The sequence below is a fragment of the Mobula hypostoma genome, chromosome 28 (genome assembly GCF_963921235.1).
Source record: "Mobula hypostoma chromosome 28, sMobHyp1.1, whole genome shotgun sequence".
Classification (NCBI taxonomy): domain Eukaryota; kingdom Metazoa; phylum Chordata; class Chondrichthyes; order Myliobatiformes; family Myliobatidae; genus Mobula; species Mobula hypostoma.
Genome location: NC_086124.1, coordinates 224,934 through 369,112, shown reverse-complemented (window position 1 = coordinate 369,112; position 144,179 = coordinate 224,934). Strand labels below are relative to the sequence as shown.

General features: G+C 42.7%; 2 protein-coding genes across 3 annotated transcripts in view; both read right to left on the bottom strand.

Annotated features, from left to right (window-relative positions):
* The window catches only part of LOC134338906 (alpha-taxilin-like), a 48,890-nt gene extending 5,414 nt beyond the window's left edge, over window positions 1-43,476 (bottom strand). Inside the window, exons 1-9 of one of the 2 annotated variants that reach the window (XM_063035087.1) lie at window positions 43,398-43,459; window positions 38,636-38,708; window positions 34,186-34,822; window positions 27,187-27,278; window positions 22,673-22,843; window positions 16,842-17,036; window positions 15,988-16,107; window positions 6,876-6,950; window positions 4,109-4,201 (exon numbers count right to left, since the gene is read on the bottom strand). In XM_063035087.1, coding sequence (XP_062891157.1) covers window positions 4,109-4,201; window positions 6,876-6,950; window positions 15,988-16,107; window positions 16,842-17,036; window positions 22,673-22,843; window positions 27,187-27,278; window positions 34,186-34,798 — 1,359 coding nt within the window. In that variant the 5' untranslated portion in view covers window positions 34,799-34,822; window positions 38,636-38,708; window positions 43,398-43,459. Of the gene's footprint in view, window positions 1-4,108; window positions 4,202-6,875; window positions 6,951-15,987; window positions 16,108-16,841; window positions 17,037-22,672; window positions 22,844-27,186; window positions 27,279-34,185; window positions 34,823-38,635; window positions 38,709-43,397 lie in introns of both variants that reach the window. The other variant, XM_063035086.1, reaches the window with a different exon arrangement.
* Window positions 43,477-55,511: 12,035 nt separating this feature from the next.
* On the bottom strand, window positions 55,512-140,556 carry LOC134338907 (importin subunit alpha-7). The gene is made up of 14 exons (XM_063035088.1): window positions 140,524-140,556; window positions 127,862-127,995; window positions 121,694-121,789; window positions 106,201-106,300; window positions 98,131-98,225; window positions 96,725-96,856; window positions 95,066-95,154; window positions 94,550-94,649; window positions 83,869-84,032; window positions 83,072-83,150; window positions 81,528-81,653; window positions 75,183-75,310; window positions 60,742-60,920; window positions 55,512-60,648 (listed from the first exon to the last, which is right to left on the bottom strand). The coding sequence occupies exons 1-14, from the start codon at window positions 140,525-140,527 to the stop codon at window positions 60,461-60,463; spliced, it is 1,614 nt and encodes a 537-aa protein (XP_062891158.1). The 5' UTR covers window positions 140,528-140,556; the 3' UTR covers window positions 55,512-60,460.
* Window positions 140,557-144,179: the final 3,623 nt, after the last annotated feature.

Genomic DNA, 144,179 nt, shown 5'->3' with positions numbered 1-144,179 from the left:
CATCAATTATCAAGCAAGATCGAATATAATGATTTAGATCAATAGTTTAGATAATGGAATTGATGGCTTTGTGGCAAAGCTAACGGATGATACAAAGATAGCTGGAAGTGTGAGCGGTGCTGAGGAAGCAATGAAATTGCAGCAGGACTTAGACAAATTGGAGGAATGGGCAAAAAAAGTGGCATTGGAATACAGTGCTGGGAAATGTATGATAATGCATTTTGGTAAAAGGAACAATAGTGCAGACTATTATCCAAATGGAGAAAAAATTCAAACAACAGAGGTGCAGAGGTACTAAGGAGTCCTCGTGCAAGATTTCACAAGGTTAATTTACAGGTTGAGTCTATGGTAAAGGCAGCAAATGCAATGTTGGCATTGATTTCAAGGGGAATAATTACGCCTTTATAAGGTCACGCTTAGAGTATTGTTAACAGTTTTGGGCCTCTTATCTCAGAAAGGATGTGTTGTCATTTGAGAGAGTCCAGAAGAGCATCACGAGGATGATTCACAGGAATGAAGGGGTTAACATTTTTGAGAAGGTGTTTAAATAATCAATAAGCTAAAGAACCTGGGCCTCTGCTTCCCAACCAGAAGACCACAATCTGTGCAGATTGGTGATAATATCTCCTCCTCGCTGACAATCAACACGGGCGCACCTCAGGGGTGTGTGCTTAGCCCACTGCTCTACTCTCTCTATGTCTATGACCGTGTGGCTAGGCATAGCTCAAATACCACCCATAACATTTGCTGATGATGCAGCCACTGTTGGTAGAATCTCAGATGGAGATGAGGGTGTACAGGAGCCAGATATACCAGCTAATTGAGTGGTGTTGCAGCAACAACCTGGGACTCAACGTCAGTGAGATAAAAGAGTTGATTGTGGACTTCAGAGAGGGTAAGACAAGGAAACACGAGCCAATCCTCGTGGAGGGATCAGAAGTGGAGAGTGAACAATTTCAAGTTCCTGGGTGTCAAGATCTCTGAGGATCTAACCTGGTAACAACATACTGATGCAGCTATAAAGAAGGCAAGACTATAATACAGCTATATTTCAATAGGAGTTTGAAGAGATTTAGTTTGTCACCTAAAACACTCGAAAACTTCTATAGATGTACCATGGAGACCATTCTTACAGGCTGTATCACTGCCTGGTATGGGGGCAGGGGCTACTGCACAGGATCAAAAGAAGCTACAGGAAGTTGTAAAATTAGTCAGCTCTATCTTGGGTACTAGCCTCTGTAGTATCCAAGACATCCCCAAGGAGAAGTTCTTCAGAAAGGCAACATCCATTATTAAGAACTTCCAGCACCCAGGGCATGCCCTTTTTTCACTGTTACCATCAGGCAGGAGGTACCGAAGCCTGAAGGCACACACTCAGTGATTCAGGAACAGCTTCTTCCCCTCTGCCATCCGATTCCTGAATGGTCATTGAACGCAAACACTACCTCACTTTTTCGTTTTAAATATATATTGTTTTTGATATATCATATTTACACACACACACACAGAGTAATCAGTTTAATTATTTTCTTTCTATATGATCATGTATTGCATTGTACTGCTGCTAAGTTAACAGATTTCGTGACACATGCCAGTGAAAATAAACCGGATTCTGATCTCCCTGGTTAACTTTGTACAACACAGTATGAAGGCAGTAGAAGTAGTACAGAAAAAGAGGGGAAAAAAAGACAGTGTTCATGAGTTCATTGCCCATTCAGAGATCTGATGGCAGAAGGGAAGAAACTATACCTGAAATGTTGAGTGAATTGGTGGTAGTAATGAGAAGAGGACACGCCCTGGGTGAGGGGGGTCCTTAATGATGAATCACTGCAATTCATGGCGTTAGGTTTTGCCGTGTAGGAAAGTAATGGCTCCAAGCTGTGCCAGACCCTATGTGCATCCAATTACATCTCTATCCTCAACAGGAACTGTTTTCTTCCTTCACACTTAAGATAGCTTTCCAAAGGTTGTGCATGTTCTGGATCACCACTCTTGAATCTCACAGACCTAGCCCTGAGCAGACTACATATCTCCTGGTTCAGCCACAGCTTTTAGTTTGGGCATGTCCAATACACACTCATCAACATAAATCTTGATGAAGTCAGTGCCAACTGTGGCACATCATTCAGACTCAGAGATGAATCCCCCAATATCGTCCAGTCCACCGACTTAAAGCAGTTCCGTAAGCACTGCTCCACTTCGCTTGACCATGCCTTCTTGGTCCTCACTGGTGCTGTGATCTTTAGTCTCTGCCGATACACTAGGAGAAGAAGTACAGCCAGGTGATCAGACTTTCCAAAGCGTAGGCGCGGGTTGGCAAGGCCAGTGTTCTTGATGGTGGTCAGATGTGTTGACTCCTCTGGTTTCACAAATGATATGTTGGTGATAGCTGTTCAAAGACTTCAAGATGGCCTAGTTGAAATCCCCCACAATGATAGGGAAGACACCAGTGTCCCCGTAGAACACTAGTCACATAGACTTCTATCCAGAATAAGACCCAGCCACAACTACACTTGTCTTATTTTTTAATCTAGATTTATTTTCAGATACAACATTGTAATAGGCCCTTTTGGTACAATGAGCCCACACTACCCAATTACACCCATGTGACCATCACTAACCCTTACCTTCTTTCGTATGTGGGAGGACACTGCAGCACCAGAAATTAACTCATACAGTCACAAAGAGAACGTACAAACTCCTCACAGACAGTTTCAGAAACTGAACCCGAGTTCCTGGTGCGGTAATAATGTTATACTAACTGCTATGATACTATGTCCCCACTTCGATGGGAAGCCTTTTGGATCCAATCAGTCAAGTCACCGTGGCTTCTGGATGAACCCACCACACGAAACCTTGGTGAATTCCTCACTAAATCCACGGCTGTACCTTCACCACAGAGATGAGAGACTGTGTAGATGCCGGAAATCTTAAGCACACACTCAAAATGCAGGAGGAACTCAACAGGTCAGGCAGTATTAGATTATGAAGACACGCAGTCCTCTTTTATTGTCATTTAGTAATGCATGCATTAAGAAATGATACAATTAATGGAAGGAAATGGCTTCTGCCCTCTTCGCTTCCAGTCCTGATGAAGGGTCTCAGCCTGAAACAATAATTGCTCATTTCCCCCCACAGATGCTGCAGAGTTCCTCCAGCATTCTGTGCGCTCTGGCATATTCAATCACCATCATCCCCCTTTTAAAAACCTCGATCCAGTTGGTCTGAAATGACCTGCCCCAACACAAAGCCGTGATGACTGTCCCTAATTAGACTATGCTTTTTGAATGATCATAAATTCTACCCATAAGAATCCTGTCCATTCCTTTCCTTACCACTGATGTGAGACTCACTGGTCTATAATTTAAGGACTTGCCTATTTCCTTTCTTGAACAAAGGCCCTGCCAGTGCATCACCAGACCTTGATCAAAGCCCCAGAAACCTTAGCTCTCAGCTCTCACCTCTCTCAATAACCTGGGCATATTTCATCAGAATGGTGAGACAGGCTACTGTTTCTAAGTTAAACGTTTCTTTCTAGGGCTTGGTACTAATAGGGATAAATTGGCAATTACACCTATTCTACATAATGGCAATTTTGTTCCTTTCTATATTTAGCTTTTTATTATCAGGCATAAGGATTTATCCCACTTATAATCTTGAGTGGATAATAATGTCCCGATGAAGAGTGTCTTCAAGATCATTTCTGTAATCCAAAGGATAATAATTTAGTGCCAACACAGAGTAACAGAGTAAATGCGATCAGTGGTATAGTGTAACACAGATTTTCTGCTTCAAACTCGTGCCTGAAGCAAAATAGAGAATCGCAAGTTACTCAAGGAGAATGCACCACTAAAATTTGGGTCACAAGATTTATAAAACAGAACCTCAAAATTTCCACTCAGAAAATTAAGGAGGTTTAGTACAGAGGGTTTTGATAAAGTTTATTATAAAGTTGCTAACTCTTGCAATTACCAATACTTAAAACATCTGAGTTGCTTTATTGGAAAAACATTACAGCTAAATTTGCATGCTATGATAAGCCAAACAGCTTGTTAAGTTACAAACCATCAGCCTGTATATGGCACATCTTCAAAGTGCTAAACTTTACCTTTTCCATCTCTTGTCTGAAGGTTGTAAAAACTTCGTTGCTTTTCGACAGAGTAGTCTGGAATTCTTCAAACTTTCCAGTGTAGAGTGCCAGCTAATAAAATATAAAGTAAACAAGCATTAACAGTAGAATTGAGAGAGACTGCAGATGCTGGAAATCTGCAGTAACTTGGATTCTGAAGTTTTATCATTTTTCAGTACTTCAAGAATGTGAAATATACCTTCCTTGATCAATAAACTGGGGGACCTACTAGAGGGTAAACACTGGATCGCTACCTGGGGAATACGGTACAGCAATGCAGAAGTATCTGTCAACAAGCACTTTGGTCCAGTGACCATAACTGTATTATTTTTTAAATAATTATGGAGAAAGATAAGACAGATTCACAGGTTCTGAATTGGGGCAGAACAAACTCTTAACCACTGAGCAGGAACTTGCGGTGGCTGATAGAGCAAGATTGTTCATAGGGAAAGGAATGTCTGCCTTTAAACGTGTGGTGTCAGGAGCTCAGGGCCTGCCTGTTCCTGTTAAGACTAAAGGGCAAGGCTTGCCGGTTTAGGGAATCCTGGCTGATGAGAAATAGTGAGGCTCAGGTTAAGTAAAGCAAGGAAGCATTTGTTGTGCATAGGGAATTGGGAGCCTGTGAATCTCTTGATGATTTCAAGTAGCAAGTAATGGATACAGTTCAGACCATCATGCATAAAGCCCATCCCACCACTGAACACATTTACAAGGACAACTGTCACAGGAAAGCAGCATCCGCCACCAGAGACAACCCCCCCCCCCCCCCCATCCAGGCCATGCTCTCTTCTTGCTGCTGCCATCTGGAAGAAGGTACAGGAGCCTCAGAACCCAGACCACAGGGTTCAGAAACAGTTATTGTCCCTCAGCCATCAGGCTTTTGAACCAGAGGGAATAACTTCACTCACCCCAACACTGAACTGTTTCCATAACCCATGGACCCACTCTCAAGGATTCTCAATATTTACTGCTCATTTATGATGATGATGCTTGCTTTTTGTTGTTTCTTTGTATTTACCATAAATACCCACAAGAAAATGAATCTCATGGTGTATACAATGACATACTTGCACTTAGATAATACTTCTACTTTGAACTTTAGAAGTGTAGGAGTTCACATCAGACAGAAGTTGGGAGGGGGAAAGAGGCTATGAGTAGGACCTAGCAGGCAGAGGAAGTTAAATCAACAGATTCTATAGACAGACTAAAACAGTGGATAGGGAGAAAATAGTCATGTGTGTGTGGAACAAAAGGAAATAGGAGTGAATTTTAATGAATACTACTCTTCAGGTTTTACTGTGCAGAAAATGAAGGAAGCTAGGGAATGGTTGGTAAATGAGTGGTGATCTTTTGGACCACATTAAAACACTGGGGGAACTCGAGCAGGTCAGGCAGCATCTACAGAAAGGACTAAACAGTCGACATTTCAGGCTGAGACCCTTCCTTCAGGACTGGAAAGGACAGGGCAAGAAGCCAGAATAAGAGTGTGGAAGGAAGGAAGGAATATAAGCTACCAGGTGATAGGTGAGACCAGATGAGGGGCAAGGTGGCTGAGTTGGGGGGGGGGTGATTGGTGAAAAATATAAAGGGCTGAAGGAGAAGTAATCTGTTATGAAAGGATAGTGGCCTATGGAAGAAAGGGAAGTGGAGGGGCAGAAGAGGGAAGTGACGGGGAGGAGAGGAGAACAGAAAGGGTGAGAGGGAAGACAGAATGGCGAATGGATAAAGAGAGAAATAGGAGGGGAAAGAAATTACCAGAATTTAGGAAAAACGATGTTCATTCAGTCAGGTTGGAGTTTACCCAGACGGAATGAGGTGTTGCTCCACCAACCCAAGAGTGACCTCATCGTGGCAGTACAGGCAGCCACGGACTGACATGTTGCAATGGAAATGGGGAGTGGAATTGAAAGGGCTGGCTGCTTCTACGTCAGGTCTCACGAATGTAGAGGAGGCTGCACTGGGAGCACCAGACACAATAGACGACTCCAACAGATTCGCGGGTGAAGTGTTGCCTCACCTGGAAAAACTGTTCAGGGCCCTGAATGGAGGCGAGGGAGGAAGCAAATGGGTAGGTGGAGCACTTCATTCACTTGCAGGGATAAGTGCCAAGTGGAAGATTGGCGGAGAGGGATGAACGGACAAGAGACTCACATAGAGCATGATCCCTGCAGAAAGCGGAGAGTGGGTGGGAAGTAAAGATGTGTTTAGCGACAGGATCTTATTTGAAGATGGCAGAAGTTGTGGAGAATAATGTGGGGTCTCGTTGGTAGCAGGTGAGGACAAAGGGAACTTTCCCTGTTAAGGTGGCAGAAAGATGGGCAAAGACAGATGTCCGGGAAATGAGGAAATCAGGTCGAAGGCAGCATCAGTTGTAGAAGGCAAGGAGGAGGACATCAGATGTTCTGGAATAGAAAGCCTTATCCTGAGAACATCTGATTTTTTTTTTAAACAAGCGCCAGGGCGAGAAGAGGTATATTTAAGATAGTTATAAGAGTCAGTACATTTATAAAATATATCAGTAGACAGCCTGGCTCCAGAGATGGAGACAGAGAGATTTCGGGAAAAGGACCCCTGTTTATATTCACCTCACCAAGATCACTCCAATTACATATACAGCTTCACGTACAGGACCAGGAAACAAATCAATTCTATGAATGCAATGGATCATTTTCATATCATCAGCAAATAAATACTTTGCTTTAGCATATCTGATCACAAGAATGTGAAAAGGTCGTCTTCAACAGACCTGCTGTTTCAGGTGAACTTCTTGTTGCTTCATAAGTTCACACATTCGCTGGCTTTCCACAGTCTCCTTTAAAAGCTGAAGCCCAGGCAAAAGACAAAATGGTTAGAAATCATTTAGCAATATTTTAAATGTGTTCATCACAAGTCTAAATATAGCCCATTATAGAGAGGAAGCGTTATTCTTCAAGGCCAAAAAAGATAAAGTTCACACAAAAGTCGTCAATCTCAAAGCAAGCTGCTGATAATTCCAGTGTTTTGCATGTATTGGCAGATATTGAAAAGACATGTTTACACTAGATAAATTTAGAATTATATATAGCTGTATTCCAATGCTGGATATTAGGGAGTTAAAATGGAATAATTAACCTTTGTTGTATTATGAAACATAAGCATCAAGAGGAAGCATGTCCACACTGAAGAATTGTTTGTGTCATCTCTGCTATTGAGCACCTATCGATACTAATTCCATTAACAGCATTTGGCCCTTATCCATTATCAGTCAAGTACATTATGAGAGGACCGACCTCCTCCACCTTCTCAGGCAGCATGTTTCAGAATGCAATCACTCTCTAGGTGAAAAGCTCTTCCTTAAATTGCCCTAAACCACATATTCCTCATCTTAAACATCTGCCCTTTGGTCACAGAGGTGACTGCTATGTAGAAAGGTTTCCTTCCATCCATGCCCCTCAATTTTGTACAAGTCAGGTCCCTCCTCAGCTCCAGAGAAAATGTAATCCAACCTATCTAGTTTCTCCTCAGCTGAAACATTCCACCTCAGGCAACATCCTGGGTAGTATCTTCTGTACCTCTCCATATTTTTCCTTTAACATGGCAACCAGAATGGTACACAATGTTGCAGCTGTGGCCTAAACAATGTTTTATAAAGTTTTATCTTCCAGCCAAAGAAGGCAAGTGCCCCAAATGGCATCTTAGTGCAGAGGGACTGTCCTTTCTGCCCAACTTGTCGATGCTACTTTCTACTCTTATTCAGCCACTCTACGCCTCGTAGCCCTCTACTCCCTTCCTACACAAGATGCTGTAATTGCATCTGCCTCGACCAGTTCCTCTGTCAGCTCCTTTCATATAACTACAGTCCCTTGTGTCAAAAACTTGACCCTCAGATCTCCATTTCTCCTCTAGTTTTAGACTCCCTCACTATGAGCAATGTCTATCAATCCAGTCCAAAACTTATACAACCTGAACCCCTGATTTTTGGGGAGAATAAGCCCTGTATATCTCTCCCAAGACTATTTGACCACAAGTTATAGGAACAGAATTTGGCCACTTGGTCCATCGAGTCTGCTCTGCCATCTCATCATGGCTGATCCATTGCCCTCTCAGCCTCAATCTCCTGCCTCTATCTCTTCATGCCCTGATTAATCAAGAAATCTATCAACCTTTGCCTTAAATATACATAAAGACAGCCTCCACAGCCGCCTGTGGCAAAGAATTCCACAGATTCACCACTTCCTGGCTAAAGAAATTCCAATTCATCTCCATTCTAAAAGGACATCCATCTATTCTGAGGCTATGTCCTCTGGTTTAAGACTCTCCCGCCATAGGAAACATCCTCTCCACATCCACTCTATCGAGGTCTTTCAACAATCAATAGGTTTCACTAAGGTCATCCTCATTCTTCTGAATTCTAGTGAATACAGGCCCAGAGCCAAACACTCCTCATATGACAAGCTTTTCAATCCTAGAATCATTTTCGTAAACCTTTTGAATCCTCTCCAATGTCAGCACATCATTTCTTAGAAAAGGGGGCCAAAACTGCTCACAATACTCCAAATGAGGCCTCACCAGTGTTTTATAAAGCCTCAGCATTACATCCTTGCTTTATATTCTAGTCCTCTCCAAACAAATGCCGCCATCAGATTTGCCTTCCTCACTCAACGTGCAAATTAATCTTCAGGGAATCCTGCAAGAGGACTCCTAATTCTCTCTGCACCTCATATTTTTGAATTTTCCCTCCATTTAGAAAACAGCCTACACTTTTATTTCTTCTAGCAAGGAAATGTTCCAGTGAACTCTAATGCCACATCCTTCCTGCAGCGAGAAGACCAGAATGGTTGACAATGCTCCGTGCATCCTGACCAAAGTTTTGTACAGTTGCAACATGATATCCCAACTCTTATTCTCAATGCCTTTGCCTAGGGGAGTGTGCCAAATACCTCCTTACTTCCATAATCATCTGTGTCACCATTTCCAGGGTGAAATGTGAAGCATTGGAAAGGGTACAGAGGAGATTTACCAGGATGCTGCATGGTTTAGAGAGTATGCATTATGATCAGAGATTAAGGGAGCTAGGGCTTTACTCTTTGGAGAGAAGGAGGATGAGAGGAGACATGATAGAGGTGTACAAGATAATAAGAGGAATAGATAGAGTGGATAGCCAGCACCTCTTCCCCAGGGCACCACTGCTCAATACAAGAGGACATGGCTTTAAGGTAAGGGGTGGGAAGTTCAAGGGGGATATTAGAGGAAGGTTTTTTACTCAGAGAGTGGTTGGTGTATGGAATGCACTGCCTGAGTCAGTGGTGGAGGCAGATACACTAGTGAAGTTTAAGAGACTACTAGACAGGTATATGGAGGAATTTAATGTGGGGGGTTATATGGGAGGCAGGGTTTGAGGGTCGGCACAACATTGTGGGCCAAAGGGCCTGTTATGTGCTGTACTGTTCTATTCTATGTTCTATGTTCTGAATGAATGTTGGAAACAGCCATCAGTTCAGGAATCTGTGGAAAGAGAAACTGGGGAAACGTGACAAGCCCCGAATCTGTCCAAGATTTTGTTGTCTCCAGTCTCTTCTGGTTGGAGTTCTGCAGCCAGAACTCTTTGTTGTGTAGAGAAATTTACGTTTTTCAGGACATAAATCATCCCACACCTCTATCTTCCCACTCAATCACAAATGAAAATAAATCTGGAAATCAAGTTAAAATTGCATACAGCTCAGTAGTAGCATCATATTGGAAAGAAAAGTAGTTTCGTGATCAGTCAGCAGGACATCACCACAGGCCACGCTGTTCAATGGTGTCATCTTGAAGGTGGTACATAAAGTGGGGCAGTGATATCTCTGTTAGGCTGTGAGCTAGAGAAACGTGGTCAAGACCATTCAAGAGTGCAGATTCTGAACTCTACCCCATTGAACACCATATCCTAATTCACAGAAACTGCATCACTGCATGATTAGAGTATGGAATCATACCAGGTAACACTGTACTGCCGTAGCAAACAGCAATAATGTGTGGGCTGGGCCCAGAAATAGCACGATTTCTGCAGCCATGATATGCTAAATGCACAAGTGTCACATTGCTTTTCAACAACTATAACGTGCTTCAAGCAAAGTCTAAGAGAACAGTGGGTTTGCAAGAGATGAGGTAATTATGTGATTATTGCTATCAGCTCTGAGGCACTGAAGATCAAATGGTTATAGTAAGCAATTCATTCCTTAAATTAAGCCTGTAAGCCCTCAGCTGCCCCCCCACCTTGCTACAGAGCTACACCCCCTTTAGTGTTTCAGGTAATTTTCAGGTTGTGTAAAGTTTTTCTACTCGGAGCTATGGCTGGTCTGTGCAGCCGTTTTTAAAAAATTAGAGGGAATGTTGCTGACGAGGACCTCAGCCACTTCCTCCGGCTGCACACATCTTTGACGAGTGGACCTATCCCCTTTTCAGCTACGCTAGATGTACAAACTGCCTTTATGTTCTTGGCAAGTAGGACCAAGAATTTCATAACCCTTTTTAGCCCTCCTAACTGCTGACTCTGGTACCCTGCACTGTCTGTCTGTGACTTTTGTTTCTCCTGGCACTCACCTACACATCTGCCACCTGTACCTCAGGAGTGACCACTTCACTGAAACTCTCATCTTCAAAATGCTCACCATCCCGTATGGTTCCTTAATGAAGACAGCGAGGAGCTGGAGCTCGTCACACTGCACAGGCCTAGTTCTCAGGGACACAGGAGTCTCCCTGATCTCCCACATCCTACAAGAGAAGTACACTACTGGCCTACATGCACAAAAAGTGCTGGTGAACGCAGCAGACCAGGCAGCATCTATAGGAAGAGGAACAGTCGATGTTTTGGGCCGGAACGTCAACTGTACCTCTTCCTACAGATGCTGCCTGGCCTGCTGCGTTCACCAGCATTTATTGTGTGTGTTGCTTGAATTTCCAGCATCTGCAGAATTTCCTCGTGTCTGCGTTTTTAAGTTCACTACTGCGAAGCCTCTTCCAGTGATGCCTACACTGAAGTTTAGATCTTCTCTTCGACGGGAGTTTAGTGAAACCCTCTCTCACTGCTCCCCATCTATAATTTCTTCAACCCTTCAACTTTTTGACCACATTTTGACTCAGACTCACTATTACAGCCATATATCCTTCCTTGGAATGTGTCTCTGCCACCAACTTACTCCAGTTGGCTTCAGGATTAGTTTTTGTGTCCTGATGAAGGGTCTTGGCCCAAGTCATTGACTGTAACTCTTCCTATAGTTGCTGCCTGGCCTGCTGCGTTCACCAACATTTTTTGTGTGTGTTGCTTGAATTTCCAGCATCTGCAGATTTCCTCGACACTACTGGCCTAACTGACTTCCTCACTGCACTCATTCTAAGGGTAAAGTGAAAAGTAAAACTTATCGGTCTTTCTTCTTAGCCTCTCACCAAAGCCTCTCGTCAACGTGGTGCAAATTTAAAGTTGATCACTTCTGCCTGTACGGGATCCAGATCCCTCCATATTCCTGCGCCTATCTAAAAACTTCTTAAACACCATGATCGTACACATTTCCATCACTATGCCTGGCAGCTTGTTCCAAACACCCACCACCCTGTAAAGAAACAAACGCCCCCACATCTAATCTCATCATAAATGTATTTGACATTCCCACTCTGAAAAAGTCTGTCTGTCTACCCCATCCCTTCTTTGTCCCTCTGAAGAGCGAAGTTGCCCCACCAGCTTTGCTGGGCCTTCCTGTTCTATATTGCACAACTAACATTCTTTCTTCATGTTCTCACTCTAAAACTGCCCCCATTCACTCACTAACCTGATAATCTTGTTTACAGTTCATCTATGGTTACTCTGTTTAACCCTGAGAGACAACCCCATCATGTAGTCTCTGCAGCTGAACTAGTTCATTGTCTCCATTCCAATTATGAGGAAACATCAGCTCTGTTTCTCTTCTCACAGATGCACCACGACCAGCTGAGTAGTCCCCACATTTTCTGTTTGATGTAAACTTCCTAATTTTCTGGCATTCACTATTTGTAAATTCAAACCATTCTTCAATCTGTTTTAGCTGGAGCCAAGAAATTACTAATGGCACAAAACTGTGAGTAATTTATAGGATCCCTAATCAATATTTGACTGAGCAAAAGCAACAGAGGCTCCCAAAAAGAGTGAAAGGTGAAATGCTTAAGGGAAACTTTTTCACTCAAGAGTCATGAGAGTGTGGGACGAGCTGCCAGCACGAGTGCAAGCATGCAAGCTTGATTTAAGAAGTTTGGATGGGAGGGTTATGGAGGGCTATGGTCTGGGTGCAGGTCAATGGGAGTAGGCACTTTAAATGGTTTGGTATGGACTAGATGTGTCTGTTTCTATGCCACACTTTTCCATGACCATCAACTTTCAATATTTCACTTCTGAATGCCTCCAACTTGCCCAGCATCCCTTTGCCAGAAAACAACCTATCCAAACCAACACTTGCCAGATCATTTCTGATGCCATCAAAATTGGCCTTTCTCCAATTAAGAATCTCTACCCAAGGACCAGACTCATCCTTCTCCATAATTAACTTGAAACTAATGGAATTGCAATCACTAGATCCAAAGTACTCCCTTGCACACACTTCTGTCACTTGCCCTGTTTTGTTCACTAACAGAAGATCCAATAATCCATTCACACTAGTTGAGACCTCTACATATCAAAGAAACTTTTCTTAACATTTGACAAACTATCCCTTTTCACAGTATGGGAGTCCTAGTCAATATGCAAAAGTTAAAATCATCTATCACAGCCATATTTTACTTGCAACTGTCTGCCATCTCTCTCCAGAATTGCTCCTCTAAATCCAGTCTATTAATGTGATCTTGCCTGTTTTATTCCTCAATTCCATCCATGTAACCTCAGTAGAAGAGCCATCCAGTATGTTCTGTGCGGGCACTGCTGGGACCTTTTTCCTGAAGATTAAAACTTTCATTTTATTTTGATACAGGATGGTAACAGTTGGCCCAATTACACCCATGTGACCAACCTACTAGCATGCGCAATTTTTGCCATAGGCAGCTGTGGAGACCTAGTCTTTATGTATACTTATGGCAGAGGCTGACAGATTCTTGATTGGTCAGGGCATGAAGGGATACGGAGAGAAGGCAGGAGTTGGGGCTTAGAGGAAAATTGGATCAGCCAAGATGAAATGGCAGAGCAGACTTGATGGGCCAAGTGCCCTAATTCTGCTCCTATATCTTATGGTCTTGTGTCTGTGGCATGTGGATGGAAGCTGGAGCGTCTGGAGGAAACCCACATGGCCACAGGGAGCACATACAGACACCTTACATACAGTGGTGGGAATTGAACCAAGGCCTTTGTTGCTGTAATAATGTTACCCTTAGTGTCACCCTTAATGCCACCATGCTGTCTTATAGTTTCTCTCACTGTTGAAGGTAAAACATTGAAGAGAAAAAAAAAGAGGTTTCTATGGAAGGACAAGGACATTTGATTGTTTCAGGAAAAATGGAATCAACAACAAATCAGGTTGAAATTTTTCTGTCCACAGAGACTGCACAACTCGCTGGATGTTTCCAGCTACTACGGTCTTTCTGATTACATTCAATTAATTATTTAAAACATTATGACCCCTCCAATCTGTCCAACAATCTCTTTGACCCCCTCCCCACCCCATCATCAGGCAGCAGGTACCATAGCATTAAGACAAGAATTGTTAGAATGGTAAACAGCTTCTTCCCTCAGGCAGCTGAACTCCTGCCATCACCCAGGTCTCACCACATACGAGGCACCAGTAGTGTTATACTGTTTACTTTTTAAACTCGTGTTGTAAAGGCACCCTATTATATGTTAATTTGTTTGTGGTAATATTACCTGATGTGTGTGAGATACACATACTGTGCTGTGTACCTTGGTCTGGAGGAGTGTTGCTTTGTTTGGCGGTATAGAGTTGAATGACAATGATCAGAATTTGAACTTGATTATGCCAAATGTCATACCCAGCACGATAAAAGGTTTATTTTAACTGTTCAATTAAAAATTAGAAATTTATATCAGGAAAGGTTCTAGCATAAATCAGTTCCAAAAACATCACGAGAAGTTTTGTGTAACATTTTCCCTTGCCATTTGAAAGGCATTGATTGACCCACACCGGAAACTGGTTTGGGTTACTGTTGGTGGAGGTGGTGTATGTTAGGACTAGACCCTTGTTGGGAACTGGTTTGGGTTATTGTTGGTGGAGGTGATGTATGTTAGGACTAGATCCTTGTTGGGAACTGGTTTGGGTTATTGTTGGTGGAGGTGGTGTATGTTAGGACTAGACCCTTGTTGAGAACTGGTTTGGGTTATTGTTGGTGGAGGTGGTGTATGTTAGGACTAGACCCTTGTTGAGAACTGGTTTGGGTTATTGTTGGTGGAGGTGATGTATGTTAGGACCAGACCCTTGTTGAGAACTGGTTTGGGTTATTGTTGGTGGAGGTGGTGTATGTTAGGACTAGACCCTTGTTGAGAACTGGTTTGGGTTATTGTTGGTGGAGGTGATGTATGTTAGGACTAGACCCTTGTTGGGAACTGGTTTGGGTTTTTGTTGGTGGAGGTGGTGTATGTTAGGACTAGACTCTTCCAATCCAGTGTAGTACAAGAAACAACTAGGAAAGCTTACAGGTGTTAGCACGTTGCTCGGGGAATCAAGCACAATATAAAAAGATTATTGACACACAAGGGAACACAGATGCTGGAATCCCGAGCAAAAAAAACTTCAGGAACTCAGTGGAAGGACCATAGAGAACTGGATGGTCAACGTTTTGAGTGAGATCCTTCATCTGGTTATGAGGCCTCTGGTGAGCCCGGACCTGGAATATATAGAACAGCGTAAGGTCTCCCAACGTAAGGATGTCAGTACATTGGAAACAGTTCAGGGAAGGTTGCTGGGTTATCTATGGGGACAGGTTAGACAGATGAGGCTTGCATTTTCTCAAGATTACAAGAGGGAGGTAGCTTAATTATGACATGTTCAATCCTGAGTGGTGTTGCACAGTTATAGAGAAATTGTTTCCTGTTGTGGGAATCTGGAACTGGCTCATTGTTCAAACATAAGGGGTCACCCACATAATCACATTAAAGGGATCATCCCTTGCTTATTCTCAAAGAATCTAATCTTTGGAACTTCCTTCCCCATGAGGCAGTGGAAGGAGAGCCCAAATAGGCAGAGGGAGATGGATTCTTGAGAAAGGAGGATATTGCAAGGACATGATTTGGACCGGAGAGAGTGGAGAGAAAAAACACCAGGATGTTATCTTGGATGGAACATTTCAGTTCAGAGGAATGACAAGGTAATCTGGTTTTGCTTTCTGGACTAGAGGAATGGGGGTGGGGGAAGGGTGTGGGGATCTGATGGAAGGGTACAAAATTTTGAGCACAGACAGGATAGTGAGAAGCTTTTCCCCATAACAGGCATGTAAAACCAGAGAACTCAGGTTTAAGGTGAAAGTGAAGAGCACTGGAGGGAAGTTGAGGGCAAGATTTTCATCCAGAGTTATTAGTTATTTGTAAATCAATGCCTGAGGTGGTCAGGTCAGTATTCCCTTAAAGCCCTTGAATTGACAAGGTACAGAAGACTAATGGGCCTGGTGCTGGAATAGGAGACTAAATAATGATTAGCAAGGATATGAATAGACTGCTTCTTTGACTAACTTTTGGCCAAACCTCCAAATCATTTATTTTCCAGCATTGTGAATATTTTTGTCCGTTTATACCGCATAAATTGCCTTGAAATATTTAATCTCCTTTTAAGGCATTGTAAAATGTATATGGTTATCAAATCAGCACATTCAGTAACACTGGTGCCTTTATGTGCATAATAATTGAGAGAGAAAGTTCAAAGGGTTTGACAACTCACGTAATCTTTCTCCTTCTGATGCCTTTCCTCCGCTTCCTTCAGCAGCTCCTGCGCTTGCTGGAGCTTGGCATCAATGAGTTGCTGTTGTAGATCTTTGTGCTTGAACACCTTGTCAATGTGCTGTGAACAAGTTTTCATGATTAAAAACTGATACCATCTCAACACAAAAATCAGTTAATTGATTCCTGCATGTAGCATTTTGCTGATGCACTGCCTCCTGCTTTGCTTTCACCAAATGAACTTGCCAAAAGGATGCTTACTTCACTGAGACAAACTATACTTTCAATATAAAGCATTGCACCAAACCTCACCCCTGTCAATCCAAGCCTTGGGTTTATTTGAAGCAGAATATACTGTGTCTTCACATATACTGGGTCTTTACATATATAATGCCTGAACATACTTTGATACAAGGGTTAATATTTGAAATCAAACATTTTCTAGTAAAGACATCTCTACCCTACTTGCCACCTGGAAGGAGCATGAATGCAGTTGGCATTTTGTTTTACGTAATAGAAAGAAGTTTGGCCAAATATTTGCTGATAGCTTCAGAACATTTGATTGGAAATAAGACAAAAAACACTTCTCAAAAAACTTCAGTTTGTCAAATGTGTTCAGTAAAGTTTCCTTAATCAGTACATAGAAGTCCCAATAAGAGTGCGTGCGATACTTGAAATTAGTGAAAGATCCTGAAGCGTGGACCCAGGGTCCCATTCCTCAACCTTGCACTGTGTCATCCTTGACAAAACCTGTTCATCTCTAGCAATCCACAGTACCACATCCAATTCAATTAACCAGACGTAGAACAAGACAATAAACTCCATTTCGAACAGACACTCTCTGGCAAACGTTACCTCCTCTCGCAGCTCATATTGCTCGATCAGTTTCTTCAGTTTCTCAGCTAACTCCATGTTTTCCTGGCGCAGTTTGGAATTCCGTTCATTGTGTTGTTCCATCTGTGCCTGGATATCATTTAGAGTTACTTGGAAGTGAGAAGTGATCTCTTTACGCTTTTCTTCCTCATCTCTTCCACGTTGAACACCTTCTTCCTTTGGGAATATTTTATAAACAGATAAAATTATAATACTGACAAACACAAGAAAGGCAACAATTTTATTTGTTACGTCTCTCACATTTTATGGCACGTAATAAAGCTGAAATTGACCCACTGGCTAACAAAACTTTCTGACAAAGGAATAAATCTCAACTGGGCTGTCAAATAAACTCCCCAAGACAAGGCATCCAAGGTAAAAGACCAATCTGCAAATCATCGATCTACATAGAGAGAGGATGTTTAACAAGCAGATTAAGATAGTACTGGTAAAGCACAACAATGGCTTGCTGGCAGCAAGAACAACTAACTACTTATTTATCACACACTTTTCTGGTAAACGATCACTGCAATCAGTAGTCTGCAACTTCCCTGTCGGAGTTGAGCTTTGAACCGCCCGCACGACCTGGCAGTTTTGCGGTGTGAACTGAAATCGCGAAGGTGCAGGACTGTTGCAGTGTGGAGGAGACATGACAAATCGAGGTGGGCTCAGGCCCAAGAGCAGGCAAGAAGCCAATGTTTGGCTGCGATTGGAGACTATTCAAAGCAGCCAAACTGAGCCGAGGCAGTCGGGCTCAGGCCCGAGAACAAGGAACAAACGGAGGTTTGACCAATTTAAGCGCTGGGCTGAATTGGAAAGATTCAGTTCGGGCTGAATCAAGGCAGCAGATCCCCGGCCAGAGAGCATATCGAAGCCACACAACCCAGGTCAGAGAGCAAGCACTGACTTGCTATTTGGCCAGTTTAAGCACTGGGCTAGATTGAAAAGGTCAGGGTGTTAGGGTCAGAAGAGCAGGACGGGCCAGTGTTCAGCATCGCTGCCCCGCGAGGTTTACTCACCTACGTGCTGAACTGACGCTGGCTGTTGCCTGCAACATCAGCCTCTTGGATTGGCTGCAGTGTCATGACTTTGGACTCACTTTCATGAATTTCAGTTCTAAATGTTGTTTGCTTACTTTTAATGCTTGCACAATTTGTTTTTTCTTCTGCACACTGGGTGTCTGTCGGTCTTTTTTTTTTAAAATGGGTTCTACTGGGTTTCTTCGTTTTGTGGATGCTTGTAAGGAGACAAATCAAGGTTGCATATAGCAGCACACACAAAAAATGCTGGTGAACGCAGCAGGCCAGGCAGCATCCCTAGGAAGAGGTACAGACGACGTTTCGGACTGAGACCCTTCGTCAGGACTAACTGAAGGAAGAGCTAGTAAGAGATTTGAAAGTGGGAGGGGGAGAGGGAGATCTGAAATGATAGGAGAAGACAGGAGGGGGAGGGATGGAGCCAAGAGCTGGACAGGTGATTGGCAAAGGGGGAGGGGGTGAAAAACCCAGAGGATGGGCAAGGGGTATAGTGAGAGGGACAGAGGGAGAAAAAGGAGAGAGAGAAAAAGCATGTGTGTATATAAATAAATAACAGATGGGGTACGAGGGGGAGGTGGGGCATTAGCGGAAGTTTGAGAAGTCAGTGTTCATGCCATCAGGTTGGAGTCTACCCAGACGGAATATAAGGTGTTGTTCTTCCAACCTGAGTGTGGCTTCGCTGAACACCTACGCTCTGTCCATCAGGGAAAGCAGGATCTCCGAGTGGCCACACATTTTAATTCCACGTCCCATTCCCATTCTGACATGTCTATCCATGGCCTCCTCTACTGTAAAGATGAAGCCACACTCAGGTTGGAAGAACAACACCTTATATTCCGTCTGGGTAGCCTCCAACCTGATGGCACAAACATTGACTTCTATAACTTCCGTTAATGCCCCACCTCCTCCTCATACCCCATCCGTTATTTATTTATATACACACATTCTTTTCCTCTCTCCTTTTTCTCCCTCTGTCCCTCTCACTATACCCCTTGCCCATCCTCTGGGTTTTCCCCCCCTCCCCCTTTTCTTTCTCCCTGGGCCTCCTGTCCCATGATCTTCTCATATCCCTTTTGCCAATCACCTGTCCAGCTCTTGGCTCCATCCCTCCCCTCCTCCTGTCTTCTCCTATCATTTCAGATCTCCCTCTCCCCCTCCCACTTTCAAATCTCTTACTAGCTCTTCCTTCAGTTAGTCCTGACAAAGGGACTCGGCCTGAATCAGCGACTGTACCTCTTCCTAGAGATGCTGCCTGGCCTGCTGCGTTCACCAGCAACTTTGATGTGTGTTTCTTGAATTTCCAGCATCTGCAGAATTCCTTGTGTTTGCGTTTTTAAATACCCTATTAAATATTCTTTCTGTGGACTGCGATCACTGCGATTTTCAGCTAGTAATTTCCCTTTGGGAGCTGAGTCTTTGGACAGTATGTATGAGCTGGGTCTTTGGATAGTCTGTACGAGCTGGGTCTTTGGACAGTCTGTACGATGTTCATGCCATCAGGTTGGAGGCTAACCAGATGGAATATAAGGTGTTGTTCCTCCAACCTGAGTGTGGCTTCATCTTTACAGTAGAGGAGGCCATGGATAGACATGTCAGAATGGGAATGGGACGTGGAATTAAAATGTGTGGCCACTGGGAGATCCTGCTTTCCCTGATGGACAGAGCGTAGGTGTTCAGCGAAGCCACACTCAGGTTGGAGGAAGAACACCTTATATTTCGTCTGGGTAGCCTCCAACCTGATGGCATGAACACTGACTTCTCAAACTTCTGCTAATGCCCCACCTCCCCCTCGTACCCCATCCGTTATTTATTTATATACACACACATTCTTTCTCTCTCTCTCTCTCTCTCTGTCTCTCCTTTTTCTCCCTCTGTCCCTCTGACTATACCCCTTGCCCATCCTCTGGGTTTTTCCCCCCTCCCCCTTTTCCTTCTCCCTGGGCCTCCTGTCCCATGATCCTCTCATATCCCTTTTGCCAATCACCTGTCCAGCTCTTGGCTCCATCCCTCTCCCTCCTGTCTTCTCCTATCATTTCGGATCTCCCCCTCCCCCTCCAACTTTCAAATCTCTTACTAGCTCTTCCTTCAGTTAGTCCTGACGAAGGGTCTCGGCCTGAAACGTCGACTGTACCTCTTCCTAGAGATGCTGCCTGGCCTGCTGCGCTCACCAGCAACTTTGATGTGTGTTGATTTAATAGTAGTTTGCTGCCGCGAAATGTCGCTATGTCTTGCTAGTGCCAATTTGTAAGTTCCAAGGGATAAATGGCCTATTTTAAAGTTGCCAAGCTGTAACTAGTGAGGCCTTGATTATTTACATACTTTTCAACTTGGATAAGGGTCCAAATGTAACCTATCCAAAAGCAATTTACTACAAGTGCTGGAAAACAGAAAAACAGAAAACGGTGGAAGTACCCGACAATGTGTGTAGAAAGAAATAGAGTGAACATTCCAGGTTAATGAACTTTCATCAGAACTGGGGAAGAATAAACTCATACAGCACAGAAACAGGCTCTTTGGCCCAGCTCAGTCACATCAACTCTGATGCTTTATTACACTAATCTGATTTCCCTCGATATTCAATCCAAGTACCTGCCCAAAAGCCTTTTAAATACTATAATTGTGCCTTCACCACTTCCTCTGGCACCTTGTTCTATTTAACCCTCTGCATGAAAACCCAACCTTTCAGATCTCTTTCAGGCAAAAAGATTTCAGAGAAATCAGGTCCTTTCTATAGCGTCTGTGACCTAACCAATGAAGTGTCTGCTCATGTTCTCTATGCGCCAGCTAATGAAGGCAAGTATCCTGTACTTGGACCTGAACATAGCATCCCAATTACTGTATTCACTGCCCTGACTCAATGCCAATGAGCGAAACACCTTCTCCCCCCACCCCATCTACTCATAATGCTGCTTTCAACAACTATACACTTGTACTCCAGGACCCCTCTGTTCCATTACACTCCATTGCACCCTACTTCTCACTGTACAAATCCTACACAGGTTTGACTTCCCAAACTGCATCCTCTATCAAAATCCATCCCACTTCCCTATCTGATCAAGACCTGCTTGTACTCCGTGATAAATTATTCAACATCAGCCACTTTCAATTTTGTGTCATCCACAAGTGTACTGATCAAGCCTAGTGCATTCCGATTATTTAGTTATAACAATGACCCCAACACCAATCCCTGCAGTACAGCAGCTGCCATTTCAAGAGACAATCTTCACCCACCACCACCTGTTTCTTGCCACTAAGCCAATTTTGAATCCACCTAAACTATCTCTTCCTGGAGTCCATGGGATGACCCTTTCAGATTTTGCTACTAGCACACGAAGGGTTGTCACCCTCTACCTCGCTGGCATGTTAAGTACATTTCATGATCGTACACCATCACATTTCCTTTTCCAGTTTCTGATATGCAGACAGTGTTGACAATGTGGAGTTTATGATGATTTGTCTACAGATGTCAGAACTGGCATACTTTTACTGTTTTTATTGAACAAATTATTCAGTGTGTACATGTTGTCGTCACCATACAAAAAACTGCACAGCACAAGATTCTTGCGGACAATGGTCGTTACAGATTAGAGGGAACATTGGTCGGGGCCTCCAAATAATGACTCTGGAAACTTTCCTGCACATTTCACAAATTCCATCCCATCCAGGCCCTTAACACTTTGGGTGGCCCAGCCAATACCAGGGAAATTAACATCTCCCACTAATACAACTCTATTATTCTTACAACAATGAGCAATTTCTCCACACATCAGCTCGAGTTCCTACTGATGATTGGATGGGAGGGGGTCAATAATACAGCCCCATTAGAGTGACACTGGACTTCTTGTTTCCAACTTCTAACCATTTGGCCATACAGAACAATCTACCAAGAACGTTAATCCAGTACAGCTGTTACGTCCTCTCCAGGCGACACACCTCTCCAGGCTCACCTGCACTTGTGTCACACCTGTACATCTGTATCCAGGAGTAGCCAGTTGCCAGGCCTTCCCTTCTTTCAGCCATGTTTCTGTTATGGTTGTGATATGCTAGTCCCAGAACCAATCCACATTGCGAGTTTGTCTGCCTTGTTAAACCTCAGGTATTGAAATCAATTAACTATTTCCTTTCCTGCCTTTACTGTGTCCCTGGCTATCTAGATGAACTCTCACTGATCCTGGCCACATCCCTGTCTTCTACCATGTGGCCAGTTGCTAACCATCCCAAAAGACAAGCAAATTTACCACCAGAAATCAAATAATTTAACTGCAGTAACCTATCAGGATCCAAAGTTACAGAAGTTGTAAAATTAGTCAGCTCCATCATGGGTTCTAGCTTCTGTAGTATCCAAGACATCTCCACATGTGTGCCTCAAAAAGGGAACACCCATTATTAAGGACCACTATTACCCAGGGCATGTCCTCTTCTCATTGCTACCCATCAAGGAGGTACAGAAACCTGAAGACAAACACTCAGTGATTCAGGAACAGCTTCTTCCTCTCTGCCATCTGATTTCTGAATGGGCATTGAGCCCATGAACACTACCTCATTTTACATTTCCTATTTTTTGCACTACACATTTAATTCAACTATATTAGGGTTAGGGTTAGGACATACACACACACACTTGCTATTCAGAGTTTCCTTTTTCTTTCTATTATCATGAATTGCATTGTACTTCTGCTGCTAAGTTCACAAATTTCACGACATATGCCGGTGATATTGAACCCAATTCTGATTGATATGGTCTGCCCACCCGTTTAGAATGAGCAACCAGCTTACCTTGAGTGTTCGATTGTGACGCTGTAGCTCACGACACAAGCTCTCTAGCTTGCTACGTGCGAGAATGGCTTTGCTATGCTCATTCCGCAAGTGATCCTTCTCTTGGATAATCTGGGTTTGTTTCTTTTGTAGCAGCCTCATTTGCTTTTGTGTATTTCTGTGCTCTTCAAGCTGTAGGAAGATCAAGTATTGCTATTTACGCTTGGCATCAAACTTACTTAATAACAACCTAAAATCAAAACGTTTTCTGGAAAAGTATCTAGCTGTGCCAGGCCGAGTCCAGGTACTGATGTGTCACTTCATTGTGGAGTTACAGGAGGGGTTGCTGTGTTCAGGACATGCACACCTGCAAGTAGTCGAATGTTAGTGCTATGCACTCCAGCCTTGCTGACCACTAGGTGCTGTGGGTTTGCAGCATGTTGCACTCAGGATAAGGATTTCACAATGAGAGAAGCCTCTGACTGTGGCTCCAAGTTCAGCACAAACAGCAATTGCAACATTTCAAGCTCCATGACTTCCTGATGAGCAGGAGGCTGAACCAATTAATACTAGATCTATTCCCTAATGCAGACAGTTAATGGCTGAAGATTCTGCCTGCTCTACCCCGCCTGAGCTAAACGGATTCGAACATAGAATCAGTAGATCACAGGACTCAATTTTTTTTTTTACAGTCATTTTTTCAATGGAAACAGCATTTAATTATCCATTGCCAATTACTACTGAGGAGGTGGTGGGAAACTGTCTCTGTATTGCTGCAGCAGAGCTGTGGCTACTCCCATACAACTGCAAGGGATGGAGTTCCAGGACTTTGACCCTGTCACAGCGAAGACACAGTGGTGTTAGAAAGTTTGAGAACCCTTTCGAATTTTCTCTATTTCTGCATCAGTATGACCTAAAACGTGATCAGATCTTCACACAAGTCCTAAAACTCAACAAAGAGAACCCAATTAAACAAGTAACACAAAAACATACTATCTTTTAATTTACTTATTGAGAAAAATGATCCAATATTACATGTATTTGTTGGAAAAAGTATGCGAAACTTTACTTTCAGTCACTGGTGTGACCCCCTTGTACAAACTTCAACTAAACATTTCCAGTAACTATTGATCAGTCCTGCACATCGGCTTGGAGGAATTTTAGGCCATTCCTCCTTACAAAACTGCTTCAGCTCTAGGATGTTAGTGGGCTTCCTTGCATGAACTGCTTGCTTCAGGTCCTTCCTCAGCATTTCCATAGGATCAAGGTCAGGACTTTGACCCGGCCATTCCAAAATGTGAAATTTCTTCTGCTTTAACCATTCTTTGCTGTGTTTAGAGCCGCTGCCTTGCTGCATGACCCACTTTCTCTTGAGCTTCAGTTCACGGACAGATATCCTGACATTTTCCTGTAGAATTTGCTGGTACAATTCAGAATTCATAGTTCCATCAATGATGGCAAGCCATCATGGTCCCAAGGCAGCAAAGCAGGGCCAAACCATGACATTGCCACCACCACGTTTCACAGATGGGATGAGGTTCTGGCGCTGGAATGCAGTATTTGCTTTTTGCCAAAAGCAACACTTCTCATTTAAGCCAAAAAGTTCTAGTTTGGACCCATGCATCCACAGAACATTTTTCCAATAGCTTTCTGGCTTATCCACATGGCCTTCAGCAAACTTTAGATGAGCAACAATGTGCTCTTGGAGAGTAGTGGCCTTCTCCTTGCAATCCTGCCACGCACACCATTGTTGTTCAGTGTTTGTCTGATGGTCGACTCAGGAACACTGACACGAGAGGCCTGGGGTTCTCGTGACCTCCTGGAAAATGACACATATTGTTCTTGGAGTGATTTTTGTTGGTCGACCACTCCTAGGAAGAGTAACAACAGTGTTGAATTTACTCCATCTGGCTGACTGCAGATTGGTGGAGCCCAAACTCTTTAGAAATGGGTTTGTACCCTTTTCCAGCCTGGTGAGCATCAACAACTTTTTTTTTTTTTTTTTGAGGTCCTCAGAAATCTCCTTTGATCGAGGCATGGCACACTTTCAAAAACCTGTGTGGTGAAGATGAGACTTTCATGGTGAAGGCCCAGGTATACGTTCTTTAAATAGAGCAGGGCCTCCCACACTCTCACCTGATTGCCATCCCATTGATTGAAACACCCAACTAATTTCCCTTTTAAATGAACTGATAATCCTAGAGATTCACATACGTTTTCCAATGTATACAGGTAATATTGGATCATTTTTCTCAATAAATATATGAACAAGTATAATGTTTTTGTGTTGTTTATTTAATTGTGTTCTCTATCTAGTTTTAGGACTTGTGTGAAGATCTGATCACATTTTAGGTCATATTTATGCAGAAATAGAGAAAATTCTAAAGCGTTCACTGTACATACATGTCAGAGAAGGCACAGGAGAGAAGGGGGTAGTGCTCTTAGGGAGGGAGTCACTGTGAAGGCACAGGAGAGAAGGGGGTAGTGCTCTTAGGGAGGGAGTCACGGTGAAGGGACAGGAGAGAAGGGGGTAGTGCTCTTAGGGAGGGAGTCACGGTGAAGGGACAGGAGAGAAGGGGGTAGTGCTCTTAGGGAGGGAGTCACTGTGAAGGCACAGGAGAGAAGGGGGTAGTGCTCTTAGGGAGGGAGTCACGGTGAAGGCACAGGAGAGAAGGGGGTAGTGCTCTTAGGGAGGGAGTCATGGTGAAGGCACAGGAGAGAAGGGGGTAGTGCTCTTAGGGAGGGAGTCACGGTGAAGGGACAGGAGAGAAGGGGGTAGTGCTCTTAGGGAGGGAGTCACGGTGAAGGGACAGGAGAGAAGGGGGTAGTGCTCTTAGGGAGGGAGTCACTGTGAAGGCACAGGAGAGAAGGGGGTAGCGCTCTTAGGGAGGGAGTCACTGTGAAGGGACAGGAGAGAAGGGGGTAGTGCTCTTAGGGAGGGAGAAACGGTGAAGGGACAGGAGATAAGGGGGTAGTGCTGCTAGGGAGGATGTTCCAGGACTTTGTCCCTGTCACAGTGAAGGTACATACTCCAATACAATTTCAAGGCCTGGTGGAAGGTGGGTTGGAGGCAACTTACAGCGGGAGGTGTTCTCATGCTTTTGCTACACTTATCCTTCCAAAGGCCGCAGGTTTGAAAGTGGCTGAGAAGTCTTGCTGGCAGATTTTGTGCCTTGATCAACTTTCTGCTCAATTGCTATTTCACCACTCTCCAGTGAACCAGCTCACAGTGTGCCACCGCACCCCTCCCTCACCCCCACCCCCAGAGCAGGGAATTCCAGGTTTTCAGCTCCTACTGGTTCATCCCCTGGCTCTGGATTCTACACCCTGCGGACCCTGTCCGTCCCTCGGAGGTTTGGAAATCTCAGTGGGGTCAGCTCTATTCTCTTGGAGTCCAGCAAACAAAGGCAAATGTTATTTAACATCTCCCAGCCTTGACTCTTGAACTCACAAAGAAGAGTGGCCATCTTAATGATTGCTAATCTCCATCCCAGGGACACTGATTGTTAAGACAGCCAAATAACAGGTGTCCATGTCTATGTTGTATCTCAGTCATCCAGCATGGAAACTGGTTCACATTGACCAACAATCAGCCAGCTACACTAATCTTGGACCAAACCAGACAATTTTCCCCAGCTTCTCCTCCCAGGAACCTCCAATCAGTTCAGATAATTTGCAATGGCCCATTAGCCTATCAATCTGCATGCTTTTGGGTAGTGGGATGAAACTGGAGCACCCAGAGGAAACAGCAATGGAGATCAGGGTTTAACACAGGTCTAGACTCTATATGGAGAATTTGTGCGAACTAGGGATGCTTTCTCTGGACTGGCAGAGGCTTGATAAGCTTTTATAAAATTAAAAGAGGCATTGACACAGCAGACAGCGGGTATCTTACTTTCCAGGGGTGGAAGGTCAAGCACTAGAGGGCATGCATTTAACATGGGAGGGGGTTGATGTGGGGAGCGTGCTGCTTTCTTCTTTTTTTTTTTATAAATACAAGGACTGGTGAGTGCCTGGAATATACCGCCAGCCACACTGGTGGAGACAAGTATGATAGAGGCAGTTAAGAGGCTCTTAGATGTGCAGAGAAATATGCAGAAAACAGAGGGAAATGGACCATAGGCAGGCAGAAGGGATTACAGGCCTTAATTAATATTAGTTCAATACAACGTGGTGGGCCAAAGGCCAAATCCTGGGCTGTTCTGAACATATACAACTTTTGTATTGTACGTCATAAACTGCAAATTCAGCAGCACTGGAGCAACATCTCACTGGTAAAAACCACATGGGACATAAACAAGGAGAGGGGCTGAAAGATTCATACAACAGCACTGTGGCAATGATTGTGTTGTGCCAAAAATGTCAAGCTTATGTGACACGTCTTAGGATCCATGTTATCCACCTTTCTAAACACTTAGCTTCAATTTCTTTCCGGTGTGCAGAATTAACACATTGCAACATCACTACAGTAAATTGCACAAGTTAATTGCAATTGGCAGTCTGAAAAACAATCATGTTCCAATGCATTAATTTACCATATCTGCATATTTTTTGCAGAGTGCAGCAAGCTTCTCTTCCGGGGTACTCAAAGTATTCAGCGTTTGCATCAGTAATGTAATTTCCTTTCCTGAAAAAGATGACGACATACAAGAAACTTAATGGGATGCTTTTTGATAGTTGATCAATGTGTGAACATTCGCTCTCTAGTTCTTCTCAAGGCAGGGCCTGGCAGCAATGTTCCCTCTAACTTGTAATGACCAGTGTGCGCAAAAATCTTGTGCTGTACAATTTTTTTGGCTGGTGACAACAACATGAGCACTGAATAATTTCTTCAATAAAAACAGTTTAAATAAGTCACTTCTAAAATCTGCAGACAAATCATCACAAGCTCCATGTTGTCAACACTCTCCGCATCAGAAACCGGAAAAGGAAATGGGATTGTGTACGATACTTAACACACCAAGTAGAGGGTGACAACCTTTTGTGCACTGAGAGCAAAAGATGCGCATTCGCACACATGCACCCACCTTAGAGGGAACATTGCCCGGCAGAGAAAGCTGACATTTTCACACATTATATTCTGTCACCCAATTCTTACCCACTTCACGATTAACCTAATCCTTCCCTCCCATGCAGGCCTACATTTTTTACTGTTACTCACAGTTCTATGCACACTCTGTTGGGCAGCCTTCTGATTGGGACCTTCACACTATCCTTCTGAAAGCCCAAATTGATCACATCCACTTATTGTCTGAATCACATCCTCAAATAATCCAAGAAAGACGTTGTGATTACAATTCTTTTAAGTTTTAAGATAGTCATGGATAACGTTACAGCTGGTTCTTGGGTAGAAATACTAAATTAAGGGAAGAATAACTACAATAGTTTAAACAGGAGCTGAGAGAGTCAACTAAGTGGGTAAATCCATCTCTAATATGTGGGAATCTTGACACTGGTATGGTAATGGATGCCATCTACATGAAGTCCCTAGTAAGCTAGCCCAGGTGATTAACTCACATAAGATCCATGGTGAGTTGGTAGACAGGACCAAAATGTCTTGGTCCTACCAGATAGGGGGTAGTGGTAGAGGTCTGTAACCAGTGTTGGGACCTCGTTTGTTCTTAATATAAATAAAGGATTTGAATGAAAATGCAGGCAGTCAAACTAGAAAATATAAAGACATCACATGAACAGTCAGAATTGTTGATAGTGAAGAAAGATGTTAAAGGATATTAATTAGGTGGAAGTTTGGGCAGATGGAGTTTAACCTGGTCAAGTGAGAAATTATGCAAAAGGACTTTTGGGAGCATTAACACACAGAGGAATCTTGGGTGGTAAATTCATAGATCCCTGAAAGTGCCAACAAATGTGGATTGGGTGGCAGGCAAAATTGCAACAGTTAAGAGAAGTTAGGATGAGTACATGGATGGGAGGGATATACAGCTGTGAATCTATGTGACCAGGCAGACTATCAGCTTGACACAGACTGAATGACGCTATCAGTTGGGATATTGAGTACAAACTTGGGCAATTTACATTGTCACCAAACAACACTTTGGATAATCAATACTTGGAGTATTGTGCATAGTTTTGGTTGTCACACAACAGGAAGGATGTAGTGGTCTACCAGCATTGCTGCCTAATTTGGAGTGTAGTGTGTATTAATTACAAGGAGGTACCAGACAATCCAGTATTTTCATCTCCAAATCCGAGACTGGGGAGCAGGGAGAGGAAGCAGTGGCTGGGAAAAGCAGCACACAAAATTATCTGAGGCACAGATTCATTCAGCATTTATACAGACACTAACAGGGAGGGAATAGATGGATATACGCCCTGTTCAGGCAGAGGAGATTCGTTAGATTGGCATTGACACTGACATGCTGGGCCAAAGGCCCTGCCTGCCCTGTACTGTTCAACATACTATTTGTCAAACATGAATTTTTTTCCATAAATCCATTTTAACTCTTTAATCTTATAATTTTTAAAAGAATATTAAATGATGCAGAACATCCCCCATTACGGTTGTTATCGTAGGTGATTTTAACTTTCACACATTGATTGAACTCCCATACTGTAAAGCAATAGGTGAGTTAGAGATGGTCAAAAGTGTTCAAGAAAGTTTCCTTAATCAGTACATGGAAGTCCCAACAAGACAGTGTCTGATACGAGGTCTATTAGGGAATGAGACTGGGCAGGTCACAGAAGTTTGTGTAAGGGAACACTTTGCATTTAGTAACCATATCAATCAAATCATTAGAAAGAGGTGACATAGGGCTGGAAGCTGTTGAATCATTGTCAATAGAACTACGGAACTGCAGGGTTAAAAAGACCCTGATGGGAGTTGTGAACAGACCACCAAACAGTAGCAAGGATGTGGTTTACAAATTACAACAGGAGATAGAAAATGGATGCCAAAAGGGCAATGTTACAATAGTCATGGGGGCCTTCATAATGCAGGTAGGTTGGGAAAATCAGATTGGTGCTGGATCCAAGTAGAGGAATTTCTAGAATGTCTGCAAGATGGCTTTTAAAGCAGCTTGCAGTTCAGCTCACTATGGGATCAGCTATTCTGAAATGGGTGTTGTTTTTGATAATGTCTATCTCAATCTCAATTAGTATTGTTATTGATATATATATTTGAGATAATTCTCCTCTTGTTTGTATTTATGTTCCTTTTAAATCAATAAAAAGATTAATAAAGAAAGAACGAACGAACTGGGTGTTGTGCAATGAACTGGAATTGATTAGAGAACTTAAGGTAGAAGAACCTTTAGGGGACTAGTGATTAAAATATGATCAAATTCACCATGAAATTTGAGAAGGAGAAGCTAAAGTCAGATATATCAGTATTACAATGGAATAAAGGGAATTACAGACGCATGAGAGAAGAGTTAGCGAGAATTGATTGGAAAAGAACACTGGCAGGGATGATGGTAGAAGCAGCAATGACTGGAACTTCTGGAAACAATTCAGAAGGCACAGGACATGCATCCCAAAGAGGAAGTAGTATTCTAAAGGGAGGATGACACAACCACAGCTAGCAAGAGAAGTCAAAGCCAACATAAAAGCCAAAGAGAGGGCATATAATAGATCAAAAATTAATGGGAAGTTAGAGGATTAGGAAGCTTTGAAAAACCAACAGAAGGCAACTAGAGAAGTCATTATGAAGGTAAAGATGGAATATGAAAGTTGGCCAATAATATTAGAGGATACCAAATGTTTCTTCAAATACATAGTGTAAAAGAGAGGCAGGAGTAGATATCGCACTGCTTGAAAATGATGCCAGAGAGGTAGTAATGGAGGACAAGGAATTTTTGAAAGAAATGAATAAGTATTTTGCATTAGTCTTCACTAACAGTATGGAGGAAGCTCCAGGTGCCAAGGGTCATGAAGTGTGTGAAGTTACCATAACTAGAAAGAAGGTTCTTGGGAAACTGGAAGGTCAGTAGATAGACAAGTCACTTGGACCAAATGGAGTACACGCCAGGGTTCTGAAAGAGGCAGCCCAAGAGATCATGGCAGCATTAGTAATGATCTTTCAAGAATCACTAGGCTCTGGAATGGTTCCAGAAGACTGGAAAATTGCAAATGTCACTCCACTCTTCAAGAAGGGAGAGAGGCAGAAGAAAGGAAATTGTAGGTCAATTAGTCTGACCTCAGTGGTTGGGAAGACGTTGTGTGTCGATTGTTAAGGATGTGGTTTTGGGGCACTTAGAGGCACATGATACAATAGGCCACAGTCAGCATGATTTTCTTAAGGGAAAATCTTGCCTGACCAACCTATTGGAATTCTTTGAAGAAATAACAAGCAGGATAGACAAAGAAGAATTGGTTGATGTTGTGCACTTGGATTTTCAGAAGGCCCCTGACAAGGTGTCACACACGAGTCTGCTTAACAAGTTACAAGCTCATAGATAGGTTGGGAGAATGGGCAAAGTGGCAGATGGTTAATTAACAGGCTAAGCCTGTGGTAAGGATGCAAATGCAATGTTGGCATTTAAAGGGAATAGAAAGCAAGGAGACAATACTGAAGCGTTATGAGACACTAGTCAGGGCCACATCAATTTTGGGCCCCATATTTCAGAAAGGATGTGTTGTCATTGGAGAGAGTCCAGAGGAGGTTCACAAGGATGATTCCAGGAATTAAGGGGTTAACTGGGGATCGTTTGGCTGCTTTGGATCTGTACTCACTGGAATGTGGAAGAATGCAGAGGGATCTCATTGAAACCTACTGAATGTTGAAAGGACTAGATAAGGTGGATGTGGAGAGGATGTTTCCTGTGGTGGGGGTATCGAGAACTGGAGGGCACAGCCTCAAAATTGAGTGCAACTTTTTAAGAACAGAGGTAAGGAAGAATTTTTTTTTTAGCCAGAGAGTGGTGAACCTATGGAATGCTCTGCCAAAGACTGCGGTGGTGGCCAAGTCCGTGGGTATATTTATGGCAGAAGTTAATAATTTCCTGATAGCTCAGGGCCTCAAAGGACGTGGCGAGAAGTCAGATGTCTGAGATTTAGTGGGATCCTGGATCAGCCATGATGGAATGCAGGGCAGATTCGACAGGCTGAATGGCTTAATTCTGCTCCCATGTCCTATGGATTACAGCATCAGGAAGTGTATGGTCACACACTTTGGTAGAAAAAATGAAATGGTTGCCTATTTTCTAAATGGAGAAAAAAATCCAAAAACTGAGATGCTAAAGGTTTTGGGAGTCCTTGTGCAGGAATCCGTAAAGGTTTCCGTGCAGGTCGAGTCAAATGCAGTGTTAGCATTCATTTCAACAGGACTAGAATATAAACGCAAGAATGTAGTGTTGAGACTTTATAAAGCACTGGAAAGGCCTCACTTATGAATAGTTTTGGGCTCCTTATCTTAAAAAGGACTTTCTGAAACTGGAGGTGGTTGACAAAAATGATTCCAGGCCCTAGTAAAAGGAGAAAGGAGTTGCAATGCAGGGAACAATGAGGTACTTATGGAGCACAAGAAATGCAAGAGAACACTTAAGAAATCAGGAGGGCTAAAACAAATCTTGAGGTTGCCTAGCAGACAAGGTGAAGAAGAATCCTAATGAATTCTACAGGTATATTAAGAGCAAAAGAATTGCAAAGGATAAAGGATCACCCTCTGGAAGATCACAGTAGTATGGAGTCAAGAGAGATGGGGGAGATCTGAAATGGATTTTATGCATCTGCATTTACTCAGGAGACGGGCACAAAATTTACAGAAGTGAGGCAAAGCAGCAGTGAGGTCATGAATCCTGTACAGATTACAGAGGAGAAGGTGCTTGTAATCTTAAGGCAAGTTAGGGTAGACAAATCCCCAGAGCCTGACAAGGTGTTCCTTCAGACCTTGATTTAGGCAAGTGCAGAAATTACAGGGGTCCTAGCAGAAACATTTAAATCATCCTTACAACAGGTGAGGCACCAGAGGATTGGAGGAGAGCTAATATTGTTCCGCTGTTTAAGAAAGGCTCCAAATTTCAACCATGAAATTATGGGCCAATGTGCCCGACATCAGTAGCGGGAGAGTTACTGGCATGTATTTCAGGGGACCAGATACATGAGAATTTGAATAGACAGAGACTGATTAAGGATAGTCAGCATGACTTTGTGCATGGTAGGTCGTATCTAACCAATCTTTTTTGAGGGTTTTTGGGTTTTTGTCTAACTAATCTTGTTTGAGGGTTTTTTAAAACCCTAATGCGAGTTTTTTTGAGGGAGTTACCAGGAAGATTGATGAAGGCAAGAAAGTAGATATTGTCTACATGGACTTTATCAAGGCACTCGAAAACATCCCGCGTGGGAGGTTGGTCAGGAAGGTTCAGTTACTCAGCATTCAAGATGAGGTAGTGAATTGGATTAGACATTGGCTTTGTGGGAAAGCCAGACAGCGGTAGTAGATGGTTACTTCTCTGACTGGACTGTGACTAGTGGTTTGCCACAGGTATGCTGGGTCCACTGCTTTTTGTCATCTATATCAATGATCTAGATGATAATCTGGTTAATTGGATCAGCAAATTTGCGGATAACAAGATTAGGGGCATAGTAGTCAGCAAAGAAAGCTATCACAGCTTGCAAAGGGATCTGGATCAGTTGGGAAAATGGGCTGAGAAAATGGTAGATGAAATTGACTGCAGACAAGCGAGGTGTTGCACTTCCGTAGGACCAGCCAAGGTAGGTCTCACACAGTGAACAGTGGTGCACTGAGAAGTGCAGTAGATCAAAGGGATCTTGGAATACAGGTCCATAATTCATTGAAAGTGGCATTACAGGTAGATAGGATTGTAAAGCAAGCCTTTGGCACATTGGCTTTCATAAATCAATGCACAGAATACAGGAGATGGGCTGTTATGTTGAAGTTGCATAAGACGTTGGTGAGGCCCAACTTGAAAGTACTGTGTGCAGTTCTGGTCACCTACCCTAATGGAAAAATGTGAGTCAGGTTGAACAGAAACCAAGAAAATGTACAGGAATGTTGCCAGGTCTGGAGGACACAAGTTAAAAGGAAAGATGGAATAGGTTAGGACTTTATTCATTGGAATGTAGAAGATTGAGAGGAGATTTGATAGAGGTATACGAAATTGAGGAGTGTAGATAGAGCAAATGCAAGCAGGCTTTTTCTACTGAGTCTGCGTGGGACTATAACTAGAGGTCATGGATTAAGGGTGAAAGGTGAACACTTTGAGAGGAACATGAGGAGAAACCTCTTCACTCAGAGGGCTGTGAGAGTGTGGAACGAGCCGCCAGCACAAGTGGTGCATGCAAGCTCGATTTCAACGTTTAAAAGAAATTTGGATAGGTATATGGATGGTAGGGGTCCAGAGGGCTACAGTCCTAGTGCAGGTCAAGAGGAGGAGGCAGTTTAAATGGATTGGCACAGACTGGATGGGCCGAAGGACCTGTTTCCCTGCTGTACTTTTCCTTGTTTGTATGACTATCACTGTCTGCATTTCATTGATTTTTCTCTTAACTGAGAAAAATAAGTGTGTGAATTTTAAACAAGAAAACTTGCACTAACTAGGAGAAATTTAGCTCACCCAATGCTTTGGTTTTCTTTTTTTCTGGAGCTTTTTTCTGGTCCTTGTTGTTCTGGACATCTCCATTCTCTTTGACACGAACCTCAGCCTTCACCACTTTCTCAATCTCTTCACTCATCTCTCCACACTCTATCTCCCGCACACCATTCCTCAGCGGCTCGCTGTTGGCACACTTTTCAAGCTCTTCCATTTCTGGTGATTCCTCAGACTGCACAGAAGAATTGTGGTCTGGCAGATTGCAGCAGTAAGTGTTCAAAATGTCTTCTAGTTGTCGGCTAAGCTCATCTGAGACATCAGATGTTGAAGACTCAGGCTGGAGGCTATTCAAGCTCTCTGCAGCTGACGTCCCTTGGACAATAAATGATTCCTCACCATCATTTCCTGCTGTTCGTTTCAGAACCTCTTCACAGACTTTGACATTATCATGGTTTTCAACAAGCCCGTTCTGGCCACCAGATTTTTCAATTGTTTGACAAACAGTTTCCAGTCCAGCAGATTCGACCCTTAGATCATCCTCTCCTCCAAAAGGTTCTGCACCTGTGACACCAACTATTTCAGCCTCAACACCATCAGCAGATGGGCTGAACGTACTCTCAGAATCTTGATTTTTCATGGTTACGTTTTATTTGGTGGAAACCTACAGAGAAACAATAGGAGTCATCTTAATTACTTTCATCTTCATTACTTTCTAAAATTAAAATTATAATCTACAAAATTCAAATAGCTACATAACCCAATTACTTGGAAACACATTTGGCAAAATGATTAATTTGGATAACCCTGCTATTAATTCCTGTTACCTTGTATTAATTGTCAAATTTTCTGAAATATTATACACCAGATGTAACTGATCAATTCAGATTATGAATGGCTGCACAGCATCACAACAGAATAAATAGCAATTTATAGCATAACTTCCTACTTTGAAGATGCTCAAAATGAGTTTAAATTTTTAAAAGACAGGTAAAGTGGAAGAGACTGGGGCAGCAATAATGATTGAAATCTCTGAGAAGAGGCATGAAAAAAAGCAGAAGACATAAATATAATAATATCAAAGAGAAAGTGAAGAGGACGACAGTGACTGGAGTGAAGGCAGGACCAATCAGGGATAATGTGGGAAACGTGTTCCTGGTGTCAGAGGAGGTAATGGGGGTAACTAATGAATACTTTGATTCAATATTCACCAGTGAGGGGGACCTGGACAATGTAGAACACAGTAACATACTGAAGGCCGTTGTCAGGAAAAGAAGCAGTGTTGTAGCTTTTGAAAAACTTTAGAAATGGTAAGTTCCTGGGCCAGACGGAATATGCCCTAGATTACTATATGAAGTGAGGGGAGATATCGCTGTGCCTTTAGTGATGATCTTTGCATCTTCACTGGCCACAAGGAAGGCTGGAAATGTTATTCCTTTATTCAAAAAGAGGAACACTGAGAATTATAGACCCATGAGTTTCACATCAGCGATGGGCAAACTAATGAGGATTATTAGCAACAGGATTTATGAGCATTTGGAGAGTGTATTCTTATTACCGATCAGCATAGCTTTATGAGGGGCAGGGCATGACTCACAAGCCTGATTGAATTGTTTTTTGAGAATGTGCTAAGGCACACTGATGAAGGTTGAGCAATGGATATGGTGTACAAGGATTTTAGTAACAATTTTGACAACGTTCCCATGGAAGGCTCATTCAGAAAGACATGAGGCATGGGAGCCATGGAAACTTGGCAGTGTGAATTTGAAATTGCCTTGCACATAGGAGGTAGAGGGTGGTTTGATGGGGTTAGCTGTGAAGAGCAGAGGAACATCTGGAGAAACTTCTGAAATGCCCGCTTCGCTGCCGCTGCTACTGTGCGATCGAGAATCTCCGGAGACAAAGGCCCCAAATACTCAGCTTTGCGTATCGCCTGTTGCTGGGGCCGGGGTCAAAAACTCGGCAGAGATAGTGCTCGCTGTCGAATAGGTGGTCGGAGGCTCGGAGTTTTCGGACGGACTCGGAGTCAGACTGTGGTCGGATGCTTCTGGGATGCTGCATCGGCAAGTTGGCGGCGCTAGAGGTTCACCGTCTGCGTGAGATGATGGGACTTTCAAGGGACTTTGAGACTTTACTGTGCCATGGTCTGTTCTTATCAAATTACGGTATTGCTTTGCACTGTTGTATCTATATATTATACTTACGTCGTTTTTGTTAGTTTTTAAGTCGGTTTGTCATGTGTTTTCATGATATCATTCTGGAAAAACATTTTTATCATTTCTTAATGCATGCATTACTAAATGACAATAAAAGGGGACTGCGTGTCCTCATAATCATAATAGTATTTGGCAAGTATGCGGCTTAGAGGTCAGTGACCAGTGGTATTCCTCAGGGATCTGTTCAGAGATCCCAGCTCTTTGTGATTTTGGATGAGGAAGTGGAAGGGGTGAGCTGACAAGTTTGCAGTTGCCACGAAGGTTGGTGATGTGGATAGTGTAGAAGGTTGTCATAAGTTACAACGGGGTACAGACAGGATGCAGAGCTAGGCTGAGAAGTTTAATCCGGTTATTTTTAGCAGGGTGGTAGAACAGAGGGATCTTTGGGGGGTGGGGGGGGTGCTCCAAGTCCATAAAACCCTCAAAGTTACTGCACACATCAATAGTGTGGTTAAGGCAGATGGTTTGTTGGCCTTCATTAGTCTTGGGTTTGAGTTCATGAGCCGTGAGAGAATGTTGCAGCTCTATAAAATTAGCAGTTAGTGCACTTTTACAGTGCCAGCTGTAAGATCAGTATAAAATCCCTGCTGCTGTCTAAATATTCTCCCTGTGACAGTGAGGAATTGAGGATATGTAAAAAATCATTTTGAACCTATGTAACCAATGGCTAAAAGAATAATTGGGACTGAACAGGAATTTTTGAACTGAACTAAACTGTCTTCAGCAGTTAGAAAAAAACAGCTTATATTGGTTCCCTTTTAATTTGCAGAGAGACATTGAGAATTTGATAAATAATGCATTATACCTTTGTTTAAGTGGAGGGGGTAGGAAGACTCGCTGATAAGGACAGGAATGAACATCTGTCTGTAATTAACTCAGGGCCTTGTAAAGGGAATAACTGATAAGGACTGGACAGCACATCCTTCTGTAATTAAACCTTGATTCAGTGGATTCTCTTATCTGTAACTAAGTTTTGCACCAACACACTTGGTGGGCGTACCAGTTCAAATGACATCTTGCAATAGTAATGTATGGGACTTATTATTTATAAATATACAGCTGTAACCTGAATGACTTAGTCCACTTGTCGGATGGTGGCAGCACTGGCATGCCTTCCCTTTGACAACTGGGTCTCAAACTCCTGCAGGAGAATGCGCAATAAACTGTGGTGACGATATGAAGCTGGTCTCCCGAGTTCTACTCAGATTCAACTTTAACAACAGGGTGGGTTTCCTCACATATTCCAAAGACATATGGTTAGGGTTATAGTGTTGTGGCAACACTTGCAGACTGTACACCATAAGCTTTGCTGATTTGACTTGACCCATTTAACTGTATGTTTCAATGTATATGTGACAAATAAAGCTAACCTTTATCTTTAAAACTCTAGTTGTGTTCTGCTCTGGTCATCTTATTATAAGAAGGATGTGGTAGATTTCGAGAGGACGCAGAGGAGATTTTCAAGGATGACTCCTGGATTAGAGAACATGTCTTGTGTGGAAAGGTTGAGAGAGCCTGGGCTTTTCTCTTTGGAGCGAAGGAGGATGAGAGGCAACTTGATAGCAGTGTATAAGATTATAAGATGCAGAGACAGAGTGGACAGTCGGTGCCTTTTTCCCCAGGATAGCAATGGCCAATACAAGTGGAAGGGCCAATACAAGTGGAAGTCAAATTAACATACAACACAACAGCTCAGAAAAGGGCCTTCACCCCACAATGTTGTGCCAACCTTTGACTTACTCCAAGAACAATCCAGACATTCCTTCCCACATAGACCTCCATTTCCTGTCATCAATGTGCCTACCTAAGGGTTTCATGAACGTCCCTAATGTCTCTGCCTCTACCACAACACTATAACCCTAACCGTATGTCTCTTGAATATGTGAAGAAACCCAAAATTCGGAGTGTAGTGAAGAGTGAGGAAGGCTATCGTGGCTTGCAGAGGGAGATGGACCAGCTGGAAAAATAGGCCAAGAAAATGGCAGATGGAATTTAATGCAGACAAGTATGAGGTTTTGCACTTCAATAGGACTAACCAGGGCAGGTCTTATACAGAGAACGGTCGAGCACTGAGGAATGTGGTAGAACAAACAGATCTGAGAATACAGGTCCATAATTCGTTGAAAGTGGCATAATGGGTAGATCGGGTCATGAAGAAAGCTTTTGGAACATTGGCCTTCATCGATCAAAGTATAGGAGATGGATATTCTGTTGAAGTTGTACAAGAAGTTGGTGTATTATGTGCAGTTTTGGTCACTTACCTAACGGAAAGATGTAAACAAGGTTGAAAGACCACAGAGAAAATTTATAAGAATGTTGCAAGGACTGGAGGACCTAAGTTATAAGGAAAGATTGAATAGGTTAGGATTTTATTGAGAGGAGATTTGATAGAGGTATACAAAATTAGATAGGGTAAATACAAGTAGGCCTTTTTCGACTGAGGTTGGGTGGGACTAAGGTCATAGGTTAAGGGTGAAAGGCAAAAAGTTTAGGGGAATATGAGGGGAAACTTCTTCACTCAGAGGGTGGTGAGAGTGTTGAACAAGCTGCCAGCACAAGTGGTGCATGTGAGCTGGATTTCACATTTAAGATTAGTTTGAATAGGTACATGGATAGTAGGGGATATAGGAGGTTATTGTCCTTGTGCAGGTTGATGGGGGTGGGAGTAAATATTTTGAATGGTTCAGCATGGAGTAGATGGGCCAAAGGGCCTGTTTCTGTGCTGAACTTTTCTGAGACTGACTCATTTTGGCCCACTGATTCCACACCAGTTCAACAAAGCAATCCCACTCCCACACATTCTCCTCTTTATTCTGTTCTTCCTAAACTGCTTATCTACACAAGGGATAATACCCAGTTCAGGGACCAAACCAAGCCATATACCTTTGTGATGTAGAGGTTGCGGAATACAGGGTTATATGAAGATTGGTCAAATCAAATTCACAACTATACCATGGAAAAGGAATACGTGGACTTGTGTTTGGAATAATACTCTTTATCCCAAAGGAACCAACTTGGTTTTCTATAATAACAGAGGACCACATAATGATGACCTTTGGGCTATCTGGGAAATATACAGAGATCCCTGTGCATGGAAGTCAGGCTGGCAAGTGCTGAAGACGTAGACCATGCTGATGACAACCTACACACACTCTCCCCCCCCCCCCAAACTTAGGTCAGTAGGTGTTGGAATTGGAGGTCAGTGCACACAAGGGTCAATGATCCCCCTCCTAGGTCACTGAGTCTAGAGTTTGAAGAGTGGAATTTGGGGTCCCTTCATTAGCAGATCCTGGGGTCGATACAGAAGATCAAAGTTGGTGAGGCTGGAACTTGAGGCACTGATAAAGTATATAAAGGGTTAAACACAGCAGGCTGTTTTTTCTGCAAGAAACCTTGATGGTCAACAGATGTGTTAATTTTGCTATTCAATGTTGCAATATTTCTTCTCGAAGTTAGCCAGCTAGTGTTTCAGGATGCTTGTCTCCTTGTGCAGTCATGCGCAGAGATAAGACCGCTCCAGTCTGTTTTGTGTACGTGGCCATTATACCTATTCTGTACTTTGTTTCTCGGTACTGTCATATACGTAGATAAGTCTGGCTCCTGCCTGTCTTGTGTGGAGGTATCTAAACAAATATATCCATTTTGCAAGGGGAATTGAGTTAGTTGGTGGACCGAGCAGGAACAGTCACAGACTGTTCCTGTTTGAGCAACTAACCGAAGTGCCCTGGAGGCTTTGAATAAAGGGTTTATATTTGTACGATCTCTGAGTGAGTTTATCCAGATTCGACTTCCGCAGCGCTATGGCTGAAAGCCTGGCCCACAAGTCCAGGGGGAAAGTTGGAGACCCAGTGTCTGCAAGTTGTCAAATTTACTGGAGGCCCAGAGGTGACCTGCCCTGCAGATGGAGGACTGCCTGTACGAAGGAGTGTCTGGGTGGATGGGAGGGAAAGGGGCATGTTTTGTTGCTGTTGCAGGTGTTGTTCTGCTGAACATGGTGGGCATGCTGTGTTAGGCACAAGAGACACATTTCACTGTATGTTTCCATAAGACATGAGCAAAATTGGACCACTCAGCATTGAGTCTGCGCACCTTTCTATGTCTGATCTATTACCCCTCGCAACCCCATTTTCCTGCCTACTCCCCAACTAATCAAGAACCTATCAACCACCACTTTAAATATTCCCAATGACTTGGCCTCTAGAATCATCTGTGGCAATGGATTCCATAGATTCATCACTCTCTGCCAAAAGAAATTCCTCATCTCTGTTCTAAATGGACAATCCTCTATTCTGAGGCTGTGCTCTCTGGTCCTAGACTCCCCCACATCACCTTCACGTCCACGCCACCTAGGCCTTTCAATATTCAGTAGGCTTCAATGAGATCCTCCCCCCTTTTATTCTTCTACATTCCAGTGAGTACAGGCTCAGAGCCACCCAACGCCCTTCAAACATTAACCCTTTCATTCTCATGAACCTCCTCTAGATCCTCTCCAACACCAGCACACCTTTTCTTAGATAAGGGCCCCAAAACTGCTCCCAATGCTCCAAGTACAGTGACCAATGTTTCCATGTACATGTGATAAATGGCCCTGAATTTGAAATCCAACTTCAATCTGAAATAATCTTTTGTTTTCTTTACTTCTCACTCACTCCCCATGCTTTTCTCAGATAAGCTATTCTCTGCCTTTCCACCAGGACATCAGACTGCTTAATTCATGCTCTCGCAACTGTATTTCTATGTTATATTGACTATCCTGTTGTAAATAATATTTATTATAAATTACTATAATTGCACATTTGAATGGAGATGTAACATAAAGATTTATACTCCTCACGTATATGAAGGATGTAAGTAATAAAGTCAATTCAATTCATGAACAGTTTTAGTATTATTTGCTAGTTCACCCTTGCTTTATTTTATCCTTATTTAACCTACTTTTTTTTCTATATTTTTAAATTTCCAAATCTCTGGCCTTTACTGAAGCAACACAGCTCACCTTTTCTTAAACTTACTTTGATAGGCAGGATTGAAGCCACCTTCTCTCCGTGCCTTTACCTCTCCGAGATATGAATCAGATGAAATTTAGCCTTGAATGTTTGTCACAAGATACAGGAGCTTGAAATATACACTGTTACAAGACACATAGACAATAATTGTACAATAATCATAAACTTTTGATCTCATCTTGGCCTTGGTGGCACAACTGTCTACTCACACAGCACAATTTTTGTAACTGTAACAACATTCTGCGTTCTCTTGTTTTTCCTCTTGCACTACCTCAACGTACGGCCAGATTTGGGAACAGCTTCTTTCAAACTGTGATAAGACTGCTGTACGGATCCTGACTCGGATCTGGACTGTACCCTCCAAATATCCGGACCTGCTTCTCGGTTTCTTTGCACTACCCTACTTTCCCTTTCCTATTTATGATTTATAATTTAAATTTTTAATATTTACTATCGATTTGTACTCCAGGGAGTGGGAAGCACAGAATCAAATATCACTGTGATGATTGTAGGCTCCAGTATCAATTGTTTGGCAACAATAAAGTACGTACTTCAGTTTGGAATGATCTGTATAGACAGCATGCAAAACAAAGATTGCCACTGTATCTCAGTACGTGGTGGTTGATTAGGGGCAGCCAGCATGACGGCCTGGAGCGGGAGCCCAGACCAACTGGTCCCCCAGTCGCAAACCTGGATAATAGTTACAGGTTTGCAGATGGTATAGAAAAGGTGCATCAAGAATTGCAGTGGGATAGGTGGGATGAGGAATGGCAAATAGGATTTAATTCAAATAAATGTTACCTTTTGGAACTTCAAATCAAGGAAGCACTTTTACATTGAACAGAATACCCTGGGTATTTTTGTAAAGATGAACAATTCCCTTCAAGTGGAGACATGGGAAAACAGGGTCCTGAAGGTATATTTTGGCAGCCGGCCTTTGTTAGTCTAGGCATTGAATACAGAAGGTTAGGAAGTTAAGCTGTGATTATACAAGTCGCCGGTGAAGCCACATTTCGAGAACTGTATTCAGTTTTGTTCACCTTGTTACAATTCCATGCCTGGAAAATGGGACCAGTCCTTTCCAACTCCCGCAACGACGATTCTACAAGGCTGTATTTGTTTAACCTCACACAAGATCATTGACTGTAGGGTAACAGGAAGAGGAAATCCTGTTTCACTCGGTTACCACCTGGAATATTTGTACAGGGCTTCACGCGATAAAATGAAAGTGGCAGGACACCAGGCGAGGTAGAGGGAACAGACCGAGAGATGATAAATACACAATTCCGTAACACAGCTGAAACCCCGGAACGACAATGGCTCAGGCCTGAGGCTCGGGTGCACTCGGGACAAGAGGACACCCAGCCCAGCCTCCGGCGTCTCCGCCTCCCCCAGGCCGCACTGTGACGGCAGTGCAGCCAACACCGAGCAACAAGCCAGAGGCCCCAGGCCTGGCCCGCAGCTCCTTCGCTATCCATAACCTTCGGCTCTCTCTCCCCAGGGGCCATCGCTTAACAGTACCTCGGACCCGCTCACCCACCCCTGGAGCCGGGAACAGGACCGACCGGTTCCACCCACCTCCCCGGTCCCAGACCCAGAGCCCGGACCGACCGGCCCCCCAGTCCCAGACCCCGACGGTCCCCCGGTCCCAGCCCGGACTCCGGACCGACCGGCCCCCCAGTCCCAGCCCGGACTCCGGACCGACCGGCCCCCCAGTCCCAGCCCGGCCTCCCGGGGTCCGGACTCACCGGTTCCCCTTCCCCCCCCCCACCTCCCCGACTCCCCGACTCCCGGGGTCCGGGGTCCGGACTCCGGACCGACCGGTCCCCCAGTCCCAGCCCCAACTCCCGGGGTCCGGACTCCGGACCGACCGGCCCCCCAGTCCCAGCCCGGACTCCCGGGGTCCAGACTCTGGACTGACCGGTCCCCCGACCCCTGGAGCCCGGACTCCGGACTCCAGACTCCGGACCGACCGGCCCCCCAGTCCCAGCCCCGACTCCCGGACCCCCAGACCCACCTGAGCCGAAGCCGAGTATTTTGACTCCGCACCGGAATTCCCACACCGTTGGGGCGAGGAGGATATACGTCATTGCGCATAATCCTTTTATCAACCAATCAGAGCCCACAGCGCCGTCGCTTCACAACCCTGCCACACGGCGGTCACGTCCGCTAGGGTTAGGGGTGAAAGGTCGGGGGCGGATGCTGTGCCGTTGGGTCAGTCGGTCTGGTTAATCGCTGTCCCCACACTCCCGAGCAAACCACCCTCTCCACACACCGTGTGACCAATAAACTGTTAAACTCCACATGTTGTGCCGGTGGTGTGCCTGGGCGATGGGTGATGCTGACAGGCTCTGGTCTAGGGGTCAGACTGGACACACTGGGGCTGTGGTAGAACAGAGGACCCTGGCAATTCTGGACGATGTTTCTCAGCCTCTGCATGCCACCTTGGCTGAACAGAGGAGCCCTTTCAGTGACAGACTGAGACAACTGCGCTGCTCCAAAAGCACTCTTACCCTCAGCCATGAGGCTCTGTAATGAGTCAACCTACAGCCGGGAAGTGATGGGCCCCTCACTTGTGGTAACTTATTTTCTTTTATTCTTTCTTACTTCCTTTCTAATATTTGTGTATCTGTTCACTTGTAATGCTACTGTGACAGTGTAATTCATCAATAAAGCATCCATCTGTCTATTTGGTGTAAATTGGACTGACTTTGATAAGGTTGGCCGTGCTAAAGGTGTCCCACTTTATTCCCCCACATCTCCACGGTTTTTGCAATGCAGAAATGAATCAAACTCCTGATATTTTCAATGACTTGGTCTTTTTTTCTATTGAAAAATAGAACAAAGTAACGATCCTTAGTTTTAAAGGTAATATTAACATATTTATCACATGTACATTGAAGCATACAGTGAAATGCACTATTATGTCTACAACCAACACAGTCCGAGGATATGCGGGGAGCCCACCAGTGTCACCATACTTCTGACAGCACTGTAGCATGTCCTCAATTTACTAACCCTCACCCCTACGAATGTCTTTGTAATGTGGGAGGGAGGAGATCAGAGGGAAACCAATGTCATGGGGAGAACACGTAAAATCCTTACAGACAGAGGCGAGAATTGAACCCAGGTCTCTGGCACCGTTAGAGTGATGCACCTTAAACTCTGAACACCAATCATGATGCATGCCACCTAATTTGTTAACAGTTTGGTTAGCTTCCACAAAAGAACAGAATCAATAGTAGAAATAAAATCATTCCCTTTGAGAGAGTTCCTGACCCACTATCCCATCTCCAGCAACCACATCCCCTCTCCCAGTTGTTTCCGCACCTTCGGAGAACGTTGTGAGGAGTTACTTGTAAAAATAGTTGTAATGCTGAATCTGACATGTATCAAACACTTGGAAAAGCATGTAACGATCTAATGAAGTAATTATGGAAGAATTTGCTCAATATATAGGCCGTAGTATTAATTAAATGGTGAGAGAGAGGCAGTAATAATGGTTGAAGACAGCTGAGTATATTGTATACAGGTCACTGAAGGACAAAGTGCACTTCCAGCAAGTAATTAGGGCAAATAGTGAGTTAGCCTTCATAGCAAGAGGTAAGTTTGCATGAGAAATTGTGTACTGTCACAACAGATCAACACCAAATGCCACTTGCTTGGCTGTTCACGCAATCCTGGAACCTCTGAACAGTGAAGGAGCATACATCAGCATGCTCTTTATTGACTACAGCTCTGCCTTCAGCACTCAAAATCATTAACTCCAAAATGTTGGCCTCAATACTTCCCTGTGCAAATGAATCCTTGATTTCCTCACTTGCATATCCCAGTAGATCCAGATTGGCAAAAATATCTCCTCCACAATCTCCATCAGCACAGGTGCACTATAAGACTGTGTGTGCTTAGCCCCAGCTCTACACTCATGACTGAGACAGCTCCAATGTCATTGACACAACTGTCATTGGCCAAATCGAATGTGGCGATGAATCAGCATACAGGAGGGAGATTGAAAATCTGACTGAGTGGTGTCGTAACAACAACCTCTCACTCAATGCCAGCAAGACCAAGAAGCAGATTATTAACTACAGGAGGAACAAACTGGAGGTCTCTGAGCCAGTCCTTGTCAGAAGATTAGAGGTGGAGAGAGTCAGTATCGTTAACTTCATCGGTGTCACCATTTCAGAGGATCTGTCCTGTGCACCAGGAAAGTACCATTACAAAGGCATGGCAGTGCCTCTAATTTCTTAGAAGTTTACGAAGATCTGGCATGATGTCTAAAACTTTGAAAAACTTCTATAGATATGCAGTGGGGAGTATAATAAGTGATTGCATCACGGCCTGGTATGGAACACCAAAGCCCAAGAATGGAAAGCCTACAAAAAGTAGTGGATACAGCCCAGTCCATCATTGGCAGAGCCCTCCCCACCATTGAGCACATCTACACGAAACGCTGTCGCAAGGAAGCAGGACCCTCACCACCCAGATCATGCCCTCATTTCTCTGCTGCCATCAGGAAGAAGGTACAGGAGCCACAGGACTCGCACCACCAGGTTCAGGAACAGTTATTATCCCTCAAACATCAGACTTCTGAACTAGGGTGGATAACTTCGTTCACCTCGACACTGAACTGATTCCACAACCTATGGACTCACTTTGAAGGGCTCTACGACTCATGTTCTCAGTATTTATTATTTATTATTATTCTAATACAGTGTCGCACGGGGGGTCAGAATCGTGACCACTACTTTTCATGTTATTTGTCGATGTTTTGGATGACAGAATTGATGGCTTTGTGGCCAAGATTGCAGATGATACAAAGATAGATGGAGGGGTAAGTGGTGTTGAAGAAGCAGGAAATCTGCAGAAGGACTTACACCAATTGGGAGAATGGGCAAAGAAGGAGCAAATGGAATATAGTGTCGGGTCATGCACTTTGGTAGAAGGAATAAAGGTATAGACTATTTTTTAAATGGGGAGTAAATTCAAAAGTTAGTAAGTTTGCTGGTGACAAAAAGGTTGGGTGTGTTGTGGATAGTGTGGAGGGCTGTCAGAGGTTACAGCGGGACATTGATAGGATGTAAAACTGGGCTGAGAAGTGGCAGATGGAGTTCAACCCAGATAAGCATGAGGTGGTTCATTTTGGTAGGTCAAATATGATGGCAGAATATAGTATTAATTTTAAGTCTCTTGGCAGTGTGGAGGATCAGAGGGATCTTGGGGTCCGAGTCCATAGGACGCTCAAAGCAGCTGCACAGGTTGACTCTGTGGTTAAGAAGGCATACGGTGTATTAAGGAACAACATCTGCAACCCTCCAATCCTCCGGAACCTCTCCCGTCCCCATTGATGATTCAAAGGTCATCGCCAGAGGCTCAGCAATCTCCTCCCTCGCCTCCCACAGTAGCCTGGGATACATCTCATCCCGTCCCGGCGACTTATCCAACTTGGTGCTTTCCAAACTCTCCAGCACATCCTCTTTCTTAATATCTACATGCTCAAGCTTTTCAGTCTGCTGTAAGTCATCACTACAATCACCAAGATCCTTTTCGATAGTGAATACTGAAGTTAAGTATTCATTAAGTACCTTTGCTATTTCCTCCAGTTCCATACACACTTTCCTACTGTCACACTTGATAGGCCAAATTCTTTCACGTCTATTCCTCTTGCTCTTCACATACTTGTGGTTTTGGGGTTTTCCTTAATCCTGCCTGCCAAGGCCTTCTCATGGCCCCTTCTGGCTCTCCTAATTTCCTTTTAAAGCTCCTTCCTGTTAGCCTTATTATCTTCTGGATCTCTAACATTACCTAGCTCTCTGAACCTTTTGTAAGCTTTTCTTCTTGACTAGATTTATTACAGCCTTTGTACACCACAGTTCCTGTACCCTACCATAACTTCCCTCTCATTGGAATGTACCTATGCAGTATGCCCCACAAATATCCCCTGAACATTTGCCACATTTCTTCCGTACTTTCCCCTGAGAACATCTGTTCCCAATTTAATCTTCCAATTTCCTGCCTGATAGCCTCATAATTCCCCTTACTCCAGTTAAAACGCTTTTCTAACTTGTCTGTTCCTATCTCTCTCCAATGCTATTGTAAAGGAGATAAAATTATGATCACTATCTCCAAAATGATCTCCCACTGAGAGATCTGATACCTGACCAGGTTCATTTCCCAATACCAGATCAAGTACAGTCTCTCCTCTTGTAGGCTTATCTACATATTATGTCAAGAAACCTTCCTGAACACACCTAACAAACTCCACCCCATCTAAACCCCTTTCTCTAGGAAGATGCCAATCGATATTTGGGAAATTAAAATCTCCCATCACGACAACTCTGTTATTATTACACCTTTCCAGGATCTGTTTCCCTATCTGCTCCTCGATATCCCTGTTACTATTGGGCAGCCTATAAAAAACACCCAGTAGAGTTATTGACCCCTTCCTGTTCCTAACCTCCACCCACAGAGACTCCGTGGACAATCCCTCCACGACTTCCACCTTTTCTGCAGCCATGACACTATCTCTGATCAACAGCGCCTCACCCCCACCTCTTTTGCCCCCCCTCCCTGTCCTTTCTGAAACATCTAAAACCCAGCACTTGAAGTAACCATTCCTGTCCCTGAGCCATCCAAGTCTCTGTAATGGCCACCACATCATATCTCCAAGTATTGATCCACGCTCTAAGCTCATCCGCTTTGTTCACAATGCTCCTTGCATTAAAATAGATAGTCAGAGGTTTTTCCCCAGGGCTGAAATGGTTAGCACGAGAGGGCATAATTTTAAGGTGCTTGGAAGTAGGTACAGAGGAGATGTCAGGGGTAAGTTTTTCACTCAGAGAGTGGTGAGTGCGTGGAATGGGCTGGTGGCGGCGGTGTTGGAGGCGGGAACGATAGGGTCTTTTAAGAGACTCCTGGATGACTACATGGAGCTTAGAAGAATAGAGAGCTATGGTAAGCCCAGGTAGTTCTAAGTTCGGGGTATGTTCGGCACAGCTTTGTGGGCCGATGGGCCTGTATTGTGCTGTATGTTTTCTGTGTTTCTATCTACTCTGTCTAGGCCTTTCAACATTCGAAAGGTTTCAATGAGATCCTCCTTCATCCTTCTGAATTGCAGCGAATACAAACCCAGAGCCATCAAACATTCCTCAAATGATGTCCCTTTCATTCCTGGAATCATCCTTGTGAACCTCCTCTGGATCCTCTTCAAATGCAAGCACATCTTTTCAAAGATGAGGGGCCCAAAACTGTTCACGATACTCAAGGTGAGGCCTCACCAGGGCCTTATTAAGCTCCCAGTTATAATCTTCTTTCAGCCATGATTCAATGATGCCAACAAGGGCATACATACCAAGCTGTAACTGTTCATCTACTTTATTCTGTATACGGTGTGTATTCAAATATAACACCTTCAGTGCTGTATTCCCCTTTTTTGAAATTGTCCACCTTTTACGTTGCAACTCATCCCATTGATCACAATTTTGCCCGATCACCAGCTTCTTCTTGCTAGGAGTCTCACTACATACTGCCTTTGTTTGTAAACCAGCTATGTCATCCTCAGCACTCTGGTTCCCATCCCGCTGCCAAATTAGTTTAAATGTTTCTGAACAACTCCAGCAAACCTGCCCACAAGGATATTTGTTTCGCTCAGGTTTGGGTGTAACCCGTTCCTTTTGTACAGGTCATACCTTCCCCAGAAGAGATCACAATGATACATAAATCTGAAACTGTACCCCCTGCCCCTGCACTAGTTCCTCAGCGACGGATTCACCTGCCAAATCAACCTAGTTTTACCATCACCGGTGCGTGGTACAGGCAGCAATCCAGAGATTACTACCCCGGAAGACCTATTTGTCAGCTTTCTCCCCAGCTCCCTAAAATTTTTCTTCAGGACCTCTTCACCTTGTCTATCAATGTCATTGGTGCCAACATGTACCAAGACTTTTGACTCTCACCCTCGTCCTTGAGAATGCCATGGACTTGATCCGAGACAGCCCTAATCTAGCACCTCACCTGTATCACCTTCAGGGGCGTGAGCAATCTCTTGTCTCACTTCTCATCCTGAGATACATCTGGGACATTCAAGAGCGTCATCTTTTCCTTTGGGAGGTCACATGCATTTTTGCTGAAGCATCTGTATTATTTGCACTTCACTCACTCCCTCAAACACCAGATTTATCTCTGGATGTTTGCCTGAGGCCCTTGGCAGGAGAGATACTATGGGTTAAACCAAACCATCTTCCATGTGAAATTAGATTCTATTTACTGTTAAATTAGTTTTTAAGTAGAGGTAAGGTGGAGCTTTTCATTCTGATTTTAAAGGGGTCTATATCCAAGATGAATTGAAAAACAATTGAATTCAGTCTTGGGTGAGTGCTACAGTCACATGTTATCATTCATTGGGCAATTTAATTGCTGGGCTATGATGAGGAAAAAACTCAAAGCAAGTATAAAATCCACATCAATTTATGAGAAAGAAGGCTAATATTCCACAAGGTCATTTTTAAACAAAAAAATACCTGATAGCCTTGTGCTTTGGCAAAGGAATAGTTGTCGATATTTTAACAGATTTTCTATTATTTGTACGCATATACCAGCATATAGTTCAGTACAGTTTAACATCTACAGGTTTAGAGGAAATGGTTTCTATAATTCAGATAGACAGGTTATTATGAAAGAATATGCTGGGAGACTTCATTCTATAAAATGTGAATCTTAGTTATTGAAGTTTGTGCAGTGAAAATTACGACTGAAAAGGTGCTCAGCAATCATAATGGTCTGAGGGTGGATACATCTCCTGGACCTGATGGAATGCACCCTCAGGTTCTGAAGAAAGTAGCTGGAGAGATTGCGGAGGCATTAATGATGATCTTTCAGGAATTGATAGATTCTGGCATTGTACCGGATGACTGGAAAATTGCAAATGTTACTCCGCTATTTCAGAAGGGCGGGAGGCAGCAGAAAGGAAACTATAGACCTGCTAGCCTGATATCAGTGGTTGGGAAGTTATTGCAATCAATTATTAGGAATGAGATTACAGAGCATCTGGAGGCACATGACAAGATAGGCCAAAGCCAGCATGGTTTCCTGAAAGGAAAATCCTGCCTGACAATTTTTTTTTTGAGGAAATTACAAGCGGGGTAGACAAAGGAGATGTAGTAAATGTGGTGTACTTGGATTTTCAGAAGGCCTTTGACAAGGTGCCACACATGAGGCTGCTTAGCAAGATGAGAGCCCATGGAATTACAGGGAAGTTACTAGCGTGGGTGGAGCACTGGCTAATTGGCAGACAACAGAGACTGGGAATAAAAGGATCTAATTCTGGCTGGCTGCCAGTTACCAGTGGAGTTCCACAGGGATCAGTGTTGGGACCACTGCTTTTTATGATGTATGTCAATGATTTGGACTGTGGGATTAATGGATTTGTGGCTCAATTTGTCGATGATACAAAGATAGGTGGAGGAGCGGGTAGTGTTGAGGAAACAGAGAGACTTAGGTAGTTTAGAGCAGTGGTCCCCAACCACCGGGCCGCGAGGGAACGATATGATTTGGCGATATGAAATGATATGAGTCAGCTGCACCTTTCCTCATTCCGTCACGCACTGTTGAACTTGAACACCCCCTCTCCTGCCCCCGGCCAGTCTGCAAGAACATTGTCAATATTAAACTGGTCTGCGGTGCAGAAAAGGTTAGGGACCCCTGGTTTAGAGGAATAGGCAAAGAAGTGGCAAATGAAATACAATGCTGGAAAGTGTATGGTCATGCACTTTAATGGAAGAAATAAACAGGCAGACCATTATTTAGATGGCGAGAGAATTCAAAGTGTAGAGATGCGAAGGGACTTGGGAATCCTTGTGCAGGATACCCTAAAGGATAACCTCCAGGTTGAGTTGGTGGCAAAGAAGGCGAATGATATGTTGGCATTCATTTCTAGTGGTATAGAATATAAGAGCAACGATGTGATGTTGAGGCTCTATAAGGAACTCGTGAGACCACACTTGGAGTATTGTGTGCAGTTTTGGGCTTATTTTAGAAAGGATATACTGACATTGGAGAAGGCTCAGAAAAGATTCACGAGAATGATTCCAGGAATAAAAGGGTTACTGTATGAGGTATGTCTGCCAGCTCCTGGGCTGAATTCCCTAGAGTTCAGGAGAATGAGGGGGGGATCTCATAGAAACATTCCAAATGTTAAAAGGCCTGAACAGATTAGATATGGCAAAGTTATTTCCCATAGTAGGGGATTCTAGGACAAGAGGGCATGACTTCAGGATCGAAGGACGTCCATTTAGAACTGAGATGTGGAGAAATTACTTTAGTTAGAGGGTGGTAAATCTGTGGAATTTGTTGCCACGAGCAGCTGTGGAGGCCAAGTCATTGGGCATATTTAAGGCAGAGATAGATAGGTTCTTGATTAGCCAGGGCGTCAAAGGATATGGGGAGAAGGCAGGGGAGTGGGGATGACTAGAAGAATTGGATCAGCTCGTGATTGAATGGCAGAGCAGACTCGATGGGCTGAATGGCCTACTTATGCTCCTATATTTTATGGTCTTATGATCAGGCCCTGGGGATTTATCCACTTTTATGACCAGTGAGACGACTAATAACACTTGCAAAGGGTCTCGGCCCAAAACATCGACTACTTTTTTCCAGATGCTGCCTGGCCTGCTGAGTTCCTCGAGCATTTTGTGTGTGTTGCTAAGAACACCTTCGCTTTGTGATCATACTATGAATTTCAGATCTCTGGTTTTGTTCGTTTCTAAAGCTTATGTGGGGCTAAAAGAGGGGTTCAGAATTAACGTGACAGATAATAACGGGGTGGTGGGCAACTGAGGGTCAACGAGTTTTCCTCCACCGATACACTCAATCATCTGGTTGAACCCATCCTCACGTTCAGTGACTTTTCTTCAACTGTGGCTGGAATGTGCTGCCGGGATGGCGGAAGAGGCTAATGCAATAGGGACTTAGATAGGCAAATGGATGTAATAAAAAAAGAGGGTTATTGGCTGTCTAGGAGGGAAGGTTAGAATCGTTGTGGAGTAGGTTTATATAGGTCAGTACAACATTCTATGTCTACAGATTAATAGTTGTCATTGTAATACTATGCTACATTGAACATACCATTTGAAGGCCTGGTCACCACACTAGAGGAAGGAATTTGAGGCTTGGAGGGGGTGTAGAAGGATGTTCAACATGTTGCCTGGATTGGAGTGTATTAACCGTAAGGAAAATGAAGCAGACTTGGATTGCTTTCTTGGAAGCATTGGAGGTTGATAACTATCGGATCAAAGTTTATAAAATTGTGAGACTTGTAGATACAGTGAACAATCAGGATCTCTTTCTCAAGGTGGAAATGTGAAGTACTAGGACAGATAGGTTTATAGTGGGAAGGGGGTTTTTTTTTATTTTAAACAGAGTGGTAGGTATCCAGGTCACAGGTCAGGCAGTAGAAGTAGATACAATATCAATGTTTGAGGCACTTGGGCAGACAGACACATTAACAGACAGAATGGGGGAAGCAGGTGGGATTAGATTATATTGGCACTATGGTCAGCACAGGCACGTTGGGCCATGAGGCCTACCCCATACTGAACAGTTCTAAATTCGTCCTAGCCCTTCAGGACATCTTATATATGCACCATTAAAGGGCATAATTTGGAAGGCAGAATAGGCAGTTCAGGAATACTTTGTAAAGCGACAGGACATTACTATTTCGAAGGATCTGCCCTGGATCCAGCATGTAAGTGCAATTGTGAAGAAGTACAGCAGCACCTCTCCTTCCCTAGGCATCTGCGCAGATTCAGCATGGCATTTAAAACTTTGATAAAGTTCTATAGACGAGTCTTGGAGTGTGTATTGACTGGCTGCATCATGGCATGGCATGCAAACACCAATGCCCTTGAACGGAAAATCCTACAAAAGGTAATGGATTCAGCCCAGTCCACCATGGGTAAAGCCCTCTAACCATTAACCACATCTACCCTGAAACTCTGCCATAGGAAGGCAGGGATCCCCACCACCCAGGCCAGGCTGTCTTTTCACATCTGCCATCAGGTAGAAGGTCCAAGAGCCCAGGACTTGCAGCACTCCGTTCAAGAACTGTTACTCCCCCTCAAACATCAGGCTCTTAAATAAACAGGGATAATTACATTCACTTGCCCTTCCATTGAGATATCCCCACAACCTCAAATTATCTCACTTTAAGGACTCTTTATCTCATGATCTCGTTATTTATTACAATTTATTTATATTTGCATTTGCACAGTTTGTTGTCTTCTGCACTCTGGTTGATCTTTCATTGATCCTGCTATAGACTTGCTGAGTATGTCTGCAGGAAAATGAATCTAAGGGTTGTATATGGTGACATCTATGTACAAACCCTATTTCCAGAAAAGTTGGAATATTTTCCAAAATGCAATAAAAACAAAAATCTGTGATATGTTCATTCACGTGAACCATTATTTAACTGACAAAAGTACAAAGAAAAGATTTTCAATAGTTTTACTGACCAACTTAATTGTATTTTGTAAACATACACAAATTTAGAATTTGATGGCTGCAACACACTCAACAAAAGTTGGGACAGAGGCATGTTTACCATTGTGTTACATCACCTTTCCTTTTAATAACACTTTTTAATCGTTTTGGAACTGAGGATATTAATTGTAGTAAACTTGCAATTGGAAATTTTGTCCATTCTTGCTTGGTATAAGACTTCAGCTGCTCAACAGTCTGTGGTCTCCGTTGTCTGATTCTCCTCTTCATGATACGCCATACATTTTCAATAGGAGATAGATGTGGACTGGCAGCAGGCCAGTCAAGCACACGCACTCTGTGTCTACAAAGCCATGCTGTTGTAGCCCGTGCAGAATGTGGTCTGGCATTGTCCTGCTGAAATAAGCATGGACATCCCGGGAAGAGACGTCGCCTTGATGGCAACGTATGTCTCTCTAAAATCCTAATATATGCCTCAGAGTCAATGGTACCTTCACATACATGCAACTCACCCATGCCGTGGGCACTGATGCACCCCCATACCATCACAGATGCTGGCTTTTGCACCTTTCGCTGATAACAATCTGGATGGTCGTTTTCATCTTTGGTACGGAGAACTTGACGCCCGTTTTTTCCGAAAACTAGCTGAAATGTGGACTCATCTGACCACAGCACACGGTTCCACAGTCTTTTGGTCCATCTGAGATGAGCTTGGGCCCAGAGAACTCGCCGGCGTTTCTGCATAGAGTTGATGTATGGCTTCCTCCTTGCGTAATACAGTTTCAAGTTGCATTTCTGGATGCAGTGTTGAGTGACAATGGTTTTCCGAAGTACTCTCGAGCCCAGGTGGCTATAATTGTCACAGTAGCATGACGGTTTCTTAGGCAGGGCTCGAAGATCACGCGCATTCAACAGTGGTTTCTGACCTTGCCCTTTACGCACTGAGATGTCTCTGAATTCTCTGAATTTTTTCACAATATTATGTACTGTAGATGTTGAAAGACCTAAATTCTCTGCAATCTTGCGTTGAGAAATGTTCCTTTTGAACTGACTAACAACTCTCTCACGAATTTTGGCACAAAGGGGTAAGCCACGACCCATCCTTGCTTGCAAAGACTGAGCCTTTGATGGACACGACTTTTATACCCAGTTATGATACCTCACCTGCTACCAATTAGCCTGCTTAATGTGGAGTCTTCCGAACCGGTATTACTTGAATATTCTGTGCACTTTTCAATCTTATTTTAACTCTGTCCCAACTTTTGTTGAGTGTGTTGCAGCCATCAAATTCTAAATTTGTGTATATTTACAAAATACAATTAAGTTGGTCAGTAAAACTATTGAAAATCTTTTCTTTGTTCTTTTGTCAGTTAAATAAAGGTTCACATGAATTAACATATCACAGATTTTTGTTTTTATTGCATTTTGGAAAATATCCCAACTTTTCTGGAAATGGGGTTTGTACTTAGATAATAAAATTTATTTTGAACTTTGAATTGTCTGGTCGATTAAACACATATGTCAAATTATCCATTCTCAACCTAAATCTGTTGTAAATTCACAATGAATGAGCCGAAAGCAATATCCACTTCAGTTTGATGAGCAAAACCTTTTTGCAGCAAGAAACAAGATTTCCCTTTAGGTTAATTTCTTTACTAACGTTGTTATTTCAAGTGCAATAAATTGAAATGATACATTCACTTTGGTAAAATCTGAGCAAATGGTTGAATTTTGCAAACAATACCTTGCAAAGAATTAACAAGTTTAATAGTCTGTAGTAGGCAACACACAAATTGTAGATTTGAAACAAGATTTATTTTATAATTGTACATTTACAGAGGAACAAAACTTGGTAATGTGTGTGTGTATTCTTCATGTGCATTGTTACATGTAGTAAATGTTCCGCTGTGCTGTCATTTCACATATTCATACAGTCAAGTCCATCCACTGTCAAAAGCATTTTGGGTGGTGACACACACTCCCAGAATGAACTCATATGAAAAAGAAAACCAGGTTTATTTAAGTTTTGAAGAATATTAGTTTGGACACGGACATTAAATTTGCAAACATCTGTAGAAGATGAAGTAAAAAAATCTTGTCATAATATGTATCAAAATAAATAAATATTTCTTTTGGTTATGCATTTTTAGGGTGCATGTTCAAAAAAAAACAAAATTTTAAATCTGCTACATTTGTTTGCAAACTAGCAAATAAGATTCTGGCCATGGGCATACAGAGTTGGATTTTCTAGTTAGTGGTTAATAATCAATTATATTCCAAACCCGTGACTCAATGGACAAGTACACGTAACGTCAGTACTCCCCAATATTCATGTGACCCAAGTAATAGCTTTGTGGTTGTTAATTATAAAGAGCAGCATGTTTCCACATATCCATGAAAAGTTTACATTCAAGTAACTACATTTGTTCAAGACAAAAACACAAATCTTCATGGACTCGTGGTCAGATTGGCACTTGTGTGAACATACAACAGGAAGGAGTGCATTAACATTTTGATTAATTTTTTGTTCTGCAGAAAATCTCTGCTATGACTTTGCAAAGGAGGGGCGCAGGTGCCAAAAACTTCTGTAAACAAATGTCAGTTAAGTTTAAAATACAGAAGTTATCTTAGTTACAGCAGCTTAACTTTCGCTATTGTTGGCAGTGCTTGCCCTACAGTAGAATTCTCAGTAACAGTGTTTCAAATTATAACAGCTCTAATTAATACAAATGGAAACTTTCTCCCTGCCAAATTGCACATTTAAGCACTATACATTAAATTATATCTGTAGAAAAACTGTACAAAATCCTCTGGATAACAGATGCTTTATAATATTTTGATACATTGAAAGCAAGGATCCTGGTCAGAAGGCCTCAAACAAAAGTTTGCATAGTTGGAAAATGGAAGTTGTCGAATTTTTAATGACAATATTGCAATATCCATACTTTTTACATTGTGAAAATTTGCATATAGTATCCTTGAGGAAAATTATTTGCTGTTCTGGTGTCAGTTGGAAAAATTCAAAAGATTTTTGATTATAGATGCTACTGGTATATTGGTTAGTGAAGGATTCAGAACCAATTTATGTTATTGATAAACAAGAAATGGACATAGGAATACACCAAAATATGAAATACAATCGGGCCTCAACAACTTCACAGCTCTAATGCAGTCAGTATTCTCAAATCAAAATATTAATGGATATTCTAGCAAATGTAATGTTTCTGTTTTTATTAAATAATCAAAGTGTGACACGCAAGCCTAGAGTGCAGGTTTGATAAAAACAATTAAATCCCTCCATTGATATTTACGCTCCAAATACTTCCTTCTCCTTTATAAAATTTAAGCAGCTGAGATTACTTTGTGTAAGTAAATTATTTCTATGCCATCTTGCAGCCACTTCATACGAATACAAATTAAACTTCATATTGGTAACAGGGTTTAACATTGTCACTGATCAGCAATATTTTGAAATTTGAATGCTGTTCTCATCAACTGTCCACCAGCTAATTGAAACAAATTGTCTGTCAGCAACTCCACAAAGTCAGACCAATTACCAACACAATGTACTCTGATAACCACAGGTCTATAATTAAGTAAAAAGGAAATTCAGTAAAAAAAAATCAGGTTACAAGGACCAAAATGAGTAAATTCCAGCATTGGAAAGTTTTTCTATAATAAACATTGTATACCTTAAATGTGTTTGTTATGGTTCCAGAAGTGCAAAATATATCAGTTATCTAATAATTCCAAAATCATGCAGAAATGCTGAAAGAATCCTCAAGGATATATTTTTTTAAAAGTCCCAACTCTGCATATTAGTTTTCCATTTTCCATTGTTTTGTTTGCTCTTTCACAATGTCCACCAGACATTTCGTTGTCACTGAAGGTACAAAATGTAGATTCACTGATTCTAACCAACTGGAGAGGATAAACACCCTCCTCTCTCCCCAAAGTGAAAGATTGGCTCAATCAAAGGAAAATCTGCAAAGTTGCCAGATGCTGAAGGCCAAACAAGCATAATATTTACCAACTCAGCAAATGTTTTCAGGATTAATTTTAACATACTAGTAAAACTCAGTATGTAAAACAGGTAATCTTGAAGATTAAATTTTCTGTAGTATAATCATTATCCTACTGCAAAATTTTTGAAAATCCGGTTCTGAGCCCATTCCTATCCTGCTGATTACATAGACTCGGGAAAAATTGAAACTGTCTAGTCAGAAGCAATAGAAAGTGTAAGATTCAAACTTTCCATCCCCACACGCTGTCATTGAGTCAATGTTCAGCTTGTCCGTTAGTGACATGTAGAAGAACCAAGCCACCATAGTGGGATTTTATGGCAGGGTAAATATATTGTACTACATATCCAGTACCCTGATCGTTTACAGCTGATCTTCAGAAACTCCAAACAAAACTAACATGATCAATTTAAAATCCACTGAAAGACATTATAAATTGTAATTTCTGAAATGAATAATACCACTCAACCGGACATATAAGTACCAATTACACTCAAGCAAGATTCTAGTTCAGAGTGATTCCAATTCCTACATCTTTAATATCTGTGGAATCTGTCTACCCAATACAGCACAGTTAATCACAATGGCAGAGGTAGAGAAAAATGGCTTCACTGTTTGATGTTTTATAGAACAATAACTAAGATTCACATTTTATAGAATGAAGTCTCCCAGCATATTCTTTCATAATAACCTGTCTATCTGAATTATAGAAGCGATTTCCTCTAAAACTGTAGACGTTAAACTGTACTGAACTATATGCTGGTATATGCGTACAAATAATAGAAAATCTGTTAAAATATCGACAACTATTCCTTTGCCAAAGCACAAGGCTATCAGGTATTTTTTTGTTTAAAAATGACCTTGTGGAATATTAGCCTTCTTTCTCATAAATTGATGTGGATTTTATACTTGCTTTGAGTTTTTTCCTCATCATAGCCCAGCAATTAAATTGCCCAATGAATGATAACATGTGACTGTAGCACTCACCCAAGACTGAATTCAATTGTTTTTCAATTCATCTTGGATATAGACCCCTTTAAAATCAGAATGAAAAGCTCCACCTTACCTCTACTTAAAAACTAATTTAACAGTAAATAGAATCTAATATCACATGGAAGATGGTTTGGTTTAACCCATAGTATCTCTCCTGCCAAGGGCCTCAGGCAAACATCCAGAGATAAATCTGGTGTTTGAGGGAGTGAGTGAAGTGCAAATAATACAGATGCTTCAGCAAAAATGCATGTGACCTCCCAAAGGAAAAGATGATAAAAATGGTAGATGATTAGAAATACTGTACATAGCAGATTGACATAAACCAGGAATTTAGATATTCAAGAGGTAGTTGCTGAGAAAACAGAAGCAAGGTTTTAAAACTTGGCATCTAAATGATCATGGCCATGATAGATTTATATTAGATGCATGGCGTGGGATAGAATTAGTTATTTCAAATGCAACATGTTAAATAATGGCTGACGTTAACAGTACTGCATTGTACACTCAATTCCTCCAGAGATCAAGTCTGTATACTTTTAAATAGATGAAACAGCTGTTCCAGCTGGCAAGGTCAGATACTTCAATCCTCATAAACATAGCAAACAATTTCTAGTTTATCCCTAACTACATTATCAGCTCACACCAAAAGATGTATCTTGCATTTCCAAATCATTACCAAAAGTTATAACACCCTTTTTGTCCACAGAGGAAAAAATGTACAAATCAAATCTGAATGTTAAATTAATCCATAATCAAACAAACTATTTTTAAACACTTAAATAGCTCTATCTGTGGAAAATACATATTTAACCTACTCAAAATATCAAAAATGCCAATTCTGAATCATTGTTGGTTTCCAAATATACTGCTCTTAACTTTCCAGTCAGAATCTTGGCTCCACCCTTGATTAATGTTAACTGCATCCAAGCAAATGATTATTTCATTAAAACTGCAAGTTCACCACACTGAGAATCCGGACAAGCCTGTACTTGCTCACTATTATGCAGATATTCACTTTAGACCCTCTTCACTGTCTCTTACCGGCCACTCCCAGCAAACAAAAAAAATTGCAAGCAAAAATCCAAAGGATTTTTTTAAAACACTTACATTTTTTAACCATCTAATTGTTCAAATGGCATGTTTACCCAACTAAGGTAGTAATCATTCATAAGCACTCTACAAAAACTTATGAATTTCACAATTATATCAAATGAAGTTTGGTGCTTTTACTCAAAAGCATTTAATTTAGCCCAATTCAAATATCTACTGGATTTTGACCTGTTTTATTTCTGGGAGGATTGCATTTTACTGATGCACGAGGTACGTTGCACACACTGGAAAATAATTGTTTAATGCAACAGCAATTAAAGAAAGAGAAAGTGCAACAATTACCCCACAACACCCACCACTCAAACAAAATAAAGGATACAATATTTTGTTCCTAATTCATTTTTCTCTTCAGACACTTTTTCTGATTATCTCTCAAGTCAACTTAACATGTGGTGGTGGTTTGGACAGGGTGGGGGAAGCGAGGAGGTGAGTGGGGCAGAGGAGTACTTTGCCGAACACTTTACAATTGGAAACCCTCCATGGGCACCTCCTGTTGCTGAAAAAGAAACTGCTGTGCATTTTCATCCACTTGTGGAGTGATGCTACTGTCTTCTTCTTCCACACCAAAGTGATGTTCAATGAGATCAAATGCCTTCTGATAGATTTCCTGATTCTCGTGACTCTGCAAAAATTCTATTTTATCCAGTCCTAGGATTAAGAATTACGACATTTATTATAGTCCTTTTGTAAACAACATTATAATTTGAATGGAAAAAAAGCAATTGTTAATTCTCCTCCTACCATAGGCTTCTTCAATAAGGCCACAATACGGATTGACCCCTGTCCCATTTTGTTTTGCTTCCTGCTCTCCAAGTCTTAAGATATTCTCCAGCCCATTCAGAGCAACTTGAACTATTTTTGAGTCCATGACGGTCAGTAGATCACACAAAGGTTTAATGCAACCCAAGTTTACAAGGTACCTTTAAAATGAAGAAAACAAACAAAAATATAAGGTCAATGTAATCAAAAGCTGACTTCTGTTTCATTATAATGGACCAAGTTCTGGTGTCTCCAAATGAAGTTGGTTTGGATGTGTATTAAATTGAGTAGAAAAATAGCCTTTTCAGTTTTTAAATCAGAATCACATCACCAGAACAGGCCCTTCACCCACCGTCCATGCTGACCAAGGTGCCTTCTTGTTAGTCCCACCTGTTTGCATTTGTTGCGTTATCTGCTAAACCTTTCCATCAATAACCTGTTTAAATGTTATAATTGTACCCACCTCTACAACTTCCTTTGGCAGCTCATTCTATATCCCACAACACTCTGTGTGGTAAAACATGTCTCTCCGATCTCCTTTAAATCTTTCCACTCTCACATTAAACCTGTGCCAATAAATCTTCCCACTCTCAGCTTAAACCTGTGCCTTCCAGTTTTAGACTCCCCTACTTTGTTCCCTATCCACCACACTGCCAACTGTGGTGTTATTCACAAACTTACTAACTACGTCACTTATGTTCTCAGCAAAATCACCAAGACAAGCGAGAGCAAAATCACCAAGACAAGCGAGAGCAAACCCAGCACGTAATATTACTCCTTCTACAATTACTCACTCTGGCTCCCATGTGATCCAATCTTCCAGATGAGCCTTTCATTTAGATCATTATCTAAAGCATTGCTAAAGTCCACATAGACTACGTCTGCTTCCCTACACTCATCAGTCCTCATGGTGACCTCTTCAAAAAAAATTTATATGTGAGATACGAGTTTCCCCATATAAAGCTGGGCTGGTAGTCCTAGAATTATCAAGTACAAGTAGATGTTGTCTGTCAGAATCCCTTGCAGTAACTTCCCCACCAATGACATTAAGTTCACCATCATGTAGTGCCCTGGTTTGCCCTCTCAGCCATTCTTAAAGGCAGAACATGATCATGAACTGGAGAATGTTCAGGGAGGCTGTTACCGATGGGAACCATGTTAACGTTGATGAATAGGTGGATCCTGTGATCGGCTACATGGAGAGGTGTACGGAGAATGTTACCGTCATGAAACACATCCAGCTGAGGCAAATCAGAAGCTATGGCTTACTGTAGAGGTCTGGGCCAGGCTGAGGGATCATCATGCTGCTTTTAGATCGAGCGATGAGACAGGTGGCAAGGAAGCAAGAACTATGCTTACCCACTCCATCAGGAAGGCAAAATGGGAGCATTCTCAAAGGATTTGCAGTCACTTCTGTGACACCAAAGACATGAAGCACACGTGGCAGGAAATTCAAAGGATTACAGACTACAACTAACCTGTACGTCAGCTTCACTCCCTGAGAGAGGCTGAATGTCTTCTATGCCCAGTTTGAAGCACAGAACAAAGTGCTGGCGAAGAAGGCACCCCTCATGCCCAGGTGAGCAGACCCTCTGCCTGGCTGAAGCTGAAGTGAGGAAGACGCTGGCCAGAGTCAACCCATGCAAAGCTATGGGGCCCAATAACACAGCAGGTTGGGTTCAGAAAGACTGCGCAGCCCAGCCGACAGAGGTGCTGATGGATATATTCAACACCTCTAAAGAACAATTCATTGTCCTAGCAACACACATAAAAGTTGCTGGTGAACGCAGCAGGCCAGGCAGCATCTCTAGGAAGAGGTGCAGTCGACGTTTCAGGCCGAGACCTTTCGTCAGGACTAACTGAAGGAAGAGTGAGTAAGGGATTTGAAAGTTGGAGGGGGAGGAGGAGATCCAAAATGATAGGAGAAGACAGGAGGGGGAGGGATGGAGCCAAGAGCTGGACAGATCCTGTGGCATTAACATCAACCATTATGAAATGCTTTGAGCAGCTGGTCATAGAAAAATTAAAACCTTTCTCCTGGCTACACTGGGCCCTTTCCAGTTCACTTATTGCTCAAATCGATCCACTGATGATGCAATAGCCCCTTCCCTCCACTCTACCCTATCTCACCTGGAAAATGGGGTCTCATATGCCAGACTGCTGTTTATAACCAGTTTGGCATTCAACACCATCAGACCCCAGAAACTGGTAGGGAAACTGTCCTCGCTGGGGCTCAACACCTCCCTCTATAATTGGATACTGGACTTCTTAACAGTAAGGCCACAGTCAGTCCATGTGTGAAGCAATGTCTCTTGTTCCATTACACTTAGCACTGGTGCTCCCCAAGGCTGTGTGCTCAGCCCTCTGCTGACATATGACTGTGTTGTTCGGATTGTGCCTTATCAAGAATGATGACAAGACTGAGTACAGAGAGGAAGTGGAGCGGCTGGTGGATTGGTCCGAGAAGAACAGCCCAAGTTTGAACCTGGAGAAGACAAAAGAAATCATTGTGGACTTCACGAAGGTGCAAACCATCCCCCTCTGCGAATACATGGTTCCTCCACAGACAGAGCTAAGTGCACCAAGTTCCTGGGAGATCCCATCATGGATGACATCACCTGGTCCCTTAATATCACCTCCCTGAAGAAGGCACAGCAGTGTCTCCACTTCCTAAGAAGATTGAAGCAAGCAAGACTCCCACTCCCCCCCTCCATCTTAACTGCATTTTACAAGAGCACCATTGAGAGCATCCTGACATCTGGTATGGGAGCAGTCGAACACCACACCAGAAGTCCCCACAAAGGACTGAGAGAACAGCTGAGAGGATCATAGGAGTCTCCCTAACATCCACAGGGGACATTTATCAGGAACACCGCATACACAGGGCTCTTAATATTATTACCCACCCATCCATCCAGCATCTTCTTTGACTTTCTACCATCAGGCAGCAGACTACGATACATAAAAACAAGAATGGTCAGGATGAGAAACAGTTTCTTCCTTCAGGCCATTAGGCTTCTGATCTCCCAGCTGCATTGTATTTGAGGTGTCACTGGTTAATCTGTTCGGTACCTTACAATAATAATGCACCTTAGTTTGTTATTTATGTGTGATTCATCTGTAGATTTTATCCTTACCTTCATAACACATGTGTTATGTGCCTTACGCCCTGGTTCGAAGAAACATTGTCCTGTTTCTATATACGTTATACAGTTGTATACATTCTATACAAGTATATAGTTAAATGATAGTAAACTTCATTTAATTTGACTTGAGCCAGCCTTCAGTCTTACAGTACTTTACCCATGGTTATTAACAATTAAAAAAGTCTCTACAATTTATTCCCTGCTTCCCACAACACCCTTGAACACACATGGTCAGCTCACAGAGATTCATCCACCTTTCTGCTTCACATCACCAGCATCTCTTGTATTATTATTCTCTTCCTGAGCGATGCATTTCCAATGATTAATTACATTGGTACTTAGCAGAATAAAAGAGTTTATCTGAATCTTATTGTGTCTTGCTTTGCAGTTTCACTTTGCCTTGCATTCAAATGTAACTGTAGATGTTTCTCGCTTATACACAATGCAAGAAGCATCAGGAACAAAGGTGATGAACTGAGAGTTTGGATGCATACATGGTATTATGATATAGTGGCCATTACAGAGACTTGGCTGACACCAGGGCAGGAATGGATTCTCAATATTCCTGGATTTCAGTGCTTCAAAAAGGGATAGAGAGGGGGGAAAGGGGAGGAGGGGTGGCATTAGGAGGCAGATTTTGGAAAGGTGCAAAAATAACAGGGTTGTTTTCATGGGTGACTTTAACTTCCTTAATATTGATTGGCACCTGATTAGTTCCAATGGTTTAGACGGGGCAGAGTTTGTTAGTGTGTCCAGGACGGATTTCTGTCACAGTACATTGACAGGCCGACTTCAGGGAAATGCCATACTAGATCTAGTATTAGGTAACGAACCAGGTCAGGTCACAGATCTCTCAGTGGGTGAGCATCTGGGAGACAGTGACCACCGCTCCCTGGCCTTTAGCATTATCATGGAAAAGGATAGAATCAGAGAGAACAGGAAAATTTTTAATTGGAGAAGGGTAAATTATGAGGCTATAAGGCTAGAACTTGCCGGTGTGAATTGGGATGATGTTTTTGCAGGGAAATGTACTATAGACATGTGGTCGATGTTTAGGGATCTCTTGCAGGGTGTTAGGGATAAATTTGTCCCGGTGAGGAAGATAAAGAATGGTAGGGTGAAGGAACCACGGGTGACAAATGAAGTGGAAAATCTAGTCAGGTGAAAGAAGGCAGCATAAATGAGGTTTAGGAAGCAAGGATCAGATGGGTCTATTGAGGAATATAGGGTAGCAAGAAAGGAGCTTAAGAAGGGGCTGAGGAGAGCAAGAAGGGGGCATGAGAAGGCCTTGGCGAGTAGGGTAAAGGAAAACCCCAAGACATTCTTCAATTATGTGAAGAACAAAAGAATGACAGGAGTGAAGGTAGGACTGATTAGAGATAAAGGTGGGAGGATGTGCCTGGAGGCTGTGGAAGTGAGCGAGGCCCTCAGTGAATACTTCTCCTCGGTATTCACCAATGAGAGGGAACTTGTTGATGGTGAGGACAATATGAGTGAGGTTGATGTTCTGGAGCATGTTGATATTAAGGGAGAGGAGGTGTTGGAGTTGTTAAAATACACTAGGACGGATAAGTCCCCGGCAGAAAATTCCCCAGGCTGCTCCACGAGGCGAGGGAAGAGATTGCTGAGCCTCTGGCTAGGATCTTTATGTCCTCGCCGTCCACAGGAGTGGTACTAGAGGATTGGAGGGAGGCAAATGTCCCCTTGTTCAAAAAAGATAGTAGGGATAGTCCAGGTAATTATAGACCAGTCTGTAGTGGGAAAGCTGCTGGAAAAGATTCTTAGAGATAGGATCTATGGGCATTTAGTGAATCATGGTCTGATCAGGGACAGTCAGCATGGCTTTGTGAAGGGCAGATCATGTCTAACAAGCCTGACAGAGTTCTTTGAGGAGGTGACCAGGCATATAGATGAAGGTAGTGCAGTGGATGTGATCTACATGGATTTTAGTAAGGCATTTGACAAGGTTCCACATGGTAGGCTTATTCAAAAAGTCAGAAGGCATGGCATCCAGGAAAGTTTGGCCGAGTGGATTCAGAATTGGCTTGCCTGCAGAAAGCAGAGGGTCGTGGTGGAGGGAGTACATTAGGATTGGAGGGTTGTGACTAGTGGTGTCCCACAAAAATCGGTTCTGGGACCTCTAATTTTCGTGACTTTTATTAACACCCTGGATGTGGGGGTAGAAGGGTGGGTTGGCAAGTTTGCAGACGACGCAAAGGTTGGTGGTATTGTGGATAGCGTAGAAGATTGTTCAAGATTGCAGAGAGACATTGATAGGATGCAGAAGTGGGCTGAAAAGTGGCAGATGGAGTTCAACCTGGAGAAGTGTGAGCTGGTACACTTTGGAAGGACAAACTCCAAGGCAGAGTACAAAGTAAATGGTAGGATACTTGGTAGTGTGGAGGAGCAGAGGGATCTGGGGGTACATATCCACAGATCCCTGAAAGTTGCCTCACAGGTAGACAGGGTAGTTAAGAAAGCTTATGGTGTGTTAGCTTTCATAAGTAGAGGGACAGAGTTTAAGAGTTGCGAGGTAATGATGCAGCTCTATAAAACTCTGGTTAGGCCACACTTGGAGTACTGTGTCTAGTTCTGGTCGCCTCACTATAGGAAAGAAGTGGAAGCATTAGAAAGGGTACAGAGGAGATTTACCAGGATGCTGCCTGGTTTAGAGAGTATGCATTATGATCAGAGATTAAGGGAGCCAGGGCTTTACTCTTTGGAGAGGAGGAGGATGAGAGGAGATATTATAGAGATATACAAGATATTAAGAGGAATAGATAGAGAGGACAGCCAGCGCCTCTTCCCCAGGGCACCACTGCTCAATACAAGAGGACGTGGCTTTAAGGTAAGGGGTGGGAAGTTCAAGGGGGATATTAGAGGAAGGTTTTTTTACTCAGAGAGGTTGGTGCATGAGTCAGTGGTGGAGGCAGATACACTAGTGAAGTTTAAGAGACTACTAAACAGGTACATGGAGGAATTTAAGGTGGGGGGTTATATGGGAGGCAGAGTTTAAGGGTCGGCACAACATTGTGGGCCGAAGGGCCTGTACTGTGCTGTACTATTCTATGTTCTATTATCTCTAATGAGTGCATTTCCCTCCCACTCTACCCTAAAAAACTGAAATTTTTTTGCATTAATAGAAACAATCTGAAAATAGGCAAGCAACAAAGTTTAAGAAATTGCTTGTGTCCACTACAAGTAACGAGAAGCACGCAGGCGCAGTAGCTTGTCATTGTGCAAGGCCGCTGAGATGATTTAAAAAGTGAGGAGTTTCTTTCAGCAGGAGGTTTGATTGGGAGAAGTGTGCAGATGAGTAGCTTGTCATCGCACAAGGCTGCCGAGAAGGCTCGGGATAAAAGGGAGACAACTGCCTTGCAGAGCAGTCATCCGAGTCGCATGAGTCGGAGTAGTAGGACTTTGGCTCATCGGGGCTTCGGCGAGGACAGGCCTAGGCAGGGTAGGGAGGTAAGTTACTTTCATACCTCTGTTTTCCTCTAACTTAATAGTGGATATGACTGTCAGTTTTCTGCTCTGGGTGTCAATCGTGGGATATCTGGGAGACTTCCAGCCTCCCTGATGGCCACATCTGTGCCAGATGCATTGAGCTGTAGCTTCTTAGAGACTGAGTTAGGGAAATGGAGCTGCAGCTCAGTGACCTTCGGTTTGTTAGGGAAAGTGAGGAGGTGGTCAATAGGAACTACAGGCAGGTAGTCACGCTGGGGCCATGGGAGACAGATAAGCGGGTGACTGTCATGAGAGGGAGGGGAGAGTGTCAGGTAGTGGAGAGCACCCTGTGGCCATCCCCCTTAACAATAAGAACTCAATTTTGAGTACTGCTGGGGGGGCGGTACTTACCTGGGAGAAACAACAGTAGCCGTGCCTCTGATTCTGGCCTGTGGCTCAGGAGGGTAGGGAATGGAAGAGGATGGCAGCAGTAATAGTTAGAGGGACAGGTAGGCAACTCTGTGGGAGTGAAAAAGAAACACGGATGGTAATTTGCCACCCAAGTACCAGGGTTCGTGATGTTTCTGAACGTGTCCACAATATCCTGAAATGGGAGGGTAAGCAGCCAGAGGTCATGGTACACATTGGTACCAACAACGTAGGGAGCAGGTCTTGAAAGCAGAGTTACAAAGGAAGTTGACAAGCAGGACTTCAAGGGTAGTAACCTCAGGATTGTTGCCTGTGCCATGCAACAGTGAACAGCGGGGAGGTTTGCTAATGCTATTGGGGAAGGTTAAAAATACATTTGCAGGGGGTTAGGAACAAAGTGAAGAGGCAGAGGATGGTGCAGTTGGTGCACAAGGAGCGATGGCTAGTAGGGAGTTTGTGAGGAAGGATAGGCAGATGATAAAGCAAAGATGCACTCAGCCTGATGGTTTGAATCACAATCTTTTGCATCACAACCTGGTACTCCAGCTGCAGTGCTGTCGACAAAAAAGCCTTGCAGAGGGTGGTTAGGGGAGCAGAGAAGGTTATTGGGGTCTCCCTACCTTCTGTCCAAGACCTCTTTCAGAGTCGATGCCTCCAGAAGACACGGTACATCATTAAAGACCCCTCACACCCTCTCCATGAACTGTTTGTTCTTCTGCCATCAGGCAAACGTTACAGGAGCATCAAAACTAAAACCACAAGGCTACTAAACAGCTTCCTCCCACAGGCAGTCAGACTGCTAAATAGCTGCTCCACCTGACTCTGCTTTGGACACTTTTAACTTGCACAGGACACTTATAACTGATTTTAACTGACATGTGGCTGTTGTGTTTTACTATTTATTGTTAAGTTTATTATTCAGTGTTGTGTTTGTTATGTTATGATTGCACTGCCCCTGAGAAACGCTGTCTCATTCTGCCCTGCAGAGCTGATGTATGGTTAGAATGACAATAAAGTTTTTTGAATCTTTTTTTTTGAAATGTGTCTGTTTTAATGTAAGGAGTATCATAAACAAGGTGAATGAACTTAGAGCATGGATTAATACATGTAACTATGATGTTGTGGCCATTACAGAGACTTGGATGTCTCAGGGGCAGGAATGGCTACTGAGTGTGCCGGGCTTTAGATGTTTCTCAAAGGACAGAGAGGGAGGCAAAAGAGGTGGAGGTGTGGCATTGCTAATCAGGGATAGCATAAAGGCTGCAGCAAAGGAGGAAGTCATGGAGGGATTATCTACTGAGTCAGTGTGGGTGGAAGTTGGAAATAGGAAGAGGATTATAACTCTCCTGGGTGTTTTTTTATAGACCCCATAGTAACAGGAATACCGAGGAGCAGATAGGGAGTCAGGTTCTAGAATGGTGCAATAATAAGATATTTGTGGTGGGAGATTTTAAACTTTCCTAATATTGATTGGCATCTCCTTAGTGCAAGGGGTTCAGATGGGGTGGAGTTTGTTAGATGTGTTCAGGAAGGTTTCTTGACGCAATATGTAGATAAGCCAATTAAAGGAGAAGCTATACTTGATCTGGTATTGGGAAATGAAGTTGGTCAGGTATCAGCTCTCTCGTTGTGAGAGCATTTTGGAGGTAGGTATCACAACTCTATCTCTTTACCATAGCACTGCAGAGGGACAGGAGCAGACAATTTAAGAAAATAATTAATTGGGGTCGGGGGAAATATGATACTATTAGGCAGGAACTTGGGAACATAAATTGAGAGCAGATGTTCTCAGGGAAATGTGCAGCAGAAATGTGGCAAATGTTCAGGGAACATTCTGCATAGACATGTTTCATTGAGGCAGGGAAAGAATAGCAGGGTAAAAGAACCATGGTGTACAAAGGATGTAGAAAATCTAGTTAGGAAGAAAATTGTAGAACAGTGAATCATACTTCAGTGGTGGACAAGTTTTGAAGAAGGTGCTGAGAGGCAGGATTTATGAGCACTTGGAGAGACATAATCCAATTAGAGATAGTCAGCAGGTCGTGCCTTACAAGCCTGATTGAATTCTTTGAGGATGTAACAAAACACATTGATGAAGGTAGAGCAGTGGATGTAGTGTATATGGATTTCAGTAAGGCATTTGATAAGATTCCCCATGCAGAACTCATTCACAAAGTAAGGAAGCACGGGATCCAAGGAGACCTTGCTTTGTGGATCCAGAACTGGCTTGCTCACAAAGGCAAAGGGTGGTTGTAGACGGTTTGTATTCTACATGGAGGTCGGTGACCAGTGGTGTTCCACAAGGATCTGCTCTGGGACCCCTCTGCTTTGTGATTTTTATAACTGACCTGGATGGAGAAGTAGAAGGGTGGGTTAGTTAGTTTGCCGATGACACAATGGTTAGCTATGTTGTGGATAGTCTGGAGGGTTGTCAGAGGTTACAGCGCAACTTTGATAGGGTGCAGAACTGGGCTGAGAAGTGGCAGACGGAGTTCAACCCAGGTAAGTGTGAAGTGGTTCATTTTGGTAGGTCGAATTTGAAGACAGGATATAGTATTAATGGTAAGACCCTTGGCAGTGTAGAGGATCAGAGAGATCTTGGGGTCCATGATTGCTGCTGCCCAGGTTGAGAGTGTTGTTAAGAAGGTGAATGGTGGGTTGGCATTCATCAACCATGGGATCGAGTTCAAGAGCCATGAAGTAATGTTACAGCTGTATAAGACTTTGGTCTTCTGCTTGTCTGTACTAAAGGGACATCCTTCTGTTCTTAGCAGAGATTTTGGCATCCATGTCTATCGATACTTCAAAACTACTGAACAAGTTGATAGGGTGGTTAAGACATATAGTGTGCTTGCCTTCGTTAGTCATGGCATTGAGTTCAAGAGCCATGAAGTAATGTTATAACTCTATAAAACTATGGTTAGACCACACTTGGAGTATTGTGTTTAGTTCTAGTCGCCTCTCTATAGGAAGGTTGTGGAAGCTTTAGAGAGGCTGCAGTGGAGATTTACTAGGATGCGCCTGGACTAGAAAGTATATCTTATAAAACCATAAGTAAAAAGGTTGCGCAAGCTAGAGTTTTCTCTTTGGAGCAAAGGAGAATGAAAGGTGATTTGATAGAGGTGTGTACAATGGTAAGAGTGGACAGGCATCACCATTTCCCCAGAGCAGCAATGCTGATACCAGGAGGCACAATCCTAAAGTGATTGGACAAACGTATAGGGGAATGTCAGAGTAGAATCCGCCCCCCCACCCACAGAGAGTGGTGGTAGAGACAGGCACATTAGGGACAATTACAAGACTCTTAGATAGGCACATGGATGTAAGAAAAATGTAGGGGTATGAGGGAAGAAAGGGTTAGATTGACCTTGAAGTAGGTTAACATGTTAACAAGGGCCTGTACGTGCTATACAGTTCTATGTTCTATTCTGAGATTGTGCCTTCTGGTTCTAGTCTCTTGCACACTCTCTCCACATCTCACTCTATCTAGGCCTTTCAATATTCAGTAGGTTTCAATGAGAACCCATTTCATTCTTGTAAGTTTCAGCGAGATAGGCCCAGAGCCAACAATCGCTCCTCAAGTCTTTCATTCCCTGAAACATTCCCATGAACATCCTCTGAACCTTCTCCAATGCCACCACATCCTTTCTTAAATAAGGGCGCAGAACTGCTCGCAATACTCCACGTGAGGCCTCACCAATGCCTTATGAAGCCTCAGCATTACATCCCTGCTATTACATTCTAGTCCTCTGGAAATGAATGCAAACATTGCATTTGCTTACCTACCACTGATACCAGATTCACCAGATTATGGTTTCCAGGATTATCTCTATTTCCCTTCTTGAACAACAGAACAACCTGAGTTATTGTGTTGTGGCTGGAGAGTATATGCAGATCTTGGTTAAAGCCCCAACCATCACATCCCTTGCCTCTCTCAATAATAGAGGGTATATCTCATCAGGTCATGACTTAACCACTTTAGCATTCTTCATAAGATACATCACTACTCCACCTTCATCTCAAAATGCCCTAATCTACACTACTAAAATACCGTGCAGAAGTCTTGGGCACATATACAGTATACAGCTAAGGCACTTGCACAGGACTGTATTTGTCAATGTGGAACAGACAGCGAGTTTGTAATCTGGCGGGAGAAAAGGATGTTGGGAATGGTGAGGGTAGGGCAATGTGGAAGGGGTGTGGGACAGGTGGCAAAGGAGTGCCAGGAGTGGGGAGTGGCATGGGGTGGCATTCAGACACACCCAGCCCTCAGATACCAGGCAAGGTCATTGATCATTACAGAATGCCTCTCTGGTGCTTCCCGCTTCCTCCTCCCTTCGCAACCATGATTCCCTCTTCCCTTCTTTTAAGAGCCTCTTGGATAGATACATGGAGTTTAGAAAAATAGAGGGCTATGCACTAGGGAAATTCTAGGCAGTTTCTAGAGTAGGTTACATGGTCAGCACAACATTGTGGGCTGAAGGGCCTGTAATGTGCTGTAGATTTCTATGTTTTATGTTCTAGTCCATAGTCCAGCCCATTCTCAGTCCACAATAGAGACCCACATCAGACTCAGGTTTATCATCACTCAAATATGTCATGAAATTTGTTATTTTTTGCAGTAGGAACAATACAGTGCAATGCATAAAATTCTTCATCTTCCCTGCTCCTGTGAAATGATACTATACATTTCATTACTTAGTTTCTCTTTATCTGCCTCTTTCTCTAATAAATTTTATGACTGATATTTGTGACCTCAATATTTAGGACATCTTAAAAAATTCTGGCAGTTTCAAAAATGCCAAATGTTAGGTAGCTATAACATTTACTTGCACTTACACTTGTCTCCCTGGTGACCTAACACTCAGTTTCTCCTTCACCGAATGCATTCACCCAGTGCTGCCCCAAATGTTGCTGTGAAATACCTCATGTGCAAAATGACATCTTTACATTACATACACCATACACAGTGGATTCCACTTAATTGGGATACATCGGGGCTAGTAAATTTTGGCACAATTAAGCGGCTGCCCCAATTAGCCAATTTCATGGAAATTGTTAAGAAGGAATAAAAAAAAGACAAACTACCATTTAACTGAGTAACAGATTATAAATTTAAGTGAAATACAGAATGAATTAGAACACTACCAATATTAATAAAGTATTATAAAACTATGTATTAGTTCCTAATAGTTATTGATGGAGGAATTCACTTAAGAGTAAATAAACAAAATCAGCGCAGACATCTCGGGCAGATAGTGGAACTGTCTTCTGCTTATTTCTCGCCAACTATCAGTGACAAAAATCATTGCTTTTTGAACATAAACAGAATCAGAATCAGGTTTATTATCACCAGCATGTGATGTGAAATTTGTTAACAGCAGCAGCAGTTCAATGCAATACATAAACTAGCAGAGGGAGAGAAAAAAAATAATAATAAATAAAATAAAACATAATAATAAATAATCAAGTAAATCAATTATGTATATTGAATAGATTATTAAAAATGTGCAAAAACAGAAATACTGTATATTAAAAGAAGTGAGGTAGTGTCCAAAGCTTCAAAGTCCATTCAGGAATCGGATGGCAGAGGGAAAGAAGCTGTTCCTGAATCGCTGAGTGTGTGTCTTCAGGCTTCTGTATCTCCTCCCTGATGGTAACAGTGAGAAAAGGGCATGCCCTGGGTGCTGGAGGTCTTTAAAAATGGACGCTACCTTTCTAAGACACCACTCCCTGAAGATGTCCTGGGTACTTTGTAGGCTAGTGCCCAAGATGGAGCTGACTAGATTTACAACCTTCTGCAGCTTCTTTCTGTCGTGTGCAGTAGCCCCTGCATACCAGACAGTGATGCAGCCTGTCAGAATGCCCTCCACGGTACAACTAAAGAAGTCTTTGAGTGTATTTGTTGACATACCAAAGCGCTTCAAACTCCTAATAAAGTATAGCCGCTGTCTTGCGTTCTTTATGACTACATCAATATGTTGGGACCAGGTTAGATCCTCAGAGATCTTGACACCCAGGAACTTGAAGCTGCTCACTCTCTCCACTTCAATGAGGATTGGTATGTGTTCCTTCGCCTTACCCTTCCTGAAGTCCACAATCAGCTCTTTCATTTTACTGACGTTGAGTGCCAGGTTGTTGCTGTGGCACCATTCCACTAGTTGGCATATCCCTGTACACCCTCTCATCACCACCTGAGACTCTACCAACAATGGTTGTATCGTCAGCAAATTTATAGATGGTATTTGTGCTATGCCTAGCCACACAGTCATGTGTGTACAGAGAGTAGAGCAGTGGGCTAAGCACACACCCCTGAGGTGTGCCAGTGTTGATCGTCAGCGAAGAGGATATGTTATCACCAATCCGCACAGACTGTGGTCTTCCGGTTAGGAAGTCGAGGATCCTATTGCAGAGGCCCAGGTTCTGCAACTTCTCAATCAGGATTGTGGGAATGATGGTATTAAATGCTGTGCTATAGTCGGTGAACAGCAACCTGACATAGGTGTTTGTGTTGTCCAGGTGGTCTAAAGCCGTGTGAAGAGCCATGGAGATTGTGTCTGCCGTTGACCTATTGTGACGATAGGCAAATTGCAATGGGTCCAGGTCCTTGCTGAGGCAGGAGTTCAGTCTAGTCATAACCAACCTCTCAAAGCATTTCATCACTGTTGATGTGAGTGCTACCGGGTGATAGTCGTTAAGGCAGCTCACATTATTTTCTTTGACACTGGTATAATTGTTGCCTTTCTGAAGCAAGTGGGAACTTTGCGTAGCAGTGAGAGGTTGAAAATAGATGCTAAACGCGTGCAACTGACGCCATTTAAAAACTTCGCTCTAAGCACTGTGTAGTTTCTAATGGCTACACAAGTGCACGAGACTAACAATAGCTAGAATCTGTTCAGCAACAGTCTCCTGTTCCAATTAAGTGGCATAGTGTCCCAAATAAATGAATGGATTCCCGGCTATTTTCTCATTAGTTTTTGTTCTTTGAGAGTTACTCCAAATAAGCAGCTGCCAATTAACTGAAATCCATTGTATTTTTAATATATGAATGTGAATTGTACATTCGACATTGTTGTTTGTGGAACTGTATTTTGCACAAAGTAGCTAACACATTATTCTTAATAAATGGTGGTAATTTTAATTGCCTACAATTAAATAATTTATACTTTTAAGTTCTTTATGTCAATCACCTTTTCAGAGGAAGCACATGGATCTGAACATTGGGAAGATCAGAACTGGGCCAAGCTACAATTTTCCCAAATGACAGGTGAATCTCAATGCACTTGTTTTAAGGCACACACATAGGAAATGTATTTTGGCCATGGAACTATGATCCAACAAAGAAAATTAATGTTTTCAAGAAGGAAAATGAAGTGAAAATTCAAAGCTCTTTTTACTCACTTAATCTGTTCTGGTGTTCCTCCAGAGGTGGCATTCGTTATGGCCCATGCTGCTTCTTTCCTCGTACGAAATTCTGCCTTTTGAAGGAGGTCAATAAGCACCGGAAAAATACTTGCATCTATTACAGCCTGAAAAATAGAGAGGATAGAAAGGGAGGAAGAACATACATTTAAAAGAATGTACATTTAAAACATTTTCACTTACAGAAGTCACCCAACTTCAGTATTATCTTATGGAGGAGGGGAAGAGAAGAGATTAGTCACAGTCATACTTTATTGATCCCGAGGGAAATTGGTTTTCATTACAATTGCACCTTAAATAATTAAATAGTGATAAAACCATAAATAATTAAATAGTAATATGTAAATTATGCCAGGAAATAAGTCCAGAACCAGCCTATTGGCTCAGGGTGTCTGACCCTCCAAGGGAGGAGTTGTAAAGTTTGATGGCCACAGGCAGGAATGACTTCCTATGACGCTCTGAGCTGCATCTCGGTGGAATGAGTCTCTGGCTGAATGTACTCCTGTGCCCACCCAGTACATTATGTAGTGGATGGGAGACATTGTACAAGATGACATGCAACTTGGACAGCATCCTCTTTTCAGACACCACCGTGAGAGAGTCCAGTTCCATCCCCACAACACCACTGGCCTTACGAATGAGTTTGTTGATTCTGTTGGTGTCTGCCACCCTCAGCCTGCTGCCCCAGCACACAACAGCAAACATGATAGCACTGGCCACCACAGACTCGTAGAACATTCTCAGCATCGTCCGACAGATGTTAAAGGACCTCAGTCTCCTCAGGAAATAGAGACGGCTCTGACCCTTCTTGTAGACAGCCTCAGTGTTCTTTGACCAGTCCAGTTTATTGTCAATTCGTATCCCCAGATATTTGTAATCCTCTACCATGTCCACACTGACCCCCTGGATGGAAACAGGGGTCACCGGTGCCTTAGCTCTCCTCAGGTCTACCACCAGCTCCTTAGTCTTTTTCACATTAAGCTGCAAATAATTCTGCTCACACCATGTGACAAAGTTTCCTACCGTAGCCCTGTACTCAACCTCATCTCCCTTGCTGACGCATCCAACTATGGCAGAGTCATCCGAAAACTTCTGAAGATGACAAGACTCTGTGCAGTAGTTGAAGTCTGAGGTGTAAATGGTGAAGAGAAAGGGAGACAAGACAGTCCCCTGTGGACTGTATTCAAATAATATTCTGCAATGAGGTAGGTTGAACATGAAAATTTAGATCAAAATTTGAAATTTTTCTTTGAATACTGTTGAGGTGAGGGGTGGGGGGGGGGGACAACCCTTGCAGAGGAAAACCATAGCAGTCAGGGACATCTTGGATCCAGTCCACAGCATTCTTAAGTGGGAATGGTGGGCCATATCAAAGGTGGTGATGAATCAGCATACAGCATGCAGACTGATAATTTGGCTGAGAAGTGTAATAACAACCACCTCTCACTCAACGTCAGCAAGTCCAAGGAACTGATTGTAGACTTCAGTAGAGGGAAACCAGAGATTCATGAGCCGGAACTCATCGGAGGATCGGAGGTGGAGAGTATCAGTAACTTTAAATTCCGTCATTATCTCAGAGACCTGACCTGGACCCCATCATATAAATATAATTGCAAAGAAAGCACAACAGTGCCTCTACTTCCTCAAGAGTCTGCGGAGATTCAGCATGTCTTCAAAAACTTCCAACAATGTGTGGTGGAAAGTGCGCTGACTGGCTGCGTTATGACCTGAAATGGAAGCATCAATGCCTTTGAGTGGAAAATCCTACAAAAGGCTTACTACATCATGGGTAAAGCCCTTCCAACCATAGAGCACATCTACATGAACCGAGAAGCATCTATCATCAAAGATCCTCACCACCCAGGTCATGCTCTCTTCTCACTGCTGTCATCAAGCAGAAGGAACAAGAGCCTCAGGAGTCACACCAGCAAGTTCAAGGACAGTTACTACTCCCCAACCATCAGGCTCTTGAACAAAAGGGGGTAGCTACACTCATTCTATTTCTGGTGTTCCCATACTGATGGTCTCACATTAAGGACTCTTCATCTTGTTACTTTGTGCTGTCAGTAATTAATGCTATTTAGTTATATTTGCATTCCCACAGCTTGTTATTTATTGATCCTGTTACAGTTGCTGTTCTATAGATTTGCTAAGTATGCCCGCAGGAAAAAGAATCTCAGGGTTGTATGTGGTGACACATATGTACTCTGATAATAAATTTTACTTTGAACTTTGAACAGTCAGAGGTCATGGTCCAAGTTGTTACCAATGACATAGGCAGGAAGAGTGACGAGGTCTTACAGAATAAGTTCAGGGAGTTAGGAGCTAATTAAAGGACAGGACCTTCAGGGTTGTGATCTCAGGATTGCTACCCATGTCACGTGCTAGTGAGACCAGAAATAGGAAGATCATGCAGTTTAATACATGGCCAAGGAGATGGTGCAGGAGGGAGGCATTCAGAATTTTGGAACACTGGGCTCTCTTCCAGTGAAGGAGGGACCTGGACAGATGGGATTGTTTGCGTCTGAACTGGAGGGGGACTAATACCTCAGCGGGAAGGCTTGTTAGTGCTGCTCTGAATGGTTTAACCTAGAGTTGCAGGAATGAAAACCAGATGACAGGGCAGATAGTGGAGTGGTTGTGGGGGAAGATAATTTTTAACCTACATATAAAGACAGGAACCGAAAGGTTGAGCATGGTGAGAAGAACGCCCTGAATTTTCTCTATTTTAATGCAAGCATTGTTGGATTATAGCAGGTAAGGCAGACAAGCTCAGGGCATGGATCAGTACATAGAATTATGATATTGTAATCGTTATTGAGGCTTGGTTGCAGGAGGGACAGCACTGGCAACTCAATGGTCCAGGGTTCCATTGTTTCAGACATGATAAAGTGGGCAGCATTACAGTGGGAGGGATCGCACTACTTATCAGGGAAAACATCATGGCACTGCTCACACAGGCCAGATTGGAGATTTTGTCTACTGAGGTTTTATGGGTGGAACTGAGAAGTATGAAAGAGATGACCACATTAATGAGTTATATTATAGGCCCCCCAATAGTCAATGGGAATAGAGGAGCAAATTTATAGAGAGATCACAAACAGTTGCAAGAAACACCAGGTTGTGATAATAAGTGATTTTAACTTTCCACATATTTATTGGGACTTCCATACTGTTAAAGGACTGGATGGGATTGAGTTTGCCAAATATGTCCAGGGACATTTCTTTAATCAATATATAGAGGTCCCAACAAAGAGGCCTTCAAAAGTGAAACTTTCAGAGTTTGTATGTCCCTGTAAGAATAAAAGGTAAGGCCAACAGTTTTAGGGAGTCTTGGTTTTCGAGAGATATTGAGGCCCTGGTTAAGAAGTAGAAGGAGCTGCATAGCAGGAATAAGAAATGCAAGAGAACACTAAAGAGGGCAATCAGAAGGCACCAGTTGCTCTAGCAGACAAGGTGAAGAAGAATCCCGAGGGCAAAATTAAGAGCATATATTAAGAGCAAAAGGAGCAAGGAACAAAATTGGTCCTTTTGAGGATCAGTGTGGTCATCCATGCATGGAGCAAGAAGAGATGGGAAAGATCTTAAATGGATTTTTTGCATCTGTATTTACTAGGGAGATGGACACAGTTTTCTTAAAAGTAAGGTCATAGACCACATACAGACTACAGAAGAGGAGGTGTGTGCTGTCTTGAGGCAAATTGGAGTAGATAATTCCCCAAGGCCTGACAAGGTGTTCCCTCAGACCACAGGGGAGACTAGTTCTTGAAGGCCCTGGAAGAGGTATTTAAAATGTCCTTAGCCACAGGTGAGGTGCCAGAGAACTGGAGGATAGCTGAAGCTGTTCCTTTGTTCAAGGAAGTTCTAAGAATCAGCCATGAAATTATAGGCCAGTGAGTCTGACTTCAGTAGTGGGTAAATTATTGGAAGGTATCAAAGGACTAGATATATAAGTATTTGGATCGACAGGACCTGATTAAGGATAGTCAACATGGCTTTGTGTGTAGTAGGTTGCGTCTAACCAATCTTATAGAATTAATCGTGGAGATTCCTAGGAAAATTGATGAAGGAAAGGTAGTGGATGTTGTCGACACAGACTTTAGCAAGGCCTTTAACAAAGTCCTGCATGGGAGGCTGGCCAAGTAATACAGTTGCTTGGCATTCAGGATGAGACAGTAAATAGGATTTGACATTGGGATGTTACTGTGAAGTTGTGTAAGATATTGGTAAGACCAAATTTGGAATCTACTGTGCAGTACTGGTCACCTATCTCCAGGAAAGTTATCAGTAAGAACGAAAGAGTACAGAGAAAATTTTCAAGGACGTTGCCAGGGCTTGAGGACCTGACTTATAGGGAAAGGCTGAACAGGTTAGGACTTTATTCCCTTCAATGTAGGAGAATGAGGGAAGATTCGATAGAGGTATACAACATTATGAGTGGTATAGATAGGCTTAATGTAAGTAGGTTGGGTGAAGCTAGAACTGGAGGTCACAGGTTAAGGATAAAAGGTGAAATGTTTGAGGGGAACTGGCATCAGAGGGCAACTTCTCACAACTCATCAGCAAACAGTTAAATTCTTCCTATTCAATTGTCTCTATTTTCCTTTTCAGGGTCCTATTGGGATCTTCTGTCTACAGCAACACTCATTTGCGGTTCTTTATGATGGCACATTCCTGCTCTTGCAGCTTGCCGATCAGCCGCGTTTTCAGGTGACTTCGGGGGCCTGTACAGCCCTGTGGACACAAATTCTTGCCGGTAACGCATGCTGAAGCATAGCAGGAGCCACAACATCAACGACAGCATGAGCGGCTGTCGGGTGGCTCTGCACTAGGTAATCGATTTGCCAATTCTCAAGTTGGAGAACTCAAAATAAAAAGCAACTCTTCAGACTGACTGTAACATTGAAATAGCAACTGTTGTCTCCCCTGTTACTGTGGAAGGAATGATATCTGTCTCTCCCTTGTTAGTGAGAGAGACAGCCTGTGGGATGTTGAAATGTTAGTTTTTGATGAACTGTAGACCATGGTCTCTCTTTGGGAGCTTCGTTGTTGCTGGCATGGTGGGTGGTGAGAATGCTGATGCTTTGGCCCTGGCCTAAGCATGGGACAACTTGCAGTGACCAATTGGCCTGCCAGCCGATGCATCTCTAAAGGGTGATCAGGGGCTGGGGGTGGCTGTGCAGTCACAGAGACAGCATGCAGGCAGTGGTGGGAATTGAACCTGGGTCACCTGTGCTGTAGAGTGTTGTGCTGGTCACTATGCTACCATGCCCCGCCACTGTCCACAATTTATATCCTGCATGTTGTCTGTGTTTACGTGCCTGTGATGTTGCTACAAGCTTTCATTGTTCCTGTATCCCATCGTACTTGTGCGCTTAAAAATAAACTTGATTTAGGCCAGGTTATTGAGTGCAGTTAAAGCGGACTTTGATAGATTCTGATCAGTCAGGGCATGAAAGGTTACGGGGAGAAGGCAGGAGATTGGAGCTGAGAGGGAAGTAGATCAGCCATGATGAAATGGTGGAGCAGACTTGATGGGCTGAATGGCATAATTCTGCTCCTATATCTCATCATATCTTTATTTTAGAATATGTGGGGGGGAGGGTTGATGCTGCTTGTGTGTGGGAGCGGGGGCAGGGGGCATCTTAGGTCTTTTTTCTGTCATCATTCTTTGGGTTTTTTTCCTTCTGCTTCGAGGATGTCTACAGAGAGTAAGAATTTCAGCTTGTATATTGCATTCATTCTTTGATATTAAATGGAACTATTGAACTTCTTCACTCAGAGGATGGTGGGAGTGTGGACGAACTGCCATAGAAGTGGTGCACTTGGGTTCGATTTCAACACTTAAAAGAAGTTTGGATAAGTACTTAGATGCGAGGGGTATGTAGGGCTATGGTCCAGGTGTGGGTCAATGTGACTAGGTGGAATAAGAGTTTAGCAGGGACTTGTTGGGCTGAAGGGCCTGTTTCTGAGCTGTAGTCCTCTATGACTATGACTGAATTGACACAATGGTTATTCCAATATTCAAGAAACCAGTCTAAAAGTTGTCATAAGCCATTGAGAGCAGACTTTTGTTAAATAAAGATGCTTTTCTTGATTAAAGTTGACAGGATTTTGTAGCAAACCATAACGACTTTTATTACATCTTTAGTCTTATAACAATTATAAATCAATCAAAAGTGAACTTATGATTACAGGTTATAATTTAAATATTCCTGAAAATTCACTAGTACCTTGCAAATTTATGTAAATCTAAATGATTTAAACAGATCAATTCCATATGTAGAAAATCATTTATTTCAAGTCAAATATATATTTGGCTACCTGAATCTGGGCTCGATTTCCAGCTGTAATGTTTGAAATGGTCCAACAGGCCTCCTTTCTTATGGATTCTTTTGGACTACTTAATAAATGTAGCAGACATGGCAAAGCTGAACAATTTAATATGACCTGCTCAAAACAAAACATTCAATAAATAAACTCCAAGAATTTACATCAACACTGTTCAGGATCATAGAATCACATTACAGAGAATCAAGGCCCTTTGGTCCATCATGCACAATCCTAAGATCAAGTACATAGTTATGTTTACCAGCCTGCAATGCCTTGACAACTCAAGTGCTTGTTTAGTTACTGAAATGTTGTGAGAACACATGTTGATGCCACCTTTATATTCAGTGAGGGGAAACTTCTTCACTTAGAGGGCTGTGAGAGTGTGGAACAAGCCGCCAGCACAAGTGGTGCATGTGAGCTAAACTTCAATGTTTAAGGTAAACTGATGGCAGGGGTATGGAGGGCTACAGTCTGGGTGCAGGTCGATGCGAGTAGGAAGTTGAAATAGTTCGGTATGGACTAGGTGGGCTGAAGGGTCTGTTTCTGTAGTGTACTTTGCTTTGACTCTATGATTCCACTGATTTAATTGGTTTGGCAGAACATTGTGGAATGCATTGTTTTACAGTGTGAATATGCGCTGGGAGAAGCCCTTAAAGTGCCACCACAATTCCAGCGGCAATTTGTTACTGTAATTCCCATTAAATATTTGGGGCCTACAGTACAATCCCAGCATAGTTTTCGTCCTCTTATTTTTAACTTAACCCATAAACCCTCACTGCATAATCGCTCAGTAATTTCATCTTGGACAATTGCCAACATGTTGATGCAACTTCCTCTCCTCTTACTCCTCTGCTTCTATGCCGTAGGTTACACCTGGTCAAACCCTGGATTTTATTTATCTTTAAGCATTTCTGTAACTTTTTATCCTTCTCTAACTTAAAACTATTCTCCTTACTATCAACACGATCATCTATTTTTATGTCAATCTGCAAATTTACTAATAATTTGTCATGTTCAAATTGTTCATATATGTGACACACAGCAAGGGTCCATGGCCACAAGGACATCATCAACTACACTGCCCCCATCCATATATTTTGTTACCTTCTTCAGAAAAAAACTATGTCAAATTGGTCAGAGAGGATCCCGCACCAAGAAAGCAATGTTGACTATCCCCAGTCAACCCCCCACCTTTCCAAGTGTAGTTAATGCCGTCCCTCAGTGCTTTTTTCAATAATTTCCCATCCACCGACATTACAGTCATTGGTTTATTCTACAGCCTTCTAGAACAAAGGTACCAGTAATCCGTCACCTTAGTTGTGGCCAATGAAGATATAAAAGTCTCTATCAGGGCTACCAGAATCTTCTCCATTGTCTCCTATAGCAGCCAGTAATATATGTCAATAAGCCCTGAGAGTTTATCCACCTCTACAGCATCTACAGTTCTTTTTAGAATATGTCTGACCCCTTCTTGAAACCTGAAATTGCAACATCTTCCTTAATAAATATAGATGAGAGGCCTGTAGTGCACTTACCTGTGTCTGGATATCATCACCTGTTACTATGTTACCTACAGCTCTTAATGCTGGTGAGGCAACTTTGTTATCATTATGCCTATAAGAAATACACATAATTATTTCTCAGAAATTATGCATCCAACATGTGACCAGGCTATTTCATACAAGGCGCAGAAATCAAGACTGGCACACACTGATCAACAAGTCTTTATTTGTTGCTTTGGGAGAAGTCAGATACAAACTAAAAGCCAAACACAGCAGATGCTGTTAAACTGAAACAAACACAAAAGCAGAAATAGACAGCAGCAGAGAGTAAACAGTCAACCATCAACAATCTTTTGTCTTGGATTTAAAACATAAACTGTTTCTTTCTTCACAGATACTGAATATTCTGAGCTTTGTTATTTAAGGTGCAGCCCTATTTAGGAGGCAGTTTGGCAGCCCATTCCAAGCACACAATTTCCAGGTTTTAGTTGGCAAAAGGGTAGAGATTTTATCATAAGACATTTATAGCCCTCACATCTCCAAACCTGATAGACATAAAGCAAACTAACAGGTGCAACAGGGGACGTGCACAAGTACATTATAATAATGGAACAAGAAACAAGGAAATATATGTCAAATGTTATGACTTTGTATATTAAGTGAATAGGGAAAATAAAATAGTGAATACTCAAATACTTATTTATCCTTGTAAACTTCTAGTTCTATTCATGGATCACTGATGTTTCTAACCTTTGTCTAAGGAGTGATCCAAAAATAAAAATCTGAGACCGTAAAGAATATTACTATATCATGGGACAAAGAAAACTTACATTAAGAGTTCCACCAATCGTCTGCAAATCCCAGAGTCAATAACAGCCTGAATTTTCTCATTGGGTCCATCTGACAAGTACGATAATGCCCAACAAGCATCAGCAAGCAAGTCAGGGTCACTGCTGAACAGTAATCTGGCTAGTACAGCTAAACATGGCGAAACCTGTAGGTAAAATAGAGGTTTATTCATTTTAACTGCTTTCTAAATTGAAGATGAAGATTAAATAACATTGAAATTATCCATTCATTTAGACAATTACAGAGAAAATGTACAAGGATGTTGTCAAGACTTGAGGACCTGAACTATAGGGAAAGATTGAACAGGTTAGGAGCATATGAGAATGAGGGGAGATTTGATAGAGATATACACAATTATGAGGGGTGTAGACAGGGTAAACATAAGCAGGCTTTTCCCACTGAGGTTGCGTGAGATTAGAATTGAAAGTCAAAGGTTAAGGATAAAAGGTGAAATATTTAAGGGGAACCTGAGGGAAGAACTTCTTCACTCAAAGAGTGGAGCTAAGTGTGAAACGAGCTGCCAGTGGAAGTGATGGATGTGGGTTCGATTGCAATTTTTAAGAGAAGTTTAGATAAGTACATGAATGGGAGGCATACGGTCCAGGTGCAGGTTAGTGGAACGAGGCAGAATAACAGTTTGGCACAGACCAGACGGGTTGTAGTATTCTTTGACTCCAATGTCCCGCCAATACAACATTGAATGGTAGTAAGGGAGGAAGTGTAGCACTTGTTCCACTTGCAAGGATAAGTGTCAGAAGAGAGATCAGTGGGGAGGGACGAATGGGCAAGGCAGTCACGTAGGGAGCAATCCCTGCAGAAAACAGGAAGGGGGGGGAGGATAGACGTGCTTACTGGTGGGATCCCGTTGGAGATGGCAGAAGTTGCAGAGAATTAGGTGCTGGACACGGACGCTGGTGGGGTGGTAGGTGAGAACAATAACCCTATCCCTGGTAGGGTGACAGGAGGAAGGGGTGAGAGCAGACAGGCATGAAGTAGAAGAGATGCTGGTGAGGGTAGCATTGATGGGACGAAGGGAAGCCACTTTATTTGAAAAAGGAGGAAATCTCCTTTGTTCTGGAAAGAAAAACAGATGTCCTGAGAGCAGATGCAGCAGCGACGGAGGAATTGGAGGCTACCCAGACAGAAGATAAGGTGTTGTTCCTCCAACATGATGGCATGAACATTGAGTTCTCTAACTTCCGTTATGTCCCTCCACCCCTTCTTACCCCATCCCTTATTATTTTTTTCCCCTTTTCTTCCTCTCTCTTTTTCTCCCTCTGCCTCTCGCACTATATCTTCCTCTGATGCTCCCCTCCCCCTTTCTTTCTCCCTAAGCCTCCCATCCCACGATCCTCTCCCTTCTCCAGCCTTGTATCCCTTTTGCCAATCAACTTTCCAGCTCTTGGTTCCATCCCTCCCCCTCTCGTCTTCTCCTATCATTTCGGATCTCCCCCTCCGCCTCCCACTTTCAAATCTCTTGCTATCTCTTCTTTCAGTTAGTCCTGACAAAGTGTTTCGGCCCGAAACGTCGACTGTACCTCTTCCTATAGATGCTGCCTGGCCTGCTGTGTTCACCAGCATTTTGTGTGTGTTGTCTCTATACCTGGATCCTTGACTTCCTCTTCGGGAGACCACAGTCTGTGCTGATTGGACTAACTCCTCCTTGCTGATAATCAACACCGGTGCACCTCAAGGATGCATGCTTAGCACACTGCTCAACTCTATCTACACCCATGACTATGGCTAATCACAGCTCAAACACCAACCATAAATTCGCCAATGACACAACTGTTGTTAGCAGAATCTCAAATGGTATTGAGGAGGCATACAGGAGTGAGATTGATCTGCTGGTTGAGTGGTGTCACAACAATAACCGTGCACTCAAAGTCAGTAAGAACAAGGAACTGATTGTGGACCTCAGAAGGGGGAGGTTGGCAGATAGCACACTCATCAAGAGGCAGCAGTGGGAAGGCTGCTTCAAGTATCTCGGTGTCAACATCCTGGACCCAACATATTGATTCAATTACGAAGAAAGCATGCCAGCAGCTACATTTCAATTAGGAAATCCAGCAAATTTCTAAAGATGTACCATGGAGAGTATTCTAACTGGTTACATCACTGTCTGGAATGGAGGGGCCACCGTACAGGATTGGAAAAAGCTGCGGAGGGTTGTAAACTCAGCCAGCTCCACCGTGGGAACGAGCCTCCCACCATCAAGGCCATCTTCAAAAGGCAATGCCTCAAGATGGCGGCATCTATCATTAAGGACCCTCACCATCCAGGACATCATCAATGAGAAGGACAGAGCCTGAAGATGCATGCTTAATGTTTTAGGAAAGGCTTCTTCCCCTCCATCAGATTTCTGAATGGTCCATGAACCCATGAACACTACTTCACCATTTTTGCTCTCTTGTTGCACTATTTACTTTATATATATTATTATAATTTATAGTAATTTTTTAATATTGCTCTGTACTGCTGCTGCAAAACACAAGTTTCAGGATGTATTTCGGTGATAATAAACCTGATTTTGATTCAGAGATGGGATGTCACGTTACAGCTGTAGATGTTATAGTGCATCAGTATTACAGAGGCATGAGAGAGGAGTTGACCAGAATTGACTGGAAAAGAACACTGGCAGGGATGACGGCAGAGCAGCAATGGCTAGAAGGCGAGGGGGCACATAATAGAGCAAAATTTAGTGGGAAATTAGAGGATTGGGAAGCTTTTAAATACCATCAGAAGACAACCAAAAAGTCATCAAGAAGGTTCGTATTCTGCATGGAGGTCAGTAATAAAGTATGACTATGACCAGTGGTGTACCAAAGGTATCTGTTCTCGAACCCCTCCTCTTTTGTGATTTTTATAAATGACCTGGATGAGGAAATAGACGGGTGGGTTACTAAGTTTGCTGATGACACAAAAGTTGGGGGCATTATAAATAGGCTGGAGGGTTGTAAGAGGTTACAGTGTGACACTGATACAATGCAGAACTGGGCTGAGAAGTGGCAAATGGACTTCAACCCAGATAAGCGTGAAATGGTTCATTTTAGTAGGTCAAATTTGAAGACAGAATATAATATTAATGGTAAGACTCTTGGCAGTGTGGAGGATCAGCGAGATCTTGAGGTCCATGTCCACAGGGCACTCAAAGCTGGTGCGATGGTTGATAGTGTTGTTAAGAAGGCATATGGTGTGTTGGCCTTTGTCAACCTTGGGATTAAGTTCAAGATCTATGAGGTAATGTTACAGCTATACAAGACCTTAGTTAGACCCCACTTGGAGTACTGTGTTTAGTTCTGGTCACTTCATTACAGGAAGGATGTGGATACTGAAGGTGGAGTTGAGTGATAGCGCTAAACAGTGACTCCTTTGCTTGCATCTTTGGAAACAGCTTTATTTCTGTCTTTGATATCTCTTTTTCCCTTTCCAAGGTTCTTTTGAAGACCCTGACCTGGAGTTACAGTCTGACTTCAGTTCTTTGCGGGAATGCAACCTGCTCTCAGGGCCTCACGATTGGCCGCTTTTCGATATGCCAAGGACACAGCCTAGAAGGCTAACGCGTCTTCAGAGTGCTGGATTTTCATGACCCTGGAGGCAGGCGAATTCAGGGCTGGTGCTGCCGTCGCCGACTGATGCGTTGCGAGAGAACAATGTAGATCGGAAGCAGTGGGCCTGCTGTTGGTTGTGTGCCCAGAGGTACAGAGCTCAGAAAAAGCAACGCAACAGACTTTTAACACTATAAATCAGCGAGTTGTTTTGTTATGTCTTCCCTCTCACTGTGAAATGGGGATACTTCTTTTTCCCTTATCAGGGAGAGAGAGAGCCTGTGGTATGTCAAATACTGAGTGAACGAGTAGTACAGGTCGACCTTCACTAATCCGACTACCTGTAATCCCGTTCCTTCGCTAATCCCGCACTGATTTCAAATTTTCCGCACAACTGTAATTTCAAGTTTTCCGGGCCACCATACCAATATGCTGCGCATTGTTCTGGTTGCGCTAGATCTGTTCAAGTGTTGCGTGCTCTTGTAAACACAGACAGGCGATTCCTGCTTGTTTTCCTGCATTTATTAATATCATTTGCGTGAGACGCGGCCGCCTAGCACCCGCCCGCCTCACCTGCCAACAGCAGGGGAGCTGGCGCGCGCTGGGTCGGTCCACCTTCTCGCCCGCCTGCCAGCAGTCATGCACTGCTCTCCGGCCGGCACTCCGTTCTCTTCTGCCTACGATCTTAGATCAGACGTGGTGACCCACTGAATTTAAGCATATTACTAAGCGGAGGAAAAGAAACTAACAAGGATTCCCTCAGTAACTGCAAGTGAAGAGGATAGAGCCCAGCGCCGAATCCCCGGCCGCCTGGCGGTCGCATGAAATGTGGCGTCTAGAAGACCTCCTTTCTCTGACTTCTGCTTCTGACAACCCCACACTTGCAGACATGTAACTTTGCCTGTATGTTGAACGTCTCACTTTAGAAGCGGAAGTGCTCTTCTGTATAAGTTAATTCCTGTACATTTTATTTTATCTGTGCCTGTACAGGGTTCTAAGAGTAAACCTAGCAATTATCGGCCTGTGAGTTTGACGTCAAGGTCTTTGACAAGGTTCCACACGGAAGGTTAGTTAGGAAGGTTCAATCGTTAGGCATTAATATGGAAGTAGTAAAATGGATTCAGCAGTGGCTAGATGGGAGATGCCAGAGAGTAGTGGTGGATAACTGTGTGTCAGATTGGAGGATGATGTGTAGCAGTGTGCCTCAGGGATCCGTACTGGGTCCAATGTTGTTTGTCATATATATTAATGATCTGGATATGGGGTGGTAAATTGGATTAGTAAGTATGCAGATGATACTAAGATAGGTGGCATTGTGGATAATGAAGTAGGTTTTCAAAGCTTGCAGAAAGATTTAGGCCAGTTAGAAGAGTGGGCTGAAAGATGGCAGATGGAATTTAATGCTGAAAAATGCCAGGTGCTACATTTTGGTAGGACTAATCAAAATAGGACATACATGGTAAATGGTAGGGAATTGAAGAATGCTGTAGAACAGAGGGATCTAGGAATAATGGTGCATAGTTCCTTGAAGGTGGAATCTCATGTGGATAGGGTGGTGAAGAAAGCTTTTGGTATGCTGGCCTTTATTAATCAGAGCATTGAGTATAGGAGTTGGGATGTAATGTTGAAATTGTATAAGGCATTGGTAAGGCCAAATTTGGAGTATTGTTTACAGTTCTGGTCACCGGATTATAGGAAAGTTGTCAATAAAATTGAGAGAGTACAGAGGAGATTTACTAAAATGTTGTCTGGGTTTCATCTCCTAAGTTATAGAGAAAGGTTGAACAAGTTAGGTCTTTATTCTTTGAAGCTTAAAAGATTGAGGGGAGACTGGACAGAGGTATTTAAAATTATGAGGGGGATTGATAGAGTTGACGTGGATAGGCTTTTTCCATTGAGAATGGGGAGATTCAAACAAGAGGACATGAGTTGAGAGTTAAAGGGCAAAAGTTTAAGGGTAACATGAGGGGGAACTTCTTTACTCAGAGAGTGGTAGCTGTGTGGGACGAGCTTCCAGCAGAAGTGGTTAAGGCAGGTTTGATGTTGTCGTTTAAAGTTAAATTGGATGGATATATGGACAGGAAAGGAATGGAGGGTTATGGGCTGAGTGCAGGTCGGTGGGACTAGGTGAGAGTAAGAGTTCGGCATGGACTAGAAGGGCCAAGATGGCCTGTTTCCATGCTGTAATTGTTATATGGTTATATTAGTATATTACTTGATTAAAATTTCACTTGCTGCTCATTTAATATTTCTGTTTCATTATTATCTAACATACTGATTTACATGAGTCACCTCTTTCTCCCTTATTAGGAGAGAGCGAGCCTGCAGCATGTCAAATTATCAGGTGAACAGTGCAGTCTCTGGGGTAACTGCAAGCCTGTGTCTTTGCTATTGCTTTGCTCACACTTGAGTGCTGGTACTGGGTGCGCCTTATTTTTTGCTGGTGGGGAGGGGGGATTGTTGCTCACTGCTGTTTACACACAGGAAGGAGAGGAGCCGGGGGTGGGGGGGGAACTTAGGGGTTCTAACATTTAACTGCTATTCATTCTTTGGGGCACTCCTCTGTTTTCATGGATGGTTGCGAAGAAAAAGCATCTCAGGATGTATATTGTATACACTTCTCTGACATTAAATGTACCGATTGACCTAAAGGATACTATAGAGAGAGTGCAGAGGAGATTAACAAGGATGTTGCCTGGATTGGGGAGCATGCCTTATGAGAATAGGTTGAGTGAACTCAACCTTTTCTCTCTGGAGCGACGGAGGATGAGAGGTGACCTGATAGAGGTGTATAAGATGATGAGAGGCATTGATAGTGTGGATAACCAGAGGCATTTTCTCAGGGCTGAAATGCCTAACACAAGGGGGCATAGTTTTAAGGTGCTTGGAAGTAGGTACAAGGGGGAAATCAGAGATAAGTTTTCCTACACAGAGTGGTGGATGTGTGAAATGCACCGCCAGCGAAGGTGGTAGAGGCGAGTACAATAGGGTCTTTTAAAAGACTCTTAGAAGTTAGGAGACCTCATAGAAACATTTCGAATGTTGAAAGGCATGGACAGAGTGGATGTGGCAAAGTTGTTTCCCATGATGGGGGAGTCTAGTACGAGCGGGCATGACTTAAGGATTGAAGGGCGCCCATTCAGAACAGAAATGCGAAGAAATTTTTTTAGTCAGAGGGTGATGAATCTACAGAATTTGTTGCCACAGGCAGCAGTGGAGGCCAAGTCATTGGGTGTATTTAAGGCAGAGATTGATAGGTATCTGAGCAGCCAGGGCATCAAAGGTTATGGTGAGAAAGCGGGGGAGTGGGACTAAATGGGAGAATGGATCAGCTCATGATAAAATGGCGGAGCAGACTCGATGGACCGAATGGCCGACTTCTGCTCCTTTGTCTTATGGTCTTAGATAGGTACATAGAGCTTAGAAAAATAGAGGGCTATGCGGTAGGGAAATTCGAAGCAGTTTCTAGAGTAGATTACATGGTTGACACATTATGGGTCAAAGGGCCTGTAATGTGCTGTAGATTTCTATGTTTCTAGGTAAAGATGGAATATGAAAGTAAGCTAGCCAATAATATTAAAGAGGATACCAAAAATTTCTTCAGGTATGTAAAGTGTAAAAGAGAGGCAAAAGTGGATATTGGACCACTGGAAAACAATGCTGAAGAGATAGTATCGGGGGACAAGGAAATGGCAGATGGACTGAAGTATTTTGCATGAGTCTTCACTGTGGAAGACACTAGCAGTATGGTGGAAAGTTGCAGCTGTCAGTGGGCATGAAGTGTGTGAAGTTACCATTCCTAGAGAGACTGATCTTGGCTAACTGTAATATCTGAAGGTACGTAAGTCACCTGGACCAAATGGTGTACACCCCAGAGTTCTGAAAAAGGTGGCTGAAGAGAGTGTGGAATTATTAGTAGTTATCTTTCAAGAATCACTAGACTCTGGAGTGGTTCTGGAAGATTGGAAAATTGCAAATGTCACTTTGCCCTTCAAGAAGGGAGAGAGACAGAAGAAAGGAAATTAAAAGATAATTAGTCTGACCTCAGTGGTTGGGAAGATGTTGGAGTCAATTGTTAAGGATGTGGTTTCTGGGTACTTGGAGACACATGATAAAATAAGTCATAGTCAGGATGGTTTCCTCAAGGGAAATCTTGCCTGACAAAGAATTCTTGGAATTCTTTGAAGAAATAACAAGCAGGATAGCCAAAGGAGAATTGTTGATGTTGTATACTTGGATTTTCAGAATGTCTTTGACAAGGTGCCACACATGAAGCTGCTTAACAAGCTATGAGCCCATCATATTAGAGGAAAGATTCTAGCATTAATAAAGCAATGGCTGATTAGCAGGAGGCAAAGACTGGTTGGCTGCCGGTGACTAGTGGTGTTCCACAGGGGTTACTGTTGGGGCTGATTCTTTTCACATTATATGTCAATGATTTGGATGATGGAATGAATTGCTTTGTTGCAAGGTTTGCAGACAATCTGAAAGATAGGTGGAGGGGCAGGTAGTTTTGAAGAATTAGAGAGGCTACAGAAGGACTTAGACAGATTAGAACAGCGGTCCCCAACCACCGGGTCGCGGACCGGTACCGGGCCGCAAGGCATGCGCTACCGGGCCGCGAGGAAACAATATGATTTAACGATAGGAGTCAGCTGCACCTTTCCTCATTCCCTGTCACACCCACTGTGGAACTTGAACGCACGCGAGTTCATTACGCACGCATCATCCATGTCAGAGCGGGAAGGAGATCAACTTCTTGAGCTTGCAAATGACAGCGGGCTGAAAAGTATGTTTGACATAACATCTCTGCTGGCATTCCGGATCAAAGTCAAGGCTAAATATCCTGAGATAGCCACGGAGGCACTGAAAACGTTGCTTCCATTTCCAACGTATCTCTGCTATGAATGCAACGAAAACTAAATTGCGAAATAGACTGGACATAAGGAACCCATTCGAGTATCGCTGTCTCCCATCACCCCTCGATAGGACCGTCTTGTTGCAGGGAACAAGTATTCAGCCCAGGGCTCCCACTGATTCAGCGATATTGGTGCGTTGCAATGATTTTATATGTTCATACGAGGAAAATATGTGCTGTGTGTTTAATATCCAAACGTTACTTAAAATGTTATGATGCTATTGACTTATATAACCAGATAACAATTACAGCATGGAAACAGGCCATCTCTGCCCTTCTAGTCCGTGCCGAACGCTACTCTCACCTGGTCCCACCGACCTGCACTCAGCCCATAACCTTCCATTCCTTTCCTGTCCATATAGCTGTCCAGTTAACTTTAAATGATAATATCGAACCTGCCTCTACCACTTCTACTGGAAGTTTGTTCAACACTTACTTAAAGCTCCTCTGTCCTCCCTGATAATTGACTTATCGCTATATTCATGCGAGGAAAATATGCGCTGTGTGTTTAATATTAAATTCGTTAGATAAACCCTTTTAGAAACGAAATTGAGTGTATTAGCCACTTATCACCGATATTCCGGTCGTGATTAACACCCCCCCCCCCCCACGTACAGAATCGCCAAAAACGATTTGCAGAAAAGAAAAATCGGCACGTACACGCATGTGCACTGGTGCTCGCGCAAGGCTTCATGGTCATTGTAGTCTTTCTTGGGTAAACACAATGTATTTGACTGCTACTCTTGTCCGTTGGCAACCATTCCCCACCACCCCCCCGGCCCCCCGGTCGGCCGGTCCGCAAGAATATTGTCAATATGAACCCGGTCCGCAGTGCAAAAAAGGTTGGGGACTCCTGGATTAGAAGAATGGGCAAAGAAGTGGCAGATGGAATACAGTGTCAGAAAGTGTATGATCATGTGCTTTGGTAGAAGAAAGGAAAAGGGTTGACTATTTTCTAAATAGAAAATACAAAAATCTGAGATGCAATTAGATTTGGGAGTCCTTGAGCAGGGTTCCCTAAGGGTTAATTTGCAGGCTCATTCTGTGGTGAGGAAGTCAAATGCAATGTGAGCATTCATTTCATTTCAAGAGAACTAGAATATAAAAGCAAGGATGTAATGTTGAGACTTTATGAAGCACTGGTGAGGCCTCTAGTTTTGGGCTCCTTACCTTAGAAAGGGTGTGCTGAAACTGAAGAGGGTTCAAAGGAGGTTCACAAAAATGATTCCAGGATTAAATGGCTTATCATGTGAAAACTGACTGATGGCTCTGGCCCTGTATTCACTGGAATTCAGAAGAATGAGGGGTGTACTCATTGAAACCTATCGTATGGTGAAAGGCCTTGATAGAGTGGATGTGGAGAGGATGATTCCTACGGTGGGAGTGTCTAAGACTAGAGGACACAGCCTCAGAATTGAGGGGCATCCTTTTAGAACAGAGATGAGGAAGAATTTCTTTAGCTTGAGAGTGGTGAATCTGTGTAATTCATTACCACAAGCTGTGGAGGCTAAGTCTTTACGTATATTTAAGGCAGAGGTTGATTGATTCTTGATTGGTCAGGGCATGAAGGGGTACAGCGGGAAGGCAGGAAATTGGGGATGACAGAGAAATGGATGAACCATGATGAAATGGCAGAGCAGACTCAATGGGCCAAATGGCCGAATTCTGCCCTTAAATCCCATGAGTGTTAGGTGCAGTCTGATTGCCTCACTGTAGAGAGCATGAAATTAAACTACAAAGGGTGCAGAAAAGATTCAGAAGGATGTTACAGGCACTGGGCAGCTTGAGTTAGAAGGAGAGACCAGACAGGCTTTCTCCCAGGCACACAGGAGGGTGAAGAATTAACTTTGAGCCAGAGGCACAGGTAAGGTGAATGGTCACAGTCATTTCCCCAGGGTAGGGTTGAAAGGAGGTTTAAAAAGAACCCGGGGACAAGGTATTCGCCTGATGGATGGTGGGTACATGGAATGAGTTAACAGAGGAAGCTGTGGAAATGAATACAATTACTATGTTTAAAGGATGCTGGACAGGAACATCAATAGGAAGGGTTTAGAGAGGGTTATGGGCCAAACAAAGGAAATGGGACTAGTATGGATGAGTTGAACCAAAGGACCGGTTTCTACACTGTATAGCTTTATCAGTTTATTCAAGTTAAAAGTCATGTGATATAAATATATTTAAAAACAGGATATTTACCTTCTCAAAATCAGGTGGTGGATTTTTCCCTCTGCACAAATTAGACAGTGCCCAGACAGCATTTCTTGTCATTGTGAGTCTGTTAGATTTGATCAATAATCTAGAAAGAGAAATAAAACACACAACAGAGGAGCTTGCAGCTGTTATAGCAACAGATTACTGTGAGAAAGTTGCTTGTTGTAAACAAGAATGTATTCACATGTTTAAGATGAACAATTTCTATCTCAAATGCACCAAAGTTTCGTCATAAAATAGTCCCACCCACATTCATGCAAACATTTTAATGTGTTCTTAACCCCTTTCCAGAAATTTTAATACAGTTCAAATCCTCGTCCAAGCAAAAAAAATCAATTTTATGACAGTTAATCCATAAACAATTGGATTATAATTTACAATTCAATATTTCAACTGCACATTTTGCTATGACACTCATTGACCTGAAGAGAACCAACTTCATTTTTCCCTAAGTGGGAAATAAATTAATTGTGAAATGCTGTGACGAATACAACTACTTACTGTAACAAAGGCGAAAGGGTGCCGCAGTGAAGTACAAAGTCCCTGCATACTGCACTATCACCCGCAATGTTTCCCAAAGCCCACACTGCCTACAAGACAAATTCAAACTTTAAAACCATTAGATATACATATGTTTTATTAAAAATCAGTCACATTTGAGAAAGCAGAACATTGGCCAGTTGTCTTATTGTAAATATAAAGAATTGAAAGAAATACCTAAAACCGGCCAATATTCCAGCACAGTTTCTGGGTTCCACAATTTGGAAAGATTATCAAGGCATCAGAACGTAAATGAAAATTTCAAGAATGTTAGAACTTCATTTAAGTGAAAAGACGAGAGGACCCAGAATTAAAAACAGAAAATTCAGGAAATACCCAACAGGCCGGGTAGCATCAGAAAGGGAAATGAAGAAATGTTTCAGGAAAAGTACAAACACAAGTCAGTGCACAAATGGATAGAACTAAGGGAATATCTAGAATAGAATGGAGGCCAAGGTCTTGGGGGTGATCTGAGCAGCCTAGTTAACAGATTCATGGAGGGAGGGGGGGGAGGAGGAGAGAGAAAAGAAAGAATGTGGGGGGAGGGAGGGAGGGGGAGAGAGAGAGAGAGAGAGAGAGAGAGAGAGAGAGAAAGAATGAATGAATGAATGAATGAATGAATGAATGAGAATAAAGGTACGAAAGGTACATGCTATAGCTGTGAAATTCACAACAAACTTGTTCAGAGCTGGAACCAGAAGGATAATTTAATTTTATCTATTCATTTAAGGGATGTGGCCTTGGAAGGCTTAGTCACATCTCATTGTCCAGTTGTGCATTCTTATGCCCCCTATTTAAGAAAGGATGCACTGACATTGGAGAGGGCTCAGGGGAGGTTCATGAGAATGATTCAGGGAATGAAACGCTGATCATACGTCCTGGTGGCTACTTGCTGGAGTTTAGATACTGAAACCTATTGGATGTTGAAGGGCTGAGATAAAGTGGATGTGGAGAGGATGTTTCCTATAATGGGGGAGTCTAGGACCAGAGGGCACAGAGACTCAGGATACAGGGAAGGAGATAAGGAGGAATTTCTTTGGCTAGAGGGTGGTGAATCTTTGGAATTCGTTGCCACAGGTGACTGTGGAGGCAAGTCATTGGGTATATTTGAGGCACAGGTTGATATCTTGATTAATCAAGGTGTGAAAGGTTACAGGGAGAAAAGTGGAGAATGGGGTTGAGAGGGAAATGGATCAACCATAATGAAATGGTGGGCAGTCTTGGTGGCCAAATGGCCTAACTTTGCTCCTACATTTTATGGTCTTATTCAGGCAAACAGGATCAGTGTAAATAGGGAAATAGGTCATAGTGGGCCAAGGGGGCAAATGTCAGTGCTATACATCTCTGAATCTACAACTCCATAGACCCAGCAGACTTAACATTTTCTAGCAATAACAAAATAACCCATAGCAAGGAGCAACAGTCAAACAGACTGGCCATAAGAGATCCAATAGCAAATTTCAAAAAGAAACCAGATATATATGCTTCAAAAGGAAAATGAAAGCCAATAGAATCAACTACCTGTGCAGCACTTTCAAAGAGCTGTCATGGACATTGAGAAAAAATAGTGCTCTGTGTTGAAGTACAAAACTTCAATTAAAATGGAACATGGCATCTTACCTGTTCTTGAACATCTTCATACTCAGAGTTTAGTAGCTCGATAAAAATAGGAACAGCACCAGCCTCTATGACCACTTTTGTCTGGAGAGATGTACCTGAAGCTATATTTGTCAAAGCCCACGCTGCTTCAAACTTGGAAAAAAAAAGAGAAGTGTAAGGTAACATTTGGAATTTAACTTTCTTCTACATTAGCTAAACTTGAGTTATCTATACAGATTTTGAGCTGCAGCTGCTCTAGCAAAATAGCCTGCACTAGTATTGATCTGCAAGTCAAAGCACATTGCATGAGTTATCTCCAGCTTCAAAAGCAATTCTGTAGAGAGGACAGAACTGCACACACAATGCTGAAATATCCACATCAGTAAATGCAAAAGGAGGTTCTTCTAATTACGTAGTAAACTGTGTCAGCTTGGGCACATTCAGTTCTTCCATTCCTCCTCCCCATCCCATCCCATTCCAACCCAATCCAGAGAGATATAGCAGCCCCCTTCTTAAAAAGAAATTTACCAGTCACGGAACTGGATTGAATTTTCACAAAATCACAAATACAAAAAAAAATCAAAGACCCCTTTTTAAAAAATATATAAAATATAGTTTCTAAGTTATCCAGACCTGAATACAATAAATGCACAAAGCATCTTGGTTGGCATGGACAAGTATGGGCTGAAGGACCTCTTTTCACGCTTGCAACTCTGTGACTCTATGACAGAGTGTCTGAAATTCAAGGGTATATGTTTAAGGTAAGGGGCAATGGGATCTGAAGGTGATTGGAATCTGAGATGTATTGTCTGATCAGTGGTGGTGAGATGAAATCTCACATTTAGGAATAATCTGGATAGGTACTTGAAAGGCACCAGCATGTATAAAGCATCAAAAGACTTGTTTTTGTGCCATGCCAATCTCCAATTTGTTTAAGCTAGAGAACACTTCTTCTGCTTCTTTCTATCATTCAATTAATTCACTAAATATGTTTATGTAGAAACTCAAGTCAAGGTTTTAAACAAGGTTTTACAATTCTTGGCTCTTACTGAGTTAAGTGGCAGCTTTTAACTCTCAAGGCTATTCTACAATTTGCTCAAAATGCTGGGGATCTCAGCAGTTCAGGCAGCATCAATGAAGGCCTTTCATCACGATTGTATGAAGGGTGTCAGGCCAAGATGTCAACTGTTCGTTTTCCCCCATAGACGCTGCCTGGCCTGATTAGCTCCCCAGGTCATTCAAGATTTCCAGCATCTGAGAATCTCTTGTGTCTCTGTTCTACAATTCAAATGCACAATTAATAATTTGCATCACCCAACTTTGGGCAGTGAAGTATATTAAACTGTGCAATAAGACACTTTCCCTCTTACCACTGACTCTGAGTATCAAATATCTTCTGAAATCAAGTGTGGGATTGTAAATTTTACCTGTAGTGTGTAATTGTCATTTCTTTTCAAAAATTCTACAAATCTTTCCACAACACCAGATGAGTTGATTACTTCATCAATGGGGGGATTTGGCTCTAGAAAGAAAACACAAGATTGAATGAAATATTAAATGTTTCTCTTGCCCATGTATTAACTTGCAATGATGAACACGATTAAGATAAATCTGAAGGCATACAAGGAATGATGAAAAACCAGAAAAAGAGAAGACCCCACTGGGGATAATGTGTGCACAGAGTCAGATGGTATAGATGAGCTCCTAAATGAACACCTCTCATTGACATCCACAAAGGAAAATGACTTTGCTCTTGTGGATTCAGAAAAGGAGAAGGTGAAATTCCAGTGGCAGTCTTGATAAAGAACGATGAGGTACCTGATTTCTTAGCGAGCACAAAAGGTGGCTAAATCCTCAGGGCTGGATGAGATTTGCCCCAGGTTGCTATGGAGGGCAAGGAAAGAAATTGTCAGGTCTCTGACTGACAATTTTAAATCTTCATTGGCCACAATGAATGGAGAACTGCAAATAATATCTTTCTTTTCAAGATGGGCCATAGTGAAAAGCCTGACAATTACAGATCTGTAAGGCTTACATTAGTTGTAGGGAAATTATTAGAAAACATTTCTGAGTGCATGAATTAAGGACGACTTTGAAAGGCAAAAGCTAATCAGATTGCCAGCATGGTTTTGACAAAGGAAGATGCTGTCTGATCAACATGACTATATTTTTAAACACAGGAGATTCTACAGATGCTGGAAGTCCTGAGCAACAGATACAAAATGTTATAGGTCACACAGCATCTATGGAGAGGAATAAACAGTCAGCATTTTGGACTAGAAAGAGACCCTCCATCAGGACTAGAAAGGAAGGGGGATGAAGTCAGAAAAAGAACTGGAGGAGGGTATGGTGGGAAAGAGTACAAGCTGGCAGGTAGGAGGTGAAATCATTCAGGAGGGAATGTGGATCAAGTAAGAAGCTGGGAGATGATAGGTGGAAGAAATCTGATAAGATAGGACAGTGGATGATTTCCCCACTGACATGTTGGTCCTTGGCCCCCTCTATTACTTTGATGAGGTCATACTTAAGCCAGAGGTGCAACCCTTGATATTCAGTCTGGGTAGCCTCCAATCAAATGGCATGTACATCTATTTCTCATACTTCCAGTAATTTCTCCCCCTTCACCCTTCTCTCTTTATCCATTCCCCATTCTGCTTCTCCTTTCACCCCTTCCTTCTCCTCACATGCCCATGACCTCCCTCTGGTGACCCTCCTCCTTCTCTTTCTTCCTTGGGCCACTGTCCTCTCCTATCAGATTCCTCCTTTTTCAGCCCTTCACCTCTTCCACCAATCACCTTCCAGTTTATTACTTCATCCACCCATCCCCCTCATTTAGTCTCACCTATCACGTCATCTTGTACTCCTTCCCCTCCCCCACCTTCTTATTCTGGCTTCTTCCCCTTTCCTTTCCAGTCCTGATGAAGGGCCTTAACCCCAAACTGTTTATTTCCCTCTATAGATGCTGCCTGACCTGCTGAGTTCCTCAAGCATTGTGTGTGTTTTGCTCAGGATTTCCAGCACCAGCAGAATCTCTTGTGTTTATGTACACAATACTCCAAACTAGGCCTCTCCAATGTCTGATACAACTTCAACATAACATCCCAACTCCTGTACGCAATACTTTGATTTATAAAGGCCAACGTGCTTAAAAACTCTGTTTACAACCCTATCTACCTGTGACACTACTTTAAATCTCCTTATTGCTTTCCATTGGAGAAGTATCCAGGCATATTCGCTTCACAACCTTTGTCACTTTAAATCAAGTTTCCATTGTGCCCGTTTGTTTCTCTGTCTATGCCAAGTGTGATCTCTCTTCCTGCACATGATGCTCATCTCTCCATTCCCCACATATTCATGTGCCAGTCCAAAAGCCTCCTGGATGCTACTGTTGTATCTGCTTCTACAACCACCCCTAGCAGTGTGTTCCAGGCACCAACACTCAGTGTAAAAAAATCTTGCTCCATACATCACCTTTGAATTTTCCCTTCTCACCTTAAAGCTATGCCCTCCAGTATTTGACACTTCTACCCTGGGAAAAAGATTCGGGCCATCTACCATGTTGATGTTGTTTCATAATTTGATAAACTCTATGAGGTCTTCCCTGAGCCTGACACTCATAGTCATAATCATAGAGTCATAAAAGAGTGCAGCTTCGGCCCATCTAGTCCATACCAAAACAATTTAAACTGTCTACTCCCATCAACTTGCACTGGGACCTTAGCTCTCCAATCCCCTACTATCCATGTCCCTACCCATACTTCTCTTAAACGATAAAATCAAGCTCACATGCACCACACACGTTGGCAGCTCGTTGCACAGTCTCATGACTTTCTAAGTGAAGTAGTTTCCCCTCATGTCCCCTCTTAAATTTTTCACCTTTAACTCTTAACCCACGACCTCCAGTTGTAGACCCACCCAACCTCAGAGGAAAAAGCCTCCTTGCATTTACCCTATCTATACCCCTCACAATTTTGTATACCTCTATCAAATCTCTTCTCAACCTTCTAAGTTCCAAGGAATAAAGTCCTAACCTATTTAATCTTCCCATATAACACAGGTCCTCCAGACCCGGCATCATCCTTCTAAATTTTCTCTGTACTCTTCAAACCATATTTACAGGAAGGTGACCAAAGCTGCATACAATACTCCAAGTTAGGCCTCATCAACATCTTATACAACTTCAACATAACATCCCATTTCCAGTACCAAATACTTTGATTTATGAAGTCCAATGCACCAAAAGCTTTCTTTATGACCCTATCTACCCGTGACACCACTTTCAATGAATTATGGACCTGTATTCCCAGATCCTTTTGTTCTACCATACTCCCCAGTGCCCTATCATTCACTGTATAAGACCTACCCTAGTTGGCCCTAACCAAGTGTAACACCTCATACTTAACTGCATTAAATTCCCTATGTCATTTTCAGCCCATTTTTCCAACTGGTCCAGATCCTACTGCAAGCCTTGATAGTCCACTAGACACCCAATCTTGGTGTCAACCACAAATTTACTGATCCAGTTAACCACATTATCATCCAAATCATTGATATAGATGACAAACAACAACAGACCCAGCACAGATTCCTGCAGTACTCCGCTAGTCACAGGCCTCCAGTCAGACAGGCAACCATTTACTACCACTCTCTGGCTTCTCCCACAAAGCCAATGTCTAATCCAATTTACTACTTCATATTGGTTGCCACGTGACCGAACCTTCTTGATCAACCTCTCATGCGGGACTTTGTCAAACACTTTGTTAAAGATCATTTAGACAACATCCACTGCCTTGCCTTCATCAATTTCCCTGGTAACTTCCTTGAAAAAATCTGTAAGATTTGTTAGACATGACCTACCAAGCAAGAAGCCATGCTGACGATCCTGAATCAATCCATGTCTATCCAAATACTTACATATTCATTCCCTTAGAATACCTTCCAATAACTTTCCCACTGCCGATGTCAGGCTCAGTGGCCTATAATTCTGATCTTCCAGAGGACCAATTTTGTCCCTTGCAATCCTTTTGCTCTTAACATATCTATAGAATGCCTTAGGATTCTCCTTCAACTTGTCTGCTAAAGCAACCTTGTGTTCTCTTTTAGCCCTCCCGACCTCTTTCTTAGGTGTACTTCTGTATTTTTCACACTCCATAAGCACCTCATTTGTTCCTACCTGCCTATACCTGCAATGCACCTCTTTATTTTTCTTAATCAGGGTCTCAGTGTCTCTTGAAAGCCACCTGCACCTGCTATCTTTACTTTTCATTCTGACAAGCACATACAAAGCTTGTACTCTTAAAATTTCACTTTTGAAGGCATCTCACTTACCAAGTAGACCTTTGCCAGAAAACAGCCTGTCCCAATCCATAATTATCAGACAGATCCTGTCAGACACCATCAAAACCGGCCTTTCTCCAATTTAGAATCTCAACCCGCGGACCAAACCTATGTTTTTGCATATTTACTTTGAAACTAGGGGCATTGTGATCATGAGATACAAACGTTCCCCTCCTCAAACTTCTGTCACTTGCCCTGTCTCATTCCCTAATAGCAGTTCAAATGTCACATACTCTCTTGTTGGGACTTCTACATACTGATTGAGGAAACTTTCCTGAACACATTTGACAAACTCTATCCCATCTGGTCCTTTTGCAGCCTTGGAATCCCAGTCAATATGTGGAAAGTTAAATTCACCTACTATACAACCTTATGTTTCTTGCCACAGACTGCGACCTCTCCACAGCACAACCCTTCTGAGTCAGAGCCAGACTCAGTGCTAGAGACCCGACCGCTGCTTTCCTCTGCTTGCTCATCCACCCTGACAGTATCCAAAGTGACACACTTGTTGAGGGGGATGGCCACAGGAGCTGGCTGTTTCACCCCTTTCCTCTTCCTGTCACCCAACTTCCTCGTATCCTGCACCTTGGGTGTAACTAACTCTGTGCCCTATTTATCACACTTTCAGCCTCCCGAATTATCCAGAGTTCATCCAGTTCCAACTCCAAATGATTAATGAGCATTGTTATAAGCTGCAACTGGGTACACTTCTCCCAGGAGTAGTTGTCCTGGGGTCTCCCTGCCTTCCCACATCCCGCAAGAAGGGCATTCCTTTATCCTGTGTGCCATCTCTACTGTTCCTGAATGAACAAACAAAGAAGAGAAAACAATAAACTGGAAACTTCCCAGAAAACAATCCAAGTTTGTCCAGCATCTCCTTTTAACTCATATCCTCTGTTTCATGCAGCATACTGGTAACTTCTGCTGTATCCTCTCCAAATCCCCCACATCTTTTAGTAAATGGGGGAGGAGAACTTTGCTACCTGATTCAACAACTGCATCATGATATCCTTATTCTTATACTATATGCCTCTGGTAATGAAGGCTATATATCTTCTTCACCATGCTAGGAATGAGTATTCTAACCAGGGATTTTGATTAATTTAACTGAGAATTTTTATTTGTGAATTGCATGCTTCTTTTTTTATCCCCCCACAGTAGAGCCCAAAAAACAGGGAAAATTGTAAAGCATGAAAAACTAAGAATTCGAAAACTGAAGTGTCGGCAGTATTCATTCCCCTTTGCTCAGTACTAAGTTGAACCATCTCCCGCAGCTATTACAGCCAGTGATATTTTTGGATACGTCTCTACAAGCTTTGCACAACGTGATGGAGCAGGATTTACCCATTCCTCCTTACAAAATTGCTCAAACTGTGCCAAGTTAGTTGGGGAGCAGAAGTGGATAGCAATCTTGAGGTCTTGCCAGAGATGTTTGATCAGGATTCTGACTGGCCCACTCAAGGACATGTTTTCTTCATTTGAAGCCACTCCATTGTTGCTCTGGTAATATGCTTTGGGTGGTTGTCTTGCTGAAAGATGAACTTAGAAACATAGAAAATAGGTGCAGGAGTAGGCCATTCGGCCCTTCAAGCCTGCACCACCATTTATTATGATCATGGCTGATCCTCCAACTCAGAACCCCGCCCCAGCCTTCCCTCCATACCCCCTGACCCCCGTAGCCACAAGGGCCATATCTAACTCCCTCTTAAATATAGCCAATGAACTGGCCTCAACTGTTTCCTGTGGCAGAGAATTCCACAGATTCACCACTCTCTGTGTGAAGAAGTTTTTCCTAATCTCGGTCCTAAAAGGCTTCCCCTCTGTTCTCAAACTGTGGCCCCTCGTTCTGGACTTCCCCAACATCGGGAACAATCTTCCTGCATCTAGCCTGTCCAATCCCTTTAGGATCTTATACGTTTCAATCAGATCCCCCCTCAAACTTCTAAATTCCAATGAGTACAAGCCCAGTTCATCCAGTCTTTCTTTATATGAAAGTCCTGCCATCCCAGGAATCAATCTGGTGAACCTTCTTTGTACTCCCTCTATGGCAAGGATGTCTTTCCTCAGATTAGGGGACCAAAACTGCACACAATACTTCCTCCCCAGTTTAAGCTTTCTGACAGAGCCTAGCATGTTTTTATCCAGGATCTCTCTGAATCTAGCAGCATACATCTTCCCATCAATCCTGACCAGATTTCCCGTCCCTGCCTCTGAAAAGCATGCCCACCACATGATGCTATCTCCACCATACTTTACAGTAGGGATGGCGCTCCTGGGTGATAGGCAGTATTAGATTTATGTCACACATACCACTTAGTGTTGAAACCAAAAAGTTCCAGTTTAGTCTCATCCAACCACAAGACTTTCTTCCACATTTTTACAGCATCTTCTAAGTGATGCTTTGCAAAGTCATTCCAGGCAAGGACATGCTTTTTTTTTTAAAGCCAGGGCTTTTTATTTGCCACTATTCCATAAATACCCTTCTTGTGCAAGGCCTTAACAGATTATGGAGCCATGAACTTCATCTGCAGCTCCTGCCACTGGCTTCTCAGAGTGGCAGTTGGCATCACAGTAGCTACTCTTACAATGCATTCTTCTCCAGCGACTAAGTTTAGAGGGGAGGCCTGACCTAGGCAATGGGGTGTGCTTCATATTTTTTTCCACTTTTTCCATGATGGATGACAGTGAGCTCCGAGGAATGTTCAGAGTCTTTAAGATGGTCTTGTAACCTTTCCCAGATTTGTGCTTCTCTATTATCATTTCCCTGACTTATCTTGAATACTCTTGTCTTTATTTTGGTTTGGTCTGTTAAAAATCTACCATACTGTCCAACCTTACAAAGAAAGGGGTTATTTATTCTTATGAATTAATTGAAAGCAGGTGATACTCCAATTTTGTACGTCAACAAATCCTTGGGAATGCCATGAACCCAATCTGAGACATCCCTCATTACAGGGAGGTAATATACCATCCAGGTGTCTCTATTGCACCCACAAAATCTTGTCTCTGTTCCTGTAACTATGGAATCCCCTATCAACAATGCAGTCCTCTTCATCTCTCTGCTCACTGCTTTAACAGGTTCCTAGACAGGCACGTGAATATAGACACAGATAGAGAAATACTTTATTGATCCTGAGGGAAGATGCAGAGAATGGAGGGATCCTGACCAAGTGCAGCAGAAGTATTGGTACCAATTACATAGGCAGTAAAGGGGAAGAGGTCCTACACCATGAGTATATAAAGTTAGGAAAGAAACTGAAGAGAAGAACCTCCAAGCTAGTAATCTCCAGATTGTTCTTGGTACCATGGGCTAGTGCAGGAAGGAATGGGGTGATAGCACGGCTGAATGAGTGGCTGTGGAGATGGTGCAGGGGACAGGGTTCTAAGTTCTTGGATCATTGAAACCTTTTCTGGGGAAAGAGGTGACCTGTACAAGAGGGACGGGTTACACCTGACATGGAAGGGAACCAATATCTCAGCCGGGAAGCTTAGTGATGTTTGATTTAATTTTTAGCTGGTTTGGTACAACATGTGGGCCAAAGGGGCTGTTCCAGTGCTGTACTGCTCTATGTTCTATGGCAAGTGTTTTCTCCCCCACAGATCTGCCGCTTACTAGACCTTTTTGTTTTTCCACAACATTCTCTATAACCCCTAGAGACTGTTGTACATAAAAATCCAAGGACATCAACAGTTTCTGAGATACTCAAACCACGTTGTCTGGCACCAACAATTATTCCATGTTCAAAATCACTTAGATCATATTTCTTCCACGTTCTGATGTTTGGTCTGAAAAATAAATGAACCTATTGACAATGTCTGCATGCTTTTATGTATTGAGTTACTGCCACATATTTGGCTGATTAGATGTCTGCATTAACGAGCAGGTGTACAGCTGTAACCCACAAGAAAGCTGGAGGAACTCAGCAGGCTGGGCAGCATATGGCCTGCTGAGTTCCTCCCACATCTTGCGTGCGTTATTTGGATTTCCAGCATCTTCAGATTTTTTCGTGTTTGAGGTGTAGAGGTGTAGTCACCACTGAGTACACATACCTCGATAATATATCTAACTTGAGCTTTGCATTTTTTTTTAAATGTGCTATTTGGTTAGCAATTATAATATCATCCATCTGAAAACAGAAAAGCCTCTGAAGCACTCTTACCTTTAGAAAGCAATTTACGAAACTTTTGAGTGGTCACTAGCTGCTGTTCAACATCATCAGAGAAAAGCATCTGTACCATTTCCCTTGTGATCATCCCCTCCTAAAATGGAAACACAATTTTTAATATTCAAATTGTATAATTTGTTTTACAACAAAATAGCAAATCAAAATGACTTTACAGAAAGCAAATTATATACTTTTAACCAAACAAGTCTGGCCCTGTACCCACAACATATACAACTACAGAAAATCTAGACAAAATTGTTCATGAAGTATGATGCTTGAATGATGATTATTCACTTTTCTTCAAGTATTTAATACAAAAATAAAACTATAATGACAGTTACATAATATCTGCAATTTTTTGTCAATAAATATAATGACAATATCTTCAGTGCTTTGCTGTTATCAATCAACAAATTCAGATGTTTCAACTCTAGCAAACAATTTTTCTGTGGCTAATGCAAAAGGCTTAAATGGGCTGGGACTTCTGCAGTGCATCCACTAGGGGTTCCTGAAACAGTGGGTAGAGAGTCCAGTTAGAGGAAAAAATATATTGGGAAAATTCTTTCTCAATAAAATAACCAACCAGCTCCCCTCCACCACCACCCTTCGCTGCCCTGGCAGAACTGATCCTCACCCTCAACAACTTTTCTTTCAGCTCCTCCCACTTTCTCCAGGCTTGAGGGGCAGTCATGAGCACCCATATGGGCCCCAGCTGTGCCTACCGTTTTGTTGGCTACATAGAACAATCCACGTTCCAAGTCTTTCCCGGTAATACCTCCCAACTCATGCACCAATTGACAACTGCATCAGTGCTGCAATTATCACCTGCCAGTTTTGTGGTAAAATCACAACTTGCCACTTACCAATCCATGCTCAAATGTCATCTAGTTCAGTTGCATACACATATGAGGTGCTTCATTTGCTGACAATTTGTGAATAGAATAGAATAGAATTCTGGTCACTCCATTAAATGAAGGATGTTGAAGGATGCAGAACAAATTCATCAGGACTTTGCTTGGACTAGAGAGCATCAGCTATACAGAGAGGTCGGCCAAAATTGGATCATGTTCTCTGGCTAGCTGAGGCCCGATCTACAGTGCATCCGGTGTCCCCGTTTTCAAAGTTTCTTCCAAGTTGGGTTCAACAGCTGGGGGAGAACAGTGAGTAGTGATTTTCCTGATGCCATGGAACTTCTTTAGATGATGCTGACAACTGCTAAAGTCACTCCTACAGTCCTGATCAAAATGCTACAGAAACTGAGCCTCTGTACCTTCCTCTGCAACTGCATCCTTGACTTCCGAACCGGAAGACCACATTATGTGCAGATTGATAACAATGTCTCCTCCTCACTGAGGATCAACACTGGCCCAACCTCAGAGATGTCTGCTTAGCTCACTGCTCTACTTTCTCTATACCCTTGACTGTGTAGTCAGGCACAGCTCAAATGGCATCTGTAGACTTGCTGATAATACAACCACTGTTGGCAGAATCTCAGAAGGAGATGAGAGGGCATAAAGGAGTGAGTATACCAGCCAGAAAAGATGTGTAGCAGCAACAAACTTGCACTCAACATTAGTAAGACCAAAGAACTGATTGTGGAAACGGCAAGACAAGGGAGCAATCTCTCAATATCTCATTAAAAATCTAACCTGGTTTGAACATATCGATGCAGCTATAACAGACATCCCACCTCTCCCAGAAGTTCCGGGAGTCTCCCGCATATTGTTAGTGGCTACCCGACGCCCACAAATTATATACAATATCCCAGAAATCGATTTTTTTGAGGGAGGGGGAGGGAGACAGAGAGCACGTGACAGACATAAAGAGAGAGTGACAGGGACAGCATCCTGATTGGTCTCTCTTTGTGCTAAGTAGACCTATCAGTTTCCTCTGTGGGCAGGCTTTACAGTCGACCTCTCTCTCTCTTTCATTTTCCATCAGTTCAGTTTAGCGTCCTGCAGCGCCATGGCAGTGTGTTCCAAAAAAAAGAAAATATAAAACTTACTTCACCCAAGACTACACTAAAGTGTACCCCTGCCTAATAGAGGTCAAAAATAATGACAGTGTTGCTCACTGCACTGTTTGCAACAGTGACTTTTCTATGTTGAAACTTCTGTGTCGAGCTGCAGCTCCTAAGGGACCGAGTTAGGGAACTGGAGATGCAACTCGATGACCTTCGCCTGGTCAGGGAGAGCGAGGAGGTGATAGAAAGGAGTCATAGGCAGGTGGTCACACCAGGGCCACGGGTGACAGACAAGTGGGTAACAGTCAGGAGGGGGAAGGGGAAGAGTCAGGTACTAGAGATTACCCCTGTGGATGTACTCCTTGACAATAAGTACTCCTGTTTGAGTACTGTTGGGGGGACAACCTGCCTGGGGGAAGCGACAGTGGCTGTGCCTCTGGCACAGAGTCTGGCCCTGTGGCTCAGAAGGGTAGGGAAAGGAAGAGGAAGGCAGCAGTGATAGGGGACTCTATAGTTAGGGGGTCAGACAGGGGATTCTGTGGACGCAGAAAAAAAATTCGGATGGTAGTTTGCCTCCAGGTGCCAGGATCCGGGATGTTTCAGATCACGTCCAAGGTATCCTGCAGTCCTGCAGTGGAAGGGAGAACAGCCAGAGGTCGTGGTACATATTAGTACATATGGTAGGAAAAGGGAAGAGGTCCTGAAAAAAGACTACAGGGAGTTAGGAAGGAAGTTGACAGCAGGACCGGAAAGGTAGTAATCTTGGGATTACTGCCTGTGCCACCCAGTGAGAATAGGAATAGAATGAGGTAGAGGATAAATGCGTGGCTGAGAGATTGGAGCAGGGGGCAGGGATTCAGATTTCTGGAAATTGAGACCTCTTTTGGGGCAGGTGTGACCTGTACAAAAAGGACGGGTTGCACTTGAATTCCAGGGGGACCAATATCCTGGCGGGGAGGTTTGCTAAGGCAACTGGGGAGAGTTTAAACTAGAATTGTCGGGGGATGGGAACCGAACTGAAGAGACTGGGGAAGAGGAGGTTGGCTCACAAATAGAGAAAGCTTGTAGACAGTGCGAGAGGGAGGATAGGCAGGTGATAGAGAAGGGACGCGCTCAGACCAAAGGTTTGAGATGTGTCTATTTTAACGCAAGGAGTGTTGTGAACAAAGCGGATGAGCTTAGAGCGTGGATCAGTACTTGGAGATATGATGTGGTGGCCATTACAGAAACTTGGATGGCTTAGGGACAGGAATGGTTACTTCAAGTGCTGGGTTTTAAATGTTTCAGAAGGGACAGGGAGGGGGGCAAAAGAGGTGAGGGTGTGGCACTGTTGATCAGAGATAGTGTCACAGCTGCAGAAAAGGTGGACGCCATGGAGGGATTGCCTACGGAGTCTCTGTGAGTGGAGCTTAGGAACAGGAAGGGGTCAATAACTTTACTGGGTGTCTTTTATAGGCCGCCCAATAGTAACAGGGATATCGAGGAGCAGGTAGGGAAACAGATCCTGGAAAGGTGTAATAATAACAGAATTGTCGTGATGGGAGATTTTAATTTCCCAAATATCGAGTGGCATCTCCCTAGAGCAAGGGGTTTAGATGGGGTGGAGTTTGTTAGGTGTGTTCAGGAAGGTTTCTTGACACAATATGTAGATAATCCTACAAAAGGAGAGGCTGTACTTGATCTGGTATTGGGAACTGAACCTGGTCAGGTGTCAGATCTCTTAGTGGGAAAGCATTTTGGAGATAGTGATCATAATTCCATCTCCTTTACAATAGCACTGATGAGAGATAGGAACAGACAAGTTAGAAAAGTGTTTAATTGCAGTAAGGGGAATTATGAGGCTATCATGCAGGAAATTGGAAGCTTAAATTGGAAACAGATGTTCTCAGGGAAAAGTATGGAAGAAACGTGGCAAATGTTCAGGGGACATTTGTGTGGAATTCTGCATAGGTTTGTTCCGATGAGACCGGGAAGTTATGGTAGGGTACAGGAACCGTGGTGTACAAAGGCTGTAATAAATCCAGTCAAGAAGAAAAGAAAAGCTTACGAAAGGTTCAGAGAGCTCGGTAATGTTAGAGATCTAGAAGATTATAAGGCTAATAGGAAGGAGCTTGAGAAGGAAATTGGGAAAGCCAGAAGGGGCCATGAGAAGGCCTTGGCGGGCAGGATTAAAGAAAACCCCCAGGCATTCTACAAGTATGTGAAGAGCAAGAGGATAAGATGTGAAAGAATAGGACCTATCAAGTGTGACAGTAGGTACGTGTGTACGGAACCAGAGGAAATAGCAGAGGTATTTAATGAATACCTTACTTCAGTATTCACTGTGGAAAAGGATCTTGGTGATTGTAGTGATGACTTGCAGCAGACTGAAGAGCTTGAGCATGTAAGTATTAAGAGGATGTGCTGGAGCTTTTGGAAAGCATCAAGTTGGATAAGTCACCGGGACAGGATGAGATGTACCCCAGGCTACTGTGGGAGGCGAGGGAGGAGATTGCTGAGCCTCTGGCGATGATCTTTGCATCATCAATGGGGACAGGAGAGGCTCCGGATGATTGGAGGGTTGCGGACGTTGTTCCTTTATTCAAAAAAGTGAGTAGAGATAGCCCAGGAAATGATAGACCAGTGAGTCTTACTTCAGTGGTTGGTAAGTTGATGGAGAAGATCCTGAAAGGCAGGATTTATGAACATTTGGAGAGGTATAATATAATTAGGAATAGTCAGCATGGCTTTGTCAAGGGCAGGTCGTGCCTTACAAGCCTGATTGAATTTTTTGAGGATGTGACTAAACACATTGATGAAGGAAGAGCAGTAGATGTAGTGTATACGGATTTCAGCAAGGCATTTGATAAGGTACCCCATGGAAAGCTTATTGAGAAAGTAAGGAGGTATTTTGCTTTGTGGATCCAGAACTGGCTTGCCCACAGAAGGCAAACAGTGGTTGTAGACGGATCATATTCTGCATGGAGGTCAGTTACCAGTGGAGTGCCTCAGGGATCTGTTCTGGAACCTTACTGTTCATGATTTTTATAAATGACCTGGATGAAGAAGTGGAGGGATGGGTTAGTAAGTTTGCTGATGACACAAAAGTTGGGGGTGTTGTGGAGGGCTGTCAGAGGTTACAGCAGGACATTGATAGGATGCAAAACTGGGCTGTGAAGTGGCAGATGGAGTTCAACCCAGATAAATGTGAAGTGGTTCATTTTGGTAGGTCAAATATAATGACAGAATATGGGGTCCGAGTCCATAAGACGCTCAAAGCAGCTGCGCAGGTTGACTCTGTGGTTAAGAAGATTAGGAGCTCAGAGGTAATTGTTGCAGCTATATAGGACCCTGGTCAGACCCCACTTGGAGTACCGTGCTCAGTTCTGGTCACCTCACTACAGGAAGGATATGGAAGCCATAGAAAAGGTGCAGAGGAGATTTACAAGGATGTTGCCTGGATTGGGGAGCATGACTTATGAGAATAGGTTGAGCGAACTCAGCCTTTTCTCCTTGGAGCGACAGAGGATGAGAGGTGACCTGATAGACGTGTATAAGATAGTGAGAGGCATTGATCGTGTGGATAGTCAGAGGCTTTTTCCCAGGGCTGAAATGGTTGCCACAAGAGGACACAGGTTTAAGGTGCTGGGAGTAGGTTCAGAGGAGATGTCAGGGGTAAGTTTTTTTACTCAGAGAGTGGTGAGTGCGTGGAATGGGCTGCTGGCCACGGTGGTGGAGGCAGATACGACAGGGTCTCTTAAGAGACTTTTGGATAGGTACATGGGGCTTAGAAAAATAGAGGGCTATAGGTAAGCCTAGTAATTTCTGAGATAGGGACATGTTCGGCATAACTTTGTGAGCCGAAGGACCTGTATTGTGCTGTAGATTTTCTATGTTTCTATGTTTATTGCCCACGGTGGGTTAAATGACTGTAAAAGACACGTTGAGGTGAGTTTAACAGGTGTCATTCGTTCATTAGCATAGCTAACGTTATTTAAACTAGCTGGCTAGCTGCTAAGGAGCTACTCTATTGATGTCCTGCGTGATGAGGCCAAACTCCTTGTAGACTTGCTTAAAGTTATAATAGAATAAAAAAACTACTCCATGATAATATAAGTACATATTCTATGAGGTTGAGACTTCCGACAAAATGTTCAAATCTGCCAAACAAGCCACATCATAGTACAAGGAACGTTTCCAAAAGAAATAGAAAAGCTATTTGCGTTAGCATTTAGCTATTGGCATTGAGACTGCAACAAAATACTCAACAAGGAATTATATATATGTATGTGTATAAATAGTTTCAATATGTGATCAAATAAATTTTTGTGTTCTTTCATAACCAAATGTCCTGTATACATACACCCTTGGAGGTTGACCGGGGGGGGGGGGGGGGGGAGAAGATATGGAGTTGCGGGGGGGGGGGGGTGATTGTGCTACCTCCCTGAAATGAGTTTTTGCAGGGTGGGATGTCTGCTATAAAGAAAGCAAGACAGCAGCTATATTTCATTGGGAGTTTGAAGAAATACTCAAAAACTTCTACAGATATAGCATGGAGAACATTCTGACTGGCTGCATCACAGGATGGTATGGAGGGGGCGGGGGGGAGGGGAGGCTACGGCACTGGATTGAAGGAAGCTGCAGGGAGTTGTAAAACTTGTCAATTTCATCGTGGGTACTGGTCTCCATAGTATCCAGGACAGCTCAAGTGCCTCAGAAAGGAGGTGTCAATCATTAAGAACCCCCACCACCCAGCACAAGGCCCTCTTTTCATTGTTACTGTAAGGAAGGAGGTACAGAAGCCTGAAGGCACACACTCAGCAATTCAGGAACAGCTTCTTCCCCTCTGCTACCCAATTTCTAAATGGACACTGAACCCATGAACGCTACCTCACTATTTTTTTTTAAATTCTGTTCTGTACTACTTATTTTAACTATTTAATATAAATATATGTAATCACTGAAATTCAGTTTTTTTAAAAAAGATTTATCATGTATTGCATTGTACTGCTGCTGCTAAGTTAACAAGTTTCACGACATATGACGGTGATATTAAACCTGATTCTGATTTTCTCCAAATGGAGGAGTCTAACACGCTATTTATATAATTCAATTAATAAGGCTATGTCAAGCTGTTGTTCAACTGTCTGTAGGACAGCTGATCTGTTTCAGACACTTGTCCCCATATCTTTGCAAGGTCCCTACATGGGAATAAACTCACCATGTCCACACTGATGCCAGGTGACCCCTCCAGTATTAATTCTTCTCCATTTAAATACAGGATTTTGATGCAACTTGAATGACTTGCTGGATTTAAAAGTCCATAAAATTTAAAAGTCAACCACATGCAGGCCAGACTGTGCAAGGATTTTCTCCCCTGGACATTAGTGAAGTAAACAGATTTTGTTTTTTTATAACAAATTGGTAGTTTCTTGTTGCAATGAGATGCGGCCTTGGTCCTCTGGATTACTTGTCAACATTTTTAATGACACCTTTCATCGCTTTGCTGATGATGGAAAGCAAAATGACCCACAGCATTCCCAATGCTCTCATCTATTTCCTGCTGTAACATAGAGTGAATCCATTTGATGACAGTCTTACTTCTGTGATGAACAGAATCTCAGAAGGAAACCAAGACAGCCGATTCATTCAGCACTTCTTAGGAACATGGTTGCAAAAGCCTAACAAATGTAAGGAAACTAAAACCAGAGCCCTCTGGAGTACAGAGCAGATAGAGAGTGCAACAGAAATTAAAAGGGAGATGGATAACTGATGCCAATAGGTGAGGAAAGCCTGTAAGGACAGAAGGTTGACTAGCAGGAGGCAAAGATTGGGAATAAAGGAGGCCTTTTCTAGTTGGCTGCCAGTGACTAGTGGTGTGCCGTAGGGATCAGTGTTGGGACCGCTTCTTTTTGCGTAATATGTCAATGACTTCGATGATGGAATTGACAGCTTTGTGGCTAAGTTTGCGAACAATACAAAGATAGGTGGAGGGGCAGGTAGTGTTAAGGAAGCAGAGAGTCTGCAGAGGGAGTGAGACAGATTAGGAGAATGGGTAAGGAAGTGGAAGATAGAATATAGTGTAGGGAACTGTATGGTCATGCACTTTGGGAGAAGGAGTAAAGGCACAGACCAGGGGTAGGCAACCTTAAGCACAAATGATTTTCTAGCACGCATTATTCAGGCATGCGTTAATTTGAGACAAAACATAACTAGATGTATTTAAATGGATAATTCTGATATTTCAAGTTCTTTTTATGGCATTTATCTGGCCCACCGTCCACTCATTAATATGCCATCCAGCCCACAGAGGCAAAAAGGTTACCGACCCCTGGCACAGACTATTCTCTAAACGGGGAGAAAATTAAAAAATCAGAGGTCCAAAGGGACTTGGGAGTCCTTATGCAGCATTCTCTAAAGGTTAACTTGCAGTTTGAGTTGGTGGTAAGGACGGTAAATGCAATGTTGGCATTCATTTCAAGACAACTAAAATATAAGGGTGAGGATGTGATGCTGAGGCTTTATAAGGCACTGGTCAGACCACACTTCGAGTAGTGTGAGCAGTGTAAGGAACTTTATCTAAGAAAAGATGTGAAGGCATTGGAGAGAGTCCAAAGGAGGTTCACGAGAATATTCCAAGAATGAAAGAGTTAACATATAAAGAGTATTTGATGGCTCTGAGCCTGTACTCACTGGAGTTTAGAAGAATGAGGGACGATCTCATTGAAACTTATCAATTATTGAAAAGCTTGGATAGAGTTGATGTGGGGACAATGTTTCCTCCAGTGGACGAGTCCTGGACCAAAGGACATAGACTCAGAATAGAGGAACATCCATTTAGGACAGAGATGAAAAGGAATTTCTTTAGCCAAAGGGTGGTGAATCTGTGGAATTCATTGCAACAGACAGCTGTGAAGGCGAAGCATTGGGTATACTGTATTTAAAACAGAGGTTGTTAGGTTCTGGATTAATTAGCACATCAAACGTACCATCATAACTTCATGTTCTACCTGCTCCTCAGTTTTCAGTGACTGACGTACAAGGAAACTCTGATCCTTTAGAATGTCAACACTAACCAAGTTTTAAAAAAACACACATATTTTCTGCTGAGGTGGTAAACACAGAACAGAATGGTTCTTCAGCCCACTCATGTTCATGCTGACCGTCTACACCAGTCACATTTCCCTGCTTTACAGAGCATCCTTCAATGCTGTGCCTATTTAACTACCCATCTAAATGTCACTTCACTGTATATGATTCTATCAGCTCTGGCAGTGAAAGCATTCTGATTTTCTACCCTCTTTCTCTTACAATGTTATCTATCTCTACCAAGTAAACCCTCAGATGCTTCACTCCATGTAAAACAATCCAGCCTATTCAGTCCCTACCTATAACTGAAGTCTTGTAATCCAAACAGCATCTTACATTTTTCTGCATTGTCCTCTTTCTGCCATGTTGCAGCCCACTCACTCTGCTTGCCCATGTACAGCTGAAACTTTTTTAAAGCATAGCAGAGTACAGCACAGCCCCAGCAGATCACAATGTTGTGCTGAACCTTTTAAACTACTCTAAGATCAACTTAACCCTTCCCTCCTACATGGCCCATAATAATCCATTTTCCTACATCCATGTGCCTATCTAAATGTCTCCTAAATTTAAATTTAAGTTTCTTAAATGTCCCTAAAGTATCTACCTCTTCCTTCACCACTGCCAGTGTATTCCAAACACCTACTACTCTCTGTGTGATAGACCTTCCTCTGACATTTCCCATTAATTTTCACTCACCTTAAGCATGCGTTCTCTGGTGTGGCCACTGCCTCCCTGGGAAAAAGGAGATATATAGCCACTCTGTCTTGCTTCTTCGAATGTTATAGACCTCTATCAAGTCATGTCATTCTGTCACTCAAATGAGAAAAGTCCCAACTTAATGAACTTAACCTTTCTTCATAGAGAGGGAGGTAAAAGGGGAGGAGGGGTGGCATTACTGGTCAGGGATACTATTACAGCTACAGAAAGGGTGGGTAATGTAGCAGGATCCTCTTTTGAGTCAATATGGGTGGAAGTCAGGAACAGGAAGGGAGCAGTTACTCTATTGGGGGTATTCTATAGGACCCCTGGTAGCAGCAGAGATACAGAGGAGCAGATTGGGAGGCAGATTTTGGAAAGGTGCAAAAATAGCAGGGTTGTTATCATGGGTGACTTTAACTTCCCTAATATTGATTGGCACCTGATTAGTTCCAAGGGTTTAGATGGGGCAGAATTTGTTAAGTGTGTCCAGGATGGATTCCTGTCACAGTATGTGGACAGTCCAACCAGGGGAAATGCCATACTAGATCTAGTACTAGGTAATGAACCGGGTCAGGTCACAGATCTCTCAGTGGGTAAGCATCTGGGGGACAGTGACCACCGCTCCCTGGCCTTTATAATTATCATGGAAAAGGATAGAATCAAAGAGGACAGGAAAATTTTTAATTGGGGAAAGGTAAATTATGAGGCTATAAGGCTAGAACTTGCGGGTGTGAATTGGGATGATGTTTTTGCAGGGAAATATACTAAGGACATGTGGTCAATGTTTAGAGATCTCTTGCGGGATGTTAGGGATAAATTTGTCCCAGTGAGGAAGATAAAGAATGGTAGGGTGAAGGAACCATGGGTGACAAGTGAGGTGGAAAATCTAGTCAGGAGGAAGAAGGCAGCATACATGAGGTTTAGGAAGCAAGGATCAGATAGGTCTATTGAGGGAAGCAAGAAAGGAGCTTAAGAAGGGGCTGAGAAGAGCAAGAAGGGGGCATGAGAAGGCCTTGGCGACGAGGGTAAAGGAAAACCCCAAGGCATTCTTCAATTATGTGAAGAAAAAAAGGATGACAGAAGTGAAGGTAGGACCGATTAGAGATAAAGGTGGGAAGATGTGCCTGGAGGCTGTGGAAGTGAGCGAGGTCCTCAATGAATACTTCTCTTCGGTATTCACCAATGAGAGGAAACTTGATGATGGTGAGGACAATATGAGTGAGGTTGATGTTCTGGAGCATGCTGATATTAAGGGAGAGGAGGTGTTGGAGTTGTTAAAATACATTAGGACAGATAAGTCTCTGGGGCCTGACAGAATATTCCCCCGGCTGCTCCACGAGGCAAGAGAAGAGATTGCTGAGCCTCTGGCTAGGATCTTTATGTCCTCGTTGTCCACGGGAATGGTACCGGAGGATTGGAGGGTGGTGAATGTTGTTCCCTTGTTCAAAAAAGGTAGTAGGGATAGTCCGGGTAACTATAGACCAATGAGCCTTACGTCTGTGGGGGGAAAGCTGTTGGAAAAGATTCTTAGAGATAGGATCTATAGGCATTTAGAGAATCATGGTCTGATCAGGGACAGTCAGCATGGCTTTGTGAAGGGCAGATCGTGTCTAACAAGCCTGATAAGAGTTCTTTGAGGAGGTGACCAGGCATATAGATGAGGGTAGTGCAGTGGATGTGATCTATATGGAATTTAGCAAGGCATCTGACAAGGTTCCACACGGTAGGCTTATTCAGAAAGTTAGAAGGCATGGGATCCAGGGAAGTTTGGCCAGGTGGATTCAGAATTGGCTTGCCTGCAGAAGGCAGAGGGTGGTGGTGGAGGGAGTACATTCAGATTGGAGGATTGTGACTAGTGGTGTCCCACAAGGATCTGTTCTGGGACTTCTACTTTTCGTGATTTTTATTAACGACCTGGATGTGGGGGTAGAAGGGTGGGTTGGCAAGTTTGCAGACGACACAAAGGTTGGTGGTGTTGTAGATAGTGTAGAGGATTGTCAAAGATTGCAGAGAGACATTGATAGGATGCAGAAGTGGGCTGAGAAGTGGCAGATGGAGTTCAACCCGGAGAAGTGTGAGGTGGTACACTTTGGAAGGACAAACTCCAAGGCAGAGTACAAAGTAAATGGCAGGATACTTGGTAGTGTGGAGGAGCAGAGGGATCTCGGGATACCGGTCCACAGATCCCTGAAAGTTGCCTCACAGGTGGATAGGGTAGTTAAGAAAGCTTATAGGGTGTTAGCTTTCATAAGTCGAGGGATAGAGTTTAAGAGTCGCGATGTAATGATGCAGCTCTATAAAAGTCTGGTTAGGCCACACTTGGAGTATTGTGTCCAGTTCTGGTCACCTCACTATAGGAAGGATGTGGAAGCATTGGAAAGGGTACAGAGGAGATTCACCAGGATGCTGTCTGGTTTAGAAAGTATGGATTATGATCAGAGATTAAGGGAGGTAGGGCTTTACTCTTTGGAGAGAAGGAGGATGAGAGGAGACATGATAGAGGTGTACAAGATAATAAGAGGAATAGATAGAGTGGATAGCCAGCGCCTCTTCCCCAGGGCACCACTGCTCAATACAAGAGGACATGGCTTTAAGGTAAGGGGTGGGAAGTTCAAGGGGGATATTAGAGGAAGGGTTTTTACTCAGAGAATGGTGGGTGCGTGGAATGCACTGCCTGAGTCAGTGGTGGAGGCAGATACACTAGTGAAGTTTAAGAGACTACTAGACAGGTATATGGAGGAATCTAAGGTGGGGGCTTATATGGGAGGCAGGATTTGAGGGTCGGCACAACATTGTGGGCCGAAGGGCCTGTACTGTGCTGTACTATTCTATGTTCTATATGCTCTCTAATCCTAATCCAGGCAGTGTCTTGGTAAATCTCCTCTGCACCCGCTCTAAAGTTTCTTACAATGAGACAACCAGAATAGAACACAACACTCCAAATGTAATCTAACCAGTTTTATACAGCTGCAATCCCCAACTAATGAAGGCCAACACACACAAAACACCTTCTTTACCACCCTATTAATCTGCTCAGCAACTGAGGGATGTGCACACTACCCTAAGATCCCTCTGTTCTTCCACACTGCTGAAAATCCAGCCATTCACCTTGTACTTAGCCTTAAAGTTTAATCCTCCAAAAATGTGTCAACCCACACTTTTCCAATTGAACTCCATCAATGACTCGTCTGCCCAACTCAACGTCCTGTCTGTATCCCATTGTAAACAGCCATCTACACTATCCACAACACCACCAACCTTCATGTCATCTTCAAACATACTAACACACCTCTCAAACTTGACATCCAACTCATTATTAAAAACCAGAGAGCAGGGGCCCCAGAACAGATCCTGCAGAAAACCACGTGTCACCAAACCTTCAGACAGAATACTCTCCATCTACTACCATATTCTACCTTCTATCGGCAAGCCAGTTCTGAATCCACACGGCCAAGTCTTCATGGATCCCACTTCTCATGACTTTCTGGATGACTTTGTCAAACACCTTACTAAAAACCATATACACCATATTTTTTTCTTCTGTATTATGTATGGCATTGTACTGCTGCTGCTAAGTTAATCAGAATTCAGAATCAGAATCAGGTTTATTATCACCGGCATGTGATATGAAATCTGTTAACTTAGCAGCAGCAGTTCAATGCAATACATAAACTAGCAGACAGAAAAAAAAATAAATAAAATAAAACATAATAATAAATAAGTAAACCAATCATGTATATTGAATAGATTATTAAAAAATGTGCAAAAACAGAAATACTGTATATTTAAAAAGTGAGGTAGTGTCCAAAGCTTCAAAGTCCACTTAGGAATTGAACGGCAGAGGGGAAGAAGCTGTTCCTGAATCGCTGAGTGTGTGCCATCAGGCTTCTGTATCTCCTACCTGATGGTAACAGTGAGTAAAGGGCATGCCCTGGGTGCTGGAGGTCTTTAATAATGGATGCTGCCTTTCTAAGACACCGCTCCCTAAAGATGTCCTGGATACTTTGTAGGCTAGTGACCAAGATGGAGCTGACTAGATCTACAACCTTCTGCAGCTTCTTTCGGTCCTGTGCAGTAGCCTCTCCATACCAGACAGTGATACAGCCTGTCAGCATACTCTCCACAGTACAACTATAGAAGTTTCACGTCACATGCCGGTGATAATAAACCTGATTCTGATTCCACTGCTCTAACTTCATCAATTTGTTATGGTATCTCTCTGAAAAACTCAATTAGGCTCATGCGGATCGATCTTCCCTTCACAAAGCCATGTAGACTACCCTTGATTAGATGCTCCTCCAAATGCTTGTAAATCCCATCCATAAGACTCAATGGTGTATCATTGCCAAGATTATCCTTATTACCTCTCCTGACCAAATGATCCCTATGACCTTTCTTGAATATCCTCATCACCAGTCACAAGCCCGTTTAAGTCCATTTCATCAGCAAATTTGCTAATTTTAGATTTGACCTCCTCATCTAAGTCATTAGTTAAAACTGTGGATAACTGGTGTTCAAGCACCAGTCTCCGTGCCACCTCATTACAACAGCCTGATGACCCATTGTTTTCTATCAAACAACTGGTCTATCATTCCCAATTCCATGAGCTCTAATTCATTGACCAATGACCACTCTGGCACCTTATGAACAGCCTTCAGAAGATATAAAAAAGTATAAAGGAACCTGGGTCAAACACAGACAAATAGGATTTGCTCAGTTAGTCAACTTGGTTGGCCTCGTTTTCCATTAACTCTATTTCCCGGAGCTCCTTCATCTGGTCTAAGACTAAATCTAGAGAAAATATCAGGTTAATCGAACATGATTTCCTTACCATAAATCCATGTCAACTCTACTGAATTGTATTATTAGTCATTGTGTATCTTGATATCACAGCCGATACAAGGCTGCCCTAAGGTATCAATATTAGACTGACGGGTATTTGTTCCTGCCCTCTCCCTTTTTCTTTTTCTACACAGTGTGGCCACATCAGTCACACTCAATGTATTCCAGAATCTACGTAATTCCTCTCACTTCCTTATTCCCCATTATAAATTCTTCCATCTCTACATGCAAGGGACCTACAGCTGCCTTTGAGAGTTCTTTTTCCTTTTTCCTCATATCAAAAGAAGTTCTTACAACCTGTTTCTATGCTTGTCACTCATTTACTGTTGTATTTGTTTGGACATGTATGTTAAAGATATAGTTTGAAAGGCTTCCATAAATAGAAGAATCTAGATGTACACTGTATCAGAGTTTTTTTAGTATTGAAGCAATTTAAGAACATTAAAATATGCTTGTTCCTGGGTATTTGCTGATAAATATATTAAAGGTTTTATCCACACCGCATGTTATTTACAGAGAATAACACCATGGTACTACACCAAAGCCTTCAAGGCTAGATGAAAAAGTACTCCTGAAACATGAGTCAATGGTAATGGACGCCACAATGAATTCCATCACTCCTCCATGCTCTGGTTCACGTTTTGTCCTTTTCCCTCGAGTTAGCTGTGTTCACTAGGTAGATATGTCTGCTACCAATGTCAAGTTGAGTCATATGCAGACCACAGCAGCACCCTTCTTACTTTGAAGGTTTCATATTTTTAAAAATATTAATAACAAAATATTATTCTGTTCTAAAATTATTCAATTCAATTTCATAATTCACCATATGAATTCACACCCTAAAGGTGGCTAATTCCAAACCATTGCCGCATGGTTACTAGTTAAATTAAGACATACGTCATATACTGTTCTTACCCCTGCTGCCGAAGAGCTGACAAATGAATCCATGAGAGGACTTTCAAATGTGGCAGATTCTTCATTAATAATTTCCACATTTCTCCTTTTAAACAGCTGGAAAAGAATAAGATTCATCAAATCTCAAGAACTGACAGTTGTGCAAAATAAGTATTTTGTGAAAACTATCAACTGGATATAAGAGTTTCTGATTTTCAGTGATCGAAGAGTAGATGAAAAGGTGTAATATTTTAGCTGGAATGACAATCTGAACAGTAATGATTACATTAATGATTTCAATCAAGAAGTATTTGTTAGTTTTTAGCACACTTTTAATTCACTGCCAATAAGACCAAAGAACTGATTGTGGGCTTCAGAAAAAGTAAGAGGAAACATTCAACAGTCCTCATCGAGGGATCAGAAGTGGAATGAGTGAGTAATTTCAAGTTCCTGGGTGTCAAGATCTGAGTATCTATGTTGGGTCCACAATATCAATGCAGCTATGAAGAAGCACAACAGCAGCTATATTTCATTAGGAGTTTGAGGAGATTCGGTATGTCATCAAAGACACTCACAAATTTCTACAGATGTACAGTGGACAGCATTCTCATTGGCTGCATTACTATCTGGTATGGGGGAGGGTGTGGGGGCTACTGCGCAGGATCGAAATAAGCTGCAGAGAGTTGTGAATTTAGTTAGCTCCATCGTGTGCACTAGCCTCCGAAGTATCCAGGACATCTTCAAGGAGCGATGTCTCAAAAAGGAAAGACCCCCACCACCCAGGTCATGACTTGCTCACATTGCTACTATCAGGGAAGAGGTACAGGATTAGGTCCAGAAGGCCCATATTAACAATTCAGGAACAGCTTCTTCCCTTCTGCCGATTCCTGAATGGACACTGAACCCATGAACACTACACCCATGAACACTACCTCACAACATATGCCGGTGATATTAAACCTGATTCTGATTCTTCTTGCAAGAATGGGCAATCCTGAAGAAGCTCCATTTCTCCATTTTTGAAGAAGCTCTCAAACTCTTAGAGACATACGGTGCAGAGACAAACCCTTCAGCCCTTCTGATCCATGTTGTCCAAGATGCTCATCTAAGCCTGTCCCGTGTACACCATATCCTTCCAAACATCCCTACCCACGTACCCATTCAACTATTTTAATGTACCTGCCCAAACTATTTCCTCTGGCCACTCATTCCACTTACATATCACCCTCTATGTAAACAAATCTCTCTCAAATTCCTGTTAAATCTTTCCCCTCACAACTTAACCTATGCTGTGCAATTTGTGATTTCCCCAAAACTGGGAAAACAACCCCATCTATACCCCTCATCATTTTATATACTCTATGAGACCCTGACCATAAGACACAGCAGCAAAATTTGGTCAATTAAGAATGCTCTGCATTCAATCACGCCTCCTTTGTGATGACACTTCCGTGTTGGTTCCAGGACAGATCCTCTGATATGTTTATGTCAAGGAATTTAATGTTATTGACCCCTACACCTCTGTTCCCCTAATAAGGACAGGCTCATGGACCCCCAGCATCTTCCTCCTGTAGTGAATAATCAGCTGTTTGGTTTGCTGACGTAGAGTAGGGGTTGCTGTCGTGGCATTGTTCACTCAATTTTCAGCCTCCCTCCTATATACTAAATTGTTGCCACCTTTGAATCAGCTTACAACAGTTGTGAGGTCAGAAAACTTAAATATGGCATTGGAGCTATACTTAGCCACACAGTCATAAGCATAAAGTGAGTAGGACAGGAAGCTAAGCACCCAGCCTGTGGTGCGCTTGTACTGATGGTGAGTGTGGAGGAGTTGTTGTTGCCAATCTGAGCTAACTGCAGTTTGCCAGTGAGGAAATCGAGGATCAAGTTCCACAGGGAGATATTGAGACCCAGATCTTGGAGCTTAGTTATAAGTTGAGGGGATGATAGTGTTGAATTCTGAGTTGTAATCAATGAAGAGCATCCTGATGTATGCCTCTTTAACTTCAAAGTACATTTATTATCAAAGTATCTATACTCTTTACAACATTGAGATTCATCTTCTTGCAGGATTCAAAGTACATTTGTTATCAAAGAATGTATAAATTATACAAACTTCGGATTCATCTGTTACAGGCAGCCACAGAGCAAGAAACCTGAAAGATCCCAATTTAAAAAAAGACCAATACCCAATGTGCAGAGAAAGAGAAAGAATGAAAACACAGATCATGCAAACAATAAGAGCAAGCAACAGCACTCCACACCAAACTGAGTCCATTGACCCGAATCCCAGGACAGCTGGAGTAGGCCCATTGCCTCAGTGTCAGTTCCTCATACAACTCACCACGAAGCTCGCAAACACAAACACTTAGTAGCTGGGGCAGTCTCACAGCCTTAGCACCACGGGGTGAATATGACGTAAGAGCAAGTAAAATTGGCTCGGCCCTTGTCTCCGGTCCCGACATTCTGCTTTTCCAGTCTATCTGGCCAGTATTTAAATCATCCAAACACCAGATTGTGCCCTGCACTAGGACCCAGGTCCTGCCACAACAATACACTCCAGGTCTAGAACTTGCTGCCAAGCCCAAGATTGTTCTGAACTTTTCTAATCAGCTCGGTGCTCATCCAAACTCAGTCCCAGTTTAGGTGGACAGGCACGGAAACTCCTCTGCCTCAACTCCTCTCCGAATCGCTCACTCCAACTCCATCTCCAACACCGACACCACCTCCAACGACTTTGACAATGTCTCAACCATGTTCCATTCCGATTTTGCAACACACAAACATGGCTCATCCCTCAAGTCAGCTTCATCTTCACTCACCTCTTCATTGTTTGTACACAATGTACCTCAAAAAAAGTGTTATTAATAATGTTTTTAGTCAAATTTCTTGCCTTTTGTACTATCAGCAACCTGTCGCCAGACTTCAGTAGCGCCATCGTAAACCCAGAAGAAAGCAAAGAAACACAATATAATCCACGAAAAGCTCCACACAAGAAAGACCATCAACCATCCAATGTGAGGAAAAGAGAATAAATCATGCAAACAATAAAAAGTAAACACATAATACACAGAACATGAATCGCAGAGTCTCTGAAAGCGAGTCCATAGACAAGTGGCCAGTTCAGCCCTAAGGCAAGTACAACCATTAAGACTCTTGCACCTTGCACCCGATGGTAGCAGCAAGAAGACAGGGAGAAGGGATGGACTCAGGTGAGGGATCCTGGCTGACACGGAGTAGTGAGCTGAACACTGGATCACTCTCTGCCCTAGGCCTCAACACCTTAATATTTTAATCGGGCTCAGTGTTTAACGCAACTGAACAATGGTTCGTTTTGTGTTCTCTGGCCTGGACCTCGCTGCTTCAATCTGGCTAGAAGTCCACTCCAGCACTGGCCAACACGGTCATACCTGCATTCTTGAGTTCACTGAATTCCTCAGGATATCACAAAAATGCCAGATTGGTCAGAAGGTTCAAATGCTCAACTCCAAAGAGGAAATTACAGGCTTCAGACTGCAGTGATTATAATCCAGAAAAAGTATATTTAGTATAGTTAGTAGCTTTGTTAGCTGCTCGCAAAATTCTACTGTGTATCACCAGCGCTATCTTGAGAACATTGTCCAAGTGTTCCAGAGCTGAATGAAGAGCCAATTAAATGACATCTGCCATTGATCTGCTGTGAGGGCAGGGGAAATTGCAGAGGATTCAAGTCACTCCTCAGGCAGGAGTTGATGTTTCATGACCAACCTCTTGAAGCACTTCATCATGGTGGATGTACATATAGTGGTGCTAGGAAGTTTGCGAATCCTATAGGGGCAGTGGGGAGAGGGGGAGAGGGGGAGAGGGGGAGGTGGGGAACGAAACAAATGCAGAGGCCTCCAACAGCCTCTCTCACTGTCTCCAGCTCCCGCTACACTTCAGTATGCAACACTAGGTGTCTATGGGGTCGTGAAAGGAAGACCCGAAACACCCGATGATTCCAGGAACATCACTGAGATGTGTCCAGAAGCATCAGTAGATGTATGTACACAGCATGACCAGCCTCTTGAAGCACTTATATGGTTATATAGTTATGTATTTCCCACCTTTACAATGTAAGTGTTGAGTAACAAGCCAATGCTGTGGAAAGATCAATAACTCAGTTTTTAAAATGCTCACTTTCCCCAGAGTATATTTAACAGAATCCTAATGTTAAAGAGCTACAAAGCACAGAAAACAAATCCATGCTAACCAAGTTCCATAACTGAGATAGCATCAATTACTTTGGCCTAAATTTGCTGCAAACTTTCCTTTTCCATGTACATGTCCAAATGCCTTTTAACTGTCATATTATACCCACTACTAGCTTTTCCTCTGGGAACTCTTTGTATACAGCCACGACTATCGGTGTGAAAAAATTGCCTCTCGGGTTTCTTTTAAATCTTTCCTCCAGCACTTTAAATCTATGGTCTCTAGTTATAGACAGCCTTATTCTGTGGGAAAGACTGCAGATATTCACCTTATCTATACCCTTCAAGTTTTCGTAAACCTCCATCTAGTCATTCTTCAGCCTCCCACCTTCTTGGGAAAAATGTCTTACCTTAACCATTCTCTCTTATAACTCAAACCTTCCAGTCCCATGCAAGCTTTTGCAGCCTTGCCAGTTTGCTGACATCTTCTCTAGCAGAACAACAGAACTGTACACAGTACTCCAACATATAACACGGAATCCAACTCTTACACTCAATATCCTGGTTAATAAAGGCAAGCAAACTAATAAGTTTTGTTTACCATCTTGCTTACCTGTGTCACTACAAAATATATTTCTGTGTCCTAAAGTTTCTCTGATCAACAACACTCTCTTGGGTCTTACAATTTACTGTGCAAATCCTGCCCTGATTTGTTTGGCCAAAATGCAACAGCTGATATTTATCTGAATTAAACTCCATCTGCTATCCTCAGCCAACTGATCAAGATCTTGCTGGAATCTTCTTTACTGAGCATCACACCAATCTTACTGTTGGGACTTACAAATCGTAAATGTAAATAATGAAGAACAGTGGACCTAGCAGCAAGTAACTGCAGTACACGACTGGTCACAGGCCATCAATTTGAAAAACAACCATCTACAACCACCCTGTCTCCTATAGTTAAACCAATTTTGTATTCAATTGACTAGCGCCCCATCCAACCTCCCAGACCAGCCTTCCATGCAGTACCTCTTCAAAAACTCGTGAGATGTGATATCCCACAAACAAAGCCAAGCTGATGATACCTATCAGTCTGTGTTTTTCCAAAAGCATGCAGATCCTATATCTCAGAACTAATAACTTACCAACACTGACATTATACTCACTACTCTGTTGTCCCCAGAAACTTCCTTGCAGCCTTTTGTAAGGGTATAATATTAGTAATCCTCTAGTCTCTGAGACCTCACTCATGACTATGGTGGTAGTGTTATGGTTAGCACGATGCTATTACAGCTCGGAACATTCTGTAGATCGGAGTTCAATTCTGGCACCGTCTGTAAGGTGTCTCTGTACAGCCTCCCCGTGGAATGCGAGGGTGCTCCAGGTTCCTCCCACAGTTCAAAGACATACTGGTCAGGTTAATTCGTCAGTGTAAATTGTCCCGTCATCAGGTTTCAGTTAATCGGGGTTGTCAGGAGGTTGCTTGGACGGCATGGTTCGAAGGGCCAGAAGGGCCTACTCCGCACTGTATCACTAAATCAAGTAAATTTCTCTGCAAGGGGATTTCTTCCATATGTTACCACAACTTCCTGGGACACACATGTGGACTCTTTTCAAGACATGATTGTCAATTTCCTTACATCAACAAGACAAAGGACACCACTTACACCCCTCTTTACATCAGCAGTAACGCAGTGGAAACTGCAAGCAGTTTCAAACTCCTGGGAGTGCACATCTCACACATCCTCTCATAGTCCCAGAACACAATCAGGAGAGTTCACTAACACCTTTACTTTAAAGACAGCTGGACTGTGCATCTCCACACTCACATCCTTCTACAGATGCACAGTAGTGAGCATCCTAACATCCTGCATCACTGCATGACATGCAAAATACTGCAGGAACTCAGCAGGTCAGGCAGCATCTATAGAAAAGAGTAAACAGTTGATGTTTCAGTCTGAAACCCTTCATCAGTCCCGCGTATTTACACAGTAATCCAAACCAGACTGCAGTGATATACCTGTTGTTCTCGTTTTTGCTTCCTTAGCTGAATCCCTTCTTCCTCTCTTCTCCTACGCATCTCTTCAGGATTTAATGCTTTGTTCTTGTAACGATTCATTCTGTAGTTTTCTTTTGCTGGACTGCTGGCAGTTTCTGCAAGAAAAAATTAAAATGAAAATATGCAAAAGCAGTAGCAAACATAACAGCATATCTGGAAAGACATTGCAGCACAAGATGTTTTGTCAGAACTGGAAAAGTGTCAAAATATTAACCCCCTTTCTCTCTCCACAGGCACTGTTGATTTGACAGCATTTTCTCTTTTTATATCAGATGCCCAACATCTGCATTTCTTTTTAAATTTTCACTTAGTGGTGGAGACATATTAGAACACGTCGCTGTGCTCTCCGATCTTCCAGTGGTGAACCTGCACCCTCATTTAAATTGATTAATAATTATTTTTCATATCTTGGGATTAAAATTACTTGTAAATATAAAGATTTATTTAAGATTAACTTTTTACCATTAATAGACCATATTACTCAACTTTCATCTAAATGGTTTCCTTTATATTTAACTTTGATTGGTCGTATTAATGCAGTTAAGATGTTTTTTTTGCCAAAATTTTTATATGTGTTTCAGGCATTACCAATTTTCGTTCCAAAATCTTTCTTTGATAAAGTTGACTCTAAAATTTCTTCATTTATTTGGCAGAATAAGAATCCGAGACTGGGTAAAATACATTTACAGAAAGCTAAGAGAGATGGAGGTTTAGCATTACCTAATTTTAGATTCTATTATTGGGCTATTAATATTCGACATATGAAATTTTGGTTACTTGACCAGGATATACTATCTATTCCTAAATGGGTAGCATTGGAATTACAATCTGTTCAGGGTTATACACTTGGCTCTATTTTAGGCTCCTCTCTCCCTTTTGATTCGAAACGCCTTAAGCAGGTCTCTAACCCGATAGTTAAATATGCTTTGCGCATTTGGTTTCAATTCAGAAAATTTTTTGATCTTAATCAATTCGGGTTAGCGATTCCTATTTTAGGTAACATATTTTTTCCTCCCTCTTTTACGGATCGCGCTTTTCAAACTTGGAAGACTAAGGGTATTTTACGGTTTTTGGATTTATTTTTAGATGGTTCCCTTATGTCTTTTGAACAATTATCTAATAAATATAACTTATCAAGAATACATTTTTTTAGATATTTACAAGTTAGAAATTTCCTAAGTACTATACTTTCTTCCTTTCCAATGCTTCCTCCTACATATATTTTAGATTCGATAATTAACCACAATCCATGTCAGAAAGGTGCATCGGCTATGATTTATAATATTATTATGAAACTTAGGAAAGCTCCATTTGATAAGATTAGGGTAGATTGGGAACAGGAATTGGGGCTTACCATTTCTGTGGATGATTGGGGGCAGATTTTACAATTAGTTAATACTTCCTCTATTTGTGCTAAACATTCCCTAATTCAATTTAAAGTGGTTCATAGAGCACATATGTCCAAAGATAAGTTAGCGCGTTTTTACTCGCATATTAATCCTTTCTGTGATAGATGTTCGGGGCAGATAGCCTCTTTAACTCATATGTTTTGGTCTTGCCCTACTTTGGAAACTTTTTGGAGAGATATTTTCAATATTATTTCTAAGGTATTAAATATAGATATCTCTCCTCACCCTATTACTGCTATCTTTGGACTACCTAAAATTTCTAGTAATCTCTCCCCTTCAGCCCGTAGAATGATTGCATTTCTTACTTTAATGGCGAAAAGATGTATTTTACAACATTGGAAAGAGCTTAATGCTCCAACTACCTTTTTTTGGTTCTCTCAGACGATTTTATGTTTGAATTTGGAGAAAATTAGAAGTAACCTTTATGATTCTTCATTTAAATTTTAACAGATTTGGGGACCTTTTATTCGATATTTTCATTTAATGTAATATTTACCCTTCTTGTTTTTTTTTTCACTGTTTTTAATGGAGGTCGGGATTGAGGACGTGATTTTAAGTTTAACTCTGTTCGGTTTCAAGTTAGCCCATTGCTTTGCCTTGCTTTTAGTTAGTTGCACGGTGGGTTTTTTTTGGGGGGGGGGGGTTTCTTTTTTTTCCATTGATATATATAAAATTTAGTATACTATTATGTTATCTTGGTTTTTTAATGTTTAAATTACATTGTTTGTAGTATTTTTTTTTGGTATTGATACCTTTTGGAATTTTATTATACTTTAACATTGTATTAATGTTTATATGGCTTACCTTTTTTGTATACTTACTCAATAAAAAGATTTAAAAAGAAAGAAGCTCAATTCTGGATTATCAAATATGAACACAAGGTTGTGAATTGTTTCCACCTCAAGTAGTCATCAGGAGGAATAGACTCAGAGGTCAAGGTTATGGCAAATCAAAAAACAAAAGATTTTTTCCCCAATATTTAGTCAAAGAAAAACTCTGCTCATCTGATATGCTAAATTATGAGGTGTGATGGTGACACAAAGCTGGACAGCAAAAGCATTTTTCTGCATTCTGATGTGTCTGTGATGTCCCTGCAGGAAGTGGGCCTGGAAATTTGATAAGAAACAGGAAGTAACAATGATACTTTCAAATTACCATCAAACCAGTTCTGTCTACTAGTCACTGTATTTCTGCAACTATCCACCTGCTCATCCCCTACTCCCTTCATTTCTCTCAGGAAACCACTTAAAAAAAAATGTAATGCACAAGAGGTTTATTAGTGTTTCCAGGGATGAAGGATTTTAACTACATTAGAATGAAGCTGGTTGGACATTTTCCCTGAAGCAAAAGAACTTGAGTGAATAATTGAAAAAGTATTGTACAAAATTAAGATAAGATTAGATATGATAAAACAGCTGTCTGCATTAACAAACCAAAGGATACAGATTTACTGTGTCCGGCAAAAGGCAAGGAAATTAAAGGAAAAGAAGGGATTGATGATTTGTAACTCTCTGCAGTATGGGTGACAGAAAGTCAATCAGGGTTTTTAGTTGGTTAAGAACTAAGGGAAAATAATTTGCAGGACAATTGAGTAGAGCAAGGTAGGGGACTGGATGGATTACTTGACAAGGAGTCTGCAGATATTCAACCCAAATAAATTTGTTCTTTGCCATCTCTGAGGCACAAGGTAGCAACGTGACAGAAAACTGTCCATTTCCCAAAAGGAACATGACACCATCTAGCACAGAGGTTCCCAACCTTCTTTATGCCATGGACCCATACTGTTAATTGGGGGGGGGTCCATGAACCCCTGATCTAGTACAAAACAGCCAAGCTTGACTGGCAGCCATCCTACAATGCAGAAGATTTATCTCCACTGCTATGAGTGCACTACAACTGAAATGTTCAGCATCTACAAAATGTACTGTAACAATTCACTCCACTGGACTCCTTAGCAGGGGAAACATGTCTAGCATGTCAAACTCACTAACAATTTTATGTTTCAATTAAACCATCTCTCACTCCTGCTCGTTACCTTCTTTATGGCAACACTGCCATCTCAGAAACCAATCTGGTGAATTTTCACCAACTCCCTCTGTTGCACGTAAATCTTTTTTTAGACCAAAATTGCATAAAATATTCCAGATGTGATCTCTTAAGGCCATATATAATTGCAATAAGATATGTTTACACAAGTTCTCTGTCAATGAAGGCCATACGATGTACATTCCTAAAGAACATAAGACTCTGGAACAGAATCAGGCTATTCAGCCCATCAAGTCCACTCTCCCATCCCATGCCCGATTTACTATCCCTCTCAACCCCATTCTCCTGCCTTCTCCCCTTACTAATCCAGAACCTATCGACCTCCACTTTAAATATACCTAATGACGGCCTCCACAGCCATCTGTGGCAATGAATTCCGCAGATTCACCACCTTCTGGCTGAAGAAATTTCTCCTCATCTCTGTTCTAAAGGGACATCCTTCTATTCTGAGAATGTGCTCTCTGTTCCCAGACTACCTCACTGTAGGAAACATCCTCTGCACATCCACTTTATATCTAGGTACTTCAATATTCATAGGTTTCAATGTGATCCCCTTCATTCTTCTAAACTCCAGCGAGTACAGACCCAGAGCCATCAAACGTTCCTCATACCTTAATCCTCTGATTTCCAGAATCATTCTTGTAAACCTCCTCTAGACCTTCTCCAATGCCAGCACATCATTTCTTAGGTAAGGGGCTCAAAACTGCTCACAATACGTTCCAGTTCCTTATAAAGCAACAGCATTACGTTTGCCTTCCTTCCCACCAACTCAATCTGCAAATTAACCTTCAGGGAATCCTGCACTCACAAATCCCTTTGCACCTCAGGTTTTTGAATTTTGACTATGTTACGTACCCCGTAACTGGGTTGCCAAACCAGCAGAAATGGACCACGCAGTTGGAGTCTGGATTACTAGAACTAAGACAGTTTTATTACAGAAACAAGCAACATTGTACTCTAATCAAAAGGATAATAAATGCAACAGTTCAGCAATGATAACCACACATGTACACAGAATTAAGATAACAGGATCAATCAAGCTCTATCGTTGTCTAGGGGTAAATGACCAGTTTCAAAGTGACGCAAAGTTCAGTTCCATTTAGTTCAGTTCGCAGTAATCGCTGCCGTGGCGATGGACAATGTGGGGGGAAGGGAGAGAGAGAAAAAACGAATGAATATTCAAAACGGCTTCCACACACAGACCTGCGCAGGCAGCCTTCGGGCGAGTCCTTTGTGATGTCACCTGAGGTCACCGACCGTGACCCCTCTGTTTCCCGATACGATCGTTTCTCTGCGGTGAACCTGGCACCCAGGCAAGGGTGGACACACACCAGGTTCCCGCCGATCGTGCCTTTCTACCCTGTGCGTCTATGGCTTGTCCCGCGACCAGCCGTCCAAAACTTCCCACCGACTTGTGGGAGACGCACTGCTTCCAGGGTCTCGTTACCTCAGGATGTCGTGTGTCCTGCCTTAGCGATCCTGTCCCTTTTTATCCCCCTGCTGGGGTATCGCCTGTCCATCACTTCAAACAGTTCAGGGTTCAAAGGGGGAGCCGATCTTGACAATACCCAGACCGATGTCTCCTTCATTAACATCTCCAAATGCTGCTTCATTGTTTTTCCTTATCTCTCTCTCTCTCCTGAAGACAGGTGGCAGACCAACTGCTGATCCCACTGGTGCCAGCCCAGGCCAGCTAACATCTTAATTTATGTGTATTCTCGTCACAACTAGAAAATAGCCTATGCCTTTATTTCTTCTACCAATGTGCATGACCATACACTTCCCAACACTGTATTCCATCTGCCACTTCTTTGCCCATTCTCTCAATTGGTGCAAGTCCTTCTGCAGATCTCCTGCTTCTTCAACACAATCCACCCCTCCACCTAACTTTGTATCATCCTCAAACTTGGCCACAAAGTTATCAATTCCATCATCCAAATCTCTGATAGATAACATGCAAAGAATCAGTAGTAATACTTTTCTCACTATATGTTATTTATTTGTTGATTGAGATAGAGCATAGAATGGGCCCTTCCAGCCCTTTGAGCTGCACTGTCTAGCAACCTTCCGCTTTAACCCTAGCCTAATCACAGCATAATTTACAACGACCAATTAACTTACCAAACAGTACGTCTTCGGACCGTGGGAGAAAGTGGGACCACTTGGCGGAAACCCACATGGTCACGGGGTGAACACACAAATTCCTCACAGGCAGCAGTACGTGTGACAGTAATAAACCAAACGCAATATCAATATCATGGTGGCCATCTCTGAAACTTGGCTAAAGGATGGCTGCCATTGAAAGCTGAACATCCAAGGATATACGGTATATAGGAGAGATAGGTTAGTAGGCACAGGGGTGGTGTGCCTCCGCAGTAACATAAAAGTCGAAGCCCCCTTACATGTATAAGAAACAATATTAAATAATTAGAAAGAGATGACATAGGACTGGAAAGTGTAGCATCTCTATGGGTTGAGTTAGAAAGGGCAAGGGTAAAAAGGACTCTAATGGCAGTTGTATACAGGCCTCCAAACAGCAGCCGAGATGTGGATTACAAATTACAGCAGGAGATAGAAAAGGCATGTCAGAAAGGCAATGTCATGATAATTGTTGGGGATCTTAACATGAAAGTGGATTGGGAAAACCAAGTCAGTACGGGACCTCAAGAGAGAGAATTTGTAGAATGTCTAAGGGATGGCTTTTTAGAACAGCTTGTTATTGAGCCCACTAGGGGATCGGCTGTGCTGGATTGGGTGTTGTGCAATGATCCAGAGGTGATAAGAGAGCTTAAGTTTAAGGAATGCTTACGGAACAGTGATCACAATATGATCGTGTTTACATTGAAATTTGAGAAGGAAAAAATAAAATCCAATGTGTTGGTATTTCAGTGGAATACCTGTAAAGGAAGTTACAATGGCATGAGGGGGGAACTGGCTGAAGTTGACTGGAAAGGGACATTTGCAGGAAGGACAGCAGCGCAGCAATAGCTAGAGTTGGGAGGATTGAGAAGCTTTTAAAAACTACTTAGATTTACAGAAGGCCTTTCACAAGGTGCCGTACATGAGGCTGCTTAGCAAGAAAAGAGCCCATGGATTTACAGGGAAGTTACTGACATGGGTGGAGCATTGGCTGGTCAGCAGAAAACAGAGAGTGGGATTAAAAGGATCTTATTCTGGCTGGCTACCAGTTACCAGTGGAGTTCCACAGGGGTCAGTGCTGGGACCGTTGCTTTTTACGATTTGGACTACAGTATTAGTGGATTTGTGGCTAAATTTACCGATGATACAAAGATAAGTGGAGGAGTGGGTAGTGTTGAGGAAACAAAGAGCCTGCAGAGGGACTTAGTTAGTTTAGGGGAATGGGCAAAGAAGTGGCAAATGAAATACAATGCTGGAAAGTGTATGGTCATGCACTTTGGTGGAAGAAATAAACGGGCAGACTATTATTTAGATGGGGAGAGAATTCAAATTGCAGAGATGCAAAGGGACTTGGGAATCCTTGTGCAAGATACTCTAAAGGTTAACCTCTAGGTTGAGTCGGTGGTGAAGAAGGCGAATGCAATGTTGGCATTCATTTCCAGAGGTATAGAATATAAGAGCAGATATATGACGTCGAGGCTCTATAAGGCACTCATGAGACCACACTTGGACTATTGTGTGCAGTTTTGGGCTCCTTATTTTAGAAAGGATATACTGACATTGGAGAGGGTTCAGAGAAGATTCACAAGAATGATTCCAGGAATGAAAGGATTATCGTATGAGGAACGTCTGGCAGCTCTTGGGCTGTATTCCCTGGAGTTCCTGAGAATGAGGGAGGGATCTCATAGAAACACTCCGAATGTTAAAAGGCCTGAACGGATTAGATATGGCAAAGTTATTTCCCATGGTAGGGGATTCTAGGACAAGAGGGCACAACTTCAGGATTGAAGGACGTCCATTTAGAACTGAGATGCAGAGAAATTACTTTAGTTTGAGGGTGGTATATCTGTGGATTTTGCTGCCACGAGCAGCTGTGGAGGCCAAGTCACTGAGTGTATTTAAGGTAGAAATAGATAGGTTCTTGATTAGCCAGGGCATCAAAGGGTATGGGGTGAAGGCAGGGGAGTGGGGATGTCTGGAAGAATTGGATCAGCCCATGATTGAATGGTGCAGCAGACTCGATGGGCTGAATGGGTTACTTCTGCTCCTTATCTTATGGTCTTATAACATTGATAGGAAAGATATCATAAACTTGAAAGGGTGCAGAGAAAAGCTACAAAGATGTTGCTGGGATTTAAGGACTTGAGTTACAGGAATAGATTTATGCCAGGGTTAGGACTTTACTCCCTGGAGTATTGGAAAATTATGAGACGTATAGACAGGGGGACACTCAGAGGGAGGTGTGAATGTGTAATAAACTGCCAGCCCAAAGTTGTGGGTGTGGTTCAATTACAACATTTAAGAGAAGTCTGGATAGTTACATGGAGAGTTATGGTCCAGGCGCCAGTAGATGGAACTAAGCAGAAAAAATGGTCAATATGGACTAGATGTGCTCTATAATTCTATATTTTCTGTGTTCTAAGAGTATGCTTGAAAATGGTGCAGGGCAAAAGAGCAGCCACTGTCTTAATGAAGAGCAAACTCAAAAGGCCAGATGGCCAACTCCTGTTGCTAAAGTCTAATGTTAAAACATAATGCTCTTGTAAGCAGTATATGAACCAACAGGGACAAGCCATCTTATGCCTTTTTCCCAACCTGTTACACTTCCTGTCATAAACAATCAACCCTTTACAGCACAGAATCAAGCCCTTCAGCCCAAGCTGAATTAGTCCTATTTGTGCAAAACCCTCTGAACTCTCCAATCTATATACCTGAACAATCCCATTTGTCCATAACCCTCAAACCATTTCCTATCCACATAGCTGTCTAAATGCCTTTCACATACTATAATTTTGCCATTGTACCCACCTCTATCACTTCCTCTGACAGCTTGCTCCACATACCCACCAACTGCTGTGTGAGAAAGTCGTTCCTCATGTACCTGTTGGTTCCCTAAGGTTGTCAGAGCCAGGGGATGATTGTGGGGATAAGCTCCCACTACCTATTAAATGCTCCCAATGGTGTGAGCCTCAAATAGCCTCTGACGACCAAATACAGCTCCTGACTTATATGTGTGGCTGAACTACTAGGCCTGGTGGAACAGTTACTGACAGGAGAAGGGGCAAAGGCAGGTTACTGGTGCCTTAAGCCAGTCACTTTGGATAGATGGGGCTCGTCAACCATAGTGGGCAGCTCATCTGGAAGGAAAGTTCCGCTGTCTTGTGCTATACCCACTCCTGGGGAAGGCTTTGGCATTAAATCCCAAGGAATATCCAGACTGGAGACCCTAAGGCAGTCCTACATTGAGTTCAGCACTGACTGGAAACTCCTGTGACGCTGCTGGTGCCAAACTGTATCGGTCTCTACCATTCCTTTGCATACATCAGCTGCATGGAAAGGGGAAGCCTGTTACATGAGCAACAGCTTGCTTTCCATATCAAACTGCCCTGGCCTGCGACTCACTTTGGCAGCTGGGATGTGACAACCATGGTCGACCCCGACTAGCAGAAGGCCTCTAATGTCCCTTTGAAACTTTTCCCCTCTCACCTTAAATTTATGCCCTCTAGTTTGAGACTCTCCTGTTCTAGGAAAAAGACTGTGATTATTCACCTTATCCATACGATTCTTATTAGAATCAGAATCAGGTTTATTATCACCGGCATGTGTCATGAAATTTGTTAACTTAGCAGCAGCAGTTCAATGCAATACATAATCTAGAAGAAAAAAGTAAAAAAAAATAATAAATAAGTCAATTACAGTATACATATATTGAATAGATCATTTAAAGTACATCTAAAAGGTCACCCTCAGCTCCTAAATGCCAGGGAAAAAGCCCCAGCCTATCCAGTTTCTCCTTATGACTTAATACTTCCAGTCCCAATAACATCTTTGTGAATCTTAGAACACAGAACACTACAACACAGTACAGGCTCTTCGGCCCAAATGCTGTGCTGACCTTTTACCCTACTCTAAAATCAATCTAACTCTCCCCCCCGGCCACATAGCCCTCCACTTTTCTATTACCCATGCACCTATCTAATTGAGTTTCTTAAATGTCCCTAATGTATCTGACTTTATCACCACCCCTAGCAGGGCTTTCCACACTCACCACTCTCTGGCACCATCCCCCCCCCATATACTTTACCACCACCCCAACAGGGATTTCCACACATTCACCACTCTCTGGCACCATCCCCCCCGCCCATACTTCCCTCCAATCAACTTAAAATTATGCTCCCTGGTATTAGCCATTTTCACCCTGGGAAAAAGTCTCTGGGTTTTAGAAGACCTTTTCCGTGTATTGATATCCTTCCTGCAGGTATGGAAGCAGAATTGTATACAACCTTCCAAGTGTGGTCTCACCAACATCTTGTACAGTTGTAAGATAACTGCCAGATTTTTGCACTCATCGGCCTGACAAATGATGACAAGAGTGGTGAGTCACCACATTGTCTACCTGCATTGCCATTTTCAGATCCACGTGAAAGTCCTTGATTGTGAACCTCTTGAAATGTGGATTTATGACAAGCCACTAATTATTCCAATTACAGGCAAATGGGATTAACGCACAGAGACCTGTTGGCATGGATAGGTTGAACCAAAGGTTCATTTCCAAGGTTCATAACTCCACTGAAGCCACCAGTGTCACGTTGACAGACCTGCATTTAGTTGTTCACCACAGCCTTTCTTTCCTTGTCAAACTAGTAAACATCCATTCCTTTGACTCCACGCCCTCGCCAAAATAAATCACAGATTATATTCAATGCAAATTTAAACCTGCAGAACAAAATAACACACCCTCCTAGCTGTGATTACTAATACTTTATGTTAATTACCAAACCTACGTTATCACTGAAGCAAAGTTAGAAAGCTCTCTACCCAACAGCATTGTGGGAATATCTTCAGTACATGGTTTCAGTAGTTCATAAAGGCCCAGCACCACGTTCAAGGACAACTAGGAACTGTCAATAAATTCCAAGACTTCCCTCTGATGCCCACCTCCTGAAGAATGATAAAAAAGAGACCTCGTTCGTATGGTCAAGACACAGACGATTCCATTCACTTCTACCCCAAAATGGAGAAGCTAATTCTTCGGTTATCCAGGCCACTGTTCATTCCTCAACCAGCACAGCTAAACAGATTAAGCAGCCATTCATCTCAAGGATCTTGTCTTTTCAATTGGCTGCCTAAAAGTGACTACATTTCAAAAGCAACTTATTGGCTGAAGTGTATTGTGAGGTCATAAGGACATAACAATGATAATAAAAATGTTTCATACACATCATTTTATTTCTCCTTCCTCCATAAGTAGTTTCTTATGATTGATCATTCTTATGAGTCTGACAAAACCACAGAATACTTTACAAGATAACCAATGTTGCCTGGACTAGAGAGCACGGCTTATGAAGATAGGCTGAGCAAGCTAGTATTTTTCTCTCTGGAGTGAAGTCGGATGAGAGGCTACTTGATAGAGCTGTACAAAATGATACGAGGGTGGATAGCCAGAGACTTTTTCCCAGGGCAGAAATGGCTAGTACAAGGTGCGTATCTTTAAGGTGATTGGAGGAAAGTACAGAGGTACATTGTTTTTTTACACAGAGAGTGGTGGGAGGATTGAACACCCTACCAGGGGTAGTGGTACAGGCACATACATTAAGAAACTTGTAGATAGACACAATGATGATAAAATGGAGGGTTATGTCCGAGGGAAGTCTTACGTTGATCTTAGAATACATTGAGGCCGGCACAGCATCATGGGCTAAAGGGTCTGTACTGCTCTATGTTTTAGCATTCTTGCAACATTATCCAAAAGTAAAAGAATCAGTTTGCTACATCAATTCAATATAACTGAAATTCACAATGAAATCTGCTTGACTCAAGGGGCAATGTACTTGGATCACTTCAAAACAAAAGTCCATTGCTGCTCCCTCCTCCAGGAAACAACTACCTCAGTTCCATGGACTACTACTTCTATGGGATAAAAGCTCAGAAGCTGGTGAGTGGTCAATTTAGTGCAGCAAAAGAAAGAGGTTCATTCTAAACACAAAAGATTCTGTGGATGCTGGAAATTCAGAGCAACACACACACACAAAGTGCTGGAGGAACTCAGTAGGTCAGACAGCATCTATAAAAATGAATAAACAATCGACATTTCAGGCCAAGACCCTTCATAAGGACTAGCAAACTTGTGTCTATCTACAAGTTCCATTCTGTTACATTATTTCTACTCAGTGACATAAGCTCATAAAGAAACGCATGGCAGAATATTTCAGACCAGTCACACTCATAATTCAATATCACATGTGGACTGAAGGATGATTCCTATATTCTGAACAAGCACAAGTGCAGGGAAAGCCACCAGATGTAGGAACTCAAGTTCCAGGTTTCGGAGTCTGACCAACAACTGGTACCACAGTAGTTCATCCTCAAAGCTAACTGCTTCATTGATGGTGCATTTTCAAAGATGGTGTTAATCTATGTTCCTTAGGCACAGTATAAAGAGGAGATAAAGATACCTAAATGCAAAATCCAGGGTAACAAAATGCCATGGGTGTGTGAACTGCAGGTGGAGGGGAACTACAGGTGTCAGGAGACTCGCATTTAATAAATTCAAGAGAAATGAGACAGCTGTGGCACAGGTTAGTGGAGAGATCAGTGAAAATCAAATCAGAGGAAGGGGGCAGAAAAAATGTGCAGTGGAAATTAGAAGGTACAGGCTGTCTCAGTGGGATGGGAAGGTTGGTTCTCTTTGTATACATCTCCATTCGTCAGAAAACACACAAAACTCACTCAATATCCTAACGAGACCTCCATAGTTTTGTCATGAATAACATCAAAAGCATGTAAGAGTGATTAGAAAGAACAATTACTACAAGTGGAGAGGGAACTAGTTCTGCTATATGTAGTAATGAACACACACACAGCTCGTTTGCACTAGGGTGCCTAGGACTTTTGCACAGTATTGTATCTAACTCCCTCCCTCCCGGACCCTCCCCATCTCCCTCGCTGACCCATGTCACCTTCCCTCAGCCTGCCGCCCTTCCGACCCCCGCCCAGCTCTCTCCCCCGACCCTTCCCTCAATCACTCACCCATCTTCCCAAATGGGAAACCTTCGTTCCAGAAACGACTCTGCGGCCAAAATGGTGGTGGCCTGACGGAAAGCGAGTGGTCGAGCGCACGACTCCGCAGTAGTTGCGCTTTATTCAAAATGTATCTTCAGTGGAAGTGATGGGAAACTCTCGGCGATAAACCATCTCCAATACCTTCCCCCACCCCACACCTTCCTTTCAAGTCTTTGTATTATATAAATCCAACGAAAATTTTTGAAAAATAGTATTGTTGCCAATTTTATGAGAGAATGTTCCAAGATTCTGGGAATTAACCAAGGGCACTAATGGAAGTTCTGCATTTGGACTGTGGACAATCCTTGTTAAAATGCCAGGCCAAAGATCAATAAACAGTATAGGTAATCAGGTGGAAAGCAGAGAATGGAGAATGATGAACATGAGTTATAACAATCATCCCCTTTTAGTTCCAAGAGTAATTCTACCTCAAGTGCCATTTCCCTTTATTTATTTAGCAGAGAAATAAAGAGTCAGAATCAGATTTATTATCACCTGCATATGACGTGAAATTACTTAGCAGCAGCAGCAGCAGCAATTCAATGCAATACATAATCAAGCAGAAAGAAAAAATAATAATAAATAAAATAAAACCTAATAATAAACAAATCAATTGCATATATTGAATAGATTATTAAAAATTGTGCAAAAAACAGAAATATTGTATATTTAAAAAAGTGAGGTAGAGTCCAAAGATTCAAAGTCCGTTCAGGAATCGGATGGCAGAGGGGAAGAAGCTGTTCCTGAATCGCTGAGTGTGTGCCTTCAGGCTTCTGTACCTCCTGCCTGATGGTAACAGTGAGTAAAGGGCATGCCCTGGGTGCTGGAGGTCCTTAATAATGGATGCTGCCTTTCTGAGACACCACTCCCTGAAGATATCCTGGGTAATTTGTAGGCTAGTTCCCAAGATGGAACTGACTAGATTATAACCTTCTGCAGCTTCTTTTGGTCCTGTGCAGTAACCCCTCCATACCAGACAGTGATGCAGCCTGTCAGAATGCTCTCCATGGTACAATTATAGAAGTTTTTGAGTGTATTTGTTGACATGCCAAATCTCTTCAATCTCCTAATAAAGTATAGCCGCTGTCTTGCCTTCTTTATGACTACATCAATGTGTTGGGACCAGATTAGATCCTCAGAGATCTTGACACCCAGGAACTTGAAGCTGCTCACTCTCTTGACTTTTCTGAGGATTGATATGTGGTTCCTTTGTCTTACCCTTCCTGAAGTCCACAATCAGCTCTTTCATCTTACTGATGTTGAGTGCCAGGTTTCTCTTTCTAAAACAACATTTTAGAAAGAGAAACACGAGGAAATCTGCAGGTGCTGGAATTTCAAGCAACACACATAAAAGTTGCTGGTGAACACAGCAAGTCAGGCAGCATCTCTAGGAAGAGGTACAGTCGACGTTTCAGGCCAAGACCCTTCGTCCTGACTTGAAAGAGGTGTACAAGATGATAAGATGCACAAATTGAATGAACAGCCAGAGACTTTACCCCCAAGACACAAGAACACTGGATAAGAACAGTGTAAATAATATATTGGGGACCTAATGTCCAGAGATCCTGAAGCAGAGATAAAAAAAAGATGGTTAAAACACTGTGTTGGGCAGCTTTTCACCAAGTGCAGCATCACCAAAAACTTATACAACTCCCTGACTGACAATGGCTAGTGTGCCAAACACCTTTTCCCCACCCTGTCTACTTGTGACACTGCTTTCAACAAACTTGAATTCCTAGATTCCTCAGCACCATTATATTCCCTCGTACCCTACCATCCATAGTCTAAGTCCTACACCGGTCTGAGTTTCCAAAATGCATTACCTCACACTCGGTTTACAGTGTACCCATTAGATTAAAATTTTCATAACTTGCTAAATTCTGGGAGGGTACCAGAAGACTAAAAAATAGACAATGTGAGCCCCTTGTTCAATAAAGGAGAAAGTCAAATGGCAGGGGAGAATGGTGGATAGATAAATTAGATAGATGGAATAGATAGATTAAATAGGTAGATAGATAGATACGTTATTGATCCCAAAGGAAATTACAGTGTCACAGTAGCATTACAAGAGCACAGATATACAAATATTAGAAAAATAGTAGGAAAGAATTTTTAAAAAGTTACTTTAAACACTCTAACATGAGGGGGTCATCGCTTCCCTGGCTATAAGTTGACTCATTATAGAGCCTAATGGCCGAGGGTAAGAAAATTCATATAGGTAGCACAGTTGTCTTAGTCTGTCACTGAAAGTGCTCCTCTGTTCAGTCAAGGTGGCATGCAGAGGGTGAGAAACATTGTCCAGATTTGCCAGGATTTTCCACAGGGTCCTTTGTTCTACCAGTCTCCAGTGTGTCCAGTTTGACTCCTATAACAGAGCCAGTCTTTCTAATCAGTTTATTGAGCCTGTTGGCATTGCCCATGTTGATGCCATTGCCCCAGCACACCACCACATAGGAGATTGTACAGGCGACAACAAACTGGTAGAAAACGTGAAGGGGAATCACTTCACACTTTTCTGGGTTGAATTCCATCTGCCACTTCTCAGCCCAGCTCTGTATCCTATCAAAGTCCCGTTGTAAAGTACAACAATGCTCTACATTATCTACAGCTCCACCAACCATTGTGTCATTGCAAACTTACTAACTCACACTTCCGCCTCCTCATCCAAATAAATGATTTATAAAAATCACAAAGAGCAGATGTCCCAGAACAGATCCCTGCTGAACACCACTGACCTCCAGGCAGAACGTGCACCATCTACGACCAGCCTCTGCCTTCTGTGGACAGGTCAAGTTTCCTTGGATCCTATGTCTCCTGAACTTCGGCATGAGCCTACCATGGGAAACCTTGTATAACACGTTATACTGACGAAGGGTCTCGGCCTGAAACCTCGACTGTACCTCTTCCTAGAGATGCTGCCTGGCCTGCTGCATTCACCAGCAACTTTGATGTGTGTTGCTTGAATTTCCAGCATCTGCAGAATTCCTTGTGTGTACATTACCTTGCTGCTTTTTAACTCAATCCCCCACTAAAGAAAACCAGTACACCATACCCCTTAACATACAGATCAACTTTCGCGATACCATTGAAGGATCTATGGATGTTGACCCAAGATCCCTCTGTTCCTCTAAACTGTTAAGAATTCTGCCATTGACCCTGTTTTCTGCCTTCAAATTTGACTTTCCTAAGTGAATCACTTCACTTTCTCCAGAAAGAATTCCATCTGCCTCTTCGCAGCCCAGCTCTGCATCCTGTCAATGTTCCGACTTCTACACTGTCCACAACTCCACCAACTTACCAAGCCACCCTTCCACTTCCTCATCCAAGTCATTTATATATATTTTTTAAAAATCACAAAAAGCAGGTGCCCTAGAACACTCCCGGCAGAATACACTCCATCTACAACTACCATCTGCCTTCTGTGGGCAAGCCAATTCCGAAACCACACAGCCAAATTTCCCTTGATCCCATGCCTCCAGACTTTTTGAATGAAGCTACCACAGCGAACCTTATTAAACACCTTACTAAAATCCATATATACATCCGCTGCTCTACCTTCATCAATGTGCAGCTTTGTCAATCCTTCACAAAGCCATGCCAACTAACCCTAATCAGACTACGCT

Coding starts and splice junctions, on each gene's coding strand:
- LOC134338907 (XM_063035088.1), bottom strand. Junction 121,790..127,861: donor AGCAAAAACGAGAACAACAG/GTATATCACTGC, acceptor ATTCTTTTCCAG/CTGTTTAAAAGGAGAAATGT. Junction 60,921..75,182: donor GGAACACCAGAACAGATTAA/GTGAGTAAAAAG, acceptor TTCATTTTAAAG/GTACCTTGTAAACTTGGGTT.